Raw genomic sequence first — 144,179 nt, forward strand, 5'->3', positions numbered from 1 at the left:
TTGCCCCTATATATATGTGGGGGTGGGAGGGCAGCCGCACCCAAGTTCTGGCGCAGCCCTCCCCCTCTCCCAAGTACTCCTCCTCTCCCGCGGTGCTTGGCGAAGCCCTGCAGGATTGCCACGCTCCTCCACCACCACCACGCCGTTGTGCTGCTGCTGGACAGAGTCTTCCCCAACCTCTCCCTATCCCCTTGCTGGATCAAGGCGTGGGAGACGTCACCGGGCTGTACGTGTGTTGAACGCGGAGGTGCCGTCCGTTCGGCACTAGGATCTCCGGTGATTTGGATCACGACGAGTACGACTCCTTCAACCCCGTTCTCTTGAACGCCTCCGCTTAGCAATCTACAAGGGTATGTAGATGCACTCTCCTTCCCTCGTTGCTGGTTTCTCCATTGATAGATCTTGGTGACACGTAGGAAATTTTTGAATTTCTGCTACGTTCCCCTACAACAAGCCCAACAAAGATAGGCATCACCTGGAAGCCAACTAAAAAGTTGCGATGGTGGCGAAGCAGCCCGCTTCCCACCAGGCTCTCAGGTCCTAGATGATCATGCTCACCACTCCAGCCGGATGTCTAGCTTGTATTGCTTCCAATTTGGTTAAATTGCATCTGCTTAGCTTGCACATTATACCTTTGAATACGACATGCCTTTCTGTTTTTGGTAAATACTAGTACATCTGTGTATTAACCATCATGTTCTTACATCAAACTAATGTTCTTGTGTATCCCTCATCAATCACTTATGACGAGGAAGGCAGGCAAGGGGACTACTCCTCATTTAAAGAATGCAGCGTCAGCCTCCCGACATGATTCTCAAGAAACAGAAATGCTAGATGAAGATAGTGAACGTAGCTCTGTAGTTTATTACAGCATTTCCCCTACACTAGCATCGCAGGTGCTTGCTCTAACTTAGCAGCGTGATATGTGGTTGCATGTTGCATATGGTGTCTAGATTTTTATTCTTCCAATCTGGTTAAACTACATGTGCTAGTCTTCTTAGCTTATACATTATACCTATTAATGTGACATGTCTTCCTGTATTTAGTACATAGTACATCCTGGTATCATGTGTTTGCCTTACATCAAAGTAGTGATTGTCAGTATCATGCATGAATGAGTTCTGAAGAGAGAATTTTATTGCTTTTTCTTGTCAGTTTTACTTTACAATTCAAAATCAATAAAGCGGAAGGAAGTTAGCAAGGCAGCGGATAAAGGTGCTCCTTCCAAGCGGAGGGCCTCTACAGTTTCTACTCCTCCACACCCCCAAGATGATTTCCAAGACAATACATGCATAGACACTCAACAAAGTTGTGTTTATGATGAGCACGTCTCCCCTAGTGCAGCATCACCGGTGCTCCCTCTAACTTGGCACTGTTATATGTGGTTGCATGTTATGTGTGATGTCTAGCTTGTATTGCTTCTAATTTTGTTGAATTCCATCTGCTTACTTTACACATTATACTTGAATAAGACATGTGTTCCTGTTTCTAGAACATACAATATCTGTCTATCACACCATGTTCTTACATCAAATTACTACTGTTGTGTAACCTGCAACAATCACTTATCATAAGACACGTTTGACTTCGGAGTGTGATATAGGTTACATCTCACATTCTTTTCTAGCTTGTACTACTAATTTGTGAAATGGCACTTATGACAAGACAGTTTTAACTTGGTAGAGTGATATTCGTTGCATCTTTCATATGGTGTCTAGCTTTCATTGCTTCTAATTTGTTGAAATGCCTTCTCCTTAGTTTACACATCATAAGCTGTGAATATGCAATGTTGTGAATATGCAATGGCACTAATGACGAGAGACCTCTAACATGGTAGTGTGATGTTGTTTGCATCTTGCATATGATTTATTTCTTGTACTGCTTCACATTTGTTTAAATGCCATTTATGATGAGACACTGTTAACTTAGCAGAGCGATATTTGTAGCATCTTTCATATGGTGTCTACCTTCCATTGCATTGCTTCTAATTTGGTGAAATGTATTCTTCTTAGTTTACACATCATAGTGTTGGTTATCTCTTCCGTCCTGTTTTTCATACATATTACATCCTCCTATCATGTGGTTGTCTAACACCAAAGTTCAGTTCGTCTACATCACGCATCAATTTGTTCTGAAGAACTAAATTGTTATTCGTTTTTCTTGTCGGCTTGACTTAACATGGCACAGAGAAAGAGGAAGAAACACAGAATGGCGGGGAATGAGAAGCGGATGAATCCTGCAGATTCTGCTGGTACCGATGGTGCAATAGAAGGTCAAAGTCCAGCGGAAAATTCTACAAACACGCCATCCCATGCTACACGAGCTGCAAAAAAAGCCAAACAGAAACAAATAGCTGCCACCAAAAAAGCAGAGAAAGCCCTAGTTCTTGCAACACCTACCACAGTACTACCAGCTGCATGAATTACTCGTGCGTCAACTGAGCTAGCAGCACGTTCCCAAGCTCCCTTACCACCTGACACTACTTCCCAAGCACTCTTGACACAAGATGAGTCGGCAATATCAGATGAACCTTATGAGCTTCAACAGCAAGAAGGTAGTTGCTGGAGTCAAGTTACAGTTGCATGCTTCTTTATATGTAGTCTCACAGTTTGATGTACACTAACACTTCCTATGTTCGTTGTTGGACTAGCACCTAGGTGCAAGAGGAAACAAACATCAGGGATATTGCTCGATAGGTTAACTAAATCTAGAGGAGGAGGAATGGAGATCCGTTTTGAGGCAGGTTTAAAAAGGCCACGTGATGCTATAGAGTTAGCCAAGTTAGTATCAAAGGCAGCGGTTGCCGTTAGGTGTCATGTATGTATCCTCCCGACATGGATTCAGTACAGGAATGACAAAGACGAAACCCAGTTCAACACCTTCCTCGACCATTTATCTGTAAGTATGGTTATGTATGGAAACTAGTAATATCGTCTTGCTCTGTCCCATACTTTCTAGGTTGCTGATAATGAGACTCCCATAATTTTCAACAGATGAGGTTCAAGTTGGATAGCCAAGATGATGCAACCAGACAAGCTCGCACCCATGTTTTCAAGTTTGCTCCGCGACAGTATCGGTATAACTTGAGGAAAAACTCACTTTGAAGGCAAGGCTAACAGTGAACTTTCCCAAACATCTCCAGTGGAAAATATATCAGATGAAGACTGGAGGGGCCTTGTTAAACACTGGTCTGATCCGAAGTATCAGGTACATTATATATATGTGATCAGATCACATGTTGAAGTCCTATTTACGCATGTGCCATACAAATCTATCTTCTTGTAGGTGAACTATTCAAAGAACAAGGCCAACCGTACGAAAGTGAAATTCCAACAGATGACAGGATCTCGTAGCTATATTGCACACTGCGAGGCTCTTGTAATTAGCTGATGTTTCACTCTTTTTGCTGTACCATATTAGCAGATCTATATTGACTTGTTCGAAATGCAGAGGAAAGCCCGCAAGGACCAAAAAGTACCTGAACCAGATGATGTGGAAATCTTCAAGGACTGTCACACCAGCAAGAAGAAGGGCATGACTACACCAGTCAAAGCCGCTGTTGTAAGTTCTTAATCCTCATGCCTTTTTTTCGACACGGGATCCTCATGCCTTTTAACTACTACTTACTCTGACTTGTGCCTTGAACTGCATGGTTTGCAGCCAATGTCTATTACTCTTTTCAGTTTTATACACAATTGTCTTAGCGTATCATTGCACCTTACAAGGTTTAAAAGAGAGGAGTGATGTTCCTTTGATCTTGACATGTAATCTAGTTCCGTGCTGGACTTGCCCACACAATGTTACAATTGCCTGTTTGTCTGTTCTTAGTTGTTTTGTGATATGAATGGTGTAATACTATGCTTACCGTATTATAAACTTCGTCTCTTTATCCTTGGCCCTCAATACAATGTGAAGAAATAGGCAATACATTAGCGATGGTACATGGTCATATGTTTGGAACCTGGTTTTATTATGTACGTTGCAATAAAATACAACTAATATTTTACATGGGTTCACCAGAATAAGTTCTGTATATAGACCAAAGCTATTTTGTTTGGTTTTGTTGCCTCCTTAATATCTTTTGTTCTGGTACTACTAATGTAAAACCTCAACTTTTCAGCGAGCTATGGAAAAAATGGTGGAACCACCACCTTCTGAAGGTGACGAGGCAACTATAACCGCAATGTCAGCTCTTGCTGCAGTGGGTCAGTACCTGTCCACTAACAGTGCCAAAAGCACGTTCCTGCGTAATACTGGGTTGGTTGTTAAGGCAATATCGTCCAAACTGCCTCATGATCAAGATATGCAAGCTCAAAGCAATGTTGTATCTGCGCTCCAGACACAAGTCCATTCCCTAACAAAGACCCTTTGTGAAACAAGGAGAGACATTGTTCGATGTCTTCAAGATATGCATGGTTTTGAAACCAGACTATCAGACATTTGCTATGTTGTTCAGGAGCCTAGGGGAAATGAAGGCGAGGGTTATGGTGCTCCATCAGACAATACAGCATGAAAACGTAACAGTCAGGTTAAATGAACTAAGCTTCTGAACTTCTGGTGGTGCATTTATCTGCTAGACTGTTAAATCTTATGCCAACCTTCCTTTTGTTATATAGTTGTAATTTGTTTTGGTGCAATACAAAATTTATTCTTAACGTGCAACCACCGGCTGAAGAAAACAGCAAGCCATTTTTGTATAGTGTAGGGTGTTCCCTATATTTGCACTAGTGGCGATCTTTGATGCCGAGTGGATGTAATCTGTGCAATCGCCTTAATAGCCTAGCGTTAGTTTTGGATTTATTTATTTCCTAGTCTTCTTTTTCCCTGGTTTGCTAGTGGCCTCAACTACCATGGGCCATATACGGGCCGTAGGATCCATGGGTCTCCTATGGTTCGTCGATAAATGGGCCTCCAACAGGGCCATAGAATCGGTCGGCCTCATGCCATCAGATAAATGGGTCTACATGGGCCGTAAACGGGCGTAATTGGTATTGGCCCAGCACGGTAACGGGCCATTAACAGGTCGTAGGACAGCGAAGGCTTAATTCTGTCACAGGCATAACGGGTCGTTAATGGGCTAGAATATTCATGGTCACAGTCAGAGAGTTTATGGAGCATCCGGAGATCTCAGAAAAAATCCATCTGCCACTATCACATGAGGCTTATACTGAACTAATTCAGCTTCATGAATTGTTGTCTTTGGTCAGTTTGAATGGGGAGAGTAAGGATATTTGGAAGTGGCCATCTAAATCTAGGGAGTTTAAATCAAAGATATACTATGAGTATTGCTTCTCCCACATGGTGGTTGACCCCATTTTCAAATGGATTTGCAAGTGTGCTTGTACGCTCAAGTTTAAAGTGTTTGGATGGCTTCTTTTGATGGACCGTTTGAATACTAGGGATATGATGCAACGCAAGCACTGGATCATCCAGGATGACACGTGTGTTCTTTGCCTCTGTGCTTCACATGAAGACCGTACTCATCTCTTTTTTGCTTGCAACTTCAGCCAAAGGGTTTGGAATTACCTTGGGATCTCTTGGATTGCCCAACCTAACCAGAGCACATATGAGATGGCTCTTGCTGCTAGGAGGGATTTTGGTCATCCTTTCTTCTCTGAGGTGGTTTTTACTGCTATCTGGAATATCTGGACACAAAGGAATGGGAAAATATTTAGAAATGAGAGACCTTCCTTCATTTCTTGGAGGAGCAATTTCATACATGATATTTCCCTTTTAACTCATAGAATCAAATGTAAATATAGGGATAGCTTAGTCTCCTGGATAGCTTCTCTCTCATAGACCCCTTGTAAGTTTATATTCTTCTCTGTCCTCTTGTATATTGTAATTTGTAACTCCATAGTCCTATGCAATAAAGCACTGTGAGGCTGTTGCCTTGCAGTATATATTTTCAAAAAAAATGGGCTAGAATATAGGACGGGCTGGAAACGGCGCAACGAGTTAACAGGCCAGAAACAAACCGACTCTTGCCATGGGCCAAATTTGGCCCATTAGGGGAATAGGCCAGAAATGGGCAGACTCTTGCCATGGGCCGAATTTGGCCCATTAGGGTAAAGGCCAGTAACGGGCCGACTCTTACCATGGGACGAATTTGGCCCATTAGGGGAACAGGCCAGTAACGGGCTGGAAGTAATCGAGGGCCGAAAAGGAGCCCAAGAACGTATGGGCCGTCAATAGGCCGAAAGTGAACATGGGCTAGAAACGGCCCATGTAAATCACGGGTCGTTAATGGGTACAAAGAAAATTACTATTCATTATGGGCTAGAGTCACCGTGGGCCTGTAAAGGGCCAAAAGATACGAAGGCCTCATATGGGCCGAAAGACGTCGTGGGCCATACATGGGCCGAAAGTGAAATGGGCTGGTGTTATATTCGACGACCCACATGACGTTGTTGGGCCGATTTCCTTCAGGACCTAACGGGTCGTGAGTTAACGGGCCGTAAAATGGGCTATTTGCAAAGAGACCGTTAACAGGCTTTTCATGGGCCAACCCATTAACTTTTGACCAAGTCAAACAGGCCGGCTTTGTAAGCTAAATGGGCCAATGGTGGGCCGTGGCACGTGTCGACATATCATAGGCACCTATCTGACCCACTCACGAGCTGACACGTGTTTCGTCCGGCCAATAAGAATTTTACACGTGGAAATTTCCCATTGGTCGGGGTTGTTAACGGGTTATCGGATCCAAAACCCGACCCGATAGCTTAACGACGTTCCGTTATGGTGGATGCCATGTGTCGGTCACCCTTGACGAAAGCACTTCTGTGACGCGCTATTTATCGTCATGGAAATGGACACTTCCGTGGTGATAATTTTGGTAATGTCATGGAACACTTCTGCGACAGCACAAGTATGACTATCTTGATTCTGTCATAAAATCGTCATGCATGTACATGCATGACAAAAAACGCGACCTACTGTGACAAACATGTATCATCGCGGAAGTGTATTTTTTTTGTAGTGACTGCTTGTCTCTATGGTTTCGTTATTGTTGATGATTACTCAAGATATACCTGGGTGCATATAATTCTCTATAAGACTGAAGTGCAGGATGTCTTGAGACGCTTCGCCAACCGTGCCATGACGAACTATGGCGTCAAGATCAAGCACATCAGAAGTGACAACGGCACAGAATTCAAGAACACCGGCCTCGACACTTATCTTGATACACTGGGCATCACTCATGAGTTCTCTGCTCCTTACATACCTCAGCAGAATGGCATCATGGAGCGCAAGAATAGAACTCTCATCGAGATGGCTCGGACGATGCTTGATTAATACAAGACTCCACAAAAGTTCTGGCCTGAAGCCATTGACATTGCATGCCACGTCATCAACCGAGTTTATCTTCACAAGCTTCTAAAGAAGACATCATATGAGTTGTGAACTGGTAAGAAGCCAAATGTCAATTACTTTAGAGTATTTTATGCCAAGTGTTGGATCAAGGATCCACATCACACTTCAAAATTTGCACCGAAAGCACATGAAGGTTTTATGCTTGGATACGGAAAGGATTTGCACTCCTACAAAGTCTTCAACCTCTTTTCACTATAAAGTGGTTGAAACTGTGGATGTGCGGTTCGATGAGACTAATGGCTCGCAAAGAGAGCACCTGCCAAATGTGCTAGATGAAGTTCCTCCTAATGAATCTATCAAGCTCATGGTTACTCGAGAAATCATACCGTCTGAAGCTCAGGCTGAAGATGAACTCATCATTACACCAAGTTAACCTGAAGTCAATGCTGAAGCTGAAGACAATGATCTGCAAGGGCAAAATCTTCGTCCAGTACATCCCCGTGTTGCAAATGAAGTACAGATTAAGAAGATAATTGACAGCATCAATGCTCCTGGTCCACTCACTCGTTCAAGAGCAACATAACTAGCAAATTTCTGTGGGCACTTTGCATTTGTCTCTATATTTGAACCCAAGAAAGTTGTTGCAGCCTTTGTGGAACCTGAATGGATTCAAGCTATGCAAGATGAGCTTCATTAGTTTGAGCTGAATAATGTCTGGGAACTGGTCAAGCGTCCTGATCCTCGCAAGCACAATATCATTGGCACCAAATGGATATATCGCAACAAACAAGATGAGCAGGGTCAAGTCGTCAGAAACAAGGGTCGTCTAGTTGCTCAAGGTTACACTCAAATAGAAGGGATTGACTTCGATGAAACGTTTGCTCCCGTGGCAAGGCTTGAAGCCATTCGCATACTGCTAGCCTATGCCAACCATCATAACATCCTTCTATACCAAATGGATGTGAAGAGTGCCTTTCTCAATGGCAAGATTGAAGAAGAAGTGTATGTTGCACAACCACCTGGCTTTGAAGATCCAAAACATCCTGATATGGTGTACAAGCTCAACAAGGCACTGTATGGCCTCAAACAAGCTCCTCGCGCTTGGTATGACACACTCAAAGACTTCCTGAAGAGCAAAGGCTTCAAACCTGGTTCTCTAGATCCAACACTCTTCATGAAGTCATATGACGGTGAACTGTTTGTGTGCCAAATCTATGTGGATGACATTATCTTCGGCTACACCGACAAGAGATATAGCGATGAGTTTAGGCACATGATGCAAGAGCAATATCAGATGTCCATGATGGGTGAGCTAAAGTTCTTCCTTGGTCTTCAAATCCGTCAGCAGAGGAATGGCATCTTCATATCACAAGAGAAATACCTCAAAGATTGCCTGAAGAAGTTTGGAATGCAAGACTGCAAAGGATACACGACGCCAATGCCAACCAAAAGTCAGCTGGGTCCTGATGACAATGGTAAAGAGTTTGATCAAAAGGTATACCGCTCCATGATTGGTTCCTTACTTTACTTATGTGCATCTAGGCTAGATATAATGCTTAGCGTTTGCATGTGTGCCCGATTCCAAGTGGCACCAAAGGAGTCGCATCACCTAGCGGTGAAGCGAATTCTTCGATATTTGGCTTACACCCCAACGATAGGATTATGGTATCCAAAGGGCTCAACATTTGATCTGATTGGGTATTCTGATGCTGATTATGCTGGTGACAAGGTTGATCGCAAATCCACCTCAGGAACGTGTCACTTTCTCGGTCGATCACTTGTGTGTTGGTCTTCAAAGAAGCAGAACTGTGTGTCACTCTCCACTGCTGAATTTGAATACATTGCTGCTGGATCATGATGTGCTCAGCTTTTATGGATGAAGCAAACTCTCAAGGACTATGGCATCAACATGAAGAATGTGCCACTCTTCCGTGACAATGAAAGCGCCATAAAGCTTTCCAAGAATCCAGTTCAGCATTCGAAGACAAAGCACATTCAGATTCGTCATCACTTTCTCATAGATCATGTCAACAAGGAAGACATTGATATCATTCACGTCAACACTAAAGAGCAATTGGCAGATATCTTCACTAAGCCCTTGGATGAGAAAAGGTTTTGCAAGTTGCAGTGTGAGCTAAATATCTTAGAATCCTCGAATGTCCTGTGAATGGACACACATCTTAACGCTTATGCATGTTGACAACTTAGATGTGCAACACACAAAGTAACGTATATCTTCAATTAATGAAGACTTACCCTCTGAGTGTGAATACATTAATGTGGAATTTCACTTCAGAGCGCCACGATAATTGTGCATCGTGTCTGGGTCTAATACTTCCTATACGGTGGGTAACGCCATCACCAAATTCTTATTGAAGTGTTTCTCTTGGCGTTATAATTGCAAAGTCTTCACATTTGGATTGTCTTCAATATTGATTTGTCTTCATGATTTATCTTCACAATGTTGAGCCTTCATGATATATATATATATATATGTGTGTGTGTGTGTGTGTGTGTGTGTGTGTGTGTGTGTGTGTGTGTTCTGTACTATACAGCATTCACTTATAGCTATGTATTCACTCTTGAATCTTTTGATCTAAGTGAATGTGATCAGACCCTAACCTATTCTATGCTTCTACCTCAACTCTATCTGTCCAAATCATATGCATTCTATTGAAACCTGTCGTTTGTCTTCTCCGAGTCCTTGTCAGCAGAGGACAATCTGACAAGCATTTAATCTATTTTCAATGATGCCTCCTTATTGCCTGAAAACCGGAGAAGCTGGAATGACCACCCGACAATCCAGGCGTGCGTGGGAACATGGAACAACTCTCAATGAGTTGCATGTACGCCACATGTCTTTCAGATGTGAACCGCCAAGGGCACCTGCGTAATTACGCTCCACCACCCTCCTCTTCCTTATAAATTCTTACCCGAGCGGTCATTATCTGTTCTTCCACCTCGCCACCTCCAAACAAACCCTAGCGCCTCTGCTAGCTCGCGTCGTCGCCGGAGAAGAAGCGCTTAGCTGCCGCAACCTCTTCGACATCGTCCTCACGCCGGTCGTGGACCTCGTCCTCTCTGCCACCGCCGTAGGTGTCTTCCGCCGCCATGTTAGGGCGCGGGAGATCGAACTGCTTGGCTTCTCTTACCATCAGTCTAGCAGTTCATCAGGGGTAAATAAATCTTACTTTTTTTACTACCTTTTAGATCTGTCAAATCTGACCACTTTTCTAAAAGTGGTTTCTTAGCTTCCAAATCTGGATTTGTTCTCTTCTGCATCTCATACCATGCTTAGCATATTCACTTATGCTTCATAACTAGTTAGATTCCTCACTTGTACTTTTTTATGGATTCGTACAAATCTGGAACCGACTGTCTCCAAATAAGTGAATGTCTTCGCACTATGAGGTCAATGTCTTCAAAACTGATTTATCTTCAAAATCTCCTAAGAATGCATATGACCTCTTCCCCTTCCCTCGCATCTCTAACACTGTCACAGGTACATGTCTTTGGGAGAATCCCTTGGTTCTCATAGTCTGCATTCATTTGCAGAATACTTGCAGCATCACATTGAATCTCCTAAAGCCAGTTCTTGTCTGAAGCCAATCAGACGGTAGCGATTCACTATGCTGAAGCCAATCAGCTTAAACATTATGGCTTCAGAAAAGTCTGCTCGGAAGGGTGGCAGGCAACACTGAGGCAACACAGATCTTGATCTGTCTCCTGCCTTGTATGAACAATACAAGTCAGACCCTGATGAAAACGACAACCAGCGCAAGAACCGGATTCAGTGGATCTGAAGATATTGGGCAGAGGAGTGGTTCAAGTACAAATTCGTCATGCCTGAGTATGCTGAGAAGAACGCCATCAAGCATCCATGGGGAGACTGTCTGTATTGCGGCCTAGTGCCGAAGAACAAGGCTGAAGCTATTGCACAGGAATTCTATCCTTGCATGGTCAGAGGACCGCGGCCTGAAAATGCCGACCCATCCTCCTTATTATGGTGTCGTGACGACAATCTCTTCAAGCGCAACTATTAGTTTGCCAAAGATTCAGATACCCAGAATGCAAAGGACTATGGCTTCAACTTCAACCCTAGCCCCTCTGCTCCCAGATCTGATGGGACACGTGAAGCTAATGAAAACAGAATTGGCCCCTTTGCTAATTTTGATGGGCTTCTATCTCACATTGCTGCTCAGAGAGCAGTAGTGGAGCACTCTGATGGTGACATTGATACTGAAGCTGCTCCCTCACCGCCCGAGGAAAAGAAGAAGAAGACAAAAGCTTCAAAGTCATCTTCTTCACCAAAAGCTTCAACGAGGAAGCCTCTAAAGATTGCACCTCCTGAATCCAGTGTGCAGTCTGAAGATTATCTCGCATGTCCAAGAGGGCCATGAAGCCATTCCCCAAGAAGGCCACAGGACAACCACTAACACCATTCGTTGTGCTTTACAACGAAGATGAAGCCATTGATATGTCCAGTGATGAAGATATTGCTGATGATGCTCTAGAAATGCTTATCAAGAGCAAGCAAGAAGCTGAAATCTTCAATGATCTGCCGCTCTTTGATGTTGATATTCTCAATAACTTCATCGATGAGTGGTTTGACAACCAAGACATCATCATTGATGATCTTCAGCTCCCCGCGGACATCAGTGTCACTTTCCATGGAGCCATTGCTGGTGAATTGGCCTTGGCTCAGAAGATCGTCGAGCTCAAAAAAAAGATTGACTATGAGAAGGCTCATTTCAAGAAGAACATGGACAAGCTCAGTGTGGCTGATGTTCAAATCTTCAAGAATATGTTGCATGACCTTAAGGAGGAGTTCCACAAGAAACGCATAAAAGCTAAAGGCTCGAGGCAGCGCATGAAGTATCTGGTTGAGAAATGTGTTCAAGCCCATAATGAAGCAGAGAAGCGAAAAGCTCTTGGGCGGCCTGGCATCGACCCCAGGATGGCTGCCAAGAAGAAGAAGTCTACTGAGACCCACACTGCACCAAGGCGGGAAGAACCTCGCATTGTCTTCCCTGCCAGTATGATAGGCTCGAAGCCTAAGGTCCCCTCAGCAGCTTCTGAACTGAAGAAGACAAGAGCGGCTGAAGCTGAAGCCAAGAAGCGCAAGCACAAGGGCGTATCTGACGATGCTCCTTCTAAGAAGAAACTGAAAACTAAGGAAACTAATTCTTCAAAGAAAGAGTGTGCTGCAACCTCTCAGCCACTCTTTGTTGAACCCATCTCTGTTGCTCCCCCTGCTGCCACAAACCAAGAGCGTCGAGTTGTACTCCACCAGCCTGCTTCCATGGAGGCTCACGAAGAAGAGCAAGTTCCAACTATTGACCCCAACGCAGCTGAAGACATTGGTCATGAAGACAATGTTGTTGATGATGAAGTCCTTCATCAGCTAGAGCATCAGTTGGTATCATCGCCTGCTCCAACGAGCAGCAAATACATCAGCATTGGTCGTCCATTGACACCAATTCCTCAGGATGATTCATGGGCCGAGCGCCCGCAAGAAGAAACCCCAGTTCGAGATGCAACACCCCATACTCCACCAGTGCAAGTCACCAGCCCAATGGTGAATGACGACAACTACATGGAGACCACACCATCACCAAAGGCGTCGCTCGTGTTCCAACGGCTTCGCAAAGGCCTCGGGCCATCGGTCTCCATGTCAACCATCCCAGAAGAAGATCCACAACAATCCAGCTCGGTGGCACGTCAAGTGTTCCCTGAAGAGAATCCTTCTGTAACGGTTCCTGAGTCTAAAGCCAAAGCTGTTGAAGACATTCCGGCTGCATCAGCCGATGAAGAAGAAAGAAGAGAAGAGAGAGTTGCTACACCCCCTGCCCCTGATCAAGTCATTCTCGAGGAGAATGTGATCATGCAAGACCCTCCGGTCGTTGACCATATGGAGGCTGAGAACAATGAGGCTGCCACAACTACATTTTGAAGTCAATGACCCTGTCCTGGCTAAAAATCATGTGGAGCCTAAAGTCAATACTGTGCCTGAAGCCAAGTAAGCCACTCCTATCCAGGTAATCCTGGCATGACCCGGGTTAACCTGCCTTCATCAAGTAAGCCACTCCTATCCAGGTAATCCTGGCATGACCCGCCGAACGTTTGACAAGTTACTCTTATACAGACCCTAAACTTGTCAAAGTTAAAACAACGATTGGTTAGTTGGAGGCCCATCTTAAAAGGCTTTGTCAAATGGTTTAACTCAGCGGCCTGGCAGCCTACGAAAAGCCTCGAATTTGGGCCTGGCAGCCCTTGAAAAGCCTCGACTACAAGTTTTTTCATTTGCTTTTTGTCAAAGTTTCTTCTCCTTTGATAAGGTTTTAAGGTAAACCGGCGTCCATTGACCCGGCCTGACTATAAGTCATTTCTTCAGTCCAGTGTTTCTTAACCCGGCACAAGCTTTCAACTATCAGTTGTTAGTACAAACTCAATTATAAACCGGAGTTTTCTTAGCCCGATCTGGCGTTGACTATAAGTCGCCAGGATGATTATCCGGTGTTTATTATAACCCGACACGGTTTCATTACAAACCGGCAAAATATGAGGGGAGTTATCATACTCAAGATTTGGGTTATCACCCTTACTACAAAAAGTTGGTAAACCAACAATGTGATTCAATGTCACAGGTATGATATATTTCATATTTGATTATTCTTAAGTGCAGCCTTGGTTATAAACCCGGGTTATATGTTGGGCATTATGACCCGTCCGGCGGTAAACCGCCAGGACACTTTAAACTTGTTGTATGCAGAAACAGGTTGAATAAAGCGTAATTGCAAATCACCGGTGTTTATTAACTCGGCCTGGCTTTAAGACGATAAGTCGCCAGTGTATGAGAGAAATTATCCGGTGTTTGTTAACCCGGCCTGGCTTTGGACTATAAGTCGCGAGTATATATTTGGATTGCGCCATTGGAATCATGCACTTAAAAATCATTGGGTATATTATTCAAGTCTTTAATAGCCAACATGGCTGGATTTTTATTATGGTTATCAATAACCAGTATTATGATTAAAGGTTTTCAAAGTTGCTTTAGCGCAATGGCTATCATATTATCAATGAATATGATTTATTCAACAATGGAGGGAATAGTCCCGAGTCGCTGCAGGCTTATGACCTGGTACTTGGGGGCTACTTTATTAAAAGTTGAGATTATATCAAATATGCAAGTCTCATGTCGCTGCAAGCATGCACCATGACACTTGGGGGCTAATACAAAGTCATTTTTTGCTCATCTTATTGAAGACCCGACTCATCATATAATGAGCCGGCCCTTGGGGGCTACCAATTGCTCCTATCAATGATTCAAGGTACACAAGTTTTAATCTATTATATTCAAGGGTCCACTGCTCAGTTGGTAAAGCACAAAGCTCTTAACCTTGTGGACGTGGATTTAAGCCCCATGGTGGAGTTACATCATATGACGTTATTATTCAATGAAGCATGATCATATTTATAAAGTCCCTGCTCATTATTGCATAATGACCCGGCCCTTGGGGTCTACACTGGTTGAAGTTTTTATGAGTATAAGACAATTACAAGTCCCAGGTTGCGGCAAGCACGACAACCCGGCACTAGGGGCTACATAATATGGAGTATTCAGTTTTTACTAAGTGACTGGGATGAACAACATGGATTTCTTCTTAAGTGGCAGTATTTATATTGAAGCAAGTCTTAAGCCATCACTTTGTCCTGCTCAAGACTTGGGGGCTATACCTAATATAAATATAAGGGAGAAAAATCTTCAAATTCTCAGTTTTGAATAAACCAGATTGACCCGATGTCTGCAACAATCATAACCCGGTGTCATCAGTAATCATGAACCGGCGTTGGCAACAATCATGAACCGGCATTGGCAACAATCATGACCCGGAATTATCAATTTTTATAACCCGACAATGGTGGTAATCATAAACCGGCAAGTTTTACATCTTCAAGCCGGCTGGATATCAGTTGAATATTTCAGAGACTAATATTTTTGTCAAGTCAGAGCATTGAAGGACAATTCAAATGGATTTTTTATTTACAAAATATCTTCTGCAAGCAAATTGATTATGAAACTGGTCTACTGACTCGGATTTTCTAGAAGAAGGAAATGACAAGGATTTAAGGATGATCAAGTGCCGGTTTACAAGAATATTTAAACCGGAGCACAACCCGACAAATTTGTTCTTGTGTTTATGTTGCAGATCAGTTTAACATGGATGAATCCAAATTAAACTGGGGGCTAATGTCGGGGATATAACCCGCGGTATAAACTGCCGGATGTATGACCCGGCTAGAGTTTGGCGATTCACTGGCGACCCACTTGGACCTGGCGGTTTACGATTCATTGGTAATCCGGCAGGCGGGTCAGAGGAGCGACAAGACCCGGTGGCCCAACGGGCGGTTTATGGAAGGCCGGATCACGCTATGGTGGGTCGGTTTATGAGGAAAGCACAATGAATATTTTCCTACAAAGGAAGCAAGACTAGGACTCCACTTGTAATAGAGTAATCCTAATCCTACTAGGACTAGTCATGTAACCCACCCCTTCAACATATATAAGGAGGGGCAGGGCTCCCCAAAGAGGGACAAACAAGCAAGAAACAATCTCTAGGGCTAGACACAACTAGAGGAGAGCCGGTTTACGGCGACTCCCTCGTGATGATAATGAGATCTAGCCTCAAACAGCATGCAGGGTGATTACCGAATGATGTTTCCCGGGGCCCGAAGCTGTCTAAATCTTTGTCTTATGTTGCGTTCTCTCGATTCCGCTCAACCCCTCTCAATCTACCACATAGATGCGTTGGCCTCGCGACTAAGTCCTCACACTAAGGACATCTGACGTGTTAATTCCACGACATAAACCCTGAAGCTTCTGTCACGCCGGTCCCCACTGACGGCGCAGTTCCTCCCCTAAGGCCTCACACAATGGAGTTGGCATACAACCGAGATATGGGGTTGGTCACTCTTCGCTGGCCTGTCCTGGTACCACCCACTGGTCCTGGACCGCAATATGATTATCATGTGCAATAGCGACCACCAGTGCAGAAGCCTAAGCCAAGACTGCCAAGACTTCTAGGACCTGCTACATCTCCTGGATCCTTCAGTGTCAATAGCTTCAGAGCGCACATCACCTTCTATGACAGTGATAAGAATCCCTACTCGAAGCCAAGGATCTCCTCAGATCGCTTCTGGAGCCTCCAACAGCGCAACTACTACTCTTGTGTTCTCTACAACCAAGAGCGAATCTTCCCTCATATGCGCCTTGATTGTGAAGCTATGGCTGGGCTCCCTTGACTTGAAGAAGCTATGGATTGCTTTCGTGATGCTGGCCTTCTGGAATTCGTAACAGCCAAAGAGCACTGGAATGAAGAGCTTCTGCTGCAGTTCTATGCTACTCTTCACATTCGTGGATACAATAGGGATCCGAAGACATGGACCCTTGAGTGGATGATAGGTGATGTGCACCATGAAGCCAAAGCTCATGACATCATTTAGCTCACCTCCCTGCCTACTCCAAGTGAATTGTATGAGCCTGGTTGTCAGCTCCACACAGAAGGACTGCAGAGCATTTTTCAGCAGCCTGAACCCAATATGAGTCAGATGCTCAGCATGATGAAGCCATTGCCTCGTGATGTAGAATATCCAAAGGGATTCTTTGTCCAGGACCTCGAGTACTTGCCCCACACAGTTTATCATATCCTGAGGCATACTCTCTAGTCAATCAAGGGGCATTCTTCTGAAGCCAAACTTGAAGGCGCCATGAAGACTTTGGTTTTCTATATTGTCAATGGCATCAAGTTCAAATCCCAGGATTTCTTCATTAGACAACTTGATACATCTGGGATTGACCTTTTTGGCTTGAAGTTTTACGCTCCATGGGTGATGCGCCTAATCAAGCTTCATTCAACTGTCAACTATCAGCCTTCTGCACGAAACCATCTGGTTTTCTTGCCTGAGGTTGATCTATCTGTTGAAGCCATCTACCCTGAGCCTGCCAAGGAACCAATATATCTTCACAATGCTGACCATCAAAGCTTCACGCAGCCCATCGAAGGAGTTCATGTTCCGAATGCTGTTGTTCCTGCCTATCCGCTTGCTGGCACTGTGCGTCTGCCTCACCGAGCTAATACCAAAGCCACTACTAGTATAGTTGCTCAAAGGCCTCGAAAGCGTTCTCGAGTCCTCAATGATCGAGAACTGCTCATGGCCTTACATTAAAAGCAGGACAAGCACCATGACTGGCTGAAGCGTCAAATGCATAGTCTCTTGGTTGATGTCAATCGCATTCGCAATCTGGCTACCAAGAACTCTTTTGTTGCCCATGAGAATGCAAGGCAGTCCGGGAAGAGCCTCACTCTGCTATGTTCTGAAGCTGATCTTCAAGTAGATGGCTTCACCGAAAGCTTCAAGTTTGACTCCAGGCCTCCACCTAATGCAAGCTGGCGCCATACTTCCTCTCTTGAAGACTCTGAGTATTCATCTTTGGCTGCAACTGTTGTTGCCAATGTCGTCGATGAAGAAGACAACACCACTTCACCAACCATGTCTGCACTGCATATCGACTCTGCACCAGGCCCCTCTACACCACCAAACTCCAGCAACGACCCTGCTCCAACGTCTGCTCCTTCTGGGAACGAGTAGATGCTCTATGTCTTCAAACCTTTTTGGTCATTACTGACAAAAGGGGGAGAAGCATATGAGTTGATAGTCTTCAAGCGGGTCCTATCGGTGGATGCATTACTTTTTGCCAAGTCTTACAACTCTCGTCTTTTGACACATTTGGTTCTCTGAGTTGCAACACTTAAACTTGATGGTCGGCTGCTACTTTATCTGCTATTCTGTGATGCGATGATAAATCCCGCATGAAGTCATTCTGCAGACGTCCATTTTCCATTATGCATATCATTATCTTCTTTACTTGCCTATATGCATAATGCATTGTCTTCACACCTTGATGATGGCCTCCACGAAGCAAAACCTGCCATGTGCATTTGCATTCAAACGCAAGTCATCTATATACACATCTTCAGGGGGAGCCTCGTCTTATGTATGAAGACAATACTCACAACACTAAACTTTTATCCCCGTTGAAAACTTCAACCAGTTTGTCATCAATCACCAAAAAGGGGGATATTGTAAGTGCATCTAGTCTCACCCCAAGTTGGTTTTGGAGTATTGACGACAAACTTGGTTGAGGGACTAATGTGTTTGTGAGAATTGCAGGATAGCACAGGTAGTGTGACACTCCAAAAATTTTGTTGTTTTCGTTTTCAGCAAGAGCCTTGCTTGGTTTGAAGAAGGTCATTTAAACCCTTCTTAAAAACCTCTCTTCTGAGTTTTCCTTCTCAAAATCATTTCTTGAATTTAGTTTCTTCTAAAAAGAAAACCTTTTTGGTTTTGGGCTATTCTTTGGTTTTGATCCATTCTTGTTTTTACCATGCCTCTTGTGGTAAAATTCTCCCAAAACCCCTCCTTCCACTTTGGGACAACCCAAACATTCTGTCCCAACTAGTTAAATCCATTTTTGGATTTTATCTCATTTATTTCTTTCCCCAAAACAATTCTGTCCTTTATTTTGAGCCTAGGTAATTTGCAAAGCAAGTACCTTAATGCCTTTGAACTTTGATCTCAAATCAACTCCTCTAGATAGTCCCTAGCACCCACAACCTAGAACCATCAAGATCCACTCTTCTTCTTTTCAAATTTTTCAAAATTCACCCTCTCCAAGTTTGGACCAGATTTGTCAAATTTGGTAAAATTCATATCTCCACTTCTCCAAAAATTGCACCAAAATTCAGGCAACCCCCAGTTGCAATGAGAGGCCACTCCACCAAAAACCAGCTCAAGGAAAAATCCCCACATGTCAAAATCATTCTGTCGAACACCTGGCCTGCACTGTTACTATGCATCTTCAGAAAATTCAGAGTTTCAGTGTCGTTTCTTCGTCAGTGTTCAGTCACATGTCAACTGTGTGCCTGGCGCATTGCGCATGGCTCCTCCTCCCTGTCCGGAGCACCGCACATGCACTTGGCTAGTTCCTGGCGTCGGTGGCACCCTGGCCCGCCTGCACCGGCGTCTTCCGCGACGGCAGCACTTCCCGTGGCGGTCGACAGGGGGCACCCTGCGGCATAATGCCGTTCGGCACCGCCCAAGCCACCTGGGAGCTCCACGTGGCCGTCTCCCTTGCCAGCGCACGCATGCAGCACCGTCGTCGTGGCCTGGCATACTCAGGGCGCGCTCTCTGCCGCCGACGTGCCGTACGGCCGTTCCGTTGGGGACATGCCGTAACCGCCCCTGCCTTGCTGAGTTAGGCACTGGGATGGAATCAGTGCTCCGTCTAGACGATGCTCAAGCCCCTAAACCAACCGTCCAGCCACAGCACCGCCGTAATCGCTTGCCGGACTTATCCCGTTCACGGCAACTGCCTCGGGCCGGCTATAAATAGCGCCTCCGAGCTCGCTCTCGACCCCGTACATCTCCACCACCTCACCAGACCCTGCCCAGCCTCGAGGGGCCCTTCTTCCTCAACTCCGGCCACCTCCGTCCGCTTCGGGCTCCGGCAGCGTTCTCTCTGGTGAGAACTCCTCCATCGCCCTAGACTTGCCCGTAGCCTCATGACACCTCTAGGAGACTAACCCCCACTCCAATTTGACCCCAGCAGCTCCCTCCGACGAGGTCCGCGACTACCCGAACCACCGTCCGCCGGAGCAAGGGCCACCGTCGACGTGGTGCTCGTCGGCGACCACCACCACCACCCATCGACGCAGAAGGACATACTGAACACGGAGGTACCACCCGATCCCCCTGCCTCGCCGTGAATCGCCGTCGGCGACCACCACAGCTCTCGGGCGCCGACGAGCCCCGTCTCCCTCATTTGAATATTCAAACCTGACGGGTGGGACCCGCCTGTCAGTCTCTCATTCTTATTAAACGAACCGTTTTCTGAAAGCGTATTCTGGCAAAATGCGCTTTCCAGTTTTGAATCTTTTTCTGGACTTTTCTGCAGAACCCCCTGAGAGTTTTCTGTTTCATTACACAAAGGTCCCTGAATCAAAACCCTTATATCTTTTAAACATAAAAGGATTTTTGTTTGATTCTTTTTCTGTCCCCTGTAAAATTTTATCTAGTTTTTTATCAGATTTATTTGAGAATTATTTGAAATACTTTTGTGCACCTCGCGGTATTTATGTTACGTATGTATTTTTCTTATACCGTAGATACCGGAGGAGGTGACGGAGCCGCGAACTTCACCCAGTTAGACTCCGACTAATCCGAACCAGGCAAGCATGTTTGAACTCTTGATATGATGAGTGTTTGATGCATGTTTACATTTAGGAGTTTCATGGCATGTTTATGAACATTTCTTTGAATGTTATTTTTCATGCAAAAGAGGAAAGTGAGTTTCGGAAATCCATATGTTGTTGGATACATATTTGCATGGCCATGTGATGGCATGACGATGGGTAAGATGGCAGTGTTGTGGCATGCCAGTCTTATGCCAGTCTATTTGACTTCAGTATCATCGTGAATCAAATCACATTCCCATTCATTTCCTTTCCTGTACTGCCACATGTTTTCCGTAAGGAATATGGCTTAGTAAGTTGCAAACCATTTTTCCTGGTACACACCAAATAGAGAGGCCGAGATGAGGGTTCCATGGCCCTGGATTAAAGCCCGTCATCCGGTCAGGGGGCATGGGTGTTTTCGGTTGGGACCGAGAGGGGGGCACCCCTTAGAGCGCGCGTATAGAAATTTGATCCCATGCTATTCGAGGTTGTGACCTCCCCGTCTCAAAGTTTTTCTTGGACGTTGTCTAGGGTGATTCCTGGCATCGTGAGGTGGAATGAGTGTGTACTGGTTAAAATGTGTTTCTACCGAAATACCGTAAACGGAACTAGTCCTTCATGACTACGGAAATCTGTTGGCTGTGGACAGTTAGTTCAAACTCTGCAGAGTCACAAATCCTTTAAATCATCTTGTACATGTCCAAGTATTGTGTTCATCTTATCTTGTCAGATAGCAACCTCAGTGACAAAACTCCGGTGAACTACATGAGTGTTAAATCCGGTTAAAAGTTGATTCTTGTGGATGGACTAACCCGTTATTTACTTCTGATAAAAGCCCTTTCAGTGATGTCGCCCAGACGTCCGACTGTGGCACACTTGTTATCTATTATTGAGATAAGCCCTTTCTGCGATGTCGCTCAGACGTCCGATCGTGGCACTCTTGTTATTTACCTTTATTTTAAGCCCTTTTTGCGATGTCGCTCAGACGCCCGATCGTGGCACTCTTGTTATTTACTTTTATTTTAAGCCCTTTTTGTGATGTCGCTCAGACGTCCGACGGTGGCATTTATTTTATAAGCCCTTTATGTGGTGTCGCTGAGACGCCCGACTGAGGCATTTCTTTTATAATCCCTTTATGTGGTGTCGCTGAGATGCCCGACTGTGGCATTTCTTTTATAAGCCCTTTATGTGGTGTCGCTGAGACGCCCGACTGAGGCATTTCTTTTATAAGCCCTTTATGTGGTGTCGCTTCGACGCCCGACTGCGGCATGAGCTTTAATTGTTTACCTTTCGAGGCGTCGCTCCAGACACCCGATCGGTTTTCAGTTATTTGTTTTACTTATCAAGGCGTGCAAATTTTATTATTGGAATGATCTTCATTATTTTTGCTCATGACGCATCTTTGCATGCATTTGTTATATCTTTTGTCCGAACTGTCTTGCGAGTACTTTCAAAGTACTCACCTGGCTTGTTGATTTGGCCAGATGTTGATGAAGGCGATCTCATGGATGAAGAGTTCGATAGCGAGTCCGACGCCTAGAGGAGTCCCAGTCAGTCCCGTGCGATCCTGCATTTGGTCACTGTATTATATCCGCTTCCGCCACCCTAGAAATAAATTCATCGAGCCTCACCTCGACGCTCGATGAGCTGCCAGTTAGGAGTCAAGTTATCCACCACCACTTTTATCTCGAGCTAGTAGCATGTCACCACACCCCTGTGTCGCAACCGCCCTTATGTATGATATTGGCGTGATTGTAATAAATTGTTGAGCAGCCTCAACTCAACCCTGTAATATACTTAATGCTACTGGTCCTCTGTATATCAAGTATTTGTCTACTAGTGAGGATAACTCTTCCTATACTGGGATCAAAAGATCGATTTTCTCAATAAGTATTTTATTAAAAAACCGGTCGTGACAGACTTGGTATCAGAGCCAGGCTGACTGTAGGAAGCCACTAGGTGCGATCGCTAATCGGTTATTAGCATGATAGAGTTTATTCATGTTTTTGCAAATGTAGTCATTTTTCTGACAGTCAGCATAAAATTTATGATCTGATCGCTCAGAATTTTTGCCTACTTTTGTAGATGGCTGGCAACGAATGTGAGTCACAGATGTTCGCCAACGTGCCTGAGGGGTTCGTCAAGCTCCTCTCCTTCGTCGTTCAGGTCGCGATGGGGCCATCCGTGCGCCCAGTCTTCACACTTTACCCACACAAGATCAACGACAGTCTGACCATGCACCAGGCCGCGGTGCAATTCAAGGGAGGGCGTGCTGAGATACGCCGCTTCCGATTCTTGGGGAGAGCCATGCCTACAGAGAGGCATGCTATGCAGATGGCTGCCCGCGAGGCGATAGCTCGTCTTCGGGATGTCCTTCCTGCAATGAAGACCCGTCGCTACCGCTACCTTCCATGCCACGTGCCATACACCTATCACTACTCATTCTCTTGCCCCAGAGGAGAGCGAGACGAGGCCTTTGAGATGCTTGTCGAGTACCTCCGAGCCCTGGAGGCAGCCTTGACAGCATGGTGGACGACCTCGTAGCTGCCCGCATGGACTCAGTCCATGGCTGTGCCGCCAACAGGAGGGAACTCCTGCACACTGCTCCACCGCTGACTTTCATCTCGTCCTCAACTTCTCATTCACCTACCATTCTCGCCACTGCTTGTCGTCTGCCTACCACTGAGGAATTCAACCAAGCTATTGCACCCATCATGTTCGCTTTGCACCACTTATTGCACCCACTCCCATACGTGCTACTCCACCTATTCCGCCCACTCATATTCGTGTTACTCCGACTATGGCACCTGCTCCATCAGCTCAGCGCAGCGCTTCTTGTCTGGAACCTATTAGCGAGGAGGAGGTTGAGTCCCCAGCCTCACTGCGTCTCACCCTCGGCAGGCCAAGGGAGATCCTCACCATCTCCGACTGAGTACGTTTAGACGCCAATGCGATGTACCGACTTGTGTGATATGTTTATATGTACATAGGTTGTGAGAAGTAGCTTGTTTGCGCATCATGTAGGATCTGGAGAAGTGCACTAGTCTCAATAACATGTCAGGATTATGTACGCATATCCTGAGTGATGTAATGTATAATTATGCTTGCGTGTAAGATATGTAATAGTCCTTCTCCGCGCGCAATCGTGTATTTTCAAAAAAATCCTGGAGTTTTAAAATTTTCTTTATGTGTGATTTTATTGACTTTTGCGACTCTCTTTCTTGTCTTACGAGTTTCACAAAATATATCCCCAGAGTGAAAGATGTCTCGTCCTTGGACGCGCTCCATGCCAAATCAGCCCGAAGGAAATTATGGCACACCACCAAACCACAATTTCACTCAGGGACAGACAAGTCAACAGGACAGTGAAACAGCATTTACCCAAGTGTGTCGTCTATATGAACAGAGTCAGCAACAACACCAGGAAATGATGAACCAATTCATCAATATGGGAAATCAACGTGGTCAGTATCAGTAGCAATCCAAGTTGTCTGAGTTACAGAAGACGCGTCCCGCAACATTTTCTCATACTGACAAGCCTCTTGAGGCCGACGACTGGCTTCGAGACATGGAAAGAAAATTAATTATTGCACAGTGTTCAGACCGTGAAAAAGTATTGTATGCACCACATTATCTCACTGGAGCAGCTGCATCGTGGTGGGAAAACTTCCTGCACATGCACCCCAACGAAAATGAAATAACCTGGGAGGATTTCAAGGAAGGTTTTCGTGGGGCACACATTCCTAAGAGTGTTATGAAAATCAAGAAGAGAGAATTTGATGACCTCAAGCAAAGGACCATGACAGTGTCAGAATACAACAGCCAATTCACTCTGCTGTCTCGCTACGCCAACGAAGAGCGCATGACCGAGAGCAAGAAGATGGAAAAATTCTTGGAAGGCCTGGCACCCGCACTTAAATGCCAGCTGGTTGTGCATACCTTCCCAGATTTTAAAACACTGGTGGATAAGGCCATTACTCTGGAAAATGAGCGACGCAGCTTGGAAGATTTCCGCAAACGCAAAAGGGACCAGTCTACTTTTGCTCGCAACCACAGAAGCAAGACGGAATTTCAGAAGGGTGGAACACACAAAACCCCGACGAATAATTCACGCCCAATCAAGAATTTCCATGCAAGAGACAAGGAGTTCACATATCGCCCAGGCGTTACTTGTTACGCTTGTGGAGAAGAAGGGCACTATGCCAAGCAGTGCCCCAAGCCAAGGAACTCAACCCCAAAGCCTAACAATGGTGGCAATAATTCAGCGCCCAAGCGAAACAATTTCAACCCCAATAACAACCACAGGAAGGGTCATCTGAACCACGTGACCAAAGAGGAAGCACAGAACGCCCCAGATATCGTACTCGGTACGTACCCTGTCAACACAATACCTGCCATGGTTTTGTTTGATTCTGGAGCTTCTCACTCATTCATTTCGAAGAGTTTTGCTTTGCAAAATAATTTTTCGATGCTTCCCTTGGAAAAATCCATGATCATCAAGTCCCCTGGAATTAAGCAAGTGACCCAGAGTTACTGTCAAGGTGTGGTTATTGAATTTGAAGGATTGAAGTTTTACGCCAACCTTATTGTATTGGAAAGTAAAGGACTGGATGTCATCCTAGGGATGGATTAGTTAACCACCAACAAAGGTTTTATTGACTGCTTCAACCGGACCGTGATTCTCACACACCATCACGGGAAGACAATAAAAGTTTCAGCCAAAGAGAGACAAATACCTCGGCAACCGAGATTAAACAAGGTGGACGTTTCTGAGCTGAACAAGGTTCCAGTAGTGTGTGAATTTCCAGACGTATTTCCAGAAGAACTACCAGGCATGCCACCGGACCGCGAGATAGAATTCAACATTGAGCTAGCACCCGGAATCGCTCCCATTTACAAGAAACCATACAGAATGGCACCATCCGAGTTGGTAGAATTGAAGAAGCAAATAAAACAATTATTGGAGAAAGGATACATGCGAGCCAGTTCCTCACCTTGGGGTTCTCCAATTTTATTTGCCAAGAAAAAGGATGGAACACTGAGATTGTGTATAGACTATCGAGCTCTTAACATGGTCACAATCAAGAACAAATACCCAATGCCCCGAATAAATGATTTATTTGATCAGCTCGCTCAGGCCAAAGTCTTCTCAAAAATTGACTTGAGATCGGGATACCACCAATTAAAAGTGCGGACAGAAGATATTCCCAAGACAGCCTTCACTTCCAGATATGGACTGTATGAGTTCACAGTAATGCCATTTGGGCTAACAAACGCCCCCGCATATTTTGTTCACCTCATGAACAAAGTATTTATGAAGTATATGGACAAGTTTGTTGTGGTATTCATCGATGATATTCTGATATACTCCAAGACACCAGAAGAGCACGCCGAGCATCTCAGGATTATACTAGGAGAACTCAGGAAACATCAATTGTACGCCAAATTCAGCAAATGTGAATTTTGGCTAAGACAAGTGGGTTTTCTGGGCCACGTGCTAACCCAAGAAGGTATTGCAGTAGACCCGGAAAAGGTCAAGGCCGTACTTGGCTGGAAACCACCAGCTAGCGTAACGGACGTACGAAGTTTCTTGGGAATGGCAGGCTATTACCGGAGATTTATTGAAGGATTCTCCACCATAGCAAAGCCAATGACGCAGTTACTCAAGAAAGACAAGAAGTTTGAATGGACGGAAGCCTGTGAGAAAAGTTTCCAAGAGCTAAAAAGGAAATTAACAACGGCACCAGTATTAATTGTGCCAGACATACACAAGAATTTTGAGGTATATTGTGACGCATCCCGGAAGGGCCTCGGATGTGTATTGATGCAAGAAGGCAAGGTTGTTGCGTATGTCTCCAGACAACTTCGCAAGCATGAGGAAAATTATCCCACTCATGACTTGGAATTGGCAGCAGTCATCCATGCACTCAAAGAATGGAGACACTTTCTACTTGGAAATCGTTGTGAAATATACACAGACCATAAGAGCCTTAAGTATATTTTCACACAGCCGGAACTTAATTTACGGCAACGACGCTGGTTGGAGTTAGTGAAGGATTATGATGTTGGAATCCACTATCATCCTAGAAAAGCAAATGTTGTGGCAGATGCCCTTAGTCGGAATCCCAGCTCGGACAATGACAGTATACCAAATTTGAGGCCAGAATTTCAACAGGAATTTGCCAAACTCAATTTAATAATGGTCACCGAAGGCAGTGTGTCGAATTTGGAAATACAGCCTACCCTGATGGAAAAGATTAAGGAGGCTCAGCATGGACACCCCAGCATTGATGGCATAAAAAGGAAAGTGAGTTTGGGCAAGGCCTCAGAATTCAACGTAGATGAGCAAGGAATATTGTGGTACGGAGAGAGACTTTGCGTACCAAATATCAAGGACCTCAAACAGCAGATTCTGGCTGAAAGCCACACCGCTCCGTATTCAATCCATCCTGGAGGAACAAAAATGTACAAAGACCTTCAGGAAAATTTTGGTGGCACGGTATGAAGAGAGACATAGCCACGTTCATTGCATGTTGTGACTCTTGTCAACGTATCAAGGCCGAGCACCAGAAACCAGCCGGGCTATTACAGCCAAACAAGATACCCGAGTGGAAGTGGGACGAGATTGGAATGGATTTCATTGTTGGACTACCACGGTCACGACACGGAAATAATGCCATATGGGTCATCACCGACAGATTAACTAAGGTAGCACATTTCATCCCGGTGAAGACAACTCACACCACTCAGAGGCTGGCCAGACTTTATCTTGCCCGTATCGTCTGCCTGCATGGAGTCCCAAAGACTATCATATCTGACAGAGGCACACAGTTCGTCTCTAGATTTTGGGATCACCTACAACAGGCACTGGGAACCCAACTAGCATTCAGTACCGCATACCACCCCCAGACTGATGGGCAAACTGAACGCGTAAACCAAATTCTAGAAGACATGCTGAGAGCCTGTGTCCTCACCTACGGAACCAGTTGGGAAGAAAGCTTGCCATATGCAGAGTTCGCATACAACAACAGTTATCAAGCCAGCTTGCAAATGGCACCCTTTGAAGCTCTGTATGGGAGAAGATGTCGTACCCCGCTAAACTGGTCAGAAACCGGGGACAGCCACATCTTCGGCCCAGATATGCTCAAGGAGGCTGAGGAGAAAGTTAAGACGATTAGAGATCGACTCAAGACAGCTCAAAGTCGGCAAAAGAGTTATTACGATCGAAAGCATCGGGAAATCAGTTTTGAACCCGGAGAGTTTGTATACCTAAGAGTTTCTCCTATGAGGGGTCTGCAACGATTCAGGGTTAAGGGAAAGCTAGCACCAAGATTCATCGGACCATTCTGTATAGTGGCCCGAAGAGGCACGGTAGCCTACCAGCTAGACCTACCCGGAGATTTATCCGATATCCACAACGTGTTCCACATCTCGCAGTTGAGAAAGTACGTGAGCAACCCAGAGAAGCAAGTATCACATGAAAACATTGACGTGCAACCAGACCTCACCTACCGGGAGCGCCCAATAAAAATATTAGAGGAGTCTGAGAGGAGGACCCGACAGAAAACCATCAAGTTTTTCAGAGTTCAGTGGAGCAATCACACCGAGAATGAAGCAACTTGGGAGAGAGAGGATTTTCTTCGGACAGAGCACCCACACCTGTTTAAGGATCAGCTGAAATCTCGGGGACGAGATTTTTCCTAAGGGGGTAGGTGCTGTGACACTCCAAAATTTTTGTTGTTTTTGTTTTCAGCAAGAGCCTTGCTTGGTTTGAAGAAGGTCATTTAAACCCTTCTTAAAAACCTCTCTTCTGAGTTTTCCTTCTCAAAATCATTTCTTGGATTTAGTTTCTTCTAAAAAGAAAACCTTTTTGGTTTTGGGCTATTCTTTGGTTTTGATCCATTCTTGTTTTTACCATGCCTCTTGTGGTAAAATTCTCCCAAAACCCCTCCTTCCACTTTGGGACAACCCAAACATTCTGTCCCAACTAGTTAAATCCATTTTTGGATTTTATCTCATTTATTTCTTTCCCCAAAACAATTTTGTCCTTTATTTTGAGCCTAGGTAATTTGCAAAGCAAGTACCTTAATGCCTTTGAACTTTGATCTCAAATCAACTCCTCTGGATAGTCCCTAGCACCCACAACCTAGAAGCATCAAGATCCACTCTTCTTCTTTTCAAAATTTTCAAAATTCACCCTCTGCAAGTTTGGACCAGATTTGTCAAATTTGGTGAAATTCATATCTCCACTTCTCCAAAAATTCCACCAAAATTCAGGCAACCCCCAGTTGCAATGAGAGGCCACTCCACCAAAAACCAGCTCAAGGAAAAATCCCCACATGCCAAAATCATTCTGTCGAACACCTGGCCTGCACTGTTACTATGCATTTTCAGAAAATTCAGAAGTTCAGTGTCGTTTCTTCGTCAGTGTTCAGTCACATGTCAACTGTGCGCCTGGCGCGTTGCGCACGGCTCCTCCTCCCTGTCCGGAGCACCGCACGCGCACTTGGCTGGTTCCTGGCGTCGGTGGCACCCTGGCCCGCCTGCGCCGGCGTCTTCCGCGGCGGCAGAACCTCCCGTGGCGGCCGACAGGGGGCACCCTGCGGCATAACGCCGTTCGGCACCGCCCAAGCCACCTGGGAGCTCCGCGTGGCCGTCTCCCTTGCCAGCGCACGCCTGCAGCACCGTCGCCGTGGCCTGGCACGCTCAGGGCGCGCTCTCTGCCGCCGACGTGCCGTACGGCCGTTCCGTTGGGGACAGGCCGTAACCGCCCCTGCCTTGCTGAGTTAGGCACTGGGATGGAATCAGTGCTCCGTCTAGACGATGCTCAAGCCCCTAAACCAACCGTCCAGCCACAGCGCCGCCGTAATCGCTCGCCGGACTTATCCCGTTCACGGCAACCGCCTCGGGCCGGCTATAAATAGCGCCTCCGAGCTCGCTCTCGACCCCGCACATCTCCACCACCTCACCAGACCCCGCCCAGCCACTGGAAGAGCCTCGAGGGGCCCTTCTTCCTCAACTCCGGCCACCTCCGTCCGCTTCGGGCTCCGGCAGCGTTCTCTCTGGTGAGAACTCCTCCACCGCCCTAGACTTCCCCGTAGCCTCATGACACCTCTAGGAGACTAACCCCCACTCCAATTTGACCCCAGCAGCTCCCTCCGACGAGGTCCACGACTACCCGAACCACCGTCCGCCGGAGCAAGGGCCGCCGTCAATGTGGTGCTTGCCGGCGACCACCACCACCACCCACCGACGCGGAAGGACGTACTGAACATGGAGGTACCACCCGATCCCCCTGCCTCGCCGTGAATCGCCGTCGGCGACCACCGCAGCTCTCGGGCACCGACGAGCCCCGTCTCCCTCGTTTGAATATTCAAACCTGACGGGTGGGACCCGCCCGTCAGCCTCTCTGTTCTTTTTTTCGAACCATTCTCTGAAAGCGTATTCTGGCAAATGCGCTTTCTAATCTGAATCGTTTTCTGGACTTTTCTGCAGAACCCCCTGAGAGTTTTCTGTTTCATTACAGAAAGGTCCTGAATCAAAACCCTTATAACTTTTAAACAGAAAGGATTTTTGTTTGATTCTTTTTCTGTTCTCTTTAAAATTTTATCTAGTTTTTATCAGATTTATTTGAGAATTATTTGGAATACTTTTGTGCACCTCGCGGTATTTACGTTACGTACGTATTTTTCTTATACCGTAGATACCGGAGGAGGTGACGGAGCCGCGAACTTCACCCAGTTAGACTCCGACTACTCCGAACCAGGCAAGCATGTTTGAACTCTTGATATGATGAGTGTTTGATGCATGTTTGCATTTAGGAGTTTCATGGCATGTTTATGAACATTTCTTTGAATGTTATTTTTCATGCAAAGAAGTGGAAAGTGAGTTTCGGAAATCCATATGTTGTTGGATACATATTTGCATGGCCATGTGATGGCATGAGATGGGTAAGATGGCAGTGTTGTGGCATGCCAGTCTTATGCCAGTCTATTTGACTTCAGTGTCATCGTGAATCAAGTCACATTCCCATTCATTTCCTTTCCTGTACTGCCACATGTTTTCCGCAAGGAATATGGCTTAGTAAGTTGCAAACCGTTTTTCCTGGTACACACCAAATAGAGAGGCCGGGATGAGGGTTCCATGGCCCTGGATTAAAGCCCGTCATCCGGTCAGGGGGCATGGGTGTTTCCGGTTGGGACCGAGAGGGGGGCACCCCTTAGAGCGCGCGTATAGAAATTTGATCCCATGCTATTCGAGGTTGTGACCTCCCCGTCTCAAAGTTTTTCTTGGACGTTGTCTAGGGTGATTCCTGGCATCGTGAGGTGGAATGGGTGTGTACTGGTTAAATGTGTTTCTACCGAAATACCGTAAACGGAACTAGTCCTTCGTGACTACGGAAATCCGTTGGCTGTGGACAGTTAGTACAAACTCTGCAGAGTCACAAATCCTTTAAATCATCTTGTACATGTCCAAGTACTGTGTTCATCTTATCTTGTCAGATATCAGCCTCAGTGACAAAACTCCGGTGAACTACATGAGTGTTAAATCCGGTTAAAAGTTTATTCTTGTGGATGGACTAACCCGTTATTTACTTTTGATATAAGCCCTTTCTGTGATGTCGCTCAGACGTCCGACTGTGGCACACTTGTTATTTCATTTGAGATAAGCCCTTTCTGCGATGTCGCTCAGACGTCCGACTGTGGCACTCTTGTTATTTACTTTATTTTAAGCCCTTTCTGCGATGTCGCTCAGACGTCCGACGTCACTTGTTATTCTTTTATTTTAAGCCCTTTCTGTGATGTCGCTCAGACGTCCGACTGTGGCATTTTATAAGCCCTTTATGTGGTGTCGCTGAGACGCCCGACTGGCATTTCTTTATAAGCCCTTTATGTGGTGTCGCTGAGACGCCCGACTGTGGCATTTCTTTTATAAGCCCTTTATGTGTGTCGCTGAGACGCCCGACTGGCATTTCTTTTATAAGCCCTTTATGTGGTGTCGCTTAGACGCCCGACTGCGGCATGAGCTTTATTGTTTACCTTTCGAGGCGTCGCTCCAGACACCCGATCGGTTTTCAGTTATTTGTTTTACTTATCAAGTCGTGCAAATTTTATTATTGGAATGAGCATCATTATTTTTGCTCATGACGCATTCATGCATGCATTTGTTATATCTTTTGTCCGAACTATCTTGCGAGTACTTTCAAAGTACTCACCTGGCTTGTTGATTTGGTCAGATGTTGATGAAGGCGATCTCATGGATGAAGAGTTCGATAGCGAGTCCGACGCCTAGAGGAGTCCCAGTCAGTCCCGTGCGATCCTGCATTTGGTCACTGTATTATATCCGCTTCCGCCACACCAGAAATAAATTCATCGAGCCTCACCTCGACGCTCGATGAGCTGCCAGTTAGGTGTCAAGTTATCCACCACCACTTTTATCTCGAGCTAGTAGCATGTCACCACACCCCTGTGTCGCAACCGCCCTTATGTATGATATTGGCGTGATTGTAATAAATTGTTGAGCAGCCTCAGCTCAACCGTGTAATATACTTAATGCTACTGGTCCTCTGTATATCAAGTATTCGCCTACCAGTGAGGATAACTCTTCCTATACTGGGATCAAAAGATCGATTTTCTCAATAAGTATTTTATTAAAAAACCGATAGTGACAGGTAGTAGTCCCATATTGATTCGGTTTACCTACCAAAGATGACCCCTAAAAATGTGTGAAGACATTGAAGACAATGGTGGTCTGTGAAGACATTCACATTGAAGACTATGAAAGGAGAAGACATTGCATGAAGACTATGGAGTACGAAGACGTAGTTGCTTCATAGTTTCCTTTTCTTCTTTGTTGAGTCATAGGAACCACCATACTGTTAAGTGGGGTCCAAGTTGACAAAGTCTGAATGACTGATGTGATGCTCAACCAAAATCCTATGTCTTCGAGCGAAGATAATGAGAGCAAATCTTATCCAGAGCTGGATAAGTCAGCTTGGCTTGTAGCCCAAGCTAAGCTGCCGCGTGTGTTTGAAATCTGACCGTTGGACACGTGTCATTTCCTTAGTGACCCAGGGTCATTTTGGACAAATCAGGTCGGGTTGCCTTCTGGCTATAAATAGCCCCCCCTACACCATAAATTGGTGACTGCTTAGAGTTAGTGCACGGTTTTTGTCGTTTGAGAGCAACCCACCTCCGAAGCCTTTGAGAGAGAATCCTTGCGAGGACAAAGCCCAAAACACCCAGAGCCAAAGAGTGTTAGGCATCACTGAAGTTTTTCTGTCTGCGTGATCTGAAGACATATTACACTTGAGGACTACGAATCCTCCTGCCGGTTAGGCGTCGCGTTCTGAGCATCCAAGAGTCATTGTGGATTGCCGGTGAACGAAGTCTGCGAAGGTTTGGAAGTCTCCCTTGAAGACTTACCAGAGTGATTGGGCGAGGACTAAGTGTTCTTAGCTCAAAGGGAATAAGGTGAAGACACGGTCTTCTGAGTTGAATCTCAGCCTCCCTAACCAGACGTACAGTTGTCACAGCAACTGAACTGGTCCAACAAATCCATTGTCCTCTCCGAGCAACTGGTTCTATCCTACCTCTCTCACCTTACTTACAATTTGTCTTCGTGAAGTCTTTGCCCACTTGCCTGATCTGATTGACTTCACTGTGTGAAGACTGTTGTTTGTTTGGCTTCATACTATCTTCCATCCTGATCCATACTACCTAGCTGCTTATAGTCTTCGTGCTTTCACTACATTGCTTACTTGACTATGGCTTGTCTAGTGTAGTCTACCCTCCGTCGCATATCAATAGGGTCATTTTTATTGTTTGTCTTTGAAACACCCCTGATTTGAAGACTTTCATAAAAACGCCTATTCACCCCCCTCTAGTCGAATACTAGCACTTTCACATATCATCTACACATAGACCTGCCTCGAATGCCACTGTTGGGAAACGTAGCATGTAATTTTTTTTAAAATCTTACGCTCACGCAAGATCTATCTAGGAGATGCATAGCAACGAGAGGGGGAGAGTGTGTCTATGTACCCTCGAGACCAAAAGCGGAAGTGTTTGACAACGCGGTTGATGTAGTCGAACTTCTTCTCGTTCCGACCGATCAAGCATCGAACCCACGACACCTCCAAGTTCTGCACACGTTCAGCTCAATGACGTCCCTCGAAATCTTGATCTAGCAGAGTGTCGAGGAAGTAGATGAGTTCCGCCAGCACGACAGTGTGGTGACTGTGATGGTGAAGTGATCAGCGCAGGGCTTCGCCTAAGCACTACGATAATATGACCGGAGGCGTAAACTGTGGAGGGGGGCACCGCACACGGCTAACAGTAGTTGATGTGTGTTCTAGGCGCCCCCTCCCCACATATATATAGGTGGGAGAGGGAGGGGAACAACCTAGGGGCTTCCCAAATATTTAGGTCACATGGGATTTTTCACTACGTGAGCAGAGCACAAGAAGGACGACTTAGATCGAGGGACAGACAAGATCGGACGGCCCAAATGCTTTTTTTTTTGAGATTTTTAGGGCTTTTTTTAGAGATAGTTTTTATTTTAAGACATTTTGAGAATTAGTTTTTTTTAGACAAATTTTGAGAATTAGTTACGCAAATTTTGAGAATTAGTTACGCTGGTATTTTTAGACAAATATAGAGAGAGCCATAGAGCATGCATTTGACTGCTCTGTCAGCCCATTTGTTCCAGCGGCAGACTCAAGAAGCCCAGGCCCACGAATGTCGCGCATAAGGTCGCTGACAGAGCCCATCACTCCGCCGCATCCATTCCAGAACCCTAGCTAGACGAGGCCAGCAGCGTCTCCCCCGCCCCCGCCGTCGGGCGCCCCCCAAACCCACCCACTCGCGGTGAGGAACGAAGATGGCGCTAGCGATCTCTATGGAAGCCATAGATGCGCGCGCGCGCGAGCTGGGGATCGATCTCGACTCCGTCGACGTCGGCTCCATCACCCTCCCGCCCGGCGAGGACTTCGACATCCTCAGGTATCCATCCACCCGCACCTCCTTCCTTCCAGATCCATCACGTGGTTGGTTGATGGCCCTATTTGTTTAGAGTATGTCTGTCTCATCGGGAGGATTGTTAGAATCTGCGAAATAATAATGATTTTCCTTCGCCGCAGATTCTAGTGGTGTGTACGTAGTTTTCAACAGAAATGCTTGCTTGCTTTGTGTTCAGTACACTAGTATGCTACTGACCCACTCTATGGCTCTCTGTATGTTCAAGTAGACATGTGTTGCTGTTTTGGTTACGCAATCGGTCTATTACTGCTTTTATTGTTGTGCTGCTGTTACATTGTTACACGACACTAATCAGCTAATTATTAGGGTAGCTATATCAAAGATCCAACGTGTTCAAGAAGAATACCTCAATCCTACTTAACCAGGAGGGGGGGCATCTTCACATTATTTATTTATGTATAGCTTTCCTGGCTTGGTGTATTTCTTGACTTTGTTACCTGTGTTGCGATTATATATATTTTCAGTGATGATGAGGATTTACTTCAGAATGAAGACATTCCAGAGCTTGAGATGGGCTTTTCAAACATTATTGTGGTGGACAATCTGCCGGTTGTTCCCCCAGAAAAGTATGAGAAGCTGGAGAACGTTGTACGCAAGATATACAGTCAAATTGGTGTCATCAAAGAAGGTGGCCTTTGGATGCCTACACACCCAGAGACCAAGAAGACCTACGGCTACTGCTTCATTGAATATAACACTCCGCAGGTATGTTGCTTCTTGTCAGTTACATTTATTTACTTATCTTCATGATGGAATGAGGTAATGCCTTAATTCTGTTGCCTTTGCAAGTCATGTGCATTCCTTATATGAAAAAGGTCATCCCAGTTTCATTTGAATTATTTACCTTGGTTCACGTTTTTACTAGTAGTTAACATGGATCGGAAGAAGATAATCAGTAGAGAGGAAACATGCATGGAAAACATCTTTGTTTGGGTAGAGTTTGTTCGATTGCTTAATTAATAAGTTTTTCCTGTACAAAGACGATTGCTCAAAGCAAGAGTATTTGTACTTCCAGTTTTACTGGATTATTGCTATTATGTTATAGTGTTTTGCAGTTATGGCCAAATTTATTTAAATGTCCGTCCAAATCAAACTCCACTTTTGCTTTCATAAATTGTTTTATGTTCTGTGATTGTCAAATTATTCATGTCCCTCAAAGATGATTGTTTGACAATGTGACAGGAAGCTGAGCTTGCTAGGGAAAAAACAAATGGCTACAAACTGGACAAATCTCACATATTTGCTGTTAATATGTTCGATGACTTTGAGAAGTACATGAAAGTTCCTGATGAATGGGCACCGGCTGAAATCAAGCCATACACTCCTGGAGTATGTACTCTACCCCCAACCCACCCACCCACGCACAATGTTGCTTCTTTACATTATGACAGGTTTCATGTAACTTGGGTGTTATATGTGTGTGTATTGCAGGAAAATCTTCTGAAGTGGCTAACTGATGATAAGGCCAGAGATCAGTTTGTTATCCGTGCTGGGACGTTCACTGAAGTGTACTGGAACGACGCCAGACGGGCAATGCCTGAGCTTGTGTACCAAAAGCAGGTGCTTAACTTTTTGTGGATTTAGATTGCATTACAAAACGGAAATAAAGTTCATGGGAGGCCTATTCTATATGGAGAACCAACTTTAATTAATATCCTATATCCTTATTCTTTGCCAGTACTGGACGGATAGTTATATCCAATGGTCCCCTCTTGGGACACACTTGGCTACCGTGCATAGGCAGGGCGCGCAGGTGTGGGGTGGTGATGATAAGTTTGTTCGTCTAATGCGCTTTGCTCATCCACAGGTACTGGTTTCTGCTAACAGTTAATCTATGCAATACGCGATGTTCTTTTAGCTGACAGCTACCTGTGACAGGTGAAACTCATTGATTTCTCTCCTGGTGAGAAATATTTGATCACTTACAGCAGCCAGGAGCCCAGCAACCCTAGGGACACACATGTAAGTGAATATGATAAGACTTATTTTCTGTCATGTCTTGTGTCCTATCTGACTTGCATTGTTATGCTTGTAGAGGGTCGTACTAAATATCTTTGATGTACGCACTGGAAAAGTGATGCGGGACTTCAAGGGAAGTGCTGATGATTTCACTACTGGTGGAAATATGGGTGTCTCTGGTGTGTCATGGCCTATCTTCAGGTGAAAACACTAGTTTTGTACTTTGAAGTGAATGCACAACTTATTAGGTTGCCCTGAATTGATACTTAATATGGTTTTTTATGTGTTTTTTAAGGTGGGGTGGTGGAAGAGATGATAAGTATTTTGCTAGACTTGGAAAGAATGTTATATCTGTCTATGAGACTGATACGTTCTCTCTTATCGATAAGAAGTCCCTAAAGGTAGAAAATGTGGTTGACTTCAGTTGGTCTCCTACTGATCCCATCATATCACTCTTTGTGCCTGAATTAGGTGGTGGAAACCAGCCTGCCAGGGTAAGTACAAATTGCCACAGTTACCTCTTCTAAGATGTTCGTTCAGTTAGCATCGAATGCTAAAATATGTGCTTTGTGTTGAAAGGTGAGTCTTGTGCAAATTCCGGGCAAAGAGGAGATTCGGCAGAAAAACCTTTTCAGTGTTAGCGACTGCAAAATGTACTGGCAGAACAATGGAGAATATCTGGCTGTCCAGGTAGACAGGTACACCAAAACAAAGAAGAGCATTTACACTGGGTTCGAGCTGTTCAGAATCAAGGAACGGGACATCCCAATTGAGGTCTTTGAATTGGAAAACAAGAATGACAAGATAATTGCCTTTGCATGGGAGCCTAAAGGTCACCGCTTTGCTGTTATTCATGGTGATGGGCCTAAGCCTGATATAAGTTTCTACACCATGAAAGCAGTCAATAATAATGTTAGTCGTGTGTCCAAGCTCACCACACTCAAGGGCAAGCAGGCCAATGCATTGTTCTGGTCTCCTGCTGGGCGTTTCATTGTTCTGGCAGGGCTGAAGGGTTTCAATGGGCAGCTGGAGTTCTTCAACGTTGATGATCTTGAGACCATGGCGACAGGAGAACATTTTATGGCGACTGACATCATGTGGGATCCTACTGGAAGGTGAGCTTAATCACTTAATGAATTTTTTCCTGACGTCACTATCTGGTGAAGTTTACAAAATCAAGTGTTAAAGCAATAATAAACATCTACTGAATTGGTTATAGGAGTTACTATACATAACCTGAACACTGGGAACAGAGGCTCAGCTGAAATTGATGGAATTTTTTTTATTTTTCTTCACCTGTTAAAACGCTCACCCTCAAATTGTATGGACTTATCAGTTGAAAGCAACTAATAGTAATAGTGTGTTTCATTTTCCATGGATTGATTTCCTTGTAATTTAGTAGAACTAAAATAGAATGTGTTCCATTTACCACTGATGAACTAAGATGGTTCTGGAACTTGCTTTTTCAGATTTCTCGCAACTGCAGTTACCTCGGTTCATGAGATGGAAAATGGTTTCCAAATTTGGTCCTTCAATGGGAAGCTAATTTACAAGATTTCAAAAGATCACTTCTATCAGGTAAAGCCTGCGTCCATCCTTTGTTGTTTGAATCAATCTCCATGCATTTGCTGTAGTAATGCTTTATATATCCTTTGCTGCATGATGGTACAGTTCCAATGGCGCCCAAGGCCACCATCACTACTTACTCCTGAGAAGGAGGAGGACATCTCAAAGAACCTCAAGCGGTACAGCAAGAAGTATGAACAAGAGGATCTGGATGTGTCCAACCAGGTGGGCGAGCTAGAGCGCAAGAGACGGACGCAGCTTCAAGAGGAATGGCAAGGATGGGTGGCCAAGTGGAAGCAGCTGCACGAGGAGGAGCGATCGTACAGGATGGAACTGAGAGGCGGGGAGGAGAGCGACAAGGAAGAAGAGGCGGAGTACAAGGAGATTGAGGCGGAGGAGTTGGTTGATGTCACAGAAGAAATTGTTGCCTTTGACCTGGACCAGGAGTAGTCTGCTGCACGAGTGTTCATTTTCTGCCTAAATCGCTGTTGTTTTGCATGATGCGTGCAAGCGGATAATCTGTTGATCTTTCTGCCAGTACACTTTTCCTAAATTCACATGTCATGTTTATGGAGACCAAATTTTGTGGTTTGAATGTTAACCATCATAATCTGTTTCGTTGCAAATCCGGTTATTTTATTTTCTTTAGTATTTGCCTGTGGTATCGAAATTGTCTGAAAAACGACGCTCTTCCTGGTGTTTGAGCAGTTCTGTTGTCCAATACAGTATCTATTACTGTTTGATCAACATTGTGTTACACGTCAGGAGTCTGTCTTCAGAAAATACTCGCCTTGCTTAGTTGGCATGCATGGCGTCATGTTTTCAGCAGAACCTCCCACCCAACTTGCCGCATTTTGGCAAGGTAAACATGTTCAACTCAGGTCAGGTTTTGGCAATTGCACAAGTGAAATGCGTCCGGTCAACATCAAGTGGCAGCGATTACAGCCAAACGCAGATACCGATTAAAAACTCTTGTGCTGATCTTTATTGGCTGGGCTTCGCTGCGACGAACTTACTATCACATGCTATATCACTTTCTTCTTACAGACCTCCCCCTCAGGTTCGAAGGAGTTTCTACAACACATCAAACACATTTCTCCTCGCACTATTTCCGCATTTTTTTTTGAGGAATCTTGATCAAAGATGAAGTTTGCTGGCAATATCAATCACTTTTTTTAACCAAAGCCGATAAATGATCTGAATTATTTGAAGACGGTTTATGTACGGACGCGCTTGAACTTCCTCCCGGCGTCGACGCGCAGCGACGTGGACGACGGCACCCCGACGACCCTGCCGCGGTGATGCCTTCCGCCCCCATGGCTCCTCGCCGTGGCGTACTGCTCCTTGTGGGAGACGAGTCTCCTCAGGCGCAGCGACCGGCGCAGCCTGTCCTTCCTCCTCTCCCTCACCGACGACGACGACGACGACCCCTCTCTCGCCCTGCCCCACCTCCTCGCACCATGGCCGTGGCCACCATAGCCATCGCTCTCCTCGTCGTCGGAGCCCCAGTCTCCCGCCCCCGTCTCCACGTCCCGAGGCCACCGCCGCCGGCGGCCGCGGCGGCCGTGGTAGACGCGCTTGGTGTCCCGCAGCTTGCGCCAGAGGAAGCACGAGGATCCCTTGAGCGCGTGGCAGCAGCCGGAGCACGCCGCCCCGGCGACCTTGCAGGCGTTCTTGGCGACGCAGCGGACGATTCCCGCTTTGCAGACGAGGTAGCCGAAGAAGAGCACGACGTAGGTGAGGACGATGACCATGAAGAGCCTGGCCAGGCTGGCGGTGCAGAGGTGCTCCAGGAAGCAGGCCACGTCCCACGTCCCCGAGCAGACGCCCTCGCAGGACGCGCCGAGGATGGCCCTGAACGGCGCGGTGATGGCGTCGCCGAGCAGCGTGCCCACGCCGCTCGCCGCCGTGCCCACCACGGACCCCATCTGTCTGTCGGCAAGCAACTCCCTCTCTGCAGTTGATCGATGGCGTCGGTTTGGATCGTTAATCCATTTTGTACCAAACCGTCGGCAGTTGCCTTTGGCGACATGCATGCGCGTTGGTTGGCTCGCGTCGTCAGGTTACTACTACTGCTTCAGGGCACGAGACAGAATAGTTACTAGACAGTAAACAGTCCCCTGGATCTTTTGCCCAATTCACTGACCTTTAGACAGCATTTTAAAACAAAGTTTTTTTCATGCGCATTTCGATTTGGAAAGAATCTGCTAGGGCGAAGTTTGCTACATAAACATTTCCTCTTATTTGTTCTTTGTGGCAAAAAGTTTGCCATGCTGTTCATGACGAAACAAACTGGTGTTTTTTGTCTCTCCATTTTAACCGTATTCATATCAAAATGATTTGAGGTTACTACTACTGCTCCGGGGACCAGGGAACGACACTGAACCTAGGAACAGTAAACAGTTCCCTGGATCTTCTGCCCAATTCACCGACCTTTGGGCAACCAACCTGAGACTAAGGTTGGTTCAAGTGCAAATTTCATCATTTACCAATTCCCGCAAAACAAAAGGGAAAGCTAACGATCCAGTTACATTCTCCAGGCTCCGGCGCTACTCGGCGACCCGACAATGTCATACGCCCTTCATGCCATTGCAACCACCGAGGGCAAATCCCAATCCGCACTGGACCAGACCAACCTCGGAATGGCTGCCATGGTCACAATGCCAAGTTCAACGAGAAACCTCACTACTGAATTCCATGATCCAACAACCAAAGATATAACAAGCTTAACGTTCTGTGACGATAAAGTTTGTCGACACTTGAACTGGAATCAAGATACTACGGTCAGCGAGTGCACCCAATTATATTTACAAACGATGGGTGCCACGGAAGTCTTGAAATACCACAGGGTATTCTTGCTAGAAGTTTTTAGACTAGACAAAAGGCGCTAGCAGCAAAACAAAGCCGCAGATTCTGCATTGTAGGACAGGCGCGTCAGTTACTTTCCAGGGCAACGAGCATTCTTCGCTGCCTCTTGGGCTTCCCTGCAACCAAAATATTTTGAACATGAGCATTGTCAGGAGTCTGTGTACAACTCCTTGCCCTGAAGGCCAATCATAATAACATGCAGATCAACACTAGGTGCTCTTTCCACGATAAGTAAATCACTCCGACTCAGGAAAAGAGCTCAACAGACATGAATGACTGAATCCATGTAAAATGATGTAATATTCCTCTAGAGATGGAGAGACCATCTTCCATGCACACAACTGTCTATAAGATATCATTTATCCTTTCACTTAACTTATGAAAACATGGACCAGTTACCTTAAAGCATTTGCAAGATCACCACTTGTAGGGTCAAGCTTCAAGCCATCAGCAAAAGCCTCACATGCTCCCTCGTACTTCTACATACGCATCATAAGATGATCAGTTATACGATCATGATCAGGGATGCTTGAAGAAAACTACTGTGTTATTTTTACCTTCAATAACATAAGAGCTGCCCCTTCTCGGTAGCAGGCTTTTGGCCAAAGAGGTCGCGCCATTCTGCACATGGCAGCATCAGAGAGAGCAGCTCTTCCGTTTCCAGCACGCAACGCGCACAGACTCATATTTGCCAATATGGTTGCATAATCATCTGGACTAGGGTCAAATGACATTGCCTACAACACATCAACCACATGCAGCTTTTAGCAATATCTAAAAAACTGAGTACTCCAAGATAATAATCATATCTTTTACGATGACGCTCAGATAGTGTTGTTCTGATTGATATAGAGATCCCTGTACACATGAAACCAGCAAATATATTGGATAAATTTCATAATAGGCACTTTTGTATAACAGTAATGTGTTACCACAGCCCTTTGAACACTGTTAAACATGATATGTCACGTAGTTGAGAGGCGCCCTACTTAGGTGCACCGGTTTACCTAAACTGTATTGGCTAGATAGAATTAGTTAGTCAAGATCTCATGTACTCCCTCCTTCCATCTATATAGGGCCTAATGCGTTTTTTAAGACAATGTTTGACTATTGATAAGATTAATAATACATAAGATGTATAATGTGAAAATTATATCATTGGAATCTCCTTTCACATACGAATTTGACAATATGCTTTGTGTAACTTGCATGTCATATATTATTGCTCTAACATTTAGTCAAAGTTGGCCTCGAAAAACGCATTAGGCCCTATATAGATGGAAGGAGGGAGTAACAATATTCATCTCTATATCTTGGTTCTTTCTTGATTCTCAAGATGTAATCTCAACTATAAGTATGCTTATCTCAGGGAGATGCCTTTGCCTATATAACACGCAACCGTCGCCTCCAACGGGGTACAACGCTCACCGCTTGCTTACATGGTAATAAAAGCCTCCTCTATACACTAAATCTAGCCAAACCCATCCCCAGCCATGTCGTCCTCCTTTGGCATCGTCCAGGCCGCCCTCACGCAGAGAGCTCTCTCGCACCAACTACGTGTTGTGGCACGCATAGGTGACGCCGCAGCTGAGGGGAGCTAGTTGCTTCGGCTATGTTGATGGCATCACACCGGAGCCCGTCAAGTTCCTCACTACGAAGGACAAAGACGGAAAAGATGCAAAAACGCTCAATCTTCTCTACTCAATTTAGGTCAGAGAAGGACAGCAGGTACTCGGATACTTGTTGAATAACCTCTCCAACGAAGTCCTTGTGCAGGTCACTTCCATTGCCATGCCGCACGAGATTTGGGCTGCTCTTGCGACCATGTTCTCGTCGCAGTCCAAGGCCCCATCAACAACATCCGGATCGTGCTCTCCACGGAGCAGAAGGGGACGCAAATCGTGGTGGCATACTTTGCTCACATTCGATCTCTCACAGATGAGCTTGCAGCTGCTAGGAAGCCGATTGACGACGACGAGCTGATCTCCTACATCATCGCCAACCTCGACATGGAGTACCAGCCCCTCGTCTCGGCCAATGAAGTCCTCACTGAGAGCATCAGCCTCAGACGACGTCTTTGCTCAGATGAGCAACTTTAACCAGCGCATCGCCCTCTTCCATGGTGCGGGTTCTGGTGGGGGATTCAAATTCTCTGCCGACGTCGCTTTCCGTGGCCGTGGCAGCGGTGGCTCATCTCGCTACCGCGGGCCGCCATGCAGCAAGCGCAAGCCATAAAGCAAAGGCGGACGACCCTCCTACAACAACAAGAGCCGCCGCAAATCCTCCGGCAAGACCCGTCCGGATGTCACGCGCTGTCAGATCTGTGGCAAGCCAGGCCACACGGTACACGACTGCTGGTATCGTTTCGAGGAAGATGATGGATCTTCCCAAGATGAGAACGTGGTAGTGGCGGCAAATGGCTCCTACGGCGTCGATACCAATTGGTATGTCGACAGTGGCACCACAAATCATACCATGGGAGAGCTAGAAAAGGTGACCATGCATGAAAAGTACCGCGGCCAGGAGCAAGTTCACACTGCCAATGGAGAAGGTATGAGTATTAGTCACGTTGGTCATTCAGTAATAAAAAACCTTCATAGAAAAATTCATCTCAATTTTTTTTGCATAGTACTAGTGCTTTGAAAAAACTCCTTTTCTTTCATCGTATTGCCATTGATAATCATGTCTTCCTCAGATTTCACCCGGTCTTCTTTTTGATCAAGGATCAGGCCTCGAGGAAAATCCTATATTGAGGTAGATGTGTTCGATGGCTTTACCCGTTGATTCCGGAGGTTAGGAGATTCAATAAATAAGCCTATGGTGTCACCAAAGTCTCTCCAACATGGTTGCATGATAGATTAGGACATGCATCTTTTTCTTTAATCAAGCAAGTACTTAGAAGGAATAAGCTCTAGCGTAGTTGTGCAAAAATTTGTGATTCTTGTCAACGTGCTAAAAGTCATCAATTACCTTATCCGGTTTCTACGAGTGTTTCTACCAAACCAGTTGAGCTCATTTTCTCGGATGTTTGGGGTCCTTCTCCTACTTTTGTCAGTAGACATTCCTGTTATGTGAGTTTTATCGATGACTACAACAAATATACTTGGATCAACCTTCTTAAAAAAAGATTCAATGTATTTCAAGTTCTTCACAACTTTCAAGCACTCGTCGAAAGAAAATTTGATTGTGAAATTCTAGGCCTACAATCGGATTGGTCAGGAGAATACAGAAACCTCAGTTCCTTCTTCCAACAAATTGGCATGCCACATCATGTGTCATGTCCCCATGCTCTTCCATAGAATGGATCTGCTGAACGTAAGCATAGACACATCGTTGAAGTAGGGTTATCATTGCTTGTTGTCGCATCCATGCCCTTGAAATTTTGGGACGAAGCCTTTCTTATCGTAGTTTATCATATCAATATGTTGCCTAGTCGTGTCATCACAATGAAACCCCGATAGAACGTCTTCTCCATACAAAACCTAACTACACATCTCTACGAGTGTTTGAGTGTGCTTGTTGGCCAAATCTTCGTCCTTATAACAATCGCAAGCTCATGTTTAGATCAAAACAATGTGTTTTTCTCAGTTATATTCCACACCACAAAGGTGTCAAATGCCTTGATGTATCCACTGGACGTGTCTACATTTCTTGTGATGTTCCGTTCGAAGAAACTGTTTCCCCTTTGCACATCTTCATCCCAATGCCAGCGCCCTCTTCCAAATAGAAATACTTTTGCCATCTCACCTCAACGTTATTGATCAAGGGGAACATTATAATACTGGTGATCAAATGTTGACTAATCCTCTTACTAATGATGAACATGAGTCTTGTGATGAAGCAGAAAAAACGGTACAGAAAATGATGAAGAAATTGACCCAAATCGGTATTCTATGCCTACTAGACAAGGCAACAACGACGTCAGAGCGGATCAGCCTCGGGAACAAGGTGAATCGGCCTCAGGATCCTCACACTGCAGATCTGCACCGCGCCAGCGAGTGGGATCAACCCCAGGATCCACGCCGCACTTACTAGAGCGACCCGCTCCAGAATCCGCGCCATGTCATGACGCCAGCAGTGGATCGGCCGACCATGTTGCTCCGAGCCAATCATCCGAGGCCGCGTGGCCGCAAGCAGACCAGTCGGCGCACGTACAGTTCAGGGACGAACCACATTGCCACACGAGGTGTGTGCAGTGCTAGGACCCTGACTCGGAGTCTCGCATTGATTCCACCCGGGACACTTCATCATCGGCTCATGATGAGACTGCCGTAGGTGCAGGATCTTCTGCGCCACCTGGCTTCTCTGAGCCGCGCGCTATAGCCACAGAACACCCGCCATGGTTGTCGTGCCCATCCTCCTTGGGATTAGGTGTTGCCCTGCTGCGGGATCTTTCGTGCCGTCTGCTAAACCTTCTGTGTTGGCTCCTTCGCCACCACGGACAAGGCTTCAAAGGGAGTAACTCGACCCAAAAATTACAAACACACAGCAAAAGTTGGTCCTACTTGTAGTACAAATGAACCAAATATTGTTGCAAAAGCCCTGAGCGACCCATGGTGGAAGAAGGCTATGGAAGAGTAGTACATGACACTCCACAAAAATAAAACTTGGCTTTTTAGTTCCTTCCGTCAAGGTAAAAATGTGATTGACTGCAAATGGGTCTTCAGAATTAAAAAGAAGTTTGATGGGACCATAGATCGCTATAAAGCTAGACTAGTTGCAAAAGGCTTTAAGCAAAGGTACCTCATAGATTATGAGGACACTTTCAGTCCTGTTGTAAAGGCTGCCACTATTCGTCTTGTTTTGTCTATTACCGTGTTCAGGGGATGGAGCTTGAGACAGCTAGATGTACAGAATGCGTTTCTTCATGACATTCTGAAAGATGAAGTGTTCATGAGACAACCTCCTGGGTTTGAGGAGAGAAATGCACCCCATCATGTGTGCAAGCTTGATAAGGCCTTGTATGGACTGAAGCAAGCTCCTAGGGCATGGTACTCCCGTTTAAGTTCAAAAATTCAAGCACTTGGGTTTGCTCCTTCCAAGTTAGACACCTCATTGTTTATTTATGATAAGTAAAATACTTCCACATTTGTGCTTATATATGTTTATGACATCATTGCTACAAGTTCATCAAATGAGGCTGTTACAAGATTGTTAAAAGATTTAAACTCCGAGTTTGCTCTCCAGGATCTAAGAGACTTGCATTTTTTTGGCATTGAAATGCAGAGAAATGGAGATGATCTTCATCTATCTCAAGAAAATATGCAACTGATCTTGTAGCTAGAGCTGGGTTGCAGGGTTGTACGCCATCATCAACACCACTGTCTAGCACAAAAAAATTATCCTTTTCACAAGGAGAACTCTTGAATCAAGAGGATAGTACTAGGTACAGAAGTATGGTTGGTGCTTTACAGTACCTAACTCTGACCATGCTTGATATTTCCTTTGCTGTCAACAGGTATGTCAGTTTATTCATGCACCTACTACAATGCATTTGCCAGTTGCAAAACGCATACTTAGATATGTTAAAAATACTTTGAGCATTGGGCAACATTCAACAACGTTCTTTGGACCAAATTTAATCTCCGGGTGTGCAAAGAAACATGCCACAGTTTTGAGATCTAGCACAGAGGCGGAATGCAAAGCATTGGCAAATGCCACAACAAGAATTATTTGGGTTCAATCTTTGCTGAAGGAACTTGGGATGCGTAGTAAGCAGGTCCCATGTCTATGGCGTGACAATCTAGGTGTCACATATCTTTCTGCTAACCTGGTTTTTCATGCAAGGACCAAACATATCGAAATAGATTCTCACTATGTCAGATAAAGAGTTGCTACAAAGAACCTGGATATTCGTTTTATTCATTCCCAAGATCAAGTTGCATATGGTTTCACCTAAGCCTTATCTATAAGGAGTTTCGAAGAATTCAAACATAATCTCAACTTAACAAAGCTGTGATTATGGAAGGGTGTTAAACATGATATGTCACGTAGTTGAGAGGCGCACTACTTAGGCGCACCGGTTTACCTAAACCGTATTGGCTAGATAGAGTTAGTTAGTCAAGATCTCATGTAACAATATTCATCTCTATCTCTCCATTCTTTCTTGATTCTCAAGATGTAATCTCAACTATCTGTATGCCCCTGCCTATATAACATGCAACCGTCGCCTCCAACGAGGTACGACGTTCACCGCTCGCTTACAAACACAAACTGCTCAACTACATCGTAATTACACATGTTTTACCAGAAATAGAGGTAGCAGTACATGCAACCCTATTTTCGATGTGAACAAAAATATACTATGGACTGAGATTAACAGTTTACATATATAAAAAATAACAATCACGGCAGGCAATAAAAATGGGCCCTAGTGACTTACACAATTATACATCTCCGATGCCATAAAATATTCCCCTCTCTTAAAAGCCTCCGAAGCTTTCTGTTTTAGTTCTATTCTTCTCTTTGCGAACATTTGTTTATCCTGATGACAGAAAAACTGCGGTTAGGATAAATATGTAGACATATCCTGTAATGTAAAACTTGAATACATCACCTAATTAATGTATAAGACTAGAAAAACCGAAAGTGTTCTTCTGCTCCCGAGCTCAAATGAGCTCGGGTAAACAGTAATATTGAGAAAAAAAAAAGAACAAACAAAAAAACTGATTTTTTGGTGATAACCATTGACAAATGTTTTCTATGCTTGCAAATTTTCATCACGAAATAACATTCTTAGAAGTCATGGCAAAAAAAAAAACCAGTACTCCAAAAGGCTTTGAAAAATAGCATTTTAGGAGCTTTGATTTCAAAATTTTTTTTGCCACGGCTTCCAGGAATGTCCATTCATGACAAATTTTTGCAAGCACATCAAACATTTGTCAAAAATTGGCACAAAAAAACGAAATTTTTAACTTTTTTTTTCTGATTTTACTGTTCACCACTTCCTAGAAAAATGTGAGCTCGGGTGCAAATACTCCACTTCCTACAAAAATGTGCTGTACTGCAGTGCTGCAGGGTTTATCCGGAGCTCAAGGTGTATCCTAATTAATGTATAGGACTATAAATTTGTAATAAAAACTATTGTCCGGTGTTGCAGGGCTGGAACAATATCATCCAAGTTAACTTATTAGTCTAGCACATTAATAGTTCACCGTACGGTCATACCCAAAGGCTAGAAGTTTGCTAATAGTGATGCAATGCAACAAAAGTAAAATTTGTGAATGGAATGTTTTGTTTGTACAATATAATCTACAATAATCGTGAATTAAAACTATTTCTACTCTAAATGATAGGCAGAACTGCATGCCAAAGAACAAAACTACAGGGTGATGCATGATAAATAACATATGGAACTGCAAGTGAGCACAGAAGGAAACACATACCCCTGGCTTCAAACCATAGTGTTTCCCATGAGAAATGATTCCATCAATACTCCAGTCCGGCAGCGTTGAAATAGGAGAAGTTAAAGGGAATAACATTTCAACCATGTCCCTACTGCCTGTAGAGGCAGCAACTTCAATTGGTGTGCTACCACACTGCATGCAACAGTAAATGTTAAATTATGATCTAAATTCTAGTACCGTGTTGAACTAGACGTAGTACAAACGGTGTGGGCCTTTGCGTTGATGTCGACGCGTACGAGTACAACTTGTTTACTTGTCCTTCAAGGACTCTCATGTATTGCCCTCTTATATACCCCATGTAGTCGCACTTCAGACGGTCTATCGTCTCGTGCTTGTAATACTCCTCCATCATAGTGATTGCGCCTTCGTGCGTCCGTGGTTTTCTCCCGCAAGGATTTCCACGTAAAAATCCGTGTCTCTTTGTCTAGTTTATTCTCGTTATTATCTAACAAGTGGTATACAAAGCTGAGGTTCGAGACACAAGATTTGAGATCGGGAGATTAAGGTTCTGTCGTGCGCGCCGCCGCACGCGTCTTCAGGCGATCCGCTGATTCGAAGCCGCATCGATTTCTACTGCTGCCGCACGTCGCCGAAACCGACGAGAGACAGGAGTTCCATCACGGCCACGTATTCCCCTCTCCGTACAGGCTTCAAGTTCCGAGGCAGCCGCCAGTACTTTTCACCGCGAAGCCAAATAGTGGAGCAGCGATCCGCCGAGTTGCCGCTGGTTCTAATCAAAGCAACCGGCTTCAAGTCCCGAGGAGATTACGCGTTGCTGATCGAAGCCAATTTTATCTACAGAGTACTAGTTGGGTCCTGTTCACGTGAGGACAAGAGTCTGCTAGTTCTGGCTCTTGTGTTTTCAACTCCAGTCGCTACATCCACCCCAGAAAGCTACCAGGTGCTATTTATTCAGTATTTTTTATTTTGCTCCGCAAACTAATTCTGTCAAGAATTTTCCTATCGGCTTGTACTACTTTGTGTACACAGATTTAATCGACTCATGGCATCCATGAAGTACGATCTTCCGCTGCTGGACCGTGACACAAGGTTTACTCTATGGCAAGTCAAGATGCGGGCGTTGTTGGCACAGTCCGACTATGATGAAGCACTGGATAGTTTTGGAAAGAACCGAATTCAAGATTGGAATGATGAGGAGAAAAGAATTGATTGTAAGGCTTTGTCACAAATTCAACTCCATTTGCATAATAATATTTTGCAGAAAGTTTTGAGCAAGAAAACTGCCGCCGCTCTATGGTTAAAGCTGGAAGGGATTTGCATAACTAAAGATCTCACCAGCAAGATGCATCTGAAGCAAAAATTATTCCTGCACAGGTTACCCGAGGGAGGTAATGTTTTGAATCATATTTCAGAATTTAAAGAGATCATATCTGATCTAGCTGCAATGGAGGTTAAGTATGAAGAGGAAGATACTGCTTTAATGTTACTTTGTTCACTGCCGAGTTCTTATACCAATTTTCGAGACACCATATTATACAGTCGTGATACTCTCACGCTTAATGAAGTTTATGAAGCTTTGAACTCCAAGGAGAAGATGAAATTAATGGTGCCTCATGATGGTTCAAGTTCATCCCAAGCCGAGGGATTATCTGTTCGTGGCAGGACAAAGGAGAAGAACTCCAATAATGAAAACAGAGGCAAAAGTAAGAACGGCTACAAAGGCCGGTCGCAATCCAGAGACAAGAAGTATTGCAGATATTGCAGGAGAGACGGGCATGACATCTCTGAGTGTTTCAAGTTGCAGAACAAGGAAAAGAGGAAAGGTAACAAACAAGGTGACAATTCTGCTAACGTTGCTCGTGATGATAGTTCCGATGATGCTCTTGTCGTTATTGCTGGATGTGCTGAGACCAATGATGAGTGGGTACTTGATACTGCATGCACTTTTCATATGTGTCCACATAGAGATTGGTTTACTACTTTTGATTCCACTACTTTTCACAGTTGAGAGTTTTTGGTTGCACTGCTTATGCTCATGTTGATAATGGAAAGTTGGAGCCTAGGGCTGTTAAGTGCATCTTTCTTGGTTATAAGTCTGGTGTTAAAGGTTTTAAATTGTGGAATCCTGAAACCCAGAAGGTGGTTATTAGCAGAAATGTTATCTTTAATGAATCTGCTATGTTACATGATGTTTCATCTACTAATGTTCCCGTTGAGAGTGAACAGCAACCTATTGTTCAGGAGTCTACTGTTCAGGTGGAGCAAGTTATTGATTCAGGTGATACATCTGGTAATGAAATTTTTTATGCACATGATGAACCCGTCGTTGATGATGAACATGTCACTCCCACTCCAAATCAGCCTATTGTTCCACCCAGTTGGAATCTTGCACGTGACAGAGTTAGACGGGGTATTAATAAACCTGACAGGTTAATTGAAGAGTGCAATATTGTTTCTTTTGCTTTATCTGTTGCAGAGGAAATTGAAGGTAATTCTGAGCCTTCTTCATATTCCGAGGCTATTATTTCTGGTGATAGTAATAAGTGGATGACTGCTATGCATGATGAGATGGAATCACTTGAAAAGAATGGCACTTGGGATTTAGTAAAATTGCCTAGAGAGAAGAAACCTATTCGTTGCAAGTGGGTTTTCAAAAGGAAAGAAGGTGTTTCTCCTAATGATGAGACAAGATATAAAGCAAGGTTAGTTGCTAAAGGTTATAGCCAGATTCCAGATATTGACTATAACGAAGTCTTTTCTCCTGTTGTGAAGCATAGCTCTATTCGCACTTTACTCAGTATTGTTGCCATGCATGATCTTGATCTTGAACAATTGGATGTTAAAACTGCATTCTTACATGGAGAATTAGAAAAGGATATTTATATGGAACAACCTGAAGGTTTTGTTATTCCTGGAACAAAAAAGCTTGTCTGCAAGTTAAAGAAATCTCTTTATGGATTGAAGCAATCCCCTAGACAGTGGTACAAGAGATTTGACACCTTTATGCTCTCTCAAGGTTTCAAAAGGTCTAATTATGATAGTTGTGTTTATTTGAAAACTGTCAATGGTTCAACTATTTATTTGCTCCTTTATGTTGATGATATGCTTATTGCTGCAAAGAGTATGTCAGATATTGATGAACTAAAGAAGCAATTGAGTAATGAATTTGAGATGAAGGATTTGGGTGCAGCAAAGAAAATACTTGGCATGGAAATATCCAGAGATAGACCGTCTGGAAAAGTATATCTAAGTCAGAAGGGATATATTGATAAAGTTCTTCGTTGTTTTAATATGCATAATGCCAAGCCGGTGAGTACACCGTTAGCTGCACACTTCAAATTGTCATCAGCTTTATGTCCTAAGTCAGATTCAGATATTGAGTACATGTCTAGAGTTCCCTATTCAAGTGCAGTTGGTTCACTTATGTACGCCATGGTTTGTTCTCGTCCTGACTTATCATATGCATTGAGTGTTGTCAGTAGATACATGGCTAATCCTGGAAAAGAGCATTGGAAAGCAGTTCAGTGGATTTTCAGATACCTGCGTGGTACTTCTAATGCTTATTTACAGTTTGGGAAAACTAGAGATGGACTTGTTGGTTTTGTTGATTCTGATTTTGCTGGTGATTTGGATAAGAGAAGATCACTCACAGGTTATGTTTTCACCATTGGTGGTTGTGCTGTGAGTTGGAGAGCAACTTTGCAGTCTATTGTGGCTTGTTCCACTACTGATGCCGAGTATATGGCTATTTCTGAGGCATGCAAAGAAGCTATCTGGTTGAGAGGTTTGTACATTGAGCTTTGTGCAGATTCATCTTGCCCTACCATATTTTCTGACAGTCAAAGTGCTATATATCTTACAAAGAATCCAATGTATCATGAGAGGACAAAGCACATTGATGTTAGATTTCACTATATTCGAGATGTTGTTGCTGAAGGTGATTTGAAGGTATGCAAGATAAGTACTCATGATAATCCTGCTGATATGATGACAAAGCCAGTTCCTACCAATAAGTTTGAGCTTTGCTCAGGCTTAGTTGGTATTTCTCACTAGTCCGATGGACTTTGACGCACAAGGTGTTTATGCTCATTTGATTGGAGTTATTCACTTTCTTCGACTACTGGAGGGAATTTGGATCAAGGTGGAGATTGTTAAATTATGATCTAAATTCTAGTACCGTGTTGGACTAGACGTAGTACAAACGATGTGGGCCTTTGCGTTGACGTCGACGCGTACGAGTACAACTCGTTTACTTGTCCTTCAAGGACTCTCATGTATTGCCCTCTTATATACCCCATGTAGTGAGATCGCGGAAGGGGCTCGAAAACAAACAAGAGCCCTCTCTCTCGTCCGCGACCGCGCCACCCCCGCGGGCGGCCGGCCGCGCCTTCCCTCCGTCCCCGCGCGTCCCCCCCTCCTCCTCCTCCCCGCCGCTGTCGCCGGCGCCCGCCTCGGGCCTGGCCCGGGCGGCGTTGGTGGCGGCGGCCCCCAACCCTTCCCCCTCTAGGGTTTCTCCGGCGCGGGACGGAGCGGCTCCGGGCGGTGTCCTCAGGCGGCGGCGGTCCTGCACGGCGGCGGGGGCGAGCTCCGGGCGGCGGCGGCGCCGTTGGCGGCGGGGCTGCGCGGCGGCGCGGGCTGGCGGCGCCCGCCCGACCCAGATCTGGGCCCTTCGGGCTCCATCTGGGTCGGGGCGGGCCGACGACAGGCGTGGCGGCTGCGTGGCCTCCAGGAGGCGGTGGTGAGCAGCGATGATCGGCAGGGGCTGGCGGCGTCGACGCCAGCTTGCTGCAGCGTGGCCGGCGGGGCTTAGCGGGCCCGTTTCGGGCCTGGCCGGGCCGGGGTGGCCTGGTATGCCCCGCTGCCGTGTCCGGACGGCTACCGCGACGGTGCCGGAGGCGCGGGCCTCCCGCACGATGGCGGTGGAGGTGGTTCCCTCCCGCTCGGCCTTGATGCTGCTGCTCCCGTCGCTCAGATCTTCTCTCCGCTCTTCTTGGCCTCGTGGTGGTGTTCGCAGCGAGACGGTGTTGGTGACGGCGCAACCGTCGTGGCGCATAGTTGGGCGGTGGTTTGGCTGGTCGGCTCCGATTGGCTGGTGGGGTTTGGCGCGCGGGAGAAATCCTCGCCGGTTCGTCCGGCTCCGATGCGGTGACACCAGCGGGTGCCACTATCCCTTCTTGGAGGGCGTCGGGAGTAGCTATCCCCCACCTCCCTCGCGTACTGGGGGAAACCCAAGGACTTGTTCGGGCAGCAGCGTCGTCGGCGTCGCATCCCTTCTTGGAGGTGCTGCTTAGTTCGCGGAAGTTCGAAGCCTTGGGCTGTAGTGGTTTGTTTCCGAAGGGCGCAACGGTCGCGGGTCATCCGCGCTTTGTCGAGCTGCCGTTGTTGGCATTTTTCTTCTTCCTTTTCTTTGGGCTTGTTGTGCTGCTCGCCCCAGCATTGCGATGTGTACTTTGGTGGTTTGCTTTGGAATACAAAGCGGGGGGAAACCCTTTTTCGGTATACCCCATGTAGTCGCACTTCAGACGGTCTGTCGTCTCGTGCTTGTAATACTCCTCCATCATAGTGATTGCGCCTTCGTGCGTCCGTAGTTTTCTCCCGCAAGGGTTTCCATGTAAAAATCCGTGTCTCTTTGTCTCGTTTATTCTCGTTATTATCTAACAGTAAATACAAAATGTAATTGGGAGATTTCCACATTAATAGTTAGGAATCACAGCCTAACATTTCACCCAAATGGTTGGATGGACTTCAAGAGAATCACTATGCAAGGACAAATGGTGGAACAGCCTACCTGTCCTAGTACTATATGACACGCCTAGGTTTCCAAGCCAAAATAACACATTACATGCAACCTACTAGCTAGTACTACGCATCCAACACGTTTAGATTACTCTAACATTGTACACCCTACTTCGGAGTATAATCTATCATGCTGATCTGCGAGTGATATTATTCAGATGGATTTTTGGAGATTCACTTTTACATGGAGGTGAATCAACGATATCAAAGCATGACTAAGTGAGATGGATTGAAGAGATTGAGGAATATTGCTATAAGTTTGGTATCTCCAATTAATTGATAGCCTACGGTATAATAACCGCCAACTTTGCTCTATCATAAGTTCTCTATTTTTACATCCTTTTGCTTATGTATTTAGTACCTATAATACTACTTAAACCAAGTTGCAAGAAGGTACCCTCACAGAATAAGAAGTGAAATAAGCTTACTGAATTCCCCTGACCATGTGTCATCAGGAATTGACGAATGTCAGATGTATAAGTACAACCTAACCATTCCATTTTATAATCCCACATAGGTATAACTCATGCATTTTTCTTGTTCGCAACACAAAAATGGATTTCAGTTATGCATAGAAGCAGCATCTTCTCTTCTACTTGCTGCACTGCATACTGCATATACAGTCATCACAAACGTCTTAATCCTTGATCTTAATAACCAATACAATGTGGGTTATGTGTCACAAAAATTATACCATTAAATTTGTATGTAAAGAATTTTTCAATGGTATAAATTTTAAGTTACATGACTTGTGTATTATTTCGCTGACTGTTAAATCTCAAAAAGCATGTGTGCCGTATTTTGTAGTCGGAGGAAGTAGTGTTTTCTCCTCATGCAAGCCTATTCCTGGCGTCAGATGAAGTGTCGGTAAGAAGATTATCCTAATCTTTCAAGTGTCAAGAGTCTAAAGCCTAACATGACCTCATAGAGAAGAAATGGAACAATGTTCAGCTAACATCATATGCATGAAAAGTAGATGATGACAAGTGACAACAACAAAATAGGAAAACAAGTAAAGCTCACTTCATCAGGAATATTGGGGTTAGCACCAGCATCTAGCAAGAACTTCATGATACCAGGTAAGCCAAACTTCACTGCCAACGTCACGTAACTACCACCACCGAAGTCAATAAAATTCAGATCAGCACCAGCCTGTGCAAATGAATAATTAGTTGATCATTTGCTTCAGCTAATGCTTGATATGCCAGCCACAGAAAACATATACACAAGGAAAATGAAGCTGTGCGTACAGAACTTTAACAAAGTTCCATATGAAGAAAGAGTACTGACCTTAACAAGCAGCTTGACACATTCCAACGACTCTCTTGGCATGGGCCTGATGGCCCGGAGGGCCCAACTCAATGGGGTGTAACCAAGACCACAAACCTTGTTAGGCTGTGAAAAGTGGAAGAATCAATCACTTACACAGTTACACTTGTCGGAAAAAAAAGAGTGCTCAATAAAGAAATTGATTTCAAGATATGTCAATAGAGAAATAAAAACAACTCATGGTGTGTTAAATACGCCCTACGTCCCAAAATAACTGTTCGTAGATTTAGTACAAACTTGTCTAATTTTGTAGTAAATTGTGCGCCACTTATTTTGGAACGAAGGGAGTATATTGGTATTTTTGAAGGCAACAGAAAGAAATATATTTACATAGAAATTAGACATAGCATGTACTTGGCTTCTGGGAAAGTGAGCACATTTTACTATAGGATAATTAAGTACTGTCCATGATGAATTTTTGTTGCTTCAAATACAGTGAAAATCTTTTGTTCAGATGGATCACAAGTATCAAATGCAATAAGTTTTTCCATTCCAGTGCATTCCTACATAGAATATACAGATGGAGCACGAGTACCCCTGCCCACATGAGAGAACCAAGAAACTGGTGTCTTACATTGGCATGGTGCTCCAACAAAATCTTCATTGCGTCATGTCGTGTAGAAATTGCAGCTGCATGCAATGGTGTCCCTTGTGCATAATCTAAATTCACATCGATTCCTCTTGAAAGCAGAAGTTCTACTATTTCACAATGTCCTGGAAAACAAAGTTTCAAAAGAAAAGAATGAGACATGAATATTTTCTAACATGTAACTGACTTTACACATCTGCACTAAGATTTAACTCTGGGCCAGTTTTCAGTTTTGTGATCATGAACTGCCCAGTAACCTTTTTGGTTACCACGTATCTCATCCAGGACAAGGTTTACAAAAGTGGTTGGATTGGGACTATTCAAATTTTATTTGTTTATCCTTAGAAATAGAAGAAAGTCGTCATCAACACTTTGGATAAGATTGGATATCCAACTTCAAAATTCCAAGCCTCAAAGTTCTCCCCACACTCGATAATCTTTCTGTGGCCATCATCCAAATCATATATATGGGAGTCTTGTTCGATGGAAATCACATAAAAGCATATGGCAAGATATGCTAAAATAGAAACATCAAGCATCACACTAGCCAAGAGAGGTGTCATACTAGTCAACTGTCATGATCCCAAGACTGAAGGTTATAGCCCCATGCGCTGTGACGTGTGTCTCTTGCTTACTATATTCCTTAGCCAAATCTATTCAAACAGAGAAAGGCTACCAAACAAATGTTAACAAAACTAAGACTAATCTTATCAAAAGAAAACTAATAAGTAATTTGAAGGAATGGATCGAATTTGGATCAGTCGACCCAGAAATGCTTACTTCTCTCTCGATGATATGGGGCACTGATTTCATCTAACAGTGAAAATTTCAGAATTTATTATAACCGGATAAAAGAAAAGAAGAATCCCGAGACTAATCTTGGACTGACTAAGAATTAGGAAAACTACTAGGAGAAAGGTTTATCCAGTTATCTCCAAGGCTGATTCGGTGCCTTTTGCACCTCCTACGACTAGTTAGGATCGCTATACCTGCTAACTCGCAGCTGCGGGGCCATGTTGGTAGCCTTATTCCCATAGAGAAGCATTTTTTTCAATGAACTTCGTTGGAAGTTTGGAACTCTAACTACATTTCCAAATCTTACAAAGCAACTGCAAGTTTGAAACATTAGGCGATAAATTTCAGGATGAGAGGATCATGTACTTTTGCAGCTTGCCATTTAGAGGTGAGAATATGTTGCATTGTTTTGGGAGATATTTTCTGACATATTGAACAATAGGATTTTTTTTCGTGAATACACTAGGCACGTATCTTTGCGTTGACAGCCTCGACGATCATGTGAGTGGAGGGCGTCTCGCTGTCAAAGATGTAGGCGTTCCGATGCTTCCAGATGTGCCAGACCGAGATGGTGATGAGGAAGCCTAGTCAACGCCGGAAGCTCGGGATGCAGGTCGCGGCTGCCGTGGTCCGCCAATCTTAGAAGCTAGTGGAGCCGTCAGGCGGCAGCAGAGGTAGTCGTGCCCAAGAGAGGATCTCATGCCAGGAAATCCGCGAGATCACGCAGCCAACAAGAAGGTGATGTAAGGTTTCGTCCTCCCGAGAACAGAGGATGCAAGTGGGCTCGTGGTCAAGGTCGTGCCGTGCCAGCCGGTCGGCTGTCCAGCAGCGGTTTTGGGAGGCCAGCTAGAGGAAGAATTTGACGTTTAGCGGGGCCCAGTGTTTCCAGATGAGGCGCCAGAAGGAGGCTTCCGTGGAGCTGTGAAACAGGGCGAGGTAGGCAGACTTGGCAGTGCAAGTGCTAGAGGCGGTCCATCACCACGCGATCGTGTCGGGGGTGGGGGGGGTGAGGAGTATCCCTTGAATCCGGCACCAAAGCTCCACGTACTCGACAATGGCCTGGGGACCCATAGCACCGTGGATGTCGCCGATCTAGATGCGCTGGTGGAGGCCCTCGCATACGAGCCGACGGCGTCTGCATCGCCGTGGGACAAGTGCAACAAGGGAGGGCACGAGGTCGACGACAGAAAAGCCGTCCAGCCAGTGGTCCTCCCAGAAAAGGCAGGTCTTACTGTCGCCAAGAACCTAGGTAGTAGAGGCCCGGAAGAAGGCCTTGACTCATAGGGAAGGTGAAGATGGCGCCACAGTCACGAGGCGTCGACGGCCTGAAGACAAAGCCATCACGTGCTAAGGGCGATGCCGGATCGGTGGAGGTCGTGAACACAGAGCCCGCCCAGCCTGATCGGCGAGCACACCTTGGGCCAAGACATGAGGCAACAGCCGACCTTGGTGTCGCGGCGCCCCTGCCAAAGGAACTCGCGGATGATTCTGATGGCCTGCTTGAGGATCGAGGGAGAGATGGCCATGGCCATGAGAATGTGCATCGGGATAGCAGACATGACGTGCCGAACCAGGGCAAGGCGCTCGCCACGCAAAAGTAGGGTGGCTTTCCAGGTGGCCAGCCGCACCCGGAGGCGATCTAGGAGGGGAAGCAGGGCTAAGGTGCGCACCCTACGCACGGGAAGCGGCAGTCCCAGGTATTTGATTGGGAAATCAGCCATGAGGCAGGCGAGGGCAGCCTGAATGTCAACAGGTGCAGACAGGGGGCTCTGGATGTCCGTGGCGGTGCACTTGGCAAAACTCGTGCACATGCCCGAGCGCTACCAAAGATGTCTGAGCTGGCGCCATGGTTTTGGGTACCGCCCGAGAAAAAGGGATACCGGGCGGTTACCGCATTTCTCGCCGCCCCAGGAGAAATACCTATCCCGAGCAAAAGATACCGAAATTTTTGAATAATTTGAATTTGAACGCTACAGATCTAATAAAGGAGCTTTGGTTCTCATTTGAGACAACGCCTTTACTCTGGCGTAGTGGTAACCATCTGTTATGCACCTCGAGAGGTAGCTGGTTCGAGTCCTCCTCCCGCACTTTCAGAATAGGCAGTAAAAAAATGACGAGGTAGCTGGTTCGAGTCCTCCTCCCGCACTTTCAGAATAGGCAGTAAAAAAATGACAGTCCAGAGAATCGAACTCGCGACGTCAACACAGCTAATGGCGCGCGTAGTTCAGGTACCACTGAGCTACTACCTCTTTTCTGACTTGCATCAGTTCAAGAATTTATTATATCTAAGTAAAAATTGTTTGAATTCAAAATTCAATTGTAAATTTCGTCCGAATTTTTTTCGGTATTTCTCGGTAACCGTGGTTACCGGGAATATCGCCCACCCACGAGAAAATTTGCCTATTTGGGATCCAAAACCTTGGCTGGCGCACACCATGGAGAGCTCGATGGGATCGTGGTGGCAAAAGATCACCACATCGTCTGCGAAGAGCGAGATGCTGGACGCGGCGTGCGTGGTAGTGAGCCGGCGAAAGGCCCCGACGCAAACGCCCGTACTGGAGCAGAGAGTTCAGGGAATCAATAGCGATGGCAAACATCATAGGGGAGATCGGGACGCCCTGCCAGAAACCATAGGCGTGATCGATCGGCAGCCCGGGGGTGCTGTTGATCATAACGCGGGTGGACGCTGAGAGGAGGACGAGATCCAACCGCACCAGCACTGGCCAAATCCAAGATGGTGCAGGGTCTCAAGCAAGAATGGCCAGAAGACTGAGTCGAAGGCGCGAGCAATGTTGAGCTTAAGCAGCACTCTAGGGAGCTTTAGGTTTTGAAGAAGCTTCGCCATTTGCTGGACTAAGATGAAATTATCATGTACGCTCCGACCAGCGATGAGAGTGCCCTGGTTGGAGGAGACGTTCTCGGCCATTTGCGGGGCGAGCTGAAGGTAGAGGACCTTGGCAAAAAGTTTGGCCAGCAGGTGGATCAAACTAATAGGCCGGTAGTCGAACAAGGTGGTGGCATCTTGCTTCTTGGGGATCAGGGTAGGGAGAGCTTCATTGAGCTTATGGAATCCATGGCCATTGTTGAGGTAGAGCTTGTCAAAGACTACACATGTCTTCCTTGATGGTGCCCCAGCAGGCGGGAAGGAATTCGGCAGAGAAGCCATCGGGGATGGGTGCCTTACCCGTGGGGAGTTGCTTGATGGCCACCCAAATTTCGTCCTCGGTGAACGGCTGTTCAAGCTCCAAGAGATCAAAGCAACGGTGATAGAAGACCCCAAGGTTGAGGGACTTGGCGTGCGGCTCGGATGAACCAAGAATGGCAGTGAAGTGGTCGAACGCGGCTTGAGCCAGATCGGTCTCGCCGGAGCCCCGTCCACTTGGAGGGCCAGAATGCAGTTCTTGGTAGTGCAGTGCGCCGCATGGATCTTGAAGAGGGCCGCCGCGGTGTCGCTCTCCTGCAGCCAGCGGAAGCGAATGCGTTGACGAGCGATGGACCGGTCAAGAGAAGCCAGTCCAAGATAGGTGCGCCTGAGCTCACGACGAAACCAAGACTCGACCGGGGACAGAGCGCGAGAATCTTGGGCGGAGTCCAGACATAGAATAAGACCGCGGGCGAGGAGGAGCCGAGTGGCGATGGCGTTGGTGGAGCACGTGCCCCAGCCCCGTAGGCGTCGCGCGGTGGCCTTCAAGAGCAAAGATGGGTCGGAAGGGGTCCGGATCAGGCTCGATAGAAGCCCACGCGTCTGCCAGAGTCTCCTGAAAACCATCGAGCTTGGGCCAAAAACGCTCAAAGTGGAACTGCCTCTTTGCGCCCGGCAGAGGGGATCAGTCCAGGAGCAGTCAGCGTGATTGGAGGTAGCAGTGGACAGGCAACGGAGCAAGCGCTAGGGGTGGTCAGTCGCCCAGGAGGGGGTACAGAGGATACGGTCATTGCAGATGAGAGTGGGGTTGTCCTGCTCATTCGACCAAGCGTAGCGACGGCCGTGGAGATAGATGTCGCGCAGGGTAAAGTCCGCGATGAATCGTCGAAATCGATTCATGGTGTGCTGGTTGAGCCTATTTTTGTCCGTTGCGGAAGTGATCATGTTGAAGTCCCCACCCACGATCCACGGGCTGGCGATGGTAGCGCGAAGGTCATGCAGCACCGCAAGGAATGCAAGCTTCTGATCGTCCCCTTGCGGCCCGTAAACGCCCGTGATCCACCAGTGTGCGCAACCAGAGAGCGCGGTGACCACAGCGGAGACATGGTGGTCGCCAACATGGGGATTAGTAAGGGCAATGGGGTTGCGGCTCCAAGCAAGAAAGATGCCGCCCTGGGTATCCTCCGCGGGGAGCCAGAAGAAATCCAGGAACAAGCTACCAAGCGTTTCTATGACAAGGTCCGACGAGATCACAGCGAGCTTGGTTTCTTGGAGACATACAATGGAGGGAGTAGCGGCGGCTATCATGCTACGAACGGCAGTGCGCTTGGCCTTCGAGTTGAGACCGCGTACGTTCCAGAATATCGCTTTAAGGCTGGGAACAACAGGAGTTATGATCTACCGATTAGTAGTTATGCAGGAATCAGCTCCAACGTTTAGAAACAACCTTGTGCAAAAGAAAGAAAGCACTGACCTGTTTCTTCTGGCTACTCTCGCCTATAAAGCCTAGTGTATTGCCATAATTGTGACCCGGCCAGGCGGTCAATTACCATCTTAAATTGGTACATCGGCCAAAGTTTGAGAAATGTAGTGCACAAGTTGCTCAGGACAAGTATCAAACGAGTTAGGAATAATAAATCCTGAAAAATCTAGAACGGGCCATCCTATGCATCAGATCGGGCTGTGCCACTGGGCAGAAGCAACAGCGTTTGGATACATGGATAGTGAGGCCGGGAATATGGAGAGTTGGAGACAGAGGTATATATGAGGATGTGGGTTATAGATAATCCACTCGAATGATTGGTTTGTGATGGAACAAGGATAGGTAGTATCAAAATTTAAGATCAAAATATCCTCACTCATTCAAGAAAGGAGAAGATCCAGTAAGTGGGTATCCAGGGCATTTTGATAATTTTGGTTAGCCATGCCCATTTCCATCAGAAGTTCAGAACTACTAGCCTCCCCCTTGGGTTGAAAACGCAGGTTCATATCTGATATCCCTACCCTTCTCCTTCTCCTTCTCCAATTCCTTCCATCCAAATATAGGAATAGGATTACATTTAACCCGTGCAAGCAGTTGTGATTCCAAGCCTTCATATCCCGAAATCCAAACGAACTCTAAAGGAATAGCAACAAAACGGTTGACAGCATCAAAGCAGAGAATCACGTCCCAGGAACCCCTTTAAATTCCAGTTCTTGCTCTCCCAGATCTATCAATAGTTTGTCGGAGTCTACTGCTGTTTATATCGAGTGATGTGGCTTTCTAAGGCAAAAAATCAAATTGACTATGTATGCACTGACAGTGACACATATATGATAAATAAGCATACAGAGAGACCTTGCATTGCAGCGCCACAGAGAGGCGAGTGTAGTTTGCCAGCTAGTGGATCAGCACCATGATCAAGAAGATATCTTGCAGCAGCAGCTCTCCCATAAGTGGCAGAAAGGAACAGTGGCGTGTCACCTGCAACAGCCAGAAAAATAAACATCAGGAGCTCAACAAAATTCACGCCAATCCTGCCCTCAATACAAAACACTGTACACAAAAGAGCCAAACGTGGAAAGAGGACTTCACTAGTGAAAGGCTTTCCATCTGACAAATGTTTACTGCTGACAAAATTGTACAAAGACAGACAGAGGAGACACTTCATATAGCGGTTTGCCTATATAGCATACCCAAAGAAATTTGATGTTTTTTTTTCGAGGGGGAAAATCGATGTTTCTGGTATGGTGCATGGACTTTCTGAGCATGGATGTCTATATATTGGATATTTCAACTCCCCTTGTCACTTAATCACAATTTACAAATGCATACAACATATAACAACAAATTCGAAGCCCAAAATGCATACTTCACATGGTATAATAGTAACTACTAAGCAGTAGCAATCAACATAAATAAATAAATTTTAAAAATGATAAAGGAGCTACAAATTGACGCGAAGGGAAGCAGGGAAGGGGGCGTCACCTATGAAGTTGAGTTGATTGACATCGAGGCGGAGGTCCTCGACGAGGTACCTGCAGACCTCGAGCCGACCCGACCCGGCCGCCAGGTGCAGCGCGCGGTCCCCTACGCCGTCCTCCACCGTGCCCAGGATGGCGGCCTCGCCTTTGCCTCCCGATCCCATCCACCGCGCCATCTCTTCGCAACGCGAGAAATGGGAGCCAAGTCCGGCACTAAATCCGTCAAGCTACTACCATCATCAAACCCTAAGGAGAAAGAGCATGAGGAGGAGGAGTCGGGGTTACTCTTGAGGAGTCGGAGGTTGCCGTCGGAGGCGGCGCGGAGGAGCGCCTCCTCCCGCTGCTGCTTCCCCATCGCCTCCATCTCCATGGTGATTGAGAAGTCGGGCGGGTTGTTCCCTTGCCGATACGTGGGAGAGAGAGCGGCACTGCGCTGCGGGGTAGTACTAGTGTGTGGACCGTCTGGAGAAGACGAGGAGACCATTTGATGCGGACGATGCTTCGGTACCAAGGCACCTACCTTTTGTGTTTATGATACGTGGGCCCAATAGATGACTGGCCCACATGTCAGTGACCTAAAGTAGGTGCCTTTAAGTCACTGAAGCTGTGTCCATTTGATGCTCACTCCGTCAAATTTTCTTCTTCTTTTTTATTATATATACCTTTCCTATTATTTTTGAACGACGATAACTAGCCATCCGCTTACACATCGTGTGTCGTGAGCAGGAGGCAGCCCACGCAGGTTGTGTGTGGGCGAACATTAGAATTGCCCATACGTGTGGGCGTAGCTACTTCGTGCCAGACGCCCAACAAAGTACTACTCATCTTTATCCCTCGCGTGTGGGATGAAGCAAAAATGCCCACACATCTTGGCGCAGCTACGTTAGATACTCGCGGGATGACAATTTAGTTGCCATCCGGGATGACAGATGTAGTTATCCGGCGATGGCAAATATAGTTGTAAAAGCATTGCAACTCTATTTGTTTTGGTTAACTATAGTTGCCATGTCTAATTTATGGTAGTTGTCGCATGTAATCAAATCATAGTTGCCGTGTGTGATTAACTACTTGCCATATATGGTCAAACAGTAGTTGCCATGTGTGTTTACCTAGTTGTCATGTGTGGTCCAACCATAGTTGTCATGTATGGTTAATCACAGTTGTCATGTGTGTTTATCTGGTTGCCACATACACGCAACTACAGTTGTCGTCCTGCAACAGATCATAGTTGCCATGTGTGTTTACCTAGTTGCCATGTGTGGTCCAACCATAGTTGTCATGTGTGTTTATCTGGTTGCCACATACGCGCAACTGCAGTTGTCGTCCTGCAACAGATCATAGTTGCCATGTGTGTTTACCTAGTTATCACGTACGCGTAACTGCATTTGCCATCCAACAACGTACGGGTGTTGTGTGGACGAAAATCAGTTCGCCACACGCGCCTGGACTAGGTGTTGGCTATGTGGGCAGAAACTAGTTCGCCCACGCAGCGCAGCTGCCAAACCGCGTGTTGCGGGCGTGTGGGCGAACTCTCGAACGCCCACACACCAGCACCGTCCTACGTGGCACGTGAATTCTGCCTCAATGTGTCAAGATTCGTGCAAACTCGACTGGACGGTGATCCAGCGTGTGGGCGAGTTGCAAAACTGCCACACGTGTGAGCGTTAGTGTTTTCATATTTTTAAAAGAAAGGTTCCAATCTACTCCAGATAAAAAATATCCAGATCCATAGATCACCAACTGTCGTTGGTAGTACAAAGAACACTAGAAATAAAAATTACATCCAAATCTATAAACCACTTAGCGAAGAGTACATGTACTGAAGCGAGCCGAAGTCACGCCGCCACCATCGCCCCTCTCTCATTAGAGTCGGACAAACCTTATTATAGTAGACAGACGGAAAGTCATCTTACTGAAAGTAACTCCAACGCAGCGACCCAATTCGTCTGCGCGTGTCCATTTGAGTCCACGTGGACAGAAAATACGACCAAACGCAGAGATCCATTTCCATTTTGTGTTTTTTTTTGTCCGACCGGACCCATTTTCGTCCCAAATTTGGGTCGGAGGCAGACACAAAATAGACGTTTTATGTGTCCTCTTCGTCCGCTGCATGCGAAATCTGACCCACCTGTCACAGACCCACCAGCTCCCACCTCTCTCTCCTCCTCTTTCTCTACCCACTCGACGATGCCACCAAGAAACCACGTCCACGGCCGGCCTCGTCTCGCCCCCACCCCCAACGCCGCTGGAGCGGGAGCGCCGCCGCTGCTGCTAGAGAGCGCATGGCATGGAGACAATGTGGATCCCGTCCACTATGGTGTGTCACAGTTACATGGCGTCGAGGGCGAGCATGTGGACGCCGTGCCGGGTGCATCGTAATGCGTCTACCCCCATTGGGCACACCAGCTGACCCAAACGCAAAGCGGACACGCATGTCCGCTTGCCGACCCAAACAGACAAAAGGCGAAAAAAACCTGCATCCGTTTGGGTCACCGCGTTAGAGTTGCTCTAAGGCCTCATAAGACGATCGCACTAGAACAACAACCGTCATCGATGGAGAGAATCATAGATCAGAAGGATCCAACCTGCAGACACACGGACGCAGACGAACGAAGATCAGATCCAGGCGGATCCACCTTCATCAAACATCTACCGGAACCCACGAGATCCGTCAGAGACACACCTCCACATGTCCTCCGACAACGCTAGAAACACCACCTAGACGGGATAGGCGAGGAAAACCTTATTTCATCTTCAGGAAGCCGCCGCCATCTCATCTTGAGCATGGCAGAAACCCCAACGAGACTGAAAAAACACCTAAAAGCATAGCCGCCTCTTGCCGGCAAGGGCCGGGATCCATCATGTCTCCATAGTCCTAGAATCATAGGAGACCAAGCGGACCAGCGGCGGCCGGCGAGAGGGCAAGGAAACCCTAGTCGTGAGCCGCTTGGGTCTTTCTATTTCTACTCTTTTTAATTTTTATTCTCAAGTTTTATTTTATTTTTACTCTTTATTGAGTTATGTTTTCTACCTTTTAAGGCTTAATTTTTTTAGTAGTATATACATGAACATATATTCGTACTAATGGTAGCAAGATTTAAATTTCTGAACTTTTTAAAACATACTCCCTCCGTCCAAAATAAGCGACGTGGTTTTAGTTCAACTCCACATCGCTTGTTTTGGGACGGAGGGAGCAAATTATTATTTTAGTACTTTAATCTATTTTTATGCATTAATAATTTTGAATACGTGATGATCATTTTATTTCATATATACTTACATTTTTACCTAGTGCATAAACATTTCCCAATTGCTCGTAATATGCATTTCTCCTTTTAATCTGGTTTCTGATAACATCTTGTAAAGTTTGTCAAGCAAAGTATGGTTTTCAAGATAAAAAAATAAATAAAGGCATTCCCGAGTCACACCATTGAGAGCATTTACAACGCACGGCGCTAAGGCAGGCGCCAGGGTAGGAATCCTGATAATTTTGCTCGGTTCCCACCTGAATCTGGGAATTCGGCTGGCGTCGATGCCAGATGAGTCGTCGGGCGCTAGCCCAATCACCCATTCTATTTTTACATTCATGACGCTCGTACATGGTTCCCAGCGACCGTTGGAAGAAGGGACTCTTAACCTGGGCGCTAGGAACGAAATAATATTATACTCCTTCCATTTCTAAATATTTGTCTTTTTAGAGTTTCAAATGGACTACCATATACGGATGTATATAGACATATTTTAGAGTGCAGATCACTCATTTTGCTCCGTATGTAGTCACTTGCTGAAATCTCTAGAAAGACAAACATTTAGAAACGGAGGGAGTATTACCGATCAAGCACCTGATTAAGCGCCTTGCACGGAAGATGCTCTGAGTGGGCACATGTAAGAGAGTTAGCGGACTCCTCAAAAGCCCTTGAACTGCATAATAACCATCAATCTGGAGGCAAAAGGCCAAAAAACCACTAGAAGAGAGTCGTCGTAGCTGTTAGAATCGCCATATTTCTTGAAATGCCCTTGATACCTGCATCCCCCTAGCGACTCGCGGCAAGCAAACCTAACCGCCACCAATCTTCTTCGTCCCTCTTGCCGCCAACAAAGGGCGTCATCAGGCAAAGCCCGAGCGTCGGGGAGTTCGTTATTAAATATTCCCTCCGTCTTAAAATAAGTGTCTCAACTTTGTACTAGCTCTAGTATAAATTTGTATTAAGCTCAACACATTTATTTTGGGACGGAGGGAGTATGATCTACATGAGATTTTAAATGTGTAGGAAGTCCTCCCACCGGATTTGGATGTGTCAGCAAAAGATGAACCAAATCTCAGTGTGAGAGTGGGGCAATGCATGATACCGAATAGACTAGCAACATGGATATGTGGAAGTGCATGGAAGATCACAAACTCGCATTAGTCATAAAGAACTCAAGAACTTATGACTGACATCTTCATAATCTACTTAGGGCATCTCCAACAGTTTGTTTATTAGCTTGTTGATAAAATACGTCATGTCATCAATCAACATTTTAACATACAACTACTCCAATGTTGTATCTAGCTTGCCCAATAGGATGTGAGATGATAAATAAGGTGCTCTCTCATTCTACATTGAAGCTTGTGCAAGGGGTGTCGGTTCATGTACATACAACCTTACTCTCTTTCTTCATTTATCGTACGACACATCATCAAAAATCCTATATGACAAAGTCTACCAACAATTATCATGCAAGTATGCAACCATTGAAGATGCCCTTAAGAAAAGTTATGAAACTAAGGCTGGCCATAGTGGTGGTATCTTAGCCAGTATCATGCACTCGGGAATAGCAAACACGCCGATGTGGCAAAGAGTTAAAGAAAAGAGAAAGGGTTAGAGTAACACAGATAGATACCTCATCATGTTAAATACTATGATACTTTGTGTCATGCATGACAATAAATATGATCATATATGATACTACTCTATTTTATGATATTAGGCACTATATATGAAGATAGTATCATATACTACATTATTACCATATGCATAATACTAGTATATGATACTCTCCGCTAATGAGTAGCCTAATGCATCTCCTGGGGGGGTTGTTTGGCGAAGCTGAAGCCTGTTGCACACCATCGGCCCATGCTACGCGAGCGGTTTAATTACAATGTCCCTCAACTCCACGTCGACATACCAACAGCCTCAATTTAATTACGTAAATTAATGAAAGAAAGCGCATTGACTCAGGCTGGTTGCGTCGGGCCGCAGATGCAAATGGCTCAAATTTGATGCAGGCAACCAAACATGCCCATAATACATTGCACCAATATTTGGTCATATGAGCATACCTTATAACAGACCGGTGAAGGGGTTCATGTTGCCAGCGGTAGTGTCAGACGTGACGAGTAAGGGGCGCACCCATGATTTCCCACATGCATCTAGCTCTGGGGCAATGGCTCTGATGGTAGGGTGGGTGCTACAGTGTAGCTCCCGACTCATGACCTGCAAGTGCATACCACAGGGGGCACATGAATTAAGCGTTGCCTCTTGTACTGAATTATGAATTTGTGCCTCCTGCGGGCGACCCGGGCGCCCAACCCTAGCCGCCGCCGACCCAACCCCACCTCCTTCCTCTCCTCCCGCCGCCGCCGGCGGGCACCGCCGGGCAAAGCCCGCGCGGTGCCGGCGGCGGCGGGATCTCCCCTGCCTTCGCCTGGAGTAGGGGCCGCGGGGGTTCCTTCCTCGGGCGCGGCGGCGGAACTCGGCGGCCGGCGCGTCGGGTGGCGCGCGCTGGTGGGATCTGAGGCGGCGGCCTCGCTGGTGCGGACGACACTACTCCGACGGCAGGGAGTGCTCGTCGGTGAGGTAGGCCGGATCCCCTCGGCTGTGCGGGCAGCAAGGTCCCGGTGGGCGCTGGTCATGGCAAGGGGAGGCCCCGGGCTCCCCTCGTCAGATCGGAGGCGATCTGGTCCGCTCGTGATGCATGACCTCCGGCCGGCCTGGCTCATGTTGTGGCTGGTTCGGAGGTGGCGGCAAGGTGCTTGGCCGGGGGAAACCTTTGGCCGCCGGTGGCGGTCACGGCGTCGATGGCGTCCCGGACGCCATTCCCTCCTTGGTGGCAGCGCTGAGGCTATACCTCCCCTGCCTCCCCCCTTCCCCTACGCCCGGGTGAAAACCCTAGTCCCGGTGGCTAAGCGGCGGCGGCGCCACAGCGTCGTCACCTTCTTGGAGGCGCCGATTTGGGCCTGGGGATGCTGGGTGTGCATGGCGAGTTTGTCTGGTTCCTGGTGGCGGCCCGTCTGATCTACCGCGTTGCAGCTCCGTGGCTGCGGTGCTTATCTTCCGGCCGTGTCTCCGATGGCGACCTCGCCCTTCCTCACCTTGTACTTGCCGTGGTGGAGCGGTACTTCATCTCACTCATTAATGGCGGCGGAGATCGGCGGCATGGCGCCGTGGAGGCTCGGCGTCCGATGCGCGGAGATGGACTCGCGCAGGAGGAGGTAGCTGTCTGGCGTCATGGTGACGTCGATGGCTGATGTGGCCTTCACAAGGTAGAAGACTCAATATCATCTGAAGACGGACCTGTGGAAGATGGCGGCGACGACGCAAGAGTGTGTCTGACCGGATTGTGCCCCAGACCCGGTATGTGGCTCGGCTGGGGCTTCCGGCTTTTGATGTTAGGTTTAAGTGAGTAGTTTGGGTAGGGGCCCAGCTAGCATCCCTTCATCATATGGATAAGAGTAGCGGCATATGTTGCCAAGATGGTGGATTCAGGTATATTGTTTGTAATACTTTGTAAGGTCCTCGAGAATAATTAATAAAGTGGCCGTATGCATCTTCCAGATGCAGAGGCCGGGGGCCATCCTCCTTTTCTAAAAAAAAATGAATTTGTGCCTCCAACTAATTGTAGACTCCCGCGCTACTCAGGGACCCGACAATGCGTACGACCACCACGCCCTTCATGCCATTTGCAACCGGCCAGGGCCAATCCCAGTCTGCACGGGACCAGACCAACCTCGGAATGGCTGCCACGGTCGCAATGCCAAGTTCAACCAGAAACCTCAGTACTGAATTCCATGATCCAACAACCAAAGATATAACAAGCTTTGTGACGATAAAGTTTGTCTGACACTTGAACTGGAATCAAGATACTACGATCAGCGAGTGCATCCAGTTATATTTACAAACGATGGTACCACATAAGTCTTAAAATACCAGGGTATTCTACCGAAAAAGGCTTTCGCCCCGCTTTATAAATAAAGCAAATCGCCACAGAGCACACATACAAATACCAGTTCAAACGCACACACCCAAGTCACACAAACAAGTACGGAGATTTTGCTAAGGGCACAACTCAACAAGCCCAAAACACAAAAGGGATAGACCCGAAGAGCCAAGGAGCGACTAGTCGGGTTCCGACGGTGGAGATGGAGACAGGCGGGCGGCCATCGAGCGGAGGTCAGCGATGAAGGCAGAGATGGCATCACGGTCCTGGGGGCGGCTAAGAGGCCGCCAGAGCTGCAAGAAACCAGACAGTTTGAAGATAGCGTCAGTAGCCCGTCGAAGAGGAACACGCTAGATCACAAGCTTATTACGGATCGTCCAGAGGGTCCAAGCGATGACTCCAATCTCAAGCCATCTAATGTGGCGAGAAGTCAAAGGGGAGGACTGGAGCTCGTCATACAGGTCGGGGAAGTTGGTGTGACACCAAGATCCACCCACCACCTCACGGAAGCAGCTCCAAACGAATTGAGCGGTCACGCAGGAGAAGAAGATGTGATTCGAGTCTTCGGGGACGTAGCAGAGCGGGCAAATGTCGGAGCCCGGGCCATTGCGCTTACGCACCTCAACGCCCGACGGGAGTCGCCTGCGAATCCATTGCCACATGAAAAGATTCGAATTTTCAGGGGTAGGTGGACGGACCACACTGTCGACGGGGGGGAGGGGCGACGGAAGGTGCGATGGCCTGGTAAAGGGATTTGGTGGAGAATTGGCCCGAAGGTTCAAGCCGCCATCTCACCAGGTCCGGGCCATCGTCCACCACCGGCTTGTGAAGTGCTACACAGTCCAGTAACTCACGCCAAGCGGTGGATTCCGGAGGGCCGAAAGGCCTCCGGAAAGCAAGGCGCCCTAGATCAATAAGGGCCCTCTCAAACGAGATCAGGGGTTCAACTGCAATGGAGAAGAGATCGGGAAAGCGCGCGGCAAAAGGGGAGTCTCCAGCCCATCTGTCAAACCAGAACAATGTCGTCGAACTGGACCCCACCGAGATGGAAGTCCCGATGCAGAGGACCGGGAGAAGCTGGACGACCGACTGCCAGAACTGCGAGCCACCAGATCGCAGACAGAAGGCAAGTGGCTGGCCACGCAGATACTTGTTCCGGATCAAACCGTTCCAGGGAGAATCTGCACTCTAGAAGTTTTCAGACTAGATAAAAGGCGCTAGCAGCAAAACAAAGCCACAGATTCTGCATTGTAAGACGGGCGCGTCAGTTACTTTCCAGGGCAACGAGCATTCTTCGCTGCCTCTTGGGCTTCCCTGCGACCAAAATATTTTGAACATGAGCATTGTCAGAAATCTGTGTACAACTCCTTACCCTGAAGATCAACCCTGATAACACACAGATCAACACTAGGTGCTCTTTCCACTATTAGTAAATCGCTCCGACTCAAGAAAAGAACCCAACAGACTTGAATCCATGTAATGCAATATATTCCTCTAGAGATGGAGACCATCTTCCATGCACAAAACTGTCTACTCCCTCAGTTCCTAAATATAAGTCTTTTTAGAAATTTCTATATGGACTACATACGGATGAAAATAGACGTGTTTTAGAGTGTAGATTCACTCATTTTGCTCCGTATGTAGTCTATATTGGAATGTCTAAAAAGACTTATATTTAGGAACAGATGGAGTATAAGATATCATTTATCCTTTCACTTTAACTTATGAAAACGGGGACCAGTTACCTTAAAGCATTTGCAAGATGACTGTTTGTAGGGTCAAGCTTCAAGCCATCATCGGCAAAAGCCTTGCATGCTTTCTCGTAGTCCTACAAGTACAAAACAGAGGATGATCAGCTCTATGATCATGATCACGAATGCTTGAAGAAAGCTACCGTCTTATTTTTTACCTTCAATAACATAAAAGCTGCCCCTTCTCGATAGCAGGCTTTTGGCCAAAGAGGTCGGAGCATTCTGCAACTACTAGCATCAGCGAGAGCAGTTCTTCCGTTCATAGCGCGCAACGAGCAGAGACTCCTATTTGCCAATATGGTTGCAAAATCATCTGGACTAGGGCCAAATGCCATTGCCTACAATACGTACATCAATCACATGCATCTTTTAGCAACACCTAAAACAGAGTACTCCAAGAACTTTTGTACAACAGTATTGTGTTACCTCAGCCCTTTGAATACAAACTGCTCAACTACCTCATAATTAATAAGAGAGCGGTATGGCTGGCATAGATTGTGCATGCCTTGTACTCCCTCCATCCATATATATAGGGCCTAATATGTATTTCGATATTTACTTTGACCATGAAGAAGGTCAATAATTTATGAGATGTATGCTATAAAATTATACAATTGAAAACTCCTTTTAAATACGAAATCGTGGATAGAGGGAGTACTGTAGACGGAGCATCTAACCAGAATATGGAACCGATTTTTCGTGTGAACAAAATTATAGCGTGGACTGAGATTAACAGTTTGCAAATATAGAAAACACCTGTCGCTTCTTCAGGCAATAAAAATGGGCCCTAGTGACTTACACTACTATACAGCAGTGCTGCTATATAATACTGCCCACTCTTAAAAGCCTCTGAAGCTTTCTGTTTCAGTTCAGTTAATTTCTTTGCACGCTCTTGCTTATCCTGATCACAAAAAAGTTGCAGTTAGAACAAATATGTGTAAAACATGTACAAATTTGTAAGTCTCAGCCTATATCACCTACTTAGTGTATAAAACTACAAAAATGTGTTATACTGCAGTGTTGCAGGGTGTATCATAAGTTCATAATAAAGCCTGCTGTCTGAGGCTGCAGGGATTGGCACAATATCAGAAAAGTTAACTTGTTAAGTCTAGCTAGCACATTAATAGTTCATCATACAGTCAATACCCAAAGACTAGAAGTTCGCTCATAGTGATGTGATGCACCAAAAGTAAAATTTGCATGAAATGTTTTGCTTGCACAATGGAGGTTACAACAATCGTGAATTAAAACTAATTCTACTCCAAAGATAGGCAGAACTACCAAACAAGAGAACTACAGGCTGATGATAAATAACATACGGGAAAGTGAGCATAGAACTAAAAACATACCATTGGCTTCAAACCAAAGTGTTTCACATGAGAAATGATTCCATCAATGCTCCACTCCGGCAGCGTTGAAATAGGAGAGGTTAAAGGGAATAACATTTCAACCATGTCCTTACGGCCTTTAGAGGCAGCAAGTTCAATTGGTGTCGTACCACACTGCAAGAATAAATACCAAACATAGATACAAAAAGTAGTTGGAAGATTTCCATCATTAATAATTAGGAATCACAGCCTAACATCTCAACCAAATGGCTGGATGACTTCAAGAGAATCACTATGCAAGGGCAAATAATGGAACAACCACGTTCATCCTTCCATGAAATTTGTAAACAAAGGTTACGTTAAAGTACAGTAACCGAAAGCTTCAACTAATATGTTGTATTGCATAAACTTTTCAAAAAGAATAGGAACAAGATGATACGAACACCAAAATATACATGAAAAGGGCAGAAATCTTTGAAGATGTTGGATTTTATGTTTCTTTAGACCAGGCTATGAAGAACCTGGAGATTTTTTTTCCAAATCATAATTTAGTAGACAAGAAACATTTACGAACTTTGCTTCGGTACACCCCCCAGAAAAGTTTATGGATTTCGATGTAGATTAAAGGTGGAGATTAGAAGGCACCCCTTCAATCAAAAAGGATAATACAGTGATCTAAACAGTCTTATATTTGTTTACAGAGGGAGCTTTTTGTATCCAAATCAATCTATTCAATATGTTTGATCTGCAGGCGTAAAACTCAACATTTACATGACATACCCTGCTTTTTTTTTTGAGAAACTAGCAGGTGCTCTACTTTGCATTAAGAAAGGCAATTTACAACGCAGAAGATCCAAATTTACAATGTTTCAAAATCATTTCTACCACTATAAACACGCAATTTCATCGTCCATCCTCCTGGCCACAGAGTTGAAGTTAGGTGCACAAAGGGGTCCTTGATGGGACACATGGTACGATTCTCTTATAAGCATCTGATGCATTGATAGTATCCCCCAAATCACCGATGCACGGGGGCGTCGGTGCCAGGAGAAACCTCTAGGTAGTGATGGATTTCAGTCCCGAATACCCCCAAGTTTTCAGGTTTGCGATACACTTTGATCTATTCCTATTAACCAATATAGCTGTACTTTTATCATGAATAACAAGTGAAGCACCAGTATTTGTTGTTAAACAACAATATTGTGTGTACATGACAGGGCTTCCAGTGGACTTCAGCATGAGATACAGGGCGTATATTGTAGGTAGTTGTAGTTGTTAGGCTTTGCACTTATCCTATCTAAACCGTAGACTAATCTTTTGAACTTCTTTTGTACTCCATGTTATAATCTCAACAAACTCTGTATGCATTTCCAGGGAGAAGCCCCTGCCTATATAAGATGTACGCGTCCCCTCCAACAAGGTAAGACGCTTCAAGCAATCTTCACATGGTAATCAGAGCCTCCCTCTTCCATCTCATCTAGTTTAACCACATCATCCCCATCACCAAGATCGTGCACCATGTCTTCCTCCTCCATCTCCCCTCTATCCGGCCTCCATAGTCAGGTGACGGAGAAGCTCATTGTCACAACGACAGTGTGCAGCAGCACCGTGTGACTGCCAGTTGGCAACGCCAAGTGTAGGTGTGTGTGTGTGGTCCACCTGTAAGCGTGTGAGTGGCCAAGGGCCGTGCGAGTTGAGTACTTAAGCCCTCGAGGGCCGATGTAATCGACAGGCTGTTGGAAAAGTATCTGAATTCCTCACCTCTCTCTCTCACTAGCTCACCCCCTTCCTCAAGCTTTCCTCACCTACTTCTCCCGATCCCCTTCTCGCCTACTCTAGACGCCCCTCGATCCAGATCGGGGCGTGACAATTGGTAATCCGAGCCACCGAACCCTGCCCCAAAATATTTTCTCCGCTGCTCCACAACCCTCTTGGCCTTGATCTGTAACATCCACCGCCGCTGGTGCGATCTGCTCCGGCAAGTCACCCAAAATCCCCGGCGGGGTTAGATCGTTCCGAGAGGAGCAACGGCGCCGTCCAAGCCTTCCGTCCAGACGCGCCAGTTGCTGTCCGCCATGGACGACAACACCAGCAATCTCAAGTCTCTCATGGAGACCATCGTCTCCCGCCTCGACGAGCAGAAGCTCGACAACGACAAGCGGCTCGAAGCTCAAGTCGCCTTCAACGCGCAGGTCTCTCAAGATCTGCGCGCCCTCCCCAAACAGGTGGATCTCACCCAAGCCGATGTCGACGAGACGCGCAAGGTGCTTGAGATGTCGCCGTCACCGCGCGGATCGGGATCTGCCACCGTCATCAACCCGTCACCACCACCACTGCCGCCGCTGCCACCTCTACGTCCACCCCCAGTGCACCAACAACAGCAACAAGGAGCGCCACCTTGCGCCTCGCAGATCAGCGACCACCCCTGCTTCAAGCGCCACTCCAGCAGCCGATTGAGACGCATCACCACGACAACTACATCAAGCCGCCCAAGCACGACTTCCCGTGTTTCGACGGTACCGCCCCCTACCTCTGGCTGGATCGCTGCCGCACCTACTTCGACCTCTACCGCGTGCCTCCATCCAGCTGGGTGACCACGGCGACGCTGTATATCGAGGGCCAGGCCGCCCACTGGCTGCAAGCATTTCGACAAACACATGGTGGCCTGGGTTGGGACGCCTTCTGCACAACAATAATCGAAGAATTCGGGGTCGACAAGTTCGAACTCGAGATGCACAAACTGCTCCAACTCCGACAGAGCGGCACCGTCAGCGAGTACCGTCAGGCGTTTGACAGCCACATGTACCACCTACTGGCGTTTGATCCCTCGCTCTCCACCAAGTTCTTCATTACACAGTTCCTCTTGGGCCTCAAGGATGAGCTGCGCGCGGCGGTACGCCTCCAAGCACCTAGCATCACGCGAGCCTCGATCCTCGCACGGATCCAGGAGGAAGAACTGAACACGCCACGAGCGCGACCACGACCACCACCGCAAGGCCGACCACCTCCAGTTCCCTAGCGCGTCTTGGTGTTGCGCTACGACAATAGCCCGACGACTACGCTCGCGAACGCCAACTCAAGGAATTTCGCTGCGCCAATGGGCTCTGCTTCAAGTGCGGCGATCGATACAGCCGTGAGCACCGATGCAATCAGCAAGCGCAGCTGCTCACGATCCAGGTGGGCGCGTACAGGGAAGTGCTCACCGACGACACCGTGCACGCACCCGACCTGCTCGACGCCCCTGAACCAGCAGTTCCTCCACCAAAGTGCTGCACCATCTCAGCGCACGCGCTGGACGGCTTCGAGGCGCCCAGCACCATCCGTCTCCAGGCACTGGTTGGCAACCAGGTCATGCTGCTACTGCTGGACTCTGGGAGCACCCATAGTTTCGTCAACAAGTCCTTCGTGGAACGATTCGGCGCCACCATGCAGGAGATCGCCGCACTGGACGTGCGGGTGGCCAATGGGGATCGTCTCACCTGTTCACGCCTGTTCGCGTCAAGTTCCCGAGCTCAAGTGGTGGATGCAAGGGCACACGTTCTCCACGCCCATGTATGAGCTCGACACCGGAGCGTACAATGGCATCCTCGGCATGGACTGGCTTGCCAAGCACAGCCCCATGACGTGCCACTGGCAGGACAAGTTCATCTCCTTCCTCCACGACGGCGAGATGGTCACCCTGCAAGGTGTTCGACCCAAGACGACGACCACTCTCTCCGCGGTACAACCGACTAAATTGTGCAAGCTCATCGTCGGCAACGACATCTGGGCAATTGCCATGGTGGAAATGCAGCCCCCCCCATGTGCCCAAGTCACGCAAGTCGTCCCAGACACCGATCAGTGATCTCCTGGACGAGTTCGCCGACGTCTTCGCCACGCCCACCGGCCTCCCTCCACACCGACAGTACGACCACACGGTCACCCTGGAGGAAGGGGCCCAGCCTACAAATGCGCGCCCGTACCGCTATTCATCCCTCTAGAAGGACGAAATCGAGAGGCAAGTGAAAGAGATGCCCGACGCCGGCGTGATCACTCACTCGGTCAGCCCATACGCAGCGCCAGTATTACTGGTGAAGAAAAAGGATTGCACCTGGTGGTTCTGTGTGGACTACAGGCGCCTCAACGACATAACGGTGAAGAACAAGTTTCCCTTGCCGATCGTCGACGAGCTCCTCGACAAGCTAGCAGGCGCGGCATACTTCTTCAAGCTGGATCTGCGCGCCAGCTACCATCAGATTCGCATGCGCGAGGAGGACGAGCACAAGACGGCGTTCAAAACTCATCACGGACATTTTCAGTTCCGCATCATGCCGTTCGGATTGACAAATGATCCCGCAACCTTCCAGTGTTTGATGAACGCAATCTTCGCCAAGTACACATGTAAGTTTGTCATCATATTCCTTGACGACATTCAGGTTTTCAGCGAGACCATGGAAGAGCACATCGAGCACCTCCGCCTCGTCTTGAACCTGCTCCACGAACACCAGCTCTACGCCAAGATGTCGAAGTGCTCATTCGCGCAAGATCACATCGACTACCTCGGCCACGTCATCTCCAAGCAGGGCATCACGATTGACTCCGAGAAGACGGACGCCATGGTGTAGTGGCCCACGCCGACCAACGCCACGGAGCTCCGCGGCTTTCTGGGGCTCACCGGCTACTACCACAAGTTCGTGCCCCACTACGGGATCATCACCAAGCCACTCACGCAACAGCTCACCAAGAAAGGCTTCGAATGGCCCGAGTCAGCGCAGCTAGTGTTTGACACGCTCAAGAAGGCAATGGTGACCACGCCAGTGCTCGCCCTCCCCGACTTCGACAAGCCCTTTTCCATTGAGACAGACGCTTGCGATACGGGCATCGGCGCGGTGCTCGTTCAGGAAGGCCACCCCATTTCCTACTACAACAAGGCACCGGGAGTGAAGAACCAGAAGCTGTCTACTTACGAGAAAGAATTCCTGGTTGTGATGATGGCGGTGGACAAATGGCGCTCCTACCTGCAACATGGGCCGTTTACAATCGTCACTAACCACAAGAGCATGTGTACACTAGGCGATCAGCAGTTGGTGACCGATGTCCAGCGTCGCGCCAAGTCAAAGCTCGTCGACCTGCAGTTCAAATTCCAGTACAAGCGCGGCATCGACATCGGCGCCGCCGACGCGCTCTCCCGCGTGGGCAGCCTTTCAGCGCCAATGCTCTGTCACTCTGCCAACCCGCATGGATCCAGGAGGTGGCCAACTCTTATGCAACTATTCAGATGCTTAGGAGCGGCTGCAACAACTCGCTCTGCACAGCCCAGACAATGAGGAGTACGAGCTGTACCTCGGGGTCATCCGTTGCCATGGCCGGCTTGGATTGGCGCTAACATGGCGCTTCGCACCAAGACGATCAGCACAATGCACAACAACGCAGTGGGTGGTCACTCCGGCGCCACGACCACGTACCACCGCGTCAAGAAGTTGTTTGAGTGGAAGGGCATGAAGCATGACGTCGACGACTACGTGCGGTAATGCCAGGTTTGCCAGCAAGCCAAGCATGAACTGCGCAAGCCCGCGGGCAAAATGGCACCACTGCCCATTCCCACAACGCCGTGGCAAGACCTGACTATGGATTTTGTTGAGGGTCTGCCCAAATCAGAAGGTTATGATGCAATCAAGGTGGTGGTTGATCGCTTCACCAAGTTCGCACACTTTGTGACATTGCGACACCCGTTCACGACGATGCATGTGGCCTGGGTGTTTTGGGACAACGTCATCAAGCTCCACGGCATCCCCGCCTCCATTGTCCCCGACCATGACAAGGTGTTCACCAGCGTGCTCTTGCGCGAGCACTAAACTGCTCTACTCCACCGCCTATCACCCCCAGACTGATGGACAGAGCGAGCGCGTGAACCAGTGCATGGAGATGTACTTGCGCTGCGCCGTTCACGACACTCCACGGCAATGGCGTCGCTGGCTGCCCTTGGCCGAGTTCTGGTACAACTCCTCATTCCATTCCTCTCTGGGTTGCTCTCCGTTCAAAGCTCTGTATGTTGTCGAAGCAAACGAGGGGAGCATGGCTACCTGGTCGGGCTCCCAGCCAACCCTGTTGGACGGTGAACAGTGGGACTGGGCACTGCACAAGGACAACCTTAGGGCGCAGTTGGCACGAGCACAAACCAAATACAAGAAATTTGCAGACCTGAATCGGACTGAGCGCGTCCTTCAGGTGGGTAATCAAGTTCTACTTAAGCTCCAGCCGTATGTACAGAAATCAGTGGCCAGCCGCCCTTGCCCCAAGCTTGCGTTCAAGTTCTTTGGGCCCATTTCTGTCATTGCCAAGATTGGCCCTTCTGCATACAAGTTGGATCTGCCTCAGGACAGTCACATCCACCCCGTGTGTCTCGCAGCTGAAACCCTTCACACCCAACTACAGCCCGATGTTCTCTGAACTGCCTGTTACTACAGATTTGTCGACAGTAGAGACAATGCCAGTGGAGATTTTGGACAGAAGGATGATGAAGCGAGGCGATGCACCTGTGATCCAGCTACAAGTGGCCTGGGACATTGTACCCCCATCGACTACTTGGGAAGACTATGAAGTGCTTTGTCGGCCCTACCCGCAGGCCACGATTTGGAACGACAACCCCATGGAGGGAGCTCATTCTCAAGAAGGGGAGAATGTTACAACGACAATGTGCAGCACCACCGTGTGACTGCCAGTTGGCGACGCCAAGTGTAGGTGTGTGTGTGTGGTCCACCTGTAAGCGTGTGAGTGGCCAAGGGCCATGCGAGTTGGGTACTTAAGCCCTCGAGGGCCGATGTAATCGATAGGCTGTTGGAAAAGTATCTGAATTCCTCACCTCTCTCTCTCTCGCTAGCTCACCCCTTCCTCAAGCTTTCCTCACCTACTTCTCCCGATCCCCTTCTCGCCTACTCTAGACGCCCCTCGATCCAGATCAGGGTGTGACACTCATCAAAACAAACTACATCCTTTGGCGTGCAGAGATCACACCGCAGCTGACCGAAGCAGGGTTCTTCGGCTATGCCGATGGAACTAGAAAAATTCATTGTCACCAAGGACAAAAAAAGCAAGGAAGAAGCTGTCCCGAACCCTCTTCATCAACTCTGGGTCAGGGAGGATCAGCAGGTACCTTTTTTTCAAGGTAAATGCATCAGAAACATAGATTAAGAAAGGCCAAGAAGGCAGGGTACAACGCTGAGAGCCAGCTACAACGCTCGAAGGCCAGACCACCCCTAGTATAGAATACTCGCTATCTATCTGTTGAGAGAAGAACAACTTAATATTATTGGGAGGCCAAAGCCAACATATATATGAGTACAAGAGGATGCCAAGAGACTATAACGTAAAAGACCAAAGGACATCACTAATATAACTCTAACACCCCCCTCAAACTCATGGTGAATTCACAATACTGAGTTTGGAGAGGTGAAATCCATGTTGCGCTCTAGTCTGGGCCTTCGTGAAGAAGTCTGCTAGCTGTAACTCCGAAGGCACATACTGAAGAGCAATAACATAAGAAGCATCGACACCAATATGCTTGGTAAGCTCATGCTTCACGGGATCCCGCGCAATACTGATAGCACCTGTACTGTCTGACTAAAGGGTGATAGGTGCACTAACATAAACACCAAAATCCTCCAGTAACCATCGTAACCAAGTCACGTCTGCCGTCAGGAGAGCCATAGCTCGCAATTCAGCCTCTGCACTTGAACGGGAAACTATAGTCTGTTTCTTCATCTTCCAAAGAGAACCACCAAGAAAAACACAGTAGGCGGAAAGTGAACAGCGATCCATAGGATCACTAGCCCACGGAGCATCTGAATAGGCCTGGAGCTATAATGAGCTGGAACGGGGAAAAAAGAGAAGATGAGAGATCGTGCCACGAAGATGTCATAGAACACGAAGAAGGTGACTATAGTGAATTGAAGTGGGAGCAAAAACAAACTAACACAAGTGACAACAAGATACGCAAGACTCCCAACAAGATCACGATAACGTGTCGGATCAGACAAAGGCTCACCATCAGAAGCACGAAGGTGAACATTGAGCTCCATAGGAGTCTCAGCAGTGCGCTCGTCACTAAGAGCCGCACGAGTAAGAAGATCCTAGACATACTTTTTCTTGGGAAATAAAAAAGCCATCAGAGGTGGAGGAAACCTCAGTCCCAAGAAAGTAACGAAGAGGACCAAGATCAGACATAAAGAACTGCTCACTAAGACGGGCCTTGACAAAGGCAATACTCAGAATCGTCGCCAGTGATGATCATATCATCAACATATATAAGAAGAGTGTGACCACGAGCAGAAAGGTGAACAAACAACGCTGGATCATGAGCACTGGGTGAAAAACAGCTGCAGTGACCGCAGAGGCAAAACGCTCAAACCAAGCGCGGGGGGCTTGCTTAAGGCCATAGAGAGAGCGACGAAGATGGCAAACCATGCCATCAGGAACTGAATACCCAGGTGGTGGCTGCATATAAACCTCCTCACGCAACTCACCATTAAGAAAGGCATTCTTAACATCAAGTTGAGACACAGACCAATGGCGAACAGAGCCACGACAAGAAGTGTGCGGACAGTGGTCATATGGGCCACACGAGCAAAAGTCTCTTCGTAATCACGACCATGCTCCTGCTGAAAGTCACGAGCCACAAGACAAACTTTATAACGCTCAAGAGAACCGTCGGAGTGAGTCTTAATCTTATAGACCCACTTACAAGTGATCGGACGAACATGGGAAGGAAGAGAAACCAGATCCCACGTGCCAGTGCGCTCAAGGGCAGCAATCTCTGCCATCGCAAGCTGCCATTCAGGATGAACAAAAGCATCGCGATAAGAGATAGGCTCAATAATAGCCGAAAGACCATATTGACTAGGAGAATAGCGGTCGTGTTGAGGGCAAGGTCGAGGCCGAAGACCATAAGTAGGCTGGGACGAGAAAGACAGTGCACCAGCAGTATATGGCACGTCAGTAGATTCATCCACAACACGTGGACGTCGAGTATAATGAAAAGGAGAAGTGGGACGAGAAGAAACCAACGGAGGTGATGAAGGTGGGGATGACATCGGTGATGAAGGTGGGGAGTCATGTAGCAAGGAGGAGAGGAAACTGTAGGAGATGACAGCGTCAGATCTGTAATAGTAGGTTGAGAAGGAGTAGGAATACGAGGCACAGAGAGAGGTGTATCAGGAAATGTCAGAAAGGAGATATCCTCTACAAAAAAGGTTGAGGAAGATGATCGTGGGTAGAATGGATGAGACTCATCAAAAGTCACGTCCCGAGAAATATGCATTCGACGACCAACCGGATCCCAACACCGATAACCCTTACGCTCATCACTGTAGCCTAGAAAAACACACTCGACAGACTGAGCAGTCCGTTTGGTGCGTTCTCGGGGGCAAGGAGAACATAACAAACATAACCAAAAAGCCGAAGCATCGAATAATCAGGAGAACGATTAGAAAGACGTTCTAGAGGAATACCCCCTGCAGACCAGATGAGGGTTGAATGTTTATGATGTAAGTGGCAGTGGAGACAGCCTCGGCCCAAAAATGAGGGTTGCACGAGCTGTCTCAAGAAGGTGACGATGTTTCCGCTCAGCCACGCCATTTTGAGTGTGAGCACCAGGACAAGAGAACTGAGTAATAGTACCCTGCTCAGCAAGAAAACCACGTAGCATTTTGGAGATATACTCGCCGGTAGAATCAGCACGAAACACACGAATAGGTGTAGAGAACTAAGTGTGAACCATGGCAGCAGAACACTTATAAATAGAGAGAACCTCACTATGAGAGGACATAAAGTAAAGCCAAGTGTAACGAGAGAAATCATCTATAAAAATAATATAATATTGATGACCCCCTTTGGAAGCGAAGGGTGCCGGACCCCACACATCGGAATGTACCAAATCAAAAGGTCGTTGAGACACTGACTCGCTGGTAGGATATGGTAAGTGGACCTGTTTACCAAGCCTACATCTTTGACACTGTAAAGAGACATCTCCTGAGACAGGCCTCAGAAGACCACGACGAACTAAAGACGATAGTAGAGAACCACAAAGGTGACCAAGTCGATGATTCCATTGCTAGAAGGAGCTGGTAACTGAAGCAACGAAGGCAGATGGACTGGCAAGTGTGGTGGCAACGGAAGGAACATGGAGCCAATCTAACTCCCAAAGCCCCTAAGAATCATGGCGGTGAGGGCCAGCCCCAACCAAGCCTTCGTGTGACGATCCTGAATAGTGCAAGAATCAACGTCAAGAATGACACGACAACCAGAATCAATAAGCTGACTTGCGGAAAATAGGTTCATGGTAAGGCGAGGAACATAAGAAACATCTGGAACATAAAAGGAAGGAGTGGAAAGAGTGCCTTGACTAGCAACAGGGAGAGGAGTACCATCAGCAGTAAGAACATTAATAGGAAAATCAAGAGATCTAAGAGAGGACAAGATAGAAGAATCACGAGACATAAGAAGTGAAGCTCCAGAATCCAGAACCCATGGGGATGTACCTGACTGAGTAAACGGTGGTCGCTCAGCACTAAAAGCGCCAGTCACAGAGCCTGCAATACCTGTTGAAGAACCTGAAGCAGCAAGTAGACGCTTAAGCTTCACAATATCCTGCTCGGTGAGGGAGATAGTAGACGACGTCGAGGAAGAACCACGAGTCCCAGAAGAAGAATTGCGCTCCCAATTACACATCACGTTTCTTCTGGAAGCACTCAGACTCGGGGTGACCATCCTTGTTGCAATAGCTGCAATGAGTACGAGGACGAAAGCGACCCTCATGAGAACGACACTCAGCTGCCAGGAGTGGGTAGCAGCGGCGGAGCACTGGAGCGAGAAAGCATTGGTGGAGCAGCTCGAGCAGCAAGCACAAAGGGAACCTGAAGCAACCCAGCACCACGGAGGCGAGTCTCCTCAACACGAAGCTTAGAAAGCATCTCAGAAATAGGAACACGGCCACGAGCAAACAATTGAGCATGCCGAGGCACAAACTCCCCACGGAGCCGCGACAGAAACTCATAAACACGCTGAAACACCAAGTCGGACCTCACAGTCTGGCAACACGCGCAAGTGACACAAACAGTAGTGCGAAAGGAGTCAAGCTGGCGCCAGATAGCAGAACTCAGTGTAGAACTCGTCAATAGTGGAGTCTCTCTGCTGAAGAGCATGCTCCTGACGTACCACAGACAAGTAGAGAGCATCACCAGAGGGTTGATAGCGCTGACGAAGACAAGTCCACATCTCAAACACCGTTCCCATAAACTCAGAAGGAAACTGTGGTAGAACACTGGCAGTGAGGACAACCGCTGCACGAGCATCATCATCACACCACTGAGTGTAAGCAGCCAGATCATCACGATAAACGGAAAGAGCATCCGAATAAACCACGACCTGCTGGTCATAAGCAGCAACCGCATCAAGTAGCAACTCGGGCTGCAGCCCTATCATTAGAAGCATTTGCGGCAAGAGCCGGTGGAGGCGGCGATGGGATAGGATCCACAGGAGGAACTGGGCACTGAGGACAAGGAACCTCGCCGGAAAGGACTCTCCAGAGACGAAGGCCACGCATGTGAATGCACATAAAAGCAACAAACTCAGCATAGTTAGCCCCATCAAATATCACCGGGCAGCGTGGAATGGCGACATAGCCCAATGAGGTCGAAGACATGGTGCTCTCTGTCCCATTTTTTTAACCTTCTCTCTCTCTCTCTCTCTCTCTCTTTTCAATCCCCACAATCGATCGATGAATCCAGAGTAAGTCAAACAAAAGAAGCAGCGTCCTCAGCGCTCGTACACCAGAATCAGAGGAGCAAATCGGTCCACAACTTGATGCGAAAAAATAGAATTCTTGCAAGAATTGGTGGATGTCAGGGATCTGTTGGAAAGGCTGGGGATGCTTGTGGGGGATTTCAAATTGCTTGTCAACCCCGGAGACAAGAGCAACAACTCTATTAACCAGTGCATGACGGCTCGGATATGGTCCAAGCTCAATGCGCTTGAGCTAAAGGAGGTGCATCTAAACAGGAGAAAATACACTTGGTCTAACAAACTTGAGAGACCGATGCTGGAGAAGATTGACCACGTGTTCTTTATGAACTCGTGGGAGGAGACGCACACATCCTGTTTCCTAACGGCGTTGGGGTCAACAATCTCGGATCACTCTCCCCTGTTGGTGGATCTCAATGTTGATCCGCGATTGGAAAAACACTTCAAATTCGAGGCTTTCTGGATGAAGGCGAAGGGGTTCTTCGACACAGTGGCGAACACGTGGAACTCGGTTCCATCAGAGGGAAACCCTTTTGTGTTGCTGGACAAAAAACAAAGGGAAACGGCCAAAAATTGCAAAGTTGGAGTGACCAGTGGATTGGAAACAATAAATTGCAAATGTTGATTGCCCTGGAAATTATCCTGTGCCTGAACAAGGCTGGAGATATTAGGGCGTTGTCACCTGGTGAGTTCAACTTGCGCAAGATCTTAAAGCGGAACTGCTAAGGCTATGCTCCTTGGAAAGGTCGATTGCGAGGCAGCATTCAAGACTCCTGTACCTGAGGGAAGGGGACACCAACAACGGGTTTTTTCATCTACACGCCCGCCAGCGCCACAGAAAGAACTTCATTACAACCCTGCATAATAATGGGGAGATCTTGATGGGGCAAGAGCAGATTGCAACCACTGTAGACGAGTACTATGATAACCTATTTGGGCAGGCGCCGGACTAGGAGTTGACCCTGGATTTAGAGAAGCTAAATATCCAACGCAGGGACCACATACACTTGGAGCTACCATTTGTGAAAGATGAGGTGGAGAGGGTGATCAAGGCAATGCCTCCGGACAAAGCTCCGGGACCGGATGGATTTACCGGCCGCTTTTATTCCTCCTGTTGGCACATAATCAAGGCAGATCTATTGAAAGCTTTCAAGGTGTTCTACCATGGAGACATGCGCGAACTGCCGACTATTGACAAGGCTCATCACATTGCTACCTAAGATGGACAGAGCGATGGAGTTGTGGGATTTCCATCCGGTCAGTCTCATCCATGGCGCAATTAGAATCTTTGACAAGGTTCTCTTGGATAGACTTGTGGATGATCTCCCAAAACTAGTGGGAGTGCATCAAAGTGCCTTTGTGAAGGGAAGATTCCTGCACAACTTCATGCTCGTGTAATACACGGCGTGCCGCCTGCACGCGCTAAAAACACCTGCGGTCATGCTTAAGCTTGATATTACAAAAGTTTTTGACTCCGTTCAATGGCCTTTCCTGCTTGAGGTTATGAGGATGGGATTCAGATCGAAGTGGATGTCGTGGATATGTGGACTGCTTGGTAATACTTCAACACAGATCCTAGTCAACGGTGTACCAAGGAGGCCAATCTTCAACTGTCGGGGTCTTCGACAAGGGAATCCCCTATCCCCAATGTTTTTTTATTCTGATCATGGAGCCACTCCAGAGGCTTTTCGAGGTAGCAACAGACAACAACTCATGGCATCCTATCCCCACTAGCTAGAACCGGAATGAAGCAAAGGATGTCGATATTCGCCGACGATGTCATGATTTCCATGAATCCAATTGAGGACGAGTTGCGGGCATGTGCTAGGATGCTGGACATGTTTGGGGAGGCCTCGGGCCTACGGGTAAACTTGCTAAAAAGAGCGGCCATGTCAATCTGTTGTACAAAGGACGACATGATGACGGTTAGCACGCCCTACAGGATCTTTCTCGTGCAAGTACTTGGGCTTACCATTGACAACCAGAAAGCAAAACACGACACAATTTATAAGCTTGGTGGATCGGCTGGCAGCCTGCTTGCCAACTTGGAGGGTGGTGTCGCTGCCGACGAGTGGTCGGCTTCTCTTGGTTCAGTCTGTGCTCGGTGCGAGATACCAATCCACGCCATGATGGCCTTGGATATACCCCCAAATAGTTTGGCGGCTATGATCAAGATATGTAGAGTTTTTAGTGTGTGCCAAAGCTGAGGCCAACGAAGGGGGATGTGTGGTGGCTTGGGATAGTGTTTGCACACCCCAAGTAGACCGGAGGACTTTGAATCCCAAACCTTGGGTGGCTGAATGTGAAAATGCAAGCTAGGTGGCCATGGCTCAACGGTCAGATCCTGATATATCGTGGCATGAATTACATATCAATGTGCCGAAGACCTTGCTAGCTATCTTCAGGGCGGCTACGAGGATAGAGATTGGGGACAGAAGGTTGGCTCTGTTCTGGGACGATAGGTGGCTACAGAGGAACATCACTTAGGAGATCACCCCTCTTTTGTATGACAGAGTGTCGAACCATGTGAGGAGGACACGAACGGTCCATGATGCGGTGGTCAATGGGGGAGCTATCAATATTGGGCAGATCTGAATGCGAGGATGCTCCAGGACTACTTCCTACTTTGGGCAAGGGTGGATAAGATCAACCTTGATAGCAACATCACAGACTATACCTTTTGGGCATGGGAGAAGGACGGCAAATTCTCGACGAGATCAGCCTATGCGGCCAAGTTTGGAGGCAAGGAGGTTGTCCTGATTGTTGATTTCACGTGGAAGTCAAGAGCACCCTTGCAGTGCAGATTCTTCACCTGGCTTGCACTGCGGAATAGATGTTGGACTTCAGATAGGCTCGCTCGCTGGGGCCTACCGCACCAATATTGCTGCCTGTTCTGCGCTCAGCACGACGAAACGATTAACCACATCCTTCTGGACTATGTTTTTGCATGAGAAGTTTGGGTCACGGTACGCTAAGCGCTTGGCATGCCAGAGTGGGTACCGGGGATCAACGACAAGCTAAATGTTTGGTGCATGGACATAAGCGGAAGCGGACACCATAGCGAGGACGCTAGAGCTATTATTAAGAAACAGTATAACTGAGCCACCTAAGAGCCCTCTCAGCGATTAGACTTCGTGAACCGTCCGATCCCATGCACGAACGATCAGATTTAACATCTGCCCCGGAGCGCCCACTTGGGTCTCCCTCGCCGGGTCAATTCTCACGAGCCGAGCTGGCTAACGTAACCGGGCTGCTACTCTGCACATCGTTTTCGGAGCCTTCCTGTGAACCGGGCCGTCTCATGCAGTAAATTCTTTTAAGGCCCAGTTTAGAAGCCTCGCGCAGGTGCTGCAGTGGATGGGCCGCTCCACAGGCTTCTCTCGGTGGCGGCTGCTTCGATGGCCTACTACGGCACCTGCTCACGGTTCCTTACGAATCATCCTGCCGACCTACCCCGAGAGAATGGAGTAGAACAGACGCACGTTTTATGTTATTAGTGCAGTTTTGCCTTACACATGCCTGCAGCGATGATTCCCTGATTTGGACACTGACGGACATGGTCCCAAAAGCATTAGAACATATGACATCATCAGAGACCAGTGAAAGATTAGAAAATCAAGGAACGCTAGAGAGAACACATGAACGAATAAAAAATCAGAACCATCAACCAAATCTAAATCAGAAACAAAAGGAGAGAAAGCGCTGGACATACTTTCCTGTATTTCTCATCCACAACTAGCCTGGAGCGTATTTACCATATATGCTCCACTCAACATATGAAGCAATCCACAACTATTCTGGAGCGTATTTACCATAGATACCCCACTGAACATATGAAGGAAAAACGTTCAAATTATGAAATATTTCCACTATTTAATTTTTCTCTGATAATATTTATTTATTTTAGCATTAAGATGAATGGGCGCGGCAAAGCGCGCATTCATGTTCTAGTAATTCTTACAATGTGGACACTTTGGAAGCACCGCAACACGATCGTGTTAGACGGTGCATCGCCATCTACACTGCTAGTCATCGGAACCATCAAGAGAGAAGGCAAGAACTAGAGTCAGGTCGGCCTCTTCAAAGGGGGTGTGGGTAGCTTCCTGGGACGCTTAGTCAGGTGGGTGAATGAGAGAGGGTAGGATGTTGCACTACTGGTAGGGGTGGATCGGTTTTTACTCATGTATAGATAACTTGTATGGTGGAAGGGCTCTTTCCCCACCCTCTCCTTCTTTAATATATCCCACCCTGTTTAATGTATGATATTCACACTCGTGTGTATTCGACTTTTATCTTTCTAAAAGCACAAGATAAATGGGAGAGAACTAATCATACAAAACTACATCTTATAGACTTGTACACCATACTTGGTACATCTAAGGCTCGAAGACTCGGAGACGGACATCTCCAACCTCAAGTTCCTTCTCCTTTGTTTCCAACAAATGTCTGGCCTCAAGATCAACTTCGACAAGAGTGATGTTATGGTGATGGGCTACTTTCCCGCAGAGTGTTTGGCCATGGCCAACCGGCTTAACTGCCGCCTGGGCTCCTTTCCCATGACCTACTTGGGTACTCCCGGCTCACCGTCGCGGACTTGCGCCCTTCCGTGGCCAAGCTCCAAACGCGCATTGAGCCATGGCAGGGGAGGTGGTTATCTAAGGCGGCCCGGACTATTCTCATCAACTCTTACCTCTCCAGCCTCCTCTTGTTCCTCATGAGCTTCTACACCCTCCACGAGACTCTGCACCATGAGATCGCCAAGGTCCAGTCTCGTTTCTACTGGGCGGGCGACAACGATAAGCAGAAGTATCATATGGTCAGTTGGCCGGACATTTGCAAGCCCAGGGAGCAAGGCGGCCTTGGCATTATGTGCTCTAAGCGGATGAATATCGCCCTCCTCTCCCGTTGGCTTTGGCGCATCTCACAAGGTCACGGTGGCCTCTGGCTCGACATCATCCGGAACAAATATCCGCGCGGACAGCCCCTCGCCTTCTGCCAGAGATCTGGTGGATCCCAGTTCTGGCAATCGGTTGTCCAGCTTCTTCCGGTTCTCCGCATCGGGACCTCCATCTCGGTCGGCTCCGGGGCTTCAACTTTGTTCTGGTTTGATCGCTGGGCCAGAGACGCCCCCTTCGCGGCGCGCTTTCCCAGCCTCTTCTCCATCTCCGTCGATCCTGTGATCTTTGTCAAGAGGGCCCTTATTGACTTAGGGCGCCTTGCTTTCCGGAGGCCATTTGGGCCCCCGGAATCCGCCGCTTGGCGTGAGTTACTAGACTGTGTTGCCCTCCACGAATCAATGGTGGACGGTGGCCCTGACCAGATGCGTTGGCGCCTGGAGCCATCGGGCCAGTTCTCCACCAAGTCTCTTTTCCTGGCCATTGCCCCCTCTTTCGCCCCCCTCCCTCTCTCGACGGTGTGGTCCATCCGCCTGCCTCTGAAGATCCGTATCTTCATGTGGCAATGAATTCGCGATCGGGTCCCGTCCGGGGTCGAGGTTCACAAGCGGAATGGCCCGGGCACTGGCCTCTGCCTGCTTTGCGGTGTCCCCGAAGACTCGAATCACATATTCTTCTCCTGCGTGTCCGCTCAGTTCGTTTGGAGCTGCTTTCGCGAAGCGGTCGGTGGAAATTGGTGCCACACCAACTTTCCCGACTTATTTGCCGAACTCCAGATCTCCCCCTTGACGTCTCACCACATTAGGTGGCTTGAGATTGGGGTCATCACTTGGACCCTCTGGACGATTCGCAATAAGCTTGTGATCCAGCGCACTCCTCTTCGACGGGCTACTGAAGCTCTCTTCAAACTTTCGGGTTTCTTGCAGCTTTGGCGGCCGCTTAGCCGCCCTCAGGACCGCGACGCCATCTCCGCCTTCATCGCCGACCTCCGCTCGATGGTCATCCGTCTGTCGCCGCCACCCCCACCGCCTCCGCCGGAACAAGACTAGGCGTTCTCTCCTCCGGTTGTTTTCTGTTTTTTCCTGGGCTTGTTGAGCTGTGCCCTCAGCAGAACCTTTGTATTTTGTTGTGAGATTTTGGTGTGTGTGTGTGTGTGTGGAGTAGTCCTTGTATGTGTGCTCTCTGGCAGTTTGCTTTATTATAAAGCGGGGCGAAAGCCTTTTTTGGTATAGCATCAAATCTGATGATACAAGTAAAGTAAACAGAGACGCATATTTTTTTCATACTTGCACCCTTTATAATAGAGATTTTGATTTGGCGGGAGCCTTTATGTTTCTGTTCTGTTAGGACGTGAAGAGGGAGATGCAACATCCATAGATCTACTGAGAGGTAGTTGGGTTCTGAATGTGGCCAGAAGCTCTAGTGAATACCATAATCATCATGCTGGTCTGAGTGAAATTATTTTGATGGATTTTTGGTGATCTGCTTTTACATGGAGGTTAATCGATGGTATCAAGCCTCACTAAGTGACATGGATTGAAGAGATTGGGGAATATTGCTACAAGGTCTGTATCTCCAATTAATTGAGAGGCTATGGTATGATAACTGGAAACTTTGCTCTCCCATAAGTTCTCTATGTTTACATCTTTTCGCTTCAGTACTTACAGTACCTGTAATACTTAAACCAAGATGCAAGAAGGTTTCCTCACAGAATAGTACTCCCTCCATTCCTAACCAGTGTGTCTTCAGGAATTGACCAGAGTGGATTTCAGATTTATAAATACAACCTGACCATTTATACTCCCACGGATTTGATTCATGCCTTTTTCTTCTTCGCATGTCAACTGAAAAATGGATTTCAGTTATGCATAGAGGCATCATCTATTCTCTTCTTCTTGCTGCATTGCATACTGCATATGTCAGCACAAATGTCTTTACCATGTGGCAAGACTGGTTAGCTATCCTAAAACCAACAATCAATGAATGTCTTTAAGCCCTGACAATTTGGAAGTCCAACATTCCAGTAAAAGTTAAAATCTTCATCCGGTATCTTCGAAGGGGTGTTACGCCAACGAAAGACAAGCTCGGCGTCGCAATTGGCAAGGAAGAAAGACGTGTAGCTTTTGTACTCAAGATGAGACAATCAAACACCTCTTTTTCCGGTGCAAGTTTGCGCGTTTTACGTGGTCCATCATCAAAATAGCATCCAATTTGTATCCGCCCACAAGTGTTGTCAATATTTTGGTTATTATTTTTGGTTATTGATTGGATGGTACTCCAAATAGGTTCAAAACGCTACTACCTCCGTCTCGGTGAGTAAGTCATTCGCATAGTTCTAGATGACGATTTAACTATCTAAATATGTATTATATGTGACAAAAAATATATATTTAGAAACTACATCCTTGTAGAAATCTAGTGATATACTTTTCATGACATATACCACATATTTAATTCCTCAAATCAATGACCTAGAACTACGCGAATGACTTATTCACCTAGACGAAGGTAGTAATAGGGGTGGGCGGGTGTGGCTTATTATGGTCACTTTGGTTGTGTAGAAATGATTTGTTTTTTAATGACAAAAACTCTTCTCCTTTGCAGGTTATTTTCCGCTGTACGCACTCGCTTCGTACGTGGTCTACGCTGCACCAAATGGAGGACGCCACACCGTCGCCAGGCAGAGTTGGCAGAGTTTCTCACCCCAAGCACGCATGACCTGGCCCGAGAGGTTGCCCAGGAGAGGACGACAAGCATGACAACCTCATCTCGCAAAGCAACACCCCATACATCGTCACCACCTTCAACAAAGATCAAACGTCCACCACAAGCAACTGAGTAGGAATCTCAATGTAGATATCCCGGCGGCCCACCCCCAACGCTGAAGCCTCCTCTAACAACTCCACAACCCTAAGGTGGCGCCTTCAAGAAGAAAAATGATGTTGAAGCCGGCGCCACCCTATCAGGAGATTTTGGCTTTTACACGGGACATGGAGGTGGAGGGCAGGAGCAGGATCTCAATGACATCTATAAGAAGGGGAACAACGCTCGAAGCATCACCGGCATCGTTGCCGCCGCCGCCGGCCAAGGGATTCCCCTGATACTGAGCCCCCAGCTTCACAAGCCCTAATCAACCACCAGATCCGGCCATCCGGCCAACCAGAGGTCACCGGCATCCCAGGCCGCTGGGCCGGCTGGGCAGGATGAGGAGCAAGGGAGGGGGCCACAATCTCCTTAGGCTCCAAGGGCCAATGGGGAAGCACTAGGAGCAAGCTCGACACCTAACACTCACCCACCGGCCATGCGACCGAGGTGACGCACCTCAGCATCCGCACCAGCCACCCGCTGCCGAGTAGGAGGCGCGCTCCTCAACAGGCCACCACCCCCAGATCCATGCGCTCCATGCGCAGACCACCACATCCACGCAGCCTTTCACACCGCTGTTGCCCAACACCACTGTGCCGACCGCCATCGAGTAGGGGAAGAGAGGCCTCGCCGACAACGACTTTTCGAGATTCAAGTTTGACCATAAATTTAACCAATAAAATGAGGGTTATGTGTCACAAAAGGTATACCATTAAATTTGTATCAGAAAGAATGACCCGGTGGTGTAGTTTTTAAAGTTACATGACTTATGTATACTTGGTCTAATTGATGGTCTAAGTTAAATCTCGAAAGTGTGTGCGCCCTCTTTTTGTAGCTGGAGGGAGCAGTGTTTCTCCTCATGCAAGTCTATTCCTGGTGTCAGAAGTGCGGTTAAGATTACCCTAATCTGTCAAGTGTCTACAGCCTAACTTGACCTCATTGAGAAACGGGAGAACACTGTTCAGCTAACTAACAACATATGCATGAAAAGTAGATTATGACAAGTGACAACAGCAAAACAGGAAACAAATAAAACTCACTTCATCTGGAATATTGGGGTTAGCACCAGCGTCTAGTAAGCACTTCAAGATGCCAGTGCCAGGTATGTCATACTTCACTGCCAACATGACGTAACTATCACCAGTGAAGTCAATAAAATCCACATCAGCACCAGCCTGTGTAAATGAATAGTTATTTGATCATTTATTTGAGTTAATGCTTGATATCAGCCACAGAAAACATACACACAAAGAAAATGAAGCTGTGCCTACAGAGTAAACTTTAAGAAAGCTCATTACGAAGAAAGAGTACTGACCTCAATGAGTAGCTTGACAGATTCCAGTGACACTGTAGGCATGGGCCGGAGAGCCCAACTCAACGGGGTATAACCAATAGCGAAAACCTTGTTAGGCTGTGAAAAGTGGAAGAATCAACCGCTTACACTTGTCAACAAAAAGAGGGACCAATAGAGAATTTCTTTTGAGATATATGCCAATAGAGAAATAAAATCAGCTCGTGGTGTTTAAATATATTAGTATTTCTGAAGGAAACAGAAATATATTTATACAGAAATTAGACATAACATTTACTTGGCTTCTGGGAAAGTGAGCACGTTTCACTTTAGGATAACTAATTACTGTTCATGATGAAATTTTTGTTGCTTCATATACGACACAAACCTTTTGTTCAGATGGAACACAAGTATCAGAGGCAACAAGATCCCATTCCAGAGTTTTCTTTTGCATTGCAAAGGAGAGAATCAAGAAACAATGTCTTACATCGGCATGGTGCTCCAACAAAATCTTCATTGTGCCATCTTGTCTATAAAGAAGAGCTGCATGCAATGGCGTCCCTTGTACAGAATCTATATCCACATCGGCTCCTCTTGAAAGCAGCATTTCCAACATTTCACAATGCCCTGGAAAATGAAGTTCCAAAAAAATGAATGAGACAAGAATAATTTCCAGCATGTAGCTGACTTTAACCTTTTTGATTACCACATACCAAATCCAGGACCAGGTTTTGAAATGCGGTCGGATTGGGACTATTTAAATTTCCATTACTTGTTTATCTAAACCTTAGAAATAGAAAATCAATATTGAGCTTCTAAGATTATAATCAACACCTTGGAAACATTGGATATCCAACTTGAAAATCCCAAACCTAAGTTATTCTACACACGCTCGATAATGTTTCTTCGGCCATCATCCAAATCATATATATGGGAGCTTTGTTCGATGGAGATCACATTAAAACATATGGCAAGATATGCTAAAACAGAAATATCAAGCATCACACTTGCCAAGAGAGGTGTCATGGTAGTAAACTGCCACGATCCTAAGAGTGAGGGTTGTAGTTCTGCACGCTGACATAGTGTGTTTCTTGCTTACTTTATTCCTTAGCCAAGCCTTTTCAAATAGAGAGAAGACTACCAAACAAATATTAGCAAAATTAAGACTAATCTTATCAAAAGAAACCTGATAACTATTTTGAAGAAATGGGTCTGATTTGGATTAGTCAGCCCAGAAATGCTTCTCTGTCGACGATCCGGGGCATTGATTTCATCTAATGGTGACAAATCAAAATTGACTTTTATAGCTGGATAAAACAAAAAAGGAATCCTAAGGCTCATCGCGCACAGACCGAGAATTAGCAAAACCATTACGAAAACGGTTTATCCAATTATTTCTAAGGATGATTTGGTGCCTCCTGCACCTCCTACCACCGGTAGGATCGCTAAACCTGCTAATCCGCAGCTGCAGGGCCATGTTGGTAGCCGTTCCACATAATATTAACCAATATAGAAGCAGTTTTTTCATTGAACTTCACTGGAAGTTTGGAACTCTGACCAGATTTCCAAATTTTACAAAGCAAACTACAAGTTTGAAACATTTGGTGGTAAATTGCAGGATAAGAGGAAGATGAAATTTTGCAACTTGCAGTTTAGAGGTAAGAATTTGTTGCATTGTTTTGGGAGATATTCTGACATACTGGACACCAGGAATTATGGTCTACCAATTAGCAGTTATGTACGAATCAGCTCCACCGTTCGGCACCAACCTTTCGCAAAAGAAAGAAAGCACTGACCTGTTTCTTCTGACTACTCACCTATAAAGCCTTTTGTATCGCCCTAATTGCCACCCGGTTACCAGCTTAAATTGGTACATTAGTTCAGAGCTTGACAGATGTAATCCACTAATTTAGGAACCTGCTCAGGACAACTATCAAACGTCTAGGAAAATCTATGAGGGATCATCTTATGCATCAGATCAGGCTGTGCCACTGGGCCGCGGCCACTGTGCAGAAGAGCAGCAGCATTTGGATATAGGGACTATGGAGAGATATGAGGATCTGGGTTATAGGTGGGATATAAAATTTTGAGCCATTCCGCTGCTTGGTTTGTGATGGAATAGGGATAGGTAGCATCAAAATCTAAGATCAAAATGCCCGCACTCATTCAAAAAAAAAAGCATGTGGGTAGCCAGGATATTTTGATAATTTTGGTCAGCCATGTCCATTTCCTCCTAATAACCTAGCCTCCCCCTTGGGTTGAGAACACAGGTCCATATCTCCATCCTTCTTCATTTCCAATTCTCTCCATCCAAATATAGGATTAGATTTAACTCTCGCAAGCATTTCTGATTCAAGCCTTCATATCCCTAAATCCAAACGAATCCTAAAAGAATAGCAACACGACAGTGGAGAATCAAAACGCCCCCCAAAACCCCTCTCCATTTCTTTCTCTTATAGATCGGTCAATTGCTTTTCGGAGTCTAATGCTGCTTATATCCAGTGACATGGCTTTCTAAAAAAAAAGAATCAAACTGACATACTTTGATAGAAAATGCACCAACATATTTGACAAATGTATCATTTCCAAACACACTTATTGAGATAGAGAGATACCTCGCGCTGCAGCACCATGGACAGGTGACCGTCCTTTCCCAGCTGATGGATCAGCACCATGATCAAGAAGATATGTTGCAGCAGCAGCTCTCCCAGAATGGGCAGAACAGAACAGCGGCGTTTCACCTGCAACAACCAGAAAAATAAACATGAGGAGCTCAACAAATTCACACCAACCCTTTCCTGACCCTCAACACGAAAAGGTTATAGACAAGGCATCTAGCCAGTTATAGACAAAAGAGCCAAATGTGGAAAGAGAACTTCGCAAACCAATATCAAATGCATTTCCATCAGACACATATTTACTGTTGACAAAATTGCACAACGACAGACAGGGGTTAGATACAGTTCCCCAATAGCGGTTTGCCCGAATAACATATCTGAAGAAATTGATATGTGTGCTATGGTGCATGGACTTTCTGAGCATGGGGCGGTGTGCATATGGTAGATATGTGAGCTCCACCTATCACTTAATTGCAATTTACAAATGCATACAACATGTAAATGTAAGACCAAATTGAAGCCTAAAATACAGATTTCACATGGTACTCCATAGTAATCGACATAAATAAATAAATAGAATAAAAGTTAATAGAGCTGCAAATTGACGCTAAGGGGGCGAGGGAAGGGGACGTCACCTTTGAAGTTGAGTTGATTGACATCGAGGCGGAGGTCCTCGACGAGGTACCTGCAGACCTCGAGCCGCCCCTCCCCGGCCGCCAGGTGCAGCGCGCGGTTCCCTTCGCCGTCCTCCACCGCCGCCAGGACGGAGGCCTCGCCCTGGCCCCCTGAGCTCATCGCCCGCGCCATCTCTTGGCATACGCACGCAATGCAGCCAAGTCAGGCACTAATCACGCTACTACAGTACTACCATCATCAAACCCTAAGAAGAGAAGAGCATGAGGAGGAGGCGGGGTTACTCTTGAGGAGTCGGAGGTTGCCGTCGGAGGCGGCGCGGAGGAGCACCTCCTCCCTCTGCTGCTTCCCCATCGCATCCATCTCCATGGCGATTGAGCAAGCAGGCGGGTTGCTCCTTGGTCTGGTCGATACGCGAGAGAGCGGCTGCGCTTGCGTGGGAGTACGAGCGTGGACTGGGAAGAAGACCAGCAGACCCCGAGAGGAATAGCCCAATAAAGGCTGGCACCCACACCCCCTACCTTGTAAATGCATCGTACCTACTCCATCCTTTTCTTTTAATTATTATAAGATTTTTTGAGGGCATTTCTTTTTTTATATTTAATAAGATACCTATGACACTAGTATCTTCGTAAGGCTACTCATCTATCTTCATAGAGCAAGTACAATAAGGTGATGTAGGCGGACTGTAAGACATTAAATATTATATTTTTGCTTACTTGAAAGAGAGAGAAGAGGAGAGAGAAGATAAGCGGACTACTAGTTAACAGTAGGCTGTAGCACGTGCCACTTTGCATAGCCCTTCATTCAAAAAAATACGTGAGTCCTCACCTCCATTTATAAAAAGAAAAAAACGTATTTAAACTTTTTCTCACCTCCATCTATTTTTTCAAAAGCTTTCTCACTGCGGCCAACCAGCTGGCGTCACATGACATAACGGGTTGACCTTCCTTCTGGCGACGCTTAATGGTTTTAATTAATGTGTACACGACTAATCAGGTCATGATTTAGCTCTGGCATGGACACATTTGCTCGTGGGGGTTTGCGCCTTTTGTTTAGCTATACACGTCATATTATTTGATGGGGTTAACTTGGACTTTTTATTGGGTTCATGTCCGAAATCACTAATTGAGGATCACTTTTTGTTGGAAATATGCCCTAGAGGCAATAATAAAAGTATTATTATTATATTTCCTTGTTCATGATAATTGTCTTTTATTCATGCTATAACTGTATTATCTGGAAATCGTAATACACGTGTGAATACATAGACCACAATTATGTCCCTAGTGAGCCACTAGTTGACTAGCTCGTTGATCAATAGATGGTTACGGTTTCCTGACCATGGACATTGGATGTTATTGATAACGGGATCACATCATTAGGAGAATGATGTGATGGACAAGATCCAATCCTAAGCCTAGCACAAAGATCGTAGTTCGTATGCTAAAGCTTTTCTAATGTCAAGTATTTTTTTCCTTAGACCATGAGATTGTGCAACTCCCGGATACCGTAGGAATGCTTTGGGTGTACCAAATGTCACAACGTAACTGGGTGGCTATAAAGGTGCATTACAGGTATCTCCGAAAGTGTCTGTTGGGTTGGCACGAATCGAGACTGGGATTTGTCACTCCATGTAAACGGAGAGGTATCTCTGGGCCCACTCGGTAGGATATCATCATAATGTGCACAATGTGACCAAGGGGTTGATCACGGGATGATGTGTTATGGAACGAGTAAAGAGACTTGCCGATAACGAGATTGAACAAGGTATCGGTATACCGACGATCGAATCTCGGGCAAGTACAATACCGTTAGACAAAGGGAATTGTATACGGGATCGATTGAGTCCTTGACATCGTGGTTCATCCGATGAGATCATCGTGGAACATGTGGGAGCCAACATGGGTATCCAGATCCCGCTGTTGGTTATTGACCGGAGAACATCTCGGTCATGTCTGCATGTCTCCCGAACCCGTAGGGTCTACACACTTAAGGTTCGATGACGCTAGGGTTATAAAGGAAGTTTGTATGTGGTTACCGAATGTTGTTCGGAGTCCCGGATGAGATCCCGGACGTCACGAGGAGTTCCGGAATGGTCCGGAGGTAAGTATTTATATATAGGAAGTCCTATTTCGGCCATCGGGACAAGTTTCGGGGTCATCGGTATTGTACCGGGACCACCGGAAGGGTCCCGGGGGTCCACCGGGTGGGGCCACCTATCCCGGAGGGTCCCATGGGCTGAAGTGGGAAGGGATCCAGCCCAAAGTGGGCTGGGGCGCCACTTCCCTCATGGCCCATGCGCCTAGGGTGAAGGGGGAACCCTAAGGAAGAGTCCTAGGAGGGGAAGGCACCTCCTAGGTGCCTTGGGGGGGAGGGAATCCTCCCTTGGCCGCCGCCCCTTTCCCATCTAGGGCTGCCGCACCCCCTAGGGTGGGAACCCTAGAGGGGGCGCACCCTCCTCCCTCTTCCCTATATATAGTGAGGCCTGGGGCTGCACATAACACGTGATTCGATCTCTGCCTGTTGGTGCAGTCCTCCCTCTCTTTCTCCTCATATCTCGCGGTGCTTGGTGAAGCCCTGCAGGATTGCCACGCTCCTCCATCACCACCACGTCGTTGTGCTGCTGCTGGATGGAGTCTTCCTCAACCTCTCCCTCTCTCCTTGCTGGATCAAGGCATGGGAGACGTCACCGGGCTGTACGTGTGTTGAACGCGGAGGTGTCGTCCTTTCGGTACTTGATCATCGGTGATTTGAATCACAACGAGTACGACTCCATCAACCCCGTTCACTTGAACGCTTCCGCTTAGCGATATACAAGGGTATGTAGATGCACTCTCCTTCCCCTCGTTGTTGGTCTCTCCATAGATAGATCTTGGTGACACGTAGGAAAATTTTGAATTTCTGCTACGTTCCCCTTCAGTGGCATCATGAGCTAGGTCTATTGCGTAGATTCTTTGCACGAGTAGAACACAAAGTAGTTGTGGGCGTTGATTTTGTTCAATATGCTTATCGTTACTAGTCCAATCTTGTTTCGACGGTATTGTGGGATGAAGCGGTCCGGACCGACCTTACACGTACTCTTACGTGAGACAGGTTCCACCGACTGACATGCACTTGGTGCATAAGATGGCTAGCGGGTGCCAGTCTCTCCCACTTTAGTCGGAACAGATTCAATGAAAAGGGTCCTTATGAAGGGTAAATAGCAATTGGCATATCACGTTGTGGTTTTGCGTAGGTAAGAAACGTTCTTTCTAGAAACCCATAGCAGCCACGTAAAACATGCAAACAACAATTAGAGGACGTCTAACTTGTTTTTTCAGGGTATGCTTTGTGATGTGATATGGCCAAGAAGAATGTGATGAATGATATGTGATGTATGAGATTGATCATGTTCTTGTAATAGGATTCACGACTTGCATGTCGATGAGTATGACAACCGGCAGGAGCCATAGGAGTTGTCTTAAATTTATTGTATGACCTGCGTGTCATTGAACAACGCCATGTAATTACTTTACTTTATTACTAACCGGTAGCCATAGTAGTAGAAGTAATAGTTGGCGAGACAACTTCATGAAGACACAATGATGGAGATCATGATGATGGAGATCATGGTGTCATGCCGATGACGATGATGATCATGGAGCCCCGAAGATGGAGATCAAAAGGAGCAAAATGATATTGGCCATATCATGTCACTATTTGATTGCATGTGATGTTTATCATGTTTATGCATCTTGTTTACTTAGAACGACGGTAGTAAATAAGATGATCCCTTACAACAATTTCAAGAAGTGTTCTCCCCTAACTGTGCATCGTTGCTACAGTTCGTCGTTTCGAAGCACCACGTGATGATCGGGTGTGATAGATCCTTACGTTCACATACAACGGGTGTAAGACAGATTTACACATGCAATACACTTAGGGTTAACTTGACGAGCCTAGCATGTACAGACATGGCCTCGGAACACAGAGACCGAAAGGTCGAGCATGAGTCGTATAGTAGATACGATCAACATGAAGATGTTCACCGATGATGACTAGTCCGTCTCACGTGATGATCGGACACGGCCTAGTTGACTCGGATCATGTAATCACTTAGATGACCAGAGGGATGTCTATCTGAGTGGGAGTTCATAAGATGAACTTAATTATCCTGAACATAGTCAAAAGATCTTTGCAAATTATGTCGTAAGCTCGCGCTTTAGTTCCACTGTTTAGATATGTTCCTAGAGAAAATATAGTTGAAAGTTGATAGTAGCAATTATGCGGACAGTAGAAAGCTTATGTCCTTAATGCACTGCTCAGTGTGCTGAACCCCAAACGTCTTTTGTGGATGTTGCGAACATCGGACATACACGTTTTGATAACTACGTGATAGTTCAGTTAAACGGTTTAGAGTTGAGGCACTAAAGACGTTTTCGAAACATCGCGGAACATATGAGATGTTTCAAGGGCTGAAATTGGGATTTCAGGCTCGTGCCCACGTCAAGAGGTATGAGACCTCCGACGATTTTCTTAGCCTGCAAACTAAGGGAGAAAAGCTCAATCATTGAGCTTGTGATCAGATTGTCTGAGTGCAACAATCACTTGAATCGAGTGGGAGTTGATCTTCCAGATGAGATAGTGATGTTTCTCCAAAGTCATTACCACCAAGCTGCTAGAGCTTCGTGATGAACTATAACATATCAGGGATAGATATGATGATCCTTGAGGTATTCACAATGTTTGACACCACGAAAGTAGAAATCAAGAAGGAGCATCAATTGTTGATGGTTGGTGAAACCACTAGTTTCAAGAAGGGCAAGGGCAAGAAGGGATACTTCATGAAACGGCAAATCAGATGCTGCTCTAGTGAAGAAACCCAAGGTTGAACCCAAACCCGAGACTAAGTGCTTCTGTAATAAGGGAACAACCATGGAGCAGAATTACCCTAGATACTTGGTAGATGAGAAGGCTGGCAAGGTCGATAGAAGTATATTGGATATACATTGTGTTGATGTGTACTTTACTAGTACTCCTAGTAGCACCAGGGTATTAGATACCGGTTCGGTTGCTAAGTGTTAGTAACTCGAAATAAAAGCTACGGAATAAACGGAGACTAGCTAAAGGTGAGCTGACGATATGTGTTGGAAGTGTTTCCAAGTTGATGTGATCAAGCATCGCACGCTCCCTCTACCATCGAGATTGGTGTTAAACCTAAATAATTTTTGGTGTTTGCGTTGAGCATAGACATGATTGGATTATGTCTATCGCAATACGGTTATTCATTTAAGGAGAATAATGGTTACTCTATTTATTTGAATAATACCTTCAATGGTCTTGCACCTAAAAGAATGGTTTATTGAATCTCGATCGTAGTGATACACATGTTCATGCCAAAAGATAGTAATGATAGTACCACCTACTTGTGGCACTGCCACGTAAGTCATATCGGTATAAAATGCATGAAGAAGCTCCATGTTGATGGATCTTTGGACTCACTCATTTTTGAAAAGTTTGAGACATGCGAACCATGTCTATTGGTATATATGCATGAAGAAACTCCATGCAAATGGACCGTTTGAACTCACTTGATTTTGAATCACTTGAGACATGCAAATCATACCACATGGGCAAGATGACTGAAAAGCCTCGTTTTCAGTAAGATGGAACAAGATAGCAACTTGTTGGAAGTAACACATTTTGATGTGTGCAGTCCAATGAGTGCTGAGGCATGCAGTGAATATCGTTATGTTCTTACTTCACAGATGATTCGAGTAGATGTTGAGTATATTTACTTGATGAAACACAAGTCTGAATTATTGAATGGTTCAAGTAATTTCAGAGTGAAGTTGAAGATCATTGTGACAAGAGGATAAAATGTCTATGATATGATCATAGAGATGAATATCTGAGTTACGAGTTTTGGCACGCAATTAAGACATTGTGGAAATTGTTTCACAATTAATACCGCCTGGAACACCATAGTGTGATGGTGTGTCCGAACATCATAGTTGCACCCTATTGGATATGGTGCGTACCATGATGTCTCTTATCGAATTACCACTATCGTTCATGGGTTAGGCATTAGAGACAACCGCACTCACTTTAATAGGACACCACGTAATTCCGTTGAGACGACACCGTTTGAACTATGGTTTGGAGAAACCTAAGTTGTCGTTTCTTAAAGGTTTGGGGCTGCGACGCTTATGCGAAAAAGTTTCAGGCTGATAAGCTCGAACCCAAAGCGGATAAATGCATCTTCATGGACACCCAAAACAGTTGGGTATACCTCCTGTCTCAGATCCGAAAGCAATAAGGGATTGTTTCTTGAATCAGGTCCTTTCTCGAGGAGAAGTTTCTCTCGAAAGAATTGAGTGGGAGGATGGTGGAGACTTGATGAGGTTATTGAACCGTCTCTTCAACTAGTGTGTGGCAGGGCACAGGAAGTTGTTCCTGTGGCACCCACACCAATTGAAGTGGAAGCTTATGATATTGATCATGAGACTTCGGATCAAGTCACTATCAAACCTCGTGGGATGACAAGGATGCGTACTACTTCAGAGTGGTACGTAATCCTGTCTTGGAAGTCATGTTGCTAGACAACAATGAACCTACGAGCTATGGAGAAGCGATGGTGGGCCCAAATTCCGACAAATGGTTAAGAAACCATGAAATCCGAGATAGGATCCATGTATCAGAACAAAGCATGGACTTTGGTGGACTTGCCCAATGATCGGCAAGCCATTAAGATAAATGGATCTTTAAGAAGAAGACGGACGTGGACGGTAATGTCACCGTCTATGAAGCTCGACTTGTGGCGAAGAGTTTTTTCACAAGTTCAAGGAGTTGACTACGATGAGATTTTCTCATCCGTAGCGATGCCTAAGTCCGTCGGATTCATGTTAGCATTAGCTGCATTTATGAAATCTGGCAGATGGATGTCAAAACGAATTTCCTTACCAGTTTTCGTAAGGAAAGGTTGTATGTAATACAATCAGAAAGGTTTTGTCGATCCTAAGGATGCTAAAAGGTATGCTAGCTCTAGCGATCCTTCCATGGACTGGAGTAAGCATCTCGGAGTTGGAATGTGCACTTTGATAAGATGATCAAAGATTTTGGGTTTATACAAAGTTTATGAGAAACTTGTATTTCCAAAGAAGTGAGTGGGAGCACTATAGAATTTCTGATGAGTATATGTTGTTGACATATTGATGATCAGAAATGATTTTCTAGAAAGCATATAGGGTTATTTGAAAGGTGTTTTTCAATAGAAAACCTGGATTAAGCTACTTGAACATTGAGCATCAAGATCTATAAGGATAGATCAAAATGCTTAATAATACTTTCAAATGAGCACATACCTTGACATGATCTTGAAGGTGTTCAAGATGGATCAGTCAAAGAAGAAGTTCTTGCCTGAGTTGTAAGGTACGAAGTTAAGACTTAAAGCTCGACCTCGGCAGAAAAGAGAGAAAGGACGAAGGTCGTCCCCTATGCTTTAGACGTAGGCTCTACAGTATGCTATGCTAAGTACCGCACCTGATGTGTGCCTTGCCACATGTCTGGCAAGAGAGTACAAAGGTGATCAAGGAGTGGATCATCAGATAGCGGTCAAAGTTATCCTTAGAGGAATAAGGATATGTTTCTCGATTATGGAGGTGATAAAGAGTTCGGCGTAAAGGGTTACGTTGATGCAAGCTTTAACACCTATCCGAATGACTCTGAGTAGCAAACCGGATACATATAGTGGAGCAACCATTTGGAATAGCTCCAAGTGGAGCGTGGAAGCAGCATTTACAATATGACCTAGAAATTTGCGAAGTACATCCGGATCTGAATGTTACAGATCCGTTGACTAAAACCTCTCTCACAAGCAGAACATGATCAAACCCCAGAACTCATTGAGTCTTAATCACATGATGATGTGAACTAGTTTAATGACACTAGTAAACTCTTTGGATGTTGGTTACATGGCGATGTGACCTGTGAGTGTTAATCACATGGCGATGTGAACTAGATTATTGACTCTAGTGCAAGTGGGAGACTGTTGGAAATATGCCCTAGAGGCAATAATAAAAGTATTATTATTATATTTCCTTGTTCATGATAATTGTCTTTTATTCATGCTATAACTGTATTATCCGGAAATCGTAATACACGTGTGAATACATAGACCACAATTATGTCCCTAGTGAGCCTCTAGTTGACTAGCTCGTTGATCAATAGATGGTTACGGTTTCCTGACCATGGACATTGGATGTCATTGATAACGGGATCACATCATTAGGAGAATGATGTGATGGACAAGACCCAATCCTAAGCCTAGCACAAAGATCGTGTAGTTCGTATGCTAAAGCTTTTCTAATGTCAAGTATCTTTTCCTTAGACCATGAGATTGTGCAACTCCCGGATACCGTAGGAATGCTTTGGGTGTACCAAACGTCACAACGTAACTGGGTGGCTATAAAGGTGCATTACAGGTATCTCCGAAAGTGTCTGTTGGGTTGGCACGAATCGAGACTGGGATTTGTCACTCCGTGTAAACGGAGAGGTATCTCTGGGCCCACTCGGTAGGACATCATCATAATGTGCACAATGTGACCAAGGGGTTGATCACGGGATGATGTGTTACGGAACGAGTAAAGAGACTTGCCGGTAACGAGATTGAACAAGGTATCGGTATACCGACGATCGAATCTCGGGCAAGTACAATACCGCTAGACAAAGGGAATTGTATACGGGATCGATTGAGTCCTTGACATCGTGGTTCATCCGATGAGATCATCGTGGAACATGTGGGAGCCAACATGGGTATCCAGATCCCGCTGTTGGTTATTGACCGGAGAACATCTCGGTCATGTCTGCATGTCTCCCGAACCCGTAGGGTCTACACACTTAAGGTTCGATGACGCTAGGGTTATAAAGGAAGTTTGTATGTGGTTACCGAATGTTGTTCGGAGTCCCGGATGAGATCCCGGACGTCACGAGGAGTTCCGGAATGGTCCGGAGGTAAGTATTTATATATAGGAAGTCCTATTTCGGCCATCGGGACAAGTTTCGGGGTCATCGGTATTGTACCGGGACCACCGGAAGGGTCCCGGGGGTCCACCGGGTGGGGCCACCTATCCCGGAGGGTCCCATGGGCTGAAGTGGGAAGGGATCCAGCCCAAAGTGGGCTGGGGCGCCACTTCCCTCATGGCCCATGCGCCTAGGGTGAAGGGGGAACCCTAAGGAAGAGTCCTAGGAGGGGAAGGCACCTCCTAGGTGCCTTCGGGGGGGAGGGAATCCTCCCTTGGCCGCCGCCCCTTTCCCATCTAGGGCTGCCGCACCCCCTAGGGTGGGAACCCTAGAGGGGGCGCACCCTCCTCCCTCTTCCCTATATATAGTGAGGCCCGGGGCTGCACATAACACGTGATTCTATCTCTGCCCGTTGGTGCAGCCCTCCCTCTCTTTCTCCTCATATCTCGCGGTGCTTGGCGAAGCCCTGCAGGATTGCCACGCTCCTCCATCACCACCACACCGTTGTGCTGCTGCTGGATGGAGTCTTCCTCAACCTCTCCCTCTCTCCTTGCTGGATCAAGGCATGGGAGACGTCACCGGGCTGTACGTGTGTTGAACGCGGAGGTGCCGTCCTTTCGGTACTTGATCATCGGTGATTTGAATCACGACGAGTACGACTCCATCAACCCTGTTCACTTGAACGCTTCCGCTTAACGATCTACAAGGGTATGTAGATGCACTCTCCTTCCCCTCGTTGTTGGTCTCTCCATAGATAGATCTTGGTGACACGTAGGAAAATTTTGAATTTCTGCTACGTTCCCCTTCACTTTTTTTATAGGTCAGTTCCATCCTCATAGGTTGTGGCAAGTGACACATTGTATGTGTGTCAGTTGTCGCAATCTGGGAGTTTTCTTTTTTCATAGACTTGTTTATTCAAAACGTATTATCGTTTAAATCGTTTTCTCTGTTGGATTCCTCGCGTCGAGATTTTCAAAGGTAGATTCCATATTGATAAGTTTTGACGAACTTTTTTCTCAGAAAAAAACGAACTAGGGGAACATTTTTTTTCTTTTCCGAAAGCTGTTTTCCAAGAGGCACGACTCTGCCTCTCTTGGAAGAAAAAAAATAAAACATATTTTTTTTTGTTTCCGAGAGACATAGCCGTACCTCCCGTGAAAGCAAAATCGTGCCTCTAAAAAAAGAAAAGAAAAAGAACACGCGTTTTTTCGGTAAGGCACAATTATGCCTCTCACGGAAGCAAAATCATGCCTTTCACGGAAGTAAAACGTGCCTCTCACGAAAGGAAAAAAAGGAACAAAAAAACACTTTTTTCCGTTTGCGAGGCACGGCCATGCCTCTCGTGGAAGTAAAATCGTGCCTCTCAAGAAAAAAAACATTTTTTTCCATTTGCGAGAGGCACGGCCATGCCTCTCACGGAAACAAAAGGACACGTTTTTTCGCATAAAAGTTTTATGTTGAAAAGCTAAGAATGACCAGTGAAAAACCAAAAAGCCGAAAGAACTGAAAAAAAATCCATCTAAGAAGCAGAAAACACGTGCCAAAAAAACTAAAAAATAAAAGCCGAAGAGAGTGCGTAGATCGCAACACATGGTGGCGGCCGAGAGGCTCCCGAAGGAGTGCTCCTCAATTAGTTGCTCTCGTTCATATCAACTAAATATATACCTACATGAAAGTAGCTAAGAGAATCAGTATTTCCTATTTGTTGCATTATGCGGCAAATTCCCGCTGTTTCGCATAGACCGATAGAACAAGATGGGCCGGCCCAGTTGTAGAAGAGAACTTAGTACACGACCTTAGTTGCTGACCGGTACCCCTCAAAAGAAAAAAGTTGCTGACTGGTTTTGGTCCTGAACTGGTTCTCCTTTTTCTGTTGTTTTTCCTTACCGGTTTTCCAGTTTTTTGTTTATTTTTCTGGTTTTCATTAGTTTTTTTATTTTCCTTTTCTCAAGTTTATTGTTCTTTTTCAAAAAATTCAATTTTTTTCTTGTTTCTAAAAAAATGTTCACAAATTCAAGCAATGTTCGTGTTCTTTTAAAAAATATCTGGGATTTCAAAATTGTTAGTGTTTTTTCAACATTTAACTTACATTTTTAGTAAATGTTAACAATTTCAAATAATGTCTGCATTTGAAAAAAGTATTCACAATTTCAAAAAAAAGTACACAAATTTCAGAACGTTCGAAATTTCAAAAAAAAATTGGAATTTCAAAAGGTGTTTGCATTAAAAAATTGTTCACAATTTTCAGAAAAGTTGCTCAACTTTTGAAAAAATGTTTGTAGTTTATTGAAAATCGAAAATGTTTCAAGTTTTTGAACCGCGTGCTATAGTGAACCGCCCCTACAGTATCTCGCGCTATAGTACCAAAGGGCCCGGCCAGTCGTTCTCCCTTATGCATGCCCTTGGCACCAGAGCTCGTCCAAGGTGGAAATGGCGAGAAAGAGAGAGAAAAGATGGAGATGCGAAGGTGATGTTTGGAGGGTTCAAGGGTCCACTGAAAATGAGATGGGTCAGAGAGGAGGTTTGACTGGGTGCAATGTCAAGGCATTGGATGCCAATTCTGGACAGAGAAGAAAAGAGGAGGTTGTGCTCAAAACATGCACTGTTCAACGCTCGTAAAAGGTATAGTGGACTACAGAGCGAAGAGGGGAAGCTGTAGGAATTAGTTCATGAGTTTGCAAACATTTTTTATGGAGCAAACTTGAAATACAAAGTTTGAACAAAAGTTGTTTGAGAAATATTTTGAATATGACCATGTGGTGAGACTCAGATATGAGGTGTAGAACATCAATATATGGCTTGCTTCAATTTTGGGGATTTTTCAAAAAAATGAAAAATATTTCCCTATATAATTATCATTTTTGCCCTTTGAAAAAGAAAGAAATAATGCATTTTACATACTATTCAAAATAATATTTTTGAAGGGAGTGGTCTTGCATATAGTAGACCTCAGAAATGATTTTTAATAAACTATTTCTTTAAAAAATAAATACTTTTAGTTCAAACCTCTATTTTAGGGGGTTTTGGAAAATAAAAAAGGCTCATTTGCTTTTTGGCCAAAATAGATTGTAGTAAAAATATTTATGGGCTCTACCGACATGACATAGGAAAGATTTGAACCAGGGGATTGTAGGAGAATACCTAGAGGAATTTATATGAATTTAAATCCAACGAAAACACCAAACAAATAATAAAAAGAAACACTGAAAAAAAATCACACAAGGCAATAAAATAAACAGTTCGCTGGATCTTTTGCTCAATTCACCAACCTTTAGACAACCTGAGACTAAGGTTGTTCAAGTCCAAATTTCATCATTTACCACTTCCCGCGAAGGTAAGGGGAAGGAAGAATTAATGAGCCAATTACATACTGCTCCGCCTCCAGCGCTTCTCGGTGACCGGACTATGCCGTACGTTCTGTGACGATAAAGTTTGTCAACACATGCACTGGAATGAAGATACTATGGTCAGCGAGTTCATCCCCAGTTATATTTACAAACGATGGGTGCAACGGAAGTCTTAAACGACCACGGGATATTCTTGGCAGAAGTTTTCAGGATGGACAAAAGGTGCTTAGCAACAAAACAGAGCCTCAGATTCTGCATGTAAGGTTTGACACATCAGTCAATTTTCAGGGCGACGAGCATCCTTCGCAGCTTCTTGGGCTTCCCTGCGAACAAAATATTACGAACATGAGCATTCTCAGGAATCTGTGTACAACTTGCCCTGAAGATCAATCACAATAATACGCAGATCAACACTAGGTGCTCTTTCCGCGAGTATATCGCTCCAGCTCAAGGAGAAAAAAAAAACTCTGACACACTTGAGTGAAGCATCTTCCCTGTAATATTCCTCTTTCCGCGATTAAATCGTATTCCTCTAGAGATGGAGACCATCTTCCATGCACACAAATAATTGTCTCTCAAGATACCATTTATCCTTCACTTAACTTATGAAGCAGGGGACTGCAGCATGTAACCCTTACACATCATCATCATGAAAAAATGGACCAGTTACCTTAAAGCATTTGCAAGATCACCATTTGTAGGGTCAAGCTTCAAGCCATCCGCAAAAGCCTTGCATGCTTTCTCATAGTCCTACAAGTACACAACAGAAGATGATCAGTTCTTCTATGATCATGATCACGATTCTTGAAAACTACTGTGTTCTTTTTACCTTCAATAACATAAAAGCTGACCCTTCTCGATAGCAGGCTTTTGGCCAAAAAGGTCGCACCCTTCTGCACATGGTAGCATCAGGGAGAGCAGCTCTTCCGTTCTTGGTGCGCAAACAGCAGAGACTCCTATTTGCCAATAGGGTTGCATATTCATCTGGACTCGGGTCAAGTGTTATTGCCTACAACACATCAATCACATGCAGCTTTTAGCAATACCTAAAACAGAGTACTCCAAGACAATAAATCAATCAATGAGGATGACGCTCAGATAGTGTTATTCTGATCGATATAGTGATCCCAGTACACATGAAACCAGCAAATGTATTGGACAAGCACATACATTTCAAAACATGAACCTTTGTAGACCTTATTTTCGGTGTGAACAAAAAATATAGTGTGGACCAATTAACAGTTTACAAATATAAAAAACACCCGTCACTCCTTCAGGCAATAAAAATGGGCCCTAGTGACTTACACAACTATACAGCAGTGCTGCTATAAAATATTCCTCTTCCTTAAAAGCCTTTAAAGCTTTCTGTTTCAGTTCAGTTCTTCTCTTCGCACACTTTTGTTTATCCTGATCACAACAAAAAAAATGTGGTTGGAACAAATATGTACAACTAGCCTGTAATGTAAAACATGGAAAGCGTACAAATTTGAAAATCTCAGCCTATATCGCCTAATAATTGTATAAAACTAGAAAAATGTGCTGTACTGCAGTGTTGCAGGGTGTATCATAATTCGTAATAAAATCTGCTGTCCTGACTACGGAGTTGCAGGGATTGGCACAATATCATCCAAGATAACTTGTTAAGTCTAGCACATTAATATTTCACCGTACGGTCATACACAAAGACTAGAAGTTTGCTAATAGTGATGTAATGCACCAAAAGTAAAATTTTCATGAATGTTTTGTTTGCACAATGGAGTTCAAATTAATCATCAATTAAAACTATGTCTACTCTAAATGATAGGCAGAACTGCAAAAGAACAGAACTACAGGGTGATGATAAATAACATATAGAACTGCAAGTGAGCACAGAAGGAAACACATACCCTCGGCTTCAAACCATAGTGTTTCACATGAGAAATGATTCCATCAATACTCCAGTCCGGCAGCGTTGAAATAGGAGAAGTTAAAGGGAATAACATTTCAACCATATCCCTACTGCCGTTAGAGGCAGCAAATTCAACTGGTGTTCTACCATACTGCAAATGTAAATACCAAATATAAATACACAATGTAGTTGGAAGACTTCCATCATTAATAATGAGGAATCACAGTCTAACATCTCAAACCCAAATGGCTGGATAGACTTCAAGAGAATCACTATGCAAGGACAAATATGCTGGAACAATATCATCCTTCCTAACGAAATTTGTAAGGCAAAGGTTACATTAAGTACAGTAACATTAATAACAGAAAGCTTCAACTAATATGCTTGTATTGCATAAGCTTTTCAAAATAGAATAGGATGAAGATGACATGAACGCCAAAATATACATGGAAGGAAAAAAAAACGAAACCAGCCAGGACTAGAGATTTGTACACCAAAATAAATGTGAGAGAAATGACCATACATAACTACATCTTAATAGATTTGTACACCCTACTTTGGTATGACCTGGACACAAGCAAATTTATGGCAACAATTCCGGTGATATAATAGCAACTCTAGCAGAGCGGTCGCCATCCGCCACATGGAGCGCGCTCCATATGGATATGGAGGCCACAGCAGGTGTGCGCAAACACAGAGTCTCCATAATGCGGCCTCCATATCTCCTCATTTTATTTGCTCTTTTTTTTGTCATTTTCCTCAAAAATGTAGGGGCAATTTAAGCTCAACTTGGACATAGCAAACACATGACAAATTAATAGAAACTATACTAGTGGCCAAAATGTGTCGCCTTACATAAAATTAGCGACTACAAATGTCATTTAACGACATTTTCAAAATAAGCAACGTCGCTATTCGAGCGACATTGCTACCTAGACTACCTGAACTACTCGGTGGCCGGCGCAGTCTAGTTGTCACCCTCGTCGTCGTCCTCCACGTCCTCCTCGGACGAGAGATCCTGGAAGTAGGCGTAGGGGCCGGACTCACGACTGCTCCTCCTTGTCGGTGAGTGCGGTGTCGTACTCACAGACGATGCGCGCCTCTGTTGCAAGCCTCGACGGTGGTGAGCTGGAGCACGGCATGGATCGGGTCCTCGTGCTCCAGCTGGATCGCGAAGGGGACGATGTCGTTCACCCAGACAAGGGGGCCAGCTAGGCTGACGGGGGTGGCTTTCTCCTCCTTCACCGGGACGTGGGGCCTGGATCACGGGATGCGTTGTATCCCCCGTGCCCGCCAGATCCGCTGGCGCCGCAGGAGGAGCCGACGGCTACCATGGCTAGTGCACAGTGGGAAGAGTTCGCCCCGCGGTTGCGCAGCGTAAGTGATGGGACGTTCGGCTCCGCCGCCGTGTTCAGCCAGTAGGTTGTGTTCTTGTGCGGCGGCATTGTTGCTGAGGGAGGAGATGGGTTGGGCGGCGACGGCAGCAAGGAAGAGCGCTGTTGGGCTATGCTAGTGGCGGTGGCTAGAGGTAGTCCCGGCTCGCTTGCCCGGGAGCAAGACAGGAGTCGTCCCACAGCCACCACTTAGAAAGTTACTCCCGAAAGAACTGAAGTAGCAGAAGATCTGTACTGATCATAGGCGTCACAACCTTTCAGGTTGAATGATAATATAAGGTAAGAAAGTTGAAATAATATGTATTTGATGTTGTAAGTTTTGCTAAAAACATAGTGTTTCCCCTCATGCAAGCCTATTCCTGGCATCAAAAAAAGTGTTCGTAAGAAGATTAACCTAATCTGTCAAGATTCTATGACCTCAAAGAGAAACAAGGGAACAATGTTCAGCTAACTAACAGTGTACGCATGAAAAGTAGATGATGATAAGTGACAACAGAAAATGAAGAAAATGAATAAAACGCACTTCATCTGGAATATCGGGGTTAGCACCAGCATCTAATAAGCACTTCATGATGCCAGGATAGCCGAACTTCGCTGCCACTGTCACGTAACTATCACCATCAAGGTCAATAAAATTCACATCAGCACCAGCCTGTGCAAATGAATATTATTTGATCATTTGTTTGACTTAATGTTTGATATGTCAGTCACGGAAAACATATACACAAAGGAAATGAAGCTGTGCCTTAAGAGAAAACTTTAAGAAAGCTCCATATGAAGAAAGAGTACTAGCCTTTATGAGTAGCTTGGCACATTCCAACAACTCTGTAGACATGTCCCGCTGCCGCATGGCCAAACTCAACGGGGTATTATTAAGATAGCAAACCTTGTTAGGCTGCAAAAAGTGGAAGAATCGATCACTTACACTTGGCAAAAAAAGAGGGGCCAATAAAGAGTTTCTTTTGAGATACGCCAACAGAGAAATAAAATCAGCTTGTGGTGTGTGAAATATATTGGTATTTCTGAAGGAACAGAAAGAAATATATTTATATAGAAATTAGACACAACATGTACTTGGCTTCTGGGAAGTGAGCACGTTTCACTTTAGGATAACTAATTACTGTCCATGATGAATTTCTGTTGCTTTCTATACAGCACAAACCATTGTTCAGATGGAGCACAAGTATCAAAGGCGACGAGACTTTCCGTTCCAGTGCATTATAGTCCCAAATAGAATATACAGATGGAGCACGAGTACCACTGGCCACAAGATATTCCGTTCCAGAGTTTTCTTTTGCACTGCAGAGGAGAGAACCAAGAAACAGGGTCTTACATCGGCATGGTGCTCCAACAAAATCTTCATCATGCCATGTTGTTTATAACAAGCAGCTGCATGCAATGCCGTCCCTTGTACAGAATTTAAATCCACATCGAGTCCTCTTGAAAGCAGCATTTCTAACATTTCACAATGCCCTGGAAAATGAAGTTTAAAAAAAAAATGAGACAAGAATATTTTCCAACATGTGACTTTACATCTGCATTAGAAATGAACTCTGCACCAGTTTTCAGTTTTGTGATCATGAACTGCCCAGTAAACCTTTTTGGTCACCACATATCCCATTGAGGACCAGGTTTTGGAAAGTGATCGGATTGGGACTATTTAAACTTCCATTACTTGTTTATCTAAACCTTAGAAATATAAAAAGTCGTCAACGTTGAGCTTCTAAGATTAACCAACACCTTGGATAACATGGGGTATCCAATTTTAAAATTCCAAACCTCAAAGTTATTCTCCACACACTCGGTAATGTTTCTTCAGCCATCATCCAAATCATATATACGACAGCTTTGTTTGATGGACATCACATAAAAAGCATATGGCAAGATATGCTAAAACAGAAACATCAAGCATCACACTTGCCAAGAGTGGTGTACTGGTGTTATTGTAGTCAACTGTCGGTCGCTAAGACGGTGTGTTTCTCACCTACTTTATTCCTTACCAAGTCTGTTCAAATAGAGACAGAGGCTTCCAAACAAATGTTGACAAAAGCAAGACTAATCTTCTCAAAAGAAAGCTAATGACTAGTTCAAAGGAATGGGCCTGATTTGGACCAGTTGACCAAGAAATGCTTACTTTTCTGTCGATGATCTGGGGCATTGATTTCATCTAATGGGACAAATCAAAACTGATTTCATAACCAGATAAAACAAAAAAGATATCCTAAGGCTAAACTCGCACTGACCGAGAATTAGCAAAACCCTTACGAAAACGGTTTATCCAGTTACCTCTTAAGGATGATTCGGTGTCTCCTACCACCGGTAGGATCACTGCACCTGCTAACCTGCAGCTGCAAGGCCTTATTCCCGCATAATACTAACCAATAGAGTATTATTTTCTTTTTTCATTGAACTTCACTGGAAGTTTGGAACTCTGACTGCATTTCCAAATTTTACAAAGCAAACTACAAGTTTGAAACATTTGGTGATAAATTGCAGGATGAGAGTGTTAGGAAGTATTAGTATTGGTCTAAGAGTCCTTATTAGACTATGTTTACTTTCCTTGCACCTCAAGTCTTGTGTAATATATATATATATATGCCCCTTGAGCCTTCAATAGAGATAAGTTGCTTTCCTAACATGGTATTAGAGCCTAGGTTTAGGTCTCCCCCAGACGCCGCAACTCGTCCTCTCTCCCGATCGATTTTTTTTCCGGTCTGTGATGATCCGCACGTCGCTTGTGCTTTGTGCTTGTTTCGTGACTTCTCATGGATCTCCCACGAAAGATTTCCTCTGCTTTCGCTCCAACCAGGTGATGGCCGTCTCCTTCGACCTCAGCGGAATTCAGCCCAGCCGTCCCCTGCATCAACCTGGGCCCATTGTGTCGATGCGCCGTTGGGCCTCTACATGGTCGCTGCTGGGCAGCCATGCATCGCCTCTGGATTGGGGTCCTCAACGGCCGCACGTGTTGTTCATCGACGACCGCTCCCACGACTCCAGATCCGCGCCTCCACCCAGGCACGATGACTCCACCTCAAAGGCGCCGTGCTGCTCCTCCCGTCCATCAGCGCCAACGCGGGCAGTCCGCCAATGCTCTTTTTCGCGCGCCACCAAGTACCGTGGTCTTCCACGGCTGTTCTCCTCCCACAGTGCAGCCGTGTGTGGCTCTGCTTCTTGCTTGGACCTGCTGCTACTACTACTCGGCCTTTTAGCTTCGCCCTGCAACTTGGTCTCGCGCTAGGATCTCTTTGGAGTTGGAGTCGCTGCTAGTGCGCTGCTTGTCTACTACTGCTGCTGCCGCTGCCGTCCCAAGTTTCCAAGGCCGAGGCTGTCCACTGCTCTCCGTGCTTCTCTCCTGGTTTGACCCAGCTTGTTTCCTTACTCAAAAAAAGAGGCATGATGTTCTTGTCGGGTATGCATCTCCCACACTGCCCGCTGATTCTCGATGGTGTTTCCTATATTGGCCCCATCTAGCACATGCGTCGGCTCTGTGCTTGATGCTCGTCCACCTATGCCATCGTCTCTTCCGGCGTCTTTTGCAGGTTGTGTTGATTGCATCTACCATACTACGTGTTTTCTATTTTTCTTTGTTTTCCACTGCGTCCACCAAATTCATTGATATTTTGTGTTTCTTATGCCATGTGAGTCGACCAAACTTTTGTCCGTCAGCCTTTTCCTGGTCATTGTCCTCTCAATAGGATTTTCGTGGCCTCCTTTGCATTGTTGATCCAAGCCCATTATCTTGCCGCCGAGCTTCTTTCGCCTATGGGCCATGATTCTTTAAGTAATGCTTCATTCTCTTGATGTGCCATCTTCTCTTGATACTTCTCTTGTATCTTCAAGTGATGTGGTGTCTTCCTCTGATGTGCCATTTCTTCGTTATCCCGTTTGGCGACTCGATAGGTTTTGAAGACTCTTCATGCTACGACGACACTCAAGATGCAGATTTGGATTATTGTCTTTCTTCTTCTAGTGTTAAACTTCTTCAAATGCAATGCTATTGCATACGCTTTGCATTTGAGAGGGGAGGGGGGGGGGGTTAGGAAGTATTAGTATTGGTCTAAGAGTCCTTATTAGACTATGTTTACTTTCCTTGCACCTCAAGTCTTGTGTAATATATATGCCCCTTGGGCCTTCAATAGAGATAAGTTGCTTTCCTAACAGAGAGGAATCATGTACTTTTGCAACTTAGTATTTAGAGGTGAGAATTTGTTACATTGTTTTGGGAGAAATTGTTGTTGAAGTATTATATGTGGATTGCCTAGCCCTTTCCATTAGTTTGGACTTTAGGTTGCATTGGCTAGTGCATGAAGCTTGACATTGTACCAGAGCCTAAGGTCTTGAGTTCAAGTCCCGACCTTTGCAATGTATCAAAAAATTGTTGTTGCCCGTTGGGTACTGCATGAAGCTTGACATGGTATCGGAGCCTAAGGTCCTGAGTTCAAGTCCTGGCTTTCGCAATTTATCCAAAAACTCCAACATTCGGAAATAACCTTGCGCAAAAGAAAGAAAGCACTTGTTTCTTTTGGCTACTTGCCTATAAAGCCTATTGTATCGCCATAATTGCCACCCCGTTACCATCTTAAATTGATACATTAGTTTAAAGCTTACAAATAACTCCGCCTATGTTGTCTCAACATAGCCGGTCCCAAGCCCGGGTAAAGGAGGAGGGTTGTGATAGGCTTAGCGAGCCAACGTAAAAACTCAGCCACTCTTATGGAGATGAAACCGAAAAGATTTTTGTTGGGGCATAACCCTCTCGGCGATGCGCCACACCGAAACCCGGGTGTGGTGTCAAATGGGCAAGGGCCGAGCCGTCACCCCCTCCCTCCCGGGCGGTGGCGCGCCGTATCTTGATCTGGATACGATGGCAAGTGAGCGAGGATCGGGTCGTCGCATCCTTAGTGGCACGCTACATCGGCGCCCGGATGTAGTGAAAAATGAGCAAGGGTCTTTGCATTTGACTCGACGAGTGCGAAGGGTAAGGAAGCTAGCCAAGCCTAGGAGGATCCGCTTAGGTAGCTGGAACGTATGGTCTCTGACAGGGAAGCTTCAGGATCTAGTTGAAGCAGCGGCGAGGAAAGGTGTTGATATCCTTTGCGTCCAAGAAACCAAATGGAGGGGACAGAAGGCGAAGAAGGTGGAGGATACCGGCTTCAAGCTGTGGTACACGGGGACGACTGCAAACTGAAATGGCGCAGGCATCTTGATCAACAAGAGCCTCAAGTATGGAGTGGTAGACGCAAAGAAACGTGGGGATCGGATTATCCTAGTAAAGTTGGTAGTTGGGGACTTAATTCTCAATGTTATTAGCGTGTACGCGCTACAAGTAGGCCACAATGAGAACACCAAGAGGGAGTTCTGGGAAGGCCTGGAGAACATGGTTAGGATGTATCGGTTGGCGAGAAGCTCTTCATAGGAGGTGATCTCAATGGCCACGTAGGTACATCTAACACAGATTTTGAAGGGGTGCATGGGGGCTTTGGCTATGGCATCAAGAATCAAGGAGACGATGTCTTAAGCTTTGATCTAGCCTACGACATGATCGTAGCTAACACCCTCTTTAAAAGAGAGAATCACATCTGGCGACTTTTAGCAGTGGTCAACACTCTAGCCAGATTGATTTCATCCTCTCGAGAAGAGAAGATAGGTGTGTGTACCTAGATTGTAAGATGATACCTGGAGAGAGTGTTGTCCCTCAGCATAAGCAGGTGGTTGTTGACTTTTGCTTTCGGATTCGTGTCCAGCGGGATAAGCATGCCAAAGTCGCTAGAATGAAGTGGTGGAAGCTCAAGGGGAGGTAGCTCAGGCGTTCAAGGACAGGGTCATTAAGTAGGGCCCTTGGGAGGAAGGAGGGGATGTGGACAATGTGTGGATGAAGATGGCGACTTGCATTCGTAAGGTGGCCTCGGAGGAGTTTGGAGTGTCCGGAGGAAGGAGAAGCGAAGCTAAGAATACCTGGTGGTGGAATGATGATGTCCAGAAGGCGATTAAGGAGAAGAAAGATTGTTTCAGACGCCTATACCTGGATAGGAGTGCAGGCAACATAGAGAAGTACAAGATGGCGAAGAAGGCCGCAAAAAAGCAAGCTGTCAGTGAAGCAAGGGGTCGGGCATATGAGGACCTCTACCAACTGTTAGCCACGAAGGAAGGCCAAAGGGACATCTATAAGATGGCCAAGATCCGAGAGAGGAAGACGAGGGATGTTGGCCAAGTCAAATGCATAAAGGACAGAGCATACCAACCCCTGGTGAAGGACAAGGAGATTAAGCATAGATGGCAGGAGTACTTCGATGAGTTGTTCAATGGGGAGAATGAGAGTTCAACCATTGAACTGGATGACTCCTTTAATGAGACCAGCATGCGTTTTGTGCGGCAAATCCAGGAGTCTGAGGTCAAAGAGGCTTTAAAAAGGATGAAAGGAGGCAAGGCGATGGGCCCTGATTGTATCCCCATTGAGGTGTGGAAAGGCCTTAGGGGCGGCGATTGTATGGCTAACCAAGCTTTTCAACCTCATTTTCCGGGCAAACAAGATGCCAGAAGAACGGAGACGAAGTATATTAGTACCAATCTTCAAGAACAAGGGGGATGTTCAGAGTTGTACTAATTACCGTGGAATTAAGCTGATGAGCCACACAATGAAGCTATGGGAGAGAGTCATTGAGCACCGCTTAAGAAGAACGATAAGCGTGACCAAAAATCAGTTCGGTTTCATGCCTGGGAGGTCGATCATGGAATCCATTTTCTTGGTACGACAACTTATGGAGAGATACATGGAACAAAAGGACTTGCATATAGTGTTCATTGACTTGGAGAAGGCCTATGATAAGATACCGTGGAATGTCATGTGGTGGGCCTTGGAGAAACATAAAGTTCCAGCAAAATACATCACCCTCATCAAGGACATATACGATAATGTTGTGACAAGTGTTCGGACAAGTGATGTCGACACCGATGACTTCCCGATTAAGATAGGACTACATCAGGGGTCAACTTTGAGCCCTTATCTTTTTGCCTTGGTGATGGATGAGGTCACAAGGGATATACAAGGAGATATCCCATGGTGTATGCTCTTTGCAGATGATGTGGTGCTAGTTGACGATAGTCGGACGAGGGTCAATAGGAAGTTGAGTTATGGAGACAAACCTTGGAATCAAAAGGTTTTAGGCTTAGTAGAACTAAAACCGAGTACATGAGGTGCGGTTTCAGTACTACTAGGTGTGAGGAGGAGGTTAGCCTTGATGGGCAGGTGGTGCCTCAGAAGGACACCTTTCAATATTTGGGGTCAATGCTGCAGAAGGATGGGGGTATTGATGAAGATGTGAACCATCGAATCAAAGCCGGATGGATGAAGTGGCGCCAAGCTTTTGGCATTCTCTGTGACAAGAGAGTGCCACAAAAGCTAAAAGGCAAGTTCTACAGGACGGTTGTTCGACTCGCAATGTTGTATGGTGCTGAGTGTTGGCCGACTAAAAGGCGACATGTTCAACAGTTAGGTGTGGCGGAGATGCGCATGTTGAGATGGATATGTGGTCACACGAGGAAGGATCGAGTCCGGAATGATGATATACGAGATAGAGTTGGTGTAGCACCAATTGAAGAGAAGCTTGTCCAACATCTTTTGAGATGGTTTGGACATATTCAACGCATGCCTCCAGAAGCCCCAGTGCATAGCGGACGGCTAAAGCGTGCGGATAATGTCAAGAGAGGTCGGGGTAGACCGAATTTGACATGGGAGGAGTCCGTAAAGAGAGATCTGAAGGATTGGAGTATCACCAAAGAACTAGCCATGGACAAGGGTGCGTGGCTATCCATGTGCCAGAACCATGAGTTGATCGCGAGATCTTATGGGTTTCACCTCTAGCCTAACCCAACTTGTTTGAGACTAAAGGCTTTGTTGTTGCTGTTGTAGTACAAAGCTTACAAATGTAGTGCACAAATTGAGGAACCTGCTCAGGACAACTATCAAACATGTAGGAAAAATAAACCCCGGAAAATCTACAAGGGATCATCTTATGCATCAGATCGGGCTGTTCACTGGGCAGAAATATCGGGATATATGAATAGTAAGGTACTGAATAGAGAGATATGAGGATGCGGGTTATAGGTGGGATATAAAATTTTCATCCATTCCAATGCATGGTTTGTGATGGAATGGGGATAGATGGTATCAAAATTTAAGATAAAAAAAGATATAGCATGTGGGTAACTGGGTATCAAAGATATTTTGATAATTTAGGTTAGCCATGCCCATTTCCACAAATAGTTGACAGAATCAAAGAAGAAAATCACGTCTCCCGAATCCCTTTCCAGTTCTTCTTGCTCTTCTAGATCTATCAAATGTTTTTCAGAGTCTAATGCTGCTTTTATCCAATGATGTGGCTTTCTAAGGCAAAAAAACAAATTGACTATGTATGCACTGACACATAGGGTAAATAAGTAGCATACTAGCTTGTTGATAAAGAGAGAGACCTTGCATTGCAGCGCCATAAAGAGGTGACCGTAGTTTGCTAGCTAGTGGATCGGCACCATGATCAAGAAGATATGTTGCAGCAGCAGCTCTCCCAAAATAGGCAGAAAGGTACAGTGGCGTGTGACCTGCAACAACCGGAAAGATAAACACGAGGAGCTCAACAAATTCACACCAATCCTGCCCTCAACACAAAAAAGGTTCACATCGACAAGGCATCGGTCAGTCATAGACAAAAGAACCAAATGTCCAAAGAGAATTTAACTAACCCCTAATGCAGTATCAAATGTCTTTTGACCTGACACAATGTTTACTGTTTCAAATTTGCACGAGGACAGACAGAGGAGAAACTTTTGATACATACAGTCCACCAATAGCACTTTGCCCATATAAGAGTATAACATATCCGAAGAAAATCGATTTGTGTGGTATGGTGCATGGCTGTGTGCATATATTGGATATCTTAACTCCACTTATGACCTGAGCACAATTTACAGATGTGCACAACATGTACCAAATTTGAAGCCTAAAAGGGAAATTTCACATGGTAGTAACAAATTAATTATTAAAGTTCTCTCTCTTTAAATTGACTCGAAGGCTAGGGAAGCAGGGAAGGGTGCGTCACCTTGACAGTTGAGTTGATTGACATCGAGGCGGAGGTCCTCGACGAGGTACCTGCAGACCTCGACCCGGCCCGCCCCGGCCGCCAGGTGCAGCGGGCGACCCCCTTCGCCGTCCTCCACCGCCGCAAGTACGGCGGCCTCGCCTTGGCCCCCTGACCCCATCCAGCGCGCCATCTCTTCTCGCACGCACGCAATGCGAGTATTGGGAGCCAGATCAGGCACTAATCCGTCGAGCTACTAATATCATCAAACCCTAAGAAGGAAGAGCAGGAGGCGGGGTTACTCTTGAGGAGTCGGAGGTTGCCGTCGGAGGCGGCGCGGAGGAGCACCTCCTCCCTCTGCTGCTTCCCCATCGCCTCCATCACCACGGCCGTCGGGTTGCTCTTTGGTCGATACGCGAGAGAGAGCGGCAGTGCGCGGCGGTTCTAGTTAGTGTGGACTGTGTGGACAAGACAAGGAAACCCGGAGCGGAGGAGTCTGTGCCTCCGTGGACGGTGGGAGCAAACCTGGTCAGTTGGGCCGTCCTTGACGTGCCGGCTCATTAGCACGCCATGCCCGCCATGTCATGGGCCCGGACTGGCACATGGCTAAACGGGCTGCGCCCCAGGCACTGGCCCGCGTGTCCGCCTGGCATGACACGTTTAGTTTATCTTATTTCTTTCGGGAGCAACTAATTAACGAGCGCTCCTTTGGGAGTCTCGCAACGATCAGTGCCATTTGGTGCGTTCTTAGTCATTCGCCACATGTCGTGCTCTGGGCACTCCCTCCAGATTTTATTTTATTTTATTTTTTTGCACGCGTTTTCGGCTTTTTAACCGGGTTTTTTTGGGGTTTTTTTTGACGTTTTGGTTTTTCGCCGGTCTTCCCCAGCTTTTTGATAAAAAAAATTAGAAAAAAAAATTTGCGCAAAAAACCTTTTTTTCGCGAGAGGCACGGCCATGCCTCTTGGAAACGAAAAAAAACGCTTTTTCTGTTTTTTTTTCATTCGCGAGAGGCACGGTTTTGCTTCCGCGAGAGGCACGGTTGTGCTTTTGCGAGAGTCACGGCCGTGCCACTTGGAAACAAAAAAAACACGTTTTTTATTTTTTTCGTGAGAGGCACGGTTTTGCTTCCGCGAGAGGCACAATTGTGCTTTTGCGAGAGTCATGGCCGTGCCTCCTCGGAAACAAAAAAAATGCGTTTTCTATTTATTTTTCTTTCGCGAGAGGCACGGTTTTGCTTCCGCGAGAGTCATGGTCGTGCCTCTTTCCGAAAGGGAAAAAAACCATGCTCCCGGTTTGGTTTTTTCGTCCGGTTTTTTCGTGAAAAAAAAGTTCGTCAAAACCTATCAACATGGGATCTAGTTTTGAAGATCTCGACGCGAGGAATCCAACAGCAAAAACGGTTCGAAATTTGGACGCACGGTTTAAGAGATAAAACAGTTTGAATAAACGGATCTACGAAAAAAAGAAAACTCCCAGGTTGCGACAAGTGGCGCACATGCAGCGCGCCACTTGTCGCAACCTGGGGAAGTTGGAGTGATCTCCGCAAGGAGTACTCCTTGACTAGTGATTTCGATTTCTTTCAGCATTATTTTATATATATATAAGCAAAAAAAACAGCCCAAAAGCCTAACAACAGTCCAAATTGGCAAGCAGGCACCCCATAACGGATAAACAGGTCATGGGCTGGCACGCTTACCTAATGTGTCTTACTTGGGCCTGAAAGTGCGGCGTGCATGCCAGCACGACACGACCCATTTATAAACGGGTTGTGTCGTGCCAGGTCCATAAGGATCCCTGCACACACCAAAATTAACGGTTGTGACCAATGTCCAACGCCATTGAGGTGCTCGTCAGAGAAGAAGCTCATATTGCCTCAGCAGTACTACAAATGGGCCAACCCAATTAGGGCATGTTTGGTTGCCTGCATATGGCTCAGCCTGGCCCGCACGGGATGAAAGAGGATCGTTTGGTTGCCTTTGTTTACTGTGCGGCCCGCATGACACGAAACTTAAAGCAGCTCCAGGCCAGGCCTAGGGGAAACGCCTGAATCAGCAGTAGCTCGCGAGCCTGGCTCGGGCGACGCAGGGGAGGGCGACACGCTTCTCTCCTTGTGCGACCAGGGAGATGGCGCGAGCTCGCCCGCGTCGCCGAAAAATCGGCAGGAGGATTTCGGCTCACCCCCCTGTCGAGTCCGCCCTATTTAGCCCCTTCCATCACCGCCCAAACTCCCGCCACCATTCTCCCCCCTCTCGAGCTTCCCGGCCGACGCGCATCGGCACCGACGAGCAGGTAAGCGGCGCATCCTCATCGGCCAGCGGTCCTTCACCGACCGGCGGTGATCTTCTACGACCGTTGCCCCCTCGTCCTCGAGCTGCAGCCATGGCCTTTGTGAGTTCAACCCTCCTTTCTCTCTGTTCCTTCTAGCTAGATCTGAGCTGCAGTTAGGGTTTGATGTAGATGCATGGTTGATTGGTGCTCTGATCTGTGAGCTCATATGGTTGATTGCTACTCCCACTAAAAAAAGACACATCTGTGACATTTTGGGCCGAACGAAAAAAAATTCTGTCATACATATGACACTTCTTTGACGATAATTATGACAAAACCTGGTATTATCATAGATGTGGTGGGCTCCTACTTCTATGACAAAAAATCATGACAGAAAATAGGCTTTTCGTCCTGGGCGGGCCGGAGACGCAGCTGCATGACATTCTTTGGGCCGTCCATGACGGAAAAAACTGTGGTAGAAGCGAGGGGGAGGAAAATTTAGGGGAGTTCCCGATTACGGTGGGAGGTCGGGGGCTGAGCAATGCACGTTTCTCTCGTAAGGTACACGCGTGTGTGCGAGGCGTTGGCTCTAACTGAACCCAAGCGAGGCATTGGGCTCTAACTGAACCCGAGCGATTGCACTGCAGGCTACGCGTTACTGAACCCAAGCGATTGCACTGCAGGCTACGCGTTACTGAACCCGAGCGATCGATCGATGGCTGTTAACTGAAACCTATCGAGCGATTCCTTCGCTACTGCTGCTAACTGAAGCCGATCGATTGGATGAACAGTGAGCGTTGCGGTGGGGTTTGGATGAACAGTGAATGGTGGCGTTGCCTCTGGATGAACAGGACTCGTGGTGTGGAGGGCTGGATGAACAGTAGACAGTGGAGGGGTACCCATGGAGGGGTGGTTGAACAGGACCCCATGGTGTGGAGGGCTGGATGAACAGTAGACGGTGGAGGGGTGCCCGTGGAGGGGTGGTTGAAGTGTTGAACAGTAGCCGGTGGAGTAGCGCGCGGTGGAGGCTGGATGAACAGGAGCCCGTGGAGGCTGGAGGAGGTCGACGGTAGCCCGTGGAGGCTGGAGGAGGTCGACGGTGGAGATGAACAATATCCCGTGGAGTCCTGTTTTGCGGTACGCCACACCCCTCCCGATGAACAGGACCCCGTTTTCGACCGTAGCGCTCCAACACAAGTCCGTTTCGTCCGTTTTGCGGTACGCCACACCCCTCCCCATCAACAGGACCCCCGTTTCGACCGTAGGAGGTCCGTTTCCTCCGTTTTGTGGTACGCCACACCCCTCCTGATCAACAGGACCCCCGTTTCGACCGTAGGAGGTCCGTTTCATCCGTTTTGCGGTACGCCACACCCCTCCCGATCAACAGGACACCCGTTTCGACCGTAGGAGGTCCGTTTCCTCTGTTTTGCGTTATGCCACACCCCTCCCGATCAACAGGACCCCCGTTTCAACCGTAGAAGGTCCGTTTCCTCGATTTTGCGGTACGCCACACCCCTCCCGATCAACAGGACTCCCGTTTCGACCGTAGGAGCTCCGTTTCCTCCGTTTTGCGGTACGCCGGGCCTCGCTTCCATCGCCTGTTCCGTCCAAGCCCTCCCCATAAACACGACGCATTTCGTTGCCTCCCCATGAACATGACGACAACGTTGTTTCTCCGTTCCGACCCAGCCATGTACACGAGCCCTCGTCGTACGTATGCACGAGTAGGCGTTCGAGACCCTGCCCGTATGTACACATACGTGTCCGTATTTTCTTTCTTGCACCCTGGCCGTTGTACGTACGTGTACATGCTACGTGCGCGCCTCTACTACGACACGTGCGCGCCTCTACATCCACCAGTATATATGTACGTACACGTTCGCGACCAGAATAACAACGCTACGTACACTTCGACCAGGTGGGTCTCGACTGTCAGACACTTCCTTGCGTGCGAAGATGTAGCTGATGGGTCCCAGCAGTCAGGGGGTGAATTGTTTTTTTTGCCCGGACGCACTTCCTTGCGTGCGAAGGTGTAGCTGGTGGGTCCCAGCAGACAGGGGGGAAATGCTTTTTTGTGAAATACGATGGCCTGTCCGGTGGGTCCCTACTGTCAGGTGGAGGAATCATTATTTTCCGCGTAATAAGGAGGCACCTCCTTGCTGCGGCCATGGACCCAGCTGCCAGCCTCTCCACGTACAGTCCACGTCCAATGGAAGTCGTTCCTTGACCACGTTGACCACGCCGCGCTGAGAGCACCAGGGCGGAACAACAGCGAGGCCTAGGAAGGGGACGATGCGGAGCTGGTGAAGACGCGGCAGTGGATGCCCACGCGGAGAGGAGTATGAGGGTTCACTTGTTCAGCTGCGGTGTTAGGCTGCCGTCGCCGCAGGGCCTGACCAGCGGTGGGAATAGTAGGGGGCGGTGAGGCCTCCGCGGCAGCATAATCGGCCACGGGAGGCAGGAGCAGGCAGCACGACCGACGCTGCTTTGGCAGCTGGAGCAAGAAGACCAGAGGTTGAAGAAGCACTACGGCTCTTGGATGGACATCGTACGGTCACTGGAGCTAGAATCGTTCATATTGACTAAGTTGACAAAGCCCTCCGTCCCCGTCAACTTAGTAGGCCCATAAGTCAGCCTCCCACCAAGGTGGGTCCCAGCTAGCAGGGGGAGTATTCATTTTTTTGTGCGTAATAAGGAGGCACTTCCGGTGGGTTCGAGCTGACAGCGGGGGGAATGTTTTTTTCACAAAATACGGTGGCCTGTCCGGTGGGTCCCAGCAGTCAGGGGGGAAACATTTTTTCACAAAATAAGGTGGCCCGTCCAGTGGGTCCCTGCTGTCAGGTGGAGGAATAATTATTTTACGCGTAATAAGGAGGCACTTCCTTGCGGCCACCGTGGACCCAACTGTCAGCCTCTCCACATGCAGTACTCTTTCGATTGAAGTCGGTCGTTGACCACGTTGACCACGCCGCACCGAGAGCACCAGGGCAATGGACGACGGTGAGGCCTAGGAAGGGGACGGCGTGGAGCCGGGGAAGACGCAATAGCGGAAGCCCGCGCCGAGGAGTACGAGGGTTCACTGGTTCGACTGCGGTGTGAGGCTGCCGTCGCTGTAGAATAACAGGGGGTGTGGGTGAGTGGAGGGATGGCCTGGCCAGCGGTGGGAGTAGTATGGGGACGGTGAGGCCTCCGCGGCAGCACAGCCGGCCACGGGAGGCAGGAACAGGCGGCACGATCGGCGCTGCTTTGGGCGGCTGGACCAAGAAGACAAGAGGTTGAAGAAGCACTACGGCCATTAGATGGACATCATACGGTCACTGAAGCTAGAATCGTTTATATTGACTAAGTTGACAAAGCCCTTGGTATGCTCCAACTTAGTAGGCCCACGGGTCAGCCTCCGAAACGGTGCGCCCCAGATGTCAGGGGGAGGAATCATTTTTTGGGCGGCCGAAGCTAAGAATATCCGAGATTGAAGAAGAAGCACGACATCCGTTGAATAGACATCCAACGGCCACTTCTGCTAGAACCGTGTGTTGACTATAATAAGCTGGCAAAGCCTTGCATACGCGTCAACTTATTTTTTTAGGGGACGTGTCACTTAGTAGGTCCACAAGTGTGTGGCTGAGAACTTATAACCCATTTGCGTTTTGTAAGAATGTACAGCCCATTTTTGAATTCTAATGGAATTTACAACAGCCCATTTACAGTTTGTTAAAAGTACATCCCATTTTCTAGCTAGGACAATGATTAATAATTTCAACCAACCATTGAAGACAAAATTCAATAAAATTTCCCACATTTTGATGGGATCTGAAATATTTTTATCCCGAAATTTCTAGTCAGATTAAATATAAATTTGTATTACGTAAAAATCCAATGAAACATTGCGCGCGCAACAATGAAAAATTAAGATTTTCAAATTCATAAATAATATTTTATAAACTAATTTCGTGTTTGCTGCATTTTTTATAGTTACTGCTCAGTTTTTATAATTACATCCCATTTATTATTTTTTAAAGCCTATTTTCCTGTTAAGCCTAATGCATCCCTCCTAGGAAAGATTTGCAGCCCAACGGGGTGGAGAATAACAAGTTGACCTTGCCTGGGTATTCCTCAAAAAGACGTATAGCTGGGCTAGCCATTTTCATCTTGAAAAAAATTAGTATTTGGGCTGGATATCTGGCCTGGGCTAGACGGGCCACAGCCCGCCCAGTTAATACCCTGCTCTCCTCTGAACAACAACGAAATCATCGCCAAGAAAAACTCTGCAGTGCTCACGCCTCAAAAACACAAATACTGCTCGAGCTGCTTGGTCCCAGATGTCGGCCGCACCTTGTGCAATTCTCTCATTTATATTGACTATATAGGTTGACAATGGTGTGGGACCGTGATGTCAGGAAACCAGGAGAAAGCAAAAAAAATAGTTGTACATAATAAGGAGGCACTTGTGTACGTACGGCTATGGCCCTAGTGGGTCCCTAGTGTCATCCAGTCAAAATAAAGTCATCTCCTGAATCCTCATGTTCGTTGATGATGTTAACAATGTTCGGTGCCACAGCGAGCGCAACAACTCGAAGGACAGCGGAGAGGGCCTCGCGGGCCCTATGGATGGTCTATACAGCGTCCGCTGCTCATTCAGGAAGCCAGGATCATCGGACACCTATGAGCACCTTCGAAAAACTGAGACGGCATAAAACGGTAAGGCCGCACTTGGGAGCTCTGGTTTATTTCAAACCTGTATTAACATACAAGTGTAATTTACTCGTCATCGGAAACAACGCGTAAAATACAGGCGTAATGAAACTGAGGGCCCGAGGTCTGTAAGTAAAACCGGCGGGTTACGCGTGTAATTTGAGAGACCAGTGTATATTTTACGAGCACTGCTATATGGACGACATTACCAGACGATACATGCACGACGTGCGTATCATGCCATCCATGGGCAAGGCTGAAACAACAGCTAACGGCTGGATTAGCAATCGTCCGAGTGTCGTTCATCGTTTTTATCGTGTGTGAAGTACTTCTGATATTTTACTAGTCGAAATCGACCAACCAAGTGCCTTCGCCCGAGACCATCTGCTTTAATTTACAAGTGCCAGTTTTACAAGCGGTTTTGGTTGGAAAACAACGATCCAATCACGGCCTAATATCATGAGTTGGTCAGAAGATCATATGGTTTCACGTCTAACCTACCCGACTTGTCGTATAGGCTATGAATGAAACATCAGACGATGAACTTCTTAAGCACGGAAACAACAGAAGAGGGTGATCTTCTTAACAAGCAAATCACTGGCATTAGATCAACATGCAAAACAATACGAAGCATTATTCTCAGGAGGCACGGTGAACAGCTCGTGATGCCGCATGCCACAACATTCCAAGCTCAACTTTGCAATCAAACACAAGTCCTGACATTACATAAACAATATTCAGAACAAACTCTTAACACAGGAATATCTCAGTAGAGTAACTATTTACTTCTAAACTGAACACAAGAATAGGAAAAAACACTCGACGCTGCTCACAGCAAGGGCGTCCCACTCAAAAATATCAAATGCATGTCTTCTGGCTAACATCAATGAGCAAATTTTGACAAGGTTTTCCAATTCCAATATATTAAACTAACGTCTTCTTGCTAACATCAATGATTAAACTTTGACAAGCTTTTCCCATTAAAAATATGTAATGCCTATGATCGTGGAGTCCTGTCGTAGCTTCTTGTACTTGTTTGGGAACTTTTTGCCCAGGGCACTCCACGTGTTGTTAAATTGCCAATGCTCTCTGCAGACTAGTCATGTCACCGGTGTCTAATAATACTCTGTAAAGCTTCTTGGTCATTCCTTCTGTAATATAGCGCAAACAGTGACTGCTTCTTTCTGCAAAGTGGAACGACCAACTGGACCCAGTAATGCAGCAGTTTGCCTTGGACACATTGGCTCCTTTTGTGCAGTTCAACTAAAATCAAAGTCGGAATAAAACCGAGCTTTAATTTTGATATCCCTGTAAGCAACAATAGGTATAAGGGAAACAATTACTGAGAAATAATTGTTGATGACTTGTACTCCCAGAAGAAAAGCATCTACTGATCTACTTTATCTTAATGGGAAATAAAGCAGGAGAGTAGCAATTCGCCATCAGTGTGATTCATTCATATTGACTGAGACATTATCTTAACAATGCCTTGTTTCAACATGTATAAAGAACGACAAAGTAGAAAAGTACCATTCCTAAAACAATGCAACTGATTCATTTTAACAGAGACATTATCTTAACAATACCTTGGTTAAACATGTAGAAAGAACTACAAAGCAGGATAGTACCATTCCTAACAAGTGTTGCAGTTTTGAACTAATTAAGATTCAGTAGTTAATTAATTCTGAGAGTGGCATTGCTTAATTTTACCAGCGGCATTAGATTAATGAAAAGCATAAACAGTTCCAGGGGAGAGTGGGCGCAACAACAGTATGTGCTTCCATCTACTTATAAAGGGGGTGATGCAGAGTTTGTTGTAACAAAGCAACAAGCATCATGTCTAGGTTGGTCCCATTTTTGTTCACTACTTAATGGGAAAAGACAACAATACAATAGATTCAATTCAACATTTATTTAAAACAGTACCAATACAAGTAGCACAACATCTCAAAGCACACTGCACAATCATGTGGATGAAGGCCTGTACTAACCTTTCATGAGACAGACAAGATAAAATACGAATCTGCCAACACGAATAGGAAATCCAATCTCGTTTTGTGCAGTTGCACTGAAATCAAGCAAAGTGTTTCGCGTAACGAAGCAAAATGTCGCAATAGCAACAAGTTGAATAGATACCCCTGTTTAAATAGAGGCAAAAAAGGAATCAATTACTGGCTAATAAAGGAGGATGAAACATGCGGCCACAAAAATGGTAATCCCGCCAATCCCTAACAAGTGTTGCAGTTTTGAAATAAGATTCAGTAGTTAATTCTGAGAGTGGCATCAATTACTGGCTTATAAAGGGGGTGATGCTGAGTTTGTTGTAACAAAGCAACAAGCATCATGTCTGGGTTGGTCCCATTTTTGTTCACTACTTAATGGGCAAAGACAGCAATACAATATCTTCAATTCAACATTTATTTAAAACGGTACCAAAACAAGTAGCACAACATCTGAAAGCACACTGCACATCATGTGGACGAGACCAAGATTTGAAACAACTCGCCACGAATACTGGAAACAAATCTCAATCTCCTTTTGTGTAGTTCCACCAAAATTAAGCAAAGTCACCGGTGTGACATTCAAGTTGAACTGCACAAAACACTCTTAAAACATAAGTGTTTCGAGTAGCGAAGCAAAATGTCGCAATAGCAACAAGTTGAATCGATACCCCTATTTTAACAGAGGCAAAAAAGGAAACAATTACTTGCCGATAAAGGAGGATGAAACAAACGGTGACAGAAAGAAGCATCTAACTTATCTTGGATGGAAAACAAAGTAGGATAGTAGCATTTCTAAAATGGTTGCATTGATTCATATTAACAGAGACATTCTCTTGAAACAACATTCATTAAAAAATGTAATTTACTTTTAACAGTGGCATTGCTTCAATTTTCCGGCGGCATTCTTAGATTAATAACAGCAAAATAGTTGTATGGGACATGCCAGCACCATGTGCGTCCACACGTATAAATGGGTGATGCAGAGTATGTAGCTAACCAGCATATATGCATTGGTCCCATATTTGTTCTCTTTGAACCTTTTTCCTATGTGAGGGCAGCAAATCTAGTCCTGCACAAACTACCCGACCCCCAGTTTCTTTCCCTTTTCAACAAAGAGATCGGTTCCTTACAGATGTGTGTACTGGGTTACAGACGTATAAATGGGTGATGCAGAGTACGTAGCCAAGCAGCATATATGCATTGGTCCCATATTTGTTCTCTTTGAACCTTTTTCCTATGTGAGGGTAGCAAATCTAGACCTGCACAAACTACCCGACCCCCCAGTTTCTTTCCCTTTTCAACAAAGAGATCGGTTCCTTACAGATGTGTGTACTGGGTTACCCCCTTTTTCCCTTTTTGACCTACAAAGCTGTTGGATAGCCAGTCTATACCACTTTCCACCCCTCCTTTCCTCATTGAACCACGTCCTAGATTCTTGCTCCAGCCCAGCGCACCCTTCTTTCCTCTTTGAACCAAGACCTAGATTCGACTATAAATTGAAAAAGATCCACATGCAGCCAGAGCAACGACGGTTTCAAAGAAACTTATACCTTAGGGTCGTCGGGATGTGGCAAGGCGTGCAGCGGGAGGCCGGATCTGCCCACACTACGTACGATAGCGAGGAAGAAGGGGTCGGTGGCCCTCCCGCACAGGCGCTGGGTGAAAGAGAATAGCGTAGCCGGCAGTGGATTGTCTCCCTCGCCGAAGGCGATAGAGTGAACGCTGCACCTCCTCCCCTTCCCGGTGCGACGGGATACGGACGCCTCCTTCACTAGCTGTGAGGGGGAGAGAGAGACAAGAGGCCAACGCAGTCTTGTTTAGATCTGGTGAAGAGAGGGTGAGAGACTATGAATATAGCAAACCCTAGCAAATGAACACTGAGCCTCCAGCGTGTAACATATATGTAGTGCAGCGAGCGTGTGGAGAGTGCAAACCCTAGCGAACAAGCGCTGAGGCTCCCGCTTATATATATACTACTGTAGTATGGACTGAGCTCCGGTACCTTCACTGCACCTGCTTTTGGCTGTATGACAGGTGAGCCAGCCACATTTTGGGCCCACCTGTCATAAACCCAAAGGCAGGTGCACTAAGTCAATGAAGCTGCATCCACATAGTACTCTCATGTATACGACTAATATACAGTGGAGTGGTTTTCTTATTCTCTCCACCGTTTTAAATTGTGTAAGTACGAAACGAAACTCTTTATTTAATGTATAGTGAAGAAAACTAGTACTACTTCCGATGAACTAACGATCCACGCCCACGCATCCTGGTCGCACTTCCTGTCCTTCATGTGTGGTACACTACCCTCCCTTAAGTGAACAACCACACATGCGCCAAATTATCGGAAACGTGTGAGAGTGTGTACAAATAAAGAATTTTAATTTCAATTATCGGAAAGGTTTGAGAGTATTACAAAGTTTGAGTTCAGTCAAATCTAATATGCAGAGTAAATAAAAATGGAGGGCTACTACGTCCATCCGGGTTTTTAGTCCACACCATTTTTTCAAAGTTAATAGCTGGACAAATAAAATTATAGGGGAGCTGGAGACAAAGTTGTGAGAAGGCTTAGAAATCAATACAAAATTTATGCTCTTAGTACCAACGTCGATCCTTCTTCGAGGAAACATTTGGTTCATAGCCAATTGTGTGATAAAATTGCACCAACGTGAAAGACGATTGCGTCTCCAACGCAACCAAGGTGAACTGACGAAGGATATCATCTTTGTGCGTAACAAGCAAAGAGTACTGATGGAAGACATCTTGTTTTTCATTGAAAATCGATCAGCTTCACCAGCCAACGCAACCATGAGGTGCAACCATGAGCATCGATAGGTCATCATGGTGATGCATCGTCCATTTGGCATCAAGTTTGGGTGAGGCACCTATGAAGTTCGACAAATCCTCACTGTGGTCTGTTTCTTCTCAGTAATCAAGCTCGAGGAAGGAAGAACCACGTGGCAGAGGACAGTGAGGCGGAACAACAATGGCCATCCAATTTTGTGCAGTTCCACTAAAATTGAGGAAGACATGCCTGGGTATGGAGACACGCATCGTTGTTTCCAAAAATATAAAAAAGGGTTAGCAACGACATCTGAATTGTCAATAAGAATTAATGAAAAGTACACCAACAAACAGAAGCATCATAATTATGTTGATGGGAACTAAACCAGGATACCCGAGAAAAAAAAGCATTTCTTCATTTAACTAGTGATAGTACTACCACCATATGGACAATGACCGCACAACCACCATGTACTTTTTTTCGAAACAACGTGTATACCTTCACCGAGGCATAAATCAGGACAACTTTTCGAGTGGCATTTCCTCTATAATAGTACTAGTAGGTGATGTTGGACCAGCCGACGAACCCTGCTACTATGCATGGGGAGCTGGGGAGTAGTCGCATAGAAGAAAACCCGCACGCAGCGACCTGGGGAGCTAGACCAGTGCAAGAAGTTATACCTCAGGTGGGCGAGATGTCGTTTAGGCGGGCGGGCGGGATCTGCCGACACGATGGCAGCGAACAAGGGCGCGAAGGATCTTCATCTGCGCCAGCGCCGGCTCCGAGAGGACGATGCGCATCGGCTTCCTCCGTCGCTGATGGCGACAACGTCAATGCTGCACCTCCTCACCTCCCGCAGCGGACGAGATTCGGCCGGATCTGTGACCACCGGTGAGGAGAGAGATAGAATGGACACTGTCATCTTGTTTTGATATGGAGAGGGTGAGAGAGCGAGACACGAGAAACTCTATCAAACAAGAGGCTATAATGGAGTAAAAAAATCTCTCCAGAGCAGTGGTTTAAATAGAATACGCGCGTTCCTAGAAAAAAGAAACGAAAACTGGCGGCCAATTTTTTAAGGGTCTAGGACACATCTAGATGCGACATAGTTATGTCACATCTAAGTTGATGTCCACTCTGTTTGTGGTCTATTTTTTTGTCCTAGTTTTTTTGTTTCTTGTTGCTACATTATATACTTGTGGGAGCTTAGATGTGATATCCTTAAATAACATCTAGATGTGAATTAGATCAACTGATTTTCTAATGTACCAAGAAAGAAAACTCGATCAAAAACACGCCCTCGCTTCCAGGTCACGAGAGTCGTCGTGCACACGCACATAGACATAGACATGCATATCCGTTTTTACGTAAAATTCACTTTCCATCTCCATCTCCAATCATATTTGTCCAACTGGCACATCATTTACGTTGTTAATTATAGACGCAACATTATTAACGTACAACATCTCTTGTTTGCGCACGTCTGATACGTCTCCAACGTATCTATAATTTTTGATTGTTCCATGCTATTATATTACCCCTTTTGGATGTTTATGGGCTTTATTTTACACATTTATATCATTTTTGGGACCAACCTACTAACCGGAGGCCCAGCCCGTATTGCTGTTTTTTTTTGCCTCTTTCAGTATTTCGAAGAAAAGGAATATCAAACGGAGTCCAAACGGAATGAAACCTTCGGAAGCGTGATTTTTGGAACAAACGTGACCCAGAGAGCTTGGAGTGCAAGTCAAGAAGCTGCCGAGGAAGCCACGAGATAGGAGGCCGCGCCCCCTGTCTTGTGGGCCCCTTGGGCGGCCACCGACGTACTTATTCCTCCTATATATACCTACGTACCCCGAAAACATCCAGGAGCACCACGAAACACAGTCTCCACCGCCGTAACCTTCTGTATCCGCGAGATCTCATCTTGGAGCCTTCGCCGGCACTCCGCCGGAGGGGGAATCGACCATGGAGGGCTTCTACATCAACATCCTTGCCCCTCCGATGAGTTGTGAGTAGTTTACCACAGACCTACGGGTCCATAGTTATTAGCTAGATGGCTTCTTCTCTCTTTTTGGATCTCAATACAATGTTGTCCCCCTCTCTTGTGGAGATCTATTCAATGTAAACTCTTTTTGCGGTGTGTTTGTCGACATCCGATGAATTGTGGGCTTATGATCAAGTTTATCTATGAATTGAATCTTCTCTGAATTATTTTATGTATGATTGAGTTATCTTTGCAAGTCTCTTCGAATTATCAATTTGGTTTGGCCTACTAGATTGGTTTTTCTTGCCATGGGAGAAGTGCTTAGCTTTGGGTTCAATCTTGCGGTGTCCTTACCCAGTGACAGAAAGGGTTGCAAGGCACGTATTGTATTGTTGCCATCGAGGATAACAAGATGGGGTTTATATCATATTGCATGAGTTTATCCCTCTACATCATGTCATCTTGCTTAATGCGTTACTCTGTTCTTATGAAGTTAATACTCTAGATGCAGGCAGGAGTCGGTCGATGTGTGGAGTAATAGTAGTAGATGCAGGCAGGAGTCGGTCTACTTGTTATGGACGTGATGCCTATATACATGATCATGCCTAGATAATCTCATAACTATGCGCTTTTCTATCAATTGCTCGACAGTAATTTGTTCACCCACCGTAATACTTATGCTATCTTGAGAGAAGCCTCTAGTGAAACCTATGGCCCCCGGGTCTATCTCTTATCATATTTGCTTTCAATCTACCTTTATTTGCATCTTTACCTTTTGCATCTATATTATAAAATACCAAAAATATATTTATCTTATCATACTATCTTTATTAGATCTCACTTTCGCAAGTGGCCGTGAAGGGATTGACAACCCCTTTATTGCGTTGGTTGCGAGTTCTCAGTTTGTTTGTGTAGGTGCGTGGGACTTTTGAGGAGCCTCCTACTGGATTGATACCTTGGTTCTCAAAACTGAGGGAAATACTTATGCTACACTTGCTGCATCACCCTCTCCTCTTCGAGGAAAACCAATGCAAGCTCAAGACGTAGCAACATCCGAACCGCTGCCACGGCCGGTCCTGACCAACCCGAACCCTCTTCATCACCCGCGCGTGCTTCCCGCACGAAACGGTCAGTGTCGCATTCATGCCCGGCCAGAGCGGACGCGACCTCTCACTAGCCCCGGCATTGAAGCGGTGCGCCAGTCGAGCTAGCGTCTCCCGCGCTGCTTTCGGGTGCACGCGGCTGCTCCGCATTCAAAGGTCGCAATAGCCGGCTACAACATGCATGTAAAAAGTTCTTGGGAGTCCGTGCTACAGCTAGCTGTCCTCCCCCAACTCGGCAATCTCTTCCAGTAGTGCTAGTACTCCATGGCGCGATCCATCGACAAGCAGGCGGGAAAGTTATCGTATACTCGGTTTGCGGTGAGTGGCATGCCGAGCGACCGTGTGGGGTCGAGCCGTGGAGGAGGGTGAGACATGAACATGATAGACGTGATTTAAACGTTGGTTTTGCTCGATGGCGCGATCCAACGAAACGAAATGTTGGTTTCTCTCCGTTTCCATTTTTTCTCCGGAAAAACGGAAACTTTCCACTCCATTTTCATTCCTATTCCACGGTTGCCCCGTTACAACATTCCATCAAATACAAAGGAAAACTAACACGCATGCTGATGCATCCCAATGATTCACAGATCATAGCCAATATTTACTTCACAACTAAAGAAAAAAGTTGTGAGAGCGTGTACGAAAGAAAAACTACTGATGGGGTCACTACGACTTAAACCCTAAACCCTAAACATGATTTAATTTCCTGGCCAGGTAGAACCTGTCGAAGGAAAGACGGCTGGCACCCTCGGATCATACGATGCTTTTGTGCAGTTCCACTAAAATCGACCTGAGCATCCCTGATGGCAAAGATATTGAAGAAGTGTGATTAGAATAATAGTACTGGCACTAGTTCATGAGACATAAACTCATCACAAGTAGAAGCCGGTAGAGGTAGAGAAATATCGACATGGAGATGGAGCTACGGCAGTGGAGCAAGCCGGCTCCAAAAGGAAGATGGACTACCTGGGACGTCGGGTTGTAGCTAGAAGGGCGGTTGGGACGCGGCATCGGCCCATACCGCGGTGACCCCCGATTGGGACGCACCAACTGTGGGTTTTCTCCCTCGCCGATGTCGACCGCGTCTATGCAGAACATTGTTCCCTTCCCCCAGCTGCGGGATCAGGCCCGTCGTTCTATGCTTGTGAAGAGAGCAACCTAAGCAAGCAGGCTTGTAGCTTAGGCTCCTGCTAGTGTATATATAGTGGTTTTCTTTTTCTCTCCATATCAACCATTTTATATTGCGTACGTGTCATTCAAGAGTGAAATGATGGTTGCTTCTTCCGACTAACTTACTGTGTGATTTGACTGCTCCTTAGTGGCCCCTACACGTACTCCCCCTACGTGTATGCAACAGTCACACGTACACATGGACGCAAAAACGCACGCGATGCCCTAATGCATGCATGTCCGAGCACACGACGGAACACACACGGTCACGCTCAAGTGCTCAACCTACACGTGCATGCACACACATACTCAGTCAGGGTGAGCTAGTGACCGTATAAACACCGGAAAATATATATAGTGAGCGCAATGAGCGTATTATGAAGTGCACTGACCATATTTTTACAAATATACAGTGACAGACAGTGTATTTATCTCGTTTGAAATTAAGCCATATTAACCGGAGAGGAGGCAGTATGGACTAGCATTACTTTGTTGTGTCTCGTCAACTTACCGAACGAGAAGAAGGTTGCAGGACGGGAGAAGCTTGCGCGTGGTGGCTCGCAGGATAAGGAGAAACTTTTGACTAATGCAAGCTCTCCCTCGCTCAAGCGGTGGACGTGTAACAGTTAATTCGGTGTCAGATTGCCAGAAGCATACACTATACTACTAGTGCTATTATTGTTCGACTCCCCGAATAGGCGAACAGCCAAGCGCAAAGTTTACTAGTACTAGTACTACTACTATAGTCTATTAAGGTATGTACTATACTAGTACTAGGAACCAGATGGAGGAGCGTCTGCACTCTTATTATAATTTTAAAATGTGATAAAGCAATCTTCAACACATTTGGTTCTCTTCGAGGGTTCTCGCATGCGATAATGGAAGTTGATTGCATGGAACACTCGCCACAATTCTCGCTTAATTTTGGCTCATCTCCTGTTACAAATAGTAGCGCTCGGTAATATTTCCTCTTTTTTTGTTATTCAGCATGTAAACAGGTCAGCAAACCTTGCGGCGCATCTTCGTGCGAACCGTGCTTGCTGCACTTTGAATGTGGTAGAGAGCTGGCTTGATGAAACACCTCGCTTCCTACTTCTTTTTTTGCGGGGTACCTCGCTTCCTAGTGACCAGTGTCTTGGCTGATCGTCCCAAGAATGCTTATATATGAATAAAGCTCTCTCAATTACCCGCAAAAAATATTAAGCCATATTAACCAGAAAGGAGGGAGTATGGACTAGCACTACTTTTTGGTGTGTCCCATCAACTCGCAGAACGAGGAGAAGCTTGCAGGACAAGGTGAAGCTCGTTTACGCCTTTTGACTAATGCAACCTACCCTCGGTGGACATGCATCGCTCCATTCGGTATCAGATTGTCAGAGGCATACACTGTAGTACCCAACATGCGGAGTACCATCATTGTTCGACTTCACGAAGAGGCGAAGAGCCAAGCGTAGTAGTACGAGTAGTACTACTACTAGAATCGCATGGTGGAGCGTCTGTACTCTTATTTTTTTATCTCTGATAAAGTACACGTTTATTCTGGAGAAGGGCGGAAAATGGTAGCCCAACATGTAATGAATGATATTGATCAACCAACCATGCTCGAATATATTTTGGCCTCCGTGCGAGCCCGTCTGTGTGTTCTTGCTCCTCGTCTCTCTCAAGAAACGGCGGGTTGGCTCTTTGCCGTCAATTGAGATCGGTTTGCTCACACTCCTGTCCCACATGTCAGTGATATGCTAAGAGGAGGTGCATTGACCGACTGGCCATACGCGTACTTGGTTTTGCACCTTCATACTACTCCTCCCTCCGGCATAGTTTACAGGGCGCGCTTCATTATGATGCATTTCTCTCAATGCATTTCCACCACCAGAGAGACTTTAGACGCATTTGGTTTAATGCTCAATTAATTAGGGTGTGGTAACCGCAATCAAGTACACAATTTTCTCTCCATATACTGTACTACTATGGAGTGGAGTAAGTGCATGCATGTGTGTATCTGGGTGGAAGCACTGCATGCATGTGTGTACGCATTATTCCCTCTAGTAATAGACGCCGTGCTATAACTACCAATGCTATTTTTCAGGCCGATCGCTAGTCGCCTTGGTCCCACAGATTTTTTTTCTTTTTTCTGAAGCGTGCTGTATAAACAATGACGGATGGAGTAGCATGAGCGGATTCAAATAAGAGCGTATTGATGGTTGCTTCTTCAGAGCAACTTACAGCGGGAAAGGTGGGGCTTATGATTTGACTGCTCATTACTCACTATTAATGCGGCACAACGACCGGGCTGAGTCTCCCATGCGGTTGTGCACTACCCCCTCGGTTCTTAAATATACTCCGGAGTATTTGTCTTTCCAGAGATTTCAATGAGTGACTACTCAAATATTTGTCCTTTTAGAGATTTCAAATGGACTGGCACATACGGATGTATATAGACATATTTTAGAGTGTAGATTCACTCATTTTGCTCCGTATGTAGTCACTTGTTGAAATCTCTAGAAAGACAAATAGAATATTTAGGAATGGAGGGAGTACACATACGAAGCAAAATGAGTGAATCTACATTCTAAAATATGCCTGTTTGAAATTTGTAAAAAGATAAATATTTAGGAACGAATGAGTATAATTTTGTGCATGGCACATGGACCCAGATGATGAAGAGGCTTCTAGCAATGCTATCAAGCTTTGCATCATTTGTTTACATAATTGACGTACTATATAAATAATTTTTCAGCACATGAAATTGTACAATGGTGTGAGCTTTCAGCTTTTGTTTCGCGTGTCTTGCCATCGATGCTCTTTCGGAAATAATAAAAAGCAAACTTCCTTGCTAATGCATGTCAATTATTAGCAGATCAGAGCTAATAATTACATCACAACTGAAGACAGAGTTGTGAGAAGGTGTTAAATTAAAATTGATCCATGCTTTCATTGGCAACAACATCCCCCCAGCTCTGTCTAAATCAACAAGGCATATTGGGAAAAAAAGTAGCTGTCTGGAGCATGCAACATTCCGATCATTTTGTGCAGTTCCACTAAAATAGAGCTGAGTGTCCCTGTTCCAAAGATATGAAGTGTTATTACGATAATAGAGGACTGATGATGAAACAATAAACACACAAATAGAAGCCGGTCACCTTTGCAGTCTCTCTTAAGACTAACTAGTTGGAGAAGATTAGGCTCGGAGTTGGATGAGGAGGATAGAGCAAAACCAATCTCCCTTTGTGTAGTCGCACTGAAATGTAGAGACGTTGCCCGTGTGACATTTTAGTACAACTACACAAAACACTCTTAAGAAAAAAGTGATTTGTGCAGTTCACCAAAAGGTCGCAATAGCAATGAGGTGAAATGGATAGCCCTGTTTGCAAAAAAGAGGTAGAAAGGAAACAATTACTGGCCAATAACAGTTGATGACACATGCGACGACAAAAAAGAAGCATATTCCTTGTCCTAAGGGAAGATAACAACACAGTTGTGTTTGTCTAAAACGGTGTGAGGACGATAATGCAATATGGAAAGTACGCCGGACGAGCTACGTTTTGGGCAAAGAACTATGGAAGCTCCACATGCAGTGACGTGGGAAGACAGGTAGTGGAGCAAGGCCGGAGGGGATACCTGGAGGTCGTCGGGATGTAACTAGGTGAGCGGCGGCGGGCGGAATCTGCAAGCAGGTGGCGTAGGCCTGCCGCGCTGGAGCTTGGTCAGAGAGAACATCGTGTACCGTAGATTGGGACGTGCTGCCTCGGCGCCGTCGAATGGAGAAATGATGCACTTCCTCCCTTTCCCCCAGCGGACGGGATGCGGCCGGATCAGTGACCAACGGTGAGAGAGAGAGGCCACCGCACTCCCTTTCCCCCGGCGAACGGGATGCGGCCGGATCAGTGACCAATGGTGAGAGAGAGAGGCCACCGCAGCCTTGTGTGAGATACTCTGAAGAGCGACAAACCAGGCAGGCAGGCTCCATTGTATATAGTGAGCGGACTACCTTTTTCTCCATAAAAATCGATTTATATTCTGTGTACGTGCCATTGAGCGCTATAACTTTATTTAAAAATTAACGCAACAACGCGTCAAGTCAAACTTTATTTCATGCACGCGTGGTACACAACCTCCCTAGGTAAACAACCGCTACATGCGTTCAAATTAGCACGTGGGCTGCCATTTCATAAACAAATGGGCTCCACTGTGTTCCCGCGCGGGTATGGTTGGGCACGAAGCGTGAGTACATGCACGGTGCACCTATTCTCTTCTTGTATACGTACACCACCTACGTGGGGTTGTGTGAGAGAGATACAAACCTAGAGAGATATAGTGTGTGGGTTCTTGAGAGTTTTTTTTGGGGGGGGGGGTCAATCAAAAAATGTAACATATGCAATGTGTGTGTAATAGAGTCCTGGATATAACATATATATAGAGGGGGCGATCCACGAGAAGAGAGTGGAGGTATCATCGGCTTGAGGTGTCCATAGAATCGAAGAGAGGGATGATGATGTGTGTGTGTGCGCGCGCGATCGATAAAGAGTGCCATCGAATTTGTGTGTGCCCATGTCAAAGATATAGAGTGGCTGGCCTACTGGAACGTGAGAGGGGACACGTGTAGTTTGTCTCTATGGCATGGATACCTACCTGCAGCGCTCGACTATTGGTGTGTGGTGGGGGAAGAGGGAGGCCCAATTAACATAGAGGTACAATGGCTGGTATATGTGTGGAGGAGAAGAGAGGCCTACCTCATGTATTAAGGAGATCGATCTGCCTCATGTATTAAGGGAGATCGATCGGCATCCATGCATATGTGCAGGAGAGGAATAAGGTTGGGAGAGAGACAGAGCTAGAGTGTTGGAGGGGGTGGTAGTGGAGTTGCTTCTAACAAATGGTGGGATAGGCTTGATAGACAAACGGAGGGCATGCCCACAATATCAATAAGAGAGGAGATGGCTGCTTGTTGTCTGTGCACGTGCGTGTGAGAGACGGGTCAGGAGGCATGCACGAATGATGAGGGGGGACGATGTGGTTGTGGTAAGCAGACGTAACTACATAGGAAGATCAATCGCCCTTTGTTAGATAAAGGAGAGACATAACTTGTGAGGTACATCGATTGATGGGGGGGTAGTTAAAGTCGATCTAGGTATATGTTGGGAGATCAATCGGTATAGATGCATGTGTGTGTTAGAAGCAAATGAGGCACAAGGAGAAGGATAGAGAGAGAGGGATGCATGTAGGAGGTGGTACGAGAGGCATACTATATCGAGGGGGGAGGAGTGTGCGAGTACGAGAACGATGAAAAGAGTGGTGGGAGTGAGGCATGGACGGTGACAAGAGAAGAGGGGAAGCTTGTGTTTGTGCTAGGCACGCCTGGCTAGAAAGGCATATCGATCGATGTGTGCCGTAAAGAAGGAGCTGGGGGGCCTACACACACCGTGGGTGAACGACCTAAAGTGAAAAGATGAATTTGCGCGATGGAGCTAGAGAATGCTGAGGGAGGGTGAGAGGGATGCGGGCGTGTGTATGCACAAGAGGAAGTTAGCGCTAGCTACAAAGATAAGAGGGTTGTGTGGGTGTAAAAGACGAATAGAGATCATATATACTTCATTATAAAAAGCGAATTCGGATATTTGAAGAATTTATCATAGTGTTTTAAACCGACACATGTGTGAATATATATAACGGTGATACACATGGTGTGGTTATGAACATGTTATACTACATTTAATATATTTTATCTCTACTCTTATAAAAAAATGGAGTTGTTGATGATGGTGTGCCTGCCATCCTGCATTATAGGCCGTCCGATTTATATCTGGCAGATAGCAAGGAAACTATGATGGTTGAAGTTGGCAACAATCATGATTGTAGATTCTTATTGAAATAGAGAAACGAATTCAAATTTAGTTCGAATTGCAGCGGTAGTATAGACATTTGGAATGCACTAAAATGTAGTATGAGTAGGTTATATGCATTATACAACAAGCGAAAAAATTTAATCGGACATAACATGGATTCATACTCCCTCCTTCCATCTATATAGGGCGTAATGAGATTTTTAAGACCGCCTTTGACTATTGACAAGATTAATAGTACATGAA

At 46.2% G+C, this 144,179-nt stretch overlaps 4 protein-coding genes and 1 pseudogene across 6 annotated transcripts; 2 read left to right on the forward strand and 3 right to left on the reverse strand.

Annotated features, from left to right (window-relative positions):
- Positions 1-34,354: 34,354 nt before the first annotated feature.
- LOC123113697 (eukaryotic translation initiation factor 3 subunit B) lies at positions 34,355-38,799 on the forward strand. Its single transcript, XM_044535001.1, has 11 exons — positions 34,355-34,612; positions 35,113-35,353; positions 35,831-35,977; positions 36,080-36,208; positions 36,327-36,455; positions 36,527-36,610; positions 36,684-36,808; positions 36,903-37,101; positions 37,187-37,722; positions 38,077-38,185; positions 38,279-38,799. The coding sequence occupies exons 1-11, from the start codon at positions 34,491-34,493 to the stop codon at positions 38,621-38,623; spliced, it is 2,166 nt and encodes a 721-aa protein (XP_044390936.1). The 5' UTR covers positions 34,355-34,490; the 3' UTR covers positions 38,624-38,799.
- A 2,034-nt stretch (positions 38,800-40,833) lies between these two features.
- LOC123113698 (ankyrin repeat and SOCS box protein 3) lies at positions 40,834-63,658 on the reverse strand. The gene is made up of 11 exons (XM_044535002.1): positions 63,309-63,658; positions 63,028-63,201; positions 62,398-62,523; positions 56,108-56,247; positions 55,495-55,599; positions 55,228-55,356; positions 48,427-48,579; positions 47,424-47,525; positions 41,599-41,778; positions 41,441-41,520; positions 40,834-41,157 (listed from the first exon to the last, which is right to left on the reverse strand). Exons 1-11 carry the CDS (start codon positions 63,505-63,507, stop codon positions 41,112-41,114), a joined length of 1,434 nt encoding a protein of 477 aa, XP_044390937.1. The 5' UTR covers positions 63,508-63,658; the 3' UTR covers positions 40,834-41,111.
- LOC123118184 (uncharacterized) lies at positions 43,003-43,142 on the forward strand (annotated as a pseudogene).
- A 6,472-nt stretch (positions 63,659-70,130) lies between the features above and the next one.
- On the reverse strand, positions 70,131-97,853 carry LOC123113699 (ankyrin repeat domain-containing protein 65). 2 transcript variants are annotated; one of them, XM_044535003.1, is made up of 11 exons: positions 97,664-97,853; positions 97,382-97,555; positions 96,744-96,869; positions 94,616-94,755; positions 94,153-94,248; positions 93,878-94,012; positions 73,324-73,476; positions 72,774-72,875; positions 72,133-72,312; positions 71,969-72,051; positions 70,131-70,516 (listed from the first exon to the last, which is right to left on the reverse strand). In XM_044535003.1, exons 1-11 carry the CDS (start codon positions 97,746-97,748, stop codon positions 70,249-70,251), a joined length of 1,542 nt encoding a protein of 513 aa, XP_044390938.1. In that variant the 5' UTR covers positions 97,749-97,853; the 3' UTR covers positions 70,131-70,248. The 2 variants fall into 2 exon arrangements, with proteins under 2 accessions (XP_044390938.1, XP_044390939.1); XM_044535004.1 differs by lacking the exon at positions 70,131-70,516 and adding an exon at positions 70,940-71,537.
- Positions 97,854-109,611: 11,758 nt separating this feature from the next.
- On the reverse strand, positions 109,612-122,607 carry LOC123113700 (ankyrin-1). Of its 2 annotated transcripts, XM_044535005.1 has the most exons (11): positions 122,385-122,607; positions 122,104-122,277; positions 121,481-121,606; positions 114,345-114,484; positions 113,805-113,906; positions 113,535-113,663; positions 111,616-111,768; positions 111,035-111,136; positions 110,559-110,738; positions 110,400-110,479; positions 109,612-110,052 (listed from the first exon to the last, which is right to left on the reverse strand). In XM_044535005.1, the coding sequence occupies exons 1-11, from the start codon at positions 122,461-122,463 to the stop codon at positions 110,007-110,009; spliced, it is 1,311 nt and encodes a 436-aa protein (XP_044390940.1). In that variant the 5' UTR covers positions 122,464-122,607; the 3' UTR covers positions 109,612-110,006. The 2 variants fall into 2 exon arrangements, with proteins under 2 accessions (XP_044390940.1, XP_044390941.1); XM_044535006.1 differs by lacking the exon at positions 113,535-113,663.
- Positions 122,608-144,179: the final 21,572 nt, after the last annotated feature.

Source organism: Triticum aestivum, chromosome 5B (assembly GCF_018294505.1).
Source record: "Triticum aestivum cultivar Chinese Spring chromosome 5B, IWGSC CS RefSeq v2.1, whole genome shotgun sequence".
Taxonomy (NCBI): Eukaryota; Viridiplantae; Streptophyta; class Magnoliopsida; order Poales; family Poaceae; genus Triticum; species Triticum aestivum.

Coding starts and splice junctions, on each gene's coding strand:
- LOC123113697 (XM_044535001.1), top strand. CDS start 34,491: ATGGCGCTAGCGATCTCTATGGAAGCCATAGATGCGCGCGCGCGCGAG. Junction 36,209..36,326: donor AGCTTGTGTACCAAAAGCAG/GTGCTTAACTTT, acceptor ATTCTTTGCCAG/TACTGGACGGATAGTTATAT. Junction 37,102..37,186: donor GTGGAAACCAGCCTGCCAGG/GTAAGTACAAAT, acceptor TTGTGTTGAAAG/GTGAGTCTTGTGCAAATTCC.
- LOC123113698 (XM_044535002.1), bottom strand. CDS start 63,507: ATGGTCTCCTCGTCTTCTCCAGACGGTCCACACACTAGTACTACCCCG. Junction 55,600..56,107: donor TGTTGGAGCACCATGCCAAT/GTAAGACACCAG, acceptor CACTTTTCACAG/CCTAACAAGGTTTGTGGTCT. Junction 41,158..41,440: donor GATCTTGCAAATGCTTTAAG/GTAACTGGTCCA, acceptor TTTTGGTTGCAG/GGAAGCCCAAGAGGCAGCGA.
- LOC123113699 (XM_044535003.1), bottom strand. CDS start 97,748: ATGGAGATGGATGCGATGGGGAAGCAGCAGAGGGAGGAGGTGCTCCTC. Junction 94,013..94,152: donor CTGTCAAGCTACTCATTGAG/GTCAGTACTCTT, acceptor TCATTTACACAG/GCTGGTGCTGATGTGGATTT. Junction 72,876..73,323: donor ACTTTGGTTTGAAGCCAATG/GTATGTTTTTAG, acceptor TTTTGTGATCAG/GATAAGCAAGAGCGTGCAAA.
- LOC123113700 (XM_044535005.1), bottom strand. CDS start 122,463: ATGGAGGCGATGGGGAAGCAGCAGAGGGAGGAGGTGCTCCTCCGCGCC. Junction 111,137..111,615: donor ACTATGGTTTGAAGCCGAGG/GTATGTGTTTCC, acceptor TGTTGTGATCAG/GATAAACAAAAGTGTGCGAA. Junction 110,739..111,034: donor CAGCACTGCTGTATAGTTGT/GTAAGTCACTAG, acceptor GATGTGTTGTAG/GCAATAACACTTGACCCGAG.